General features: G+C 41.1%; 1 protein-coding gene across 3 annotated transcripts; it reads right to left on the bottom strand.

Annotated features, from left to right (window-relative positions):
• Positions 1-69,726: 69,726 nt before the first annotated feature.
• TECRL (trans-2,3-enoyl-CoA reductase like) lies at positions 69,727-142,109 on the bottom strand. Of its 3 annotated transcripts, none has more exons than XM_068402552.1 (12): positions 141,812-142,109; positions 123,178-123,229; positions 100,833-100,877; positions 99,479-99,567; positions 85,245-85,360; positions 82,486-82,591; positions 80,659-80,731; positions 78,523-78,566; positions 74,834-74,891; positions 73,421-73,506; positions 72,935-72,980; positions 69,727-71,504 (listed from the first exon to the last, which is right to left on the bottom strand). In XM_068402552.1, the coding sequence occupies exons 1-12, from the start codon at positions 142,043-142,045 to the stop codon at positions 71,377-71,379; spliced, it is 1,077 nt and encodes a 358-aa protein (XP_068258653.1). In that variant the 5' UTR covers positions 142,046-142,109; the 3' UTR covers positions 69,727-71,376. The 3 variants fall into 3 exon arrangements, with proteins under 3 accessions (XP_068258653.1, XP_068258652.1, XP_068258654.1); XM_068402551.1 differs by having other exon boundaries at positions 99,464-99,567; positions 141,812-142,108; XM_068402553.1 differs by having other exon boundaries at positions 71,417-71,504; positions 73,389-73,506; positions 99,464-99,567.
• Between the last annotated feature and the right edge of the window lie 2,070 nt (positions 142,110-144,179).

Genomic DNA, 144,179 nt, shown 5'->3' with positions numbered 1-144,179 from the left:
AGTCAAGAAAAGCTAACCCTTTAGCAGACACCAGGAAAGCAGGCAGAAGAGAGACTTGTGAACCTGATTTACTAATTCCTACGGCTTGTTCAAATTATTTGTTATACCTTAAATATACTTAATTTATAGACAGTGCTGTGTGTCTGCACACATTTGTCTGTTTATTATATACGTGCATACTGTTCACTGAAATCCTTCCAGAAATTAATTGTGCTCCTTGTTAAAAGCATAACCTCAGCTCCATCTGGTGGCTTTGTGGATTAATAAGACAAAACTGCTGAAATATGTCTTGTCTATGATTTTGCTTTTTGTCTAGTGAAAAAAATAAGTATAGCACCAGACATACAGTTTTGTGTCAGCTCCCTCGAGATAGATACGATGGATATAAGAGAAGACCCTTATCTTTTGATTCCAGTTTTTTGGTGTTTCATATTTTCTGGACTCCATGCCTTTAGAGATCAGGGTTGGTTTTGGGTTTTTTTTCTCAATCGTGAAAGCTAAAAAACTATTAAAGATGAAATTTCCCTCCACCTTGCCCCTTTATCTCTTGAGAGTAGGACGTGAAGCTTTATGAGGAAGGTCAAATATTGTATCTGAGTTGCACTGCCTTCTTGATTTATAACTCCCGAAGTGTGACCCCTGGAAAAAAAGCTTCAAGCCAGCTCTAAAACCAGAAATACTCATTGACTGTCCCGTGCAGCTGATTCTTAACTAATAATGTATTTTACTAAAAGTCACGTACCAAGAACAGGTATATTCTTGCTTCATTGCTTTTTCTCTGCTTATATTAGGAAGGAATTGGGCGTAGATTTTCTGTTATGCAAGATGTTTTGTAGGCAGATTATTTTTATTCCAAGCGAGATAACAAGAAGAATTCTGAAATGAATTTTTCATCAAAAATTAGTGTTAGATCTGGCTCAGTTTTTGTTTTTGTTTTGATCACATGTTATTAAAAAGAAGAAAATTAGGGCAATACTCAAAATAAAAAATTAAACTGTTCTGTCCAGACAGTGCAGGTCTGGCTTCATGGTTTCAGCAATATAAATGATGCAAACGGACGAAGAAGCTTTTTGGTGAAAAATAAAATGGCTCTGAGCAATGAGTTTTGCTGCCTCTGTTGGCTTTGCATGACTATGAAGTAGGGCAGTGAGAATTAGTATGGCCACGTGTAAGGTCAGCTGAAAATTAGATTCTTTGCTGGTTTCCCTTTGTGAAATGATACAATAGCACTACCGAAACTTTGGGCTAGTTCATATCATTTAAATGCATTCTAGAAGTTTTTGTTTTAAAAATGTTAAAACTAACTTGATTTCCCTCTGCCTGCCCCTGCCTTCTGAACCTGATTTAAACCCTATGACAGTTTGTGTAGCCTCAAAAGCATGTCTTTGATGAATTTTAATAGTATGGCTGACATATATAATTCTTCACACCCATTTGGTAACTAGCAGAATTGGTAATTAGCTCTTTGTTCAGCTTGCAGAGCTTGTTTTGTGTATTGTATCTGCCATGAACTTGGAAAAGTATTACATGTAAGGTGCTGATCAGAGTAGGAAATTGTGAGCTAGTCTGATGAGGGGAAGTCAAATCCAGATTCTTCAGCAGATGCGTGCTGAGAAAAGAAGTAAAGCCCAGGGCTGTGGTATGGAAGTGGTAATCCAAGACTGGAATTCACTTATTCCTTATACCTTCTTAGTCCTTTGGGCCATGCTGTCTCTGCTTTATAGCAACATCCCCAATGCTGTTAGTGCTACAAGCAGTGAGCATGCCTGAACCTATACAGAGGAAGAACAGGAAAGACTAGGTCAGATCATTGTGAAGTGCAGCAACTACATCCAGGTAGAACAAACTTCTGAGTCAAGAGTCCATGCAAAACAAGGAAATCTTGCAGGCAGTTTTTTTTCTTTATACATTCAACTTTGGTATAGAGGTATCTTCACACAAGTTCATGTCTCCATGCGCTCCTGCCTTATTTTGCACTTACCCATTATTAGGCATTTGGGAGTGGAGCAGTTGCATATCATCTCCTTTTTATACTTTGCAAGCTCTTATTTCTAGTAAGATGAAGAGTTTTATATAGCCACAAAGAGTTTTATATGTCTTAGTGATATTTAGCCTACCTACTCTCCTCTTCTTCTCCGTTTCTTGATGAGCAAGCTGCAGACTGCATATTTGCATACATTAATGCTGTGTCACTTCAGACTTGAGCCAGAAGACTATTCCAGGCAGAAATACCATCTTATTCCTGTCAGAAGGCTTAATATGGGAGAATATAAAAAAAAACCCATAGTATTTGGAATCTTTTAACCAATTCTTTGCACAGAGTGTTTTCCTGCCTCAGCTGTTTATAATAATGCTTAAGAACTCAAATGAGAGCAGTTTCTTGTTTTGTGAGTCACTGAGTTCATTAATAATTAAAGACAGCCTTTCTCCTTAAGCTGTGTACACTCATGATTGATAGACAGAGGCCAGGAAATTACCATCCCTCTCTCCAGGAACTGGTGCAAAAATCACCAGATATGCCCAAGGTTCCATAGTGTGGTTCTTTCAGAAGGAAGATTTAATCTGCTGCCAAAAATAAGACGACACACAAACTGCAATAAATTACATAAGACTGAGGCTAACTAAAACAAACATGTATTCTACTGCTAAGCAATTTATTTTGAAAAAGAAGAAAGTGGCACCATAAAGTTTACAAGGCCTTTTCTCTTGCCTGGCAGTTGTAAATAGTGTGCTCCAGAAAAGGGAGATGTGCAAAAGGGTCAAGCATGTGACAAAACTGCTCCCCCATTTCTGCCACTTGCACCCTTGAGTTGCTTTCTGTATGCGTGTTTGAATGATGGCATCTGCAAAACAATGTTTTCCCAAGAACAAATAAAATCATACTGGGGAGAAGAGCTGTTCAGTGTTTTCTATTCCACTCATGGAATGCAGGTGAACTTTCTATGGCATTTATTAAAAAAAAAAAAGAAAAAAAACAAACCACAAGACAGCAAACATACTTATGTATATGTGTTCACCTTCAGGCACAATGGGGGGGTTACTGTATAACAAGGCCAGGTATAGATCTGGGGAGCAGACACCCCTTGGGAAAGGCTGAAAGGATCCACAAAACAGCATCACAGCCCCGGCGATCTCCTGGCTCTCCCCCACCTCTTTTGACATAAGCAACCCCAATTCTGCTTCATTGCATAGAGGGTACAATCCCTACATGTGCCTGTGTGCACCTCTTAAATGTGCCATTAAGGAGCCAGACTTTCTGTGTACAGAGGCAGCATTTGCCGAGGGAGCATCCTGTGCTACCTCAAAAAGGTCACTGACTTACAAGCTCACCATCATATGTCCCCACAGAGGCCCTGAAATGTCAAATCATTATGGATAAAGTAAATCTAAAATATTTGTTTTAGAAGGAAAAATGGTCTTGCCCTGCTGATCTATAAGGAGCATGGAAAGGAGGAGGACTTGACAGGTAGATAAACACATAGCATACACCTCTCACATCCCTTATAGCTAGTCAGATGCTTTTCAGTGGTAGAGAAGCCTCTTTATTCTTGGGGGGAGGTTTGTTGTTTTGCTTGTGCAAGCAGAGAAATGGGCATAAAAAGCCAGATCTTCGTCTTCATAGCACCACTGCATGTCTGTAGCATCACCAAGATTTTTGTGGAGATTGCAGTATTTTGTAGCACTCCTTTACAGCAACTCACAGCGAATTATTGGCTACAGATCATAGGAGTTATGTGGCAGCAGAAGTGTTCAGTTTTTGTGTAGTAGTTAGCTAAAACCTGACATTTTAAACTTATTTTAACCAAAAAGGGCAAAAATAATCATAAAATGAATATGTAGTCCCAAATTGAAGTGTGTTTCTTAATTGGAAACTTTTACTGTGGTAACAGCTTTCAACATGCTTGATGCGATTTTGACATGTTGCAATTTGGTCTGTGGAGTTTTAATAATTGTACATGAAGCATCATTGATTTTAGACTTACTTTGTTCCTTTGCTGTTTTTCTTAGTCACCACCTGCTATGGCATTTGAATCTACAGATATAAGATCTGTATATATCTGTGTGTATATATATATATATAGCTGTATATATGGTTGTTCAAACATGCCACTGTTGTGGCACTCTCATTCCATCTGAGCTTCTCTCCTTTGATGATAAGGGAGCCTGCAGAGACCAGGCTCAAGCATCTGAACATAACTGTTAGACAGAGATTGTGTGAATACCCATTTGCTGCCCCTTGTCATCTCTTGTAAGACTTACTTAAACTCAAGTACTTACTTGAGTTATGGCATTTTTTAAGAGGAATTTTTAGCACGGACTCAGTGGATTTCAGATTGGGAGTGTGTCTGACTACCTTAACAGAAATATATTGTACTTTTATGTGGTTATAGAGGAAGAGTAGAACAGTTGTAGTGGTAGTTTGGATATGTCTGTGTCATTGGTTTTCTGCTCTGCAAAGCTGCTTGAACTGCACCAGATCTGAGCAAGAAGGATGACAGTGGGTGTAATGAAAACATTGGGAGCTTTCGTTAGAGCTGTCTAACCTTTCCATCCGAGCTGTGCATCTTCAGCAGGTTCTATTAGAAGCAAATGTCCAAAGACCTGATTAAAATAAGTGGTCACGTTACAGGAACAGTATCTCTCTGCTTTGTAGGGAGCCTCACACAGGCACTTCACAATCCATAGAAAAGTAATTTTTCAGGACCACAGAAATTTGAGGACTAGCAGAAGGTCAAACATTTTTCACAACAATGAAAATTCATGGTGCTTTGCATAGCATTTATTTAATTGAAAATCAGAAACACCAAGTTTATGATTTGACTTTGGCTTCTGAAAATTTTGAGGTGACCATAAAGAAAGCTTTGGCCAGAGAAAATAGACCAGACAGCCAAATTCACCTAAACTGAGCTTTTGAATAATTGTATTTGTACTGTGATTGTTGAAAAGCTGAATTTTTACCATCCTCCCTTACAACAGGTTGTTATTCTTGGCATCAGTATTCATGTTATTGTCAATGATGATCACTTCATCTGCATGTGGTAAACCCATTCCTCTTCTCCCAGTCTACCATATACACTGCTCTAGTGAGAGAAGCATGGAAGGTGGGGACTTGGTGCCCAGTTGCAAGAGAAGAGAATCCTCCTTGAGGAGCTCCTGATTAAGATCACGAGGCAAAGTGCTGCTTAATTTAAGGAAAGATATCCTGCCCAGAGGTGATATATTCAGTCACAGCTTAATTGAAATCAAATAGCATGCGAAAAGGAGACAGAGAGAGAGAGAGAGTGTGAGAGTGACAGCAGACAAAAGGCTAAGCAGAGCACGTTATATCAAATGTTCAGCTGAGGATTAACTATTGATTGTGGAACATAAGTTAAAAATCAAGTTTTATTGTATGCCCTACAGTGTTTTCTGTGTTCAAAATGAAATCTGAAAAGCAGGCACTTTATCTCTGTACGTTACTGCAGTATGTGTGACAAGAAAATAAAGTTATGAAATATCATTAGTGTCTTCTTTTTATTGATTACTGAGTTTCTTTAGCTGCAGGAAATGCTGGAGAAAATTTATGCTCCAAACTTTAGTTTAAAATTAATGTAATTTTTAAGCTTTGGGATTATGAACTGCTGCTTGTCAAACAGTAACAAGCAGACAACCCTTACAAAAACCACCTAATAAGTCTTCCTGCATCAGGGAACATTCACACAATAAGAAGTGTTGATCAGTAAGAGTAATAATGTTCTTTAAACAGGGAACATAGATGACAGTAAATAAGAACTGGTGAAACTGGCAGTGCAACTCACATAATGAAGCATTTTCAAGGAAATTTGCAGTAAATACAGCTTTTTTTAACAACAGAATTATAGGATGTTTGCAGTTTCCTCTCCCTTTTTACCCCTGACTCCAGCACAGTAATTCCACTGGTTTTGGTGGCACAGTAATATAGTCAAGCCTGATGAGAGCTAGATTTCTGTTCTGTAACTAAATCGTACCAACTTCATCCTCCTACTCCACTCTTGCTCAAAAATGTTTCCTGTTGAATTCTGTCCTCTCCTTTCAGAAGAGTTAAACAGTGGGGGCAGTGGCTTTACAAATAAGAGGTTGGTTTAAATCAGCTTTTGGTGTTGCCACGTCTCTGTTCATAACTTTTTTAAGCTGCCTTTACAGTGCCATTGTGTCTTCAGTGGAGTGGTGCCTCACTTTGCCCCATCCAGTGTATCTTGCCGTTGCACAAATTCTGTCTACAGGGACTCAGGAGAAAGCCTTTTTAAAAAATCAAACACTTTAAAAAGAATATTTCTGTTTTTAAGGTATTTTTCATCTGATGATTAGCATCAAAGCATTTTGTAAGCCTTGATTATTTAGCCTTCTAAAGAATTGGGCACTGAGCAGAGATTGCAGAAAACCTTCTTGAGCTCAAAAATGGGAGTGTGGTTGGAGAACATCAGTGTTGGGTCTGGGGCCATGGCTAGTTTATGAGAAAGCAAGTGGCTTGGGATGCTAGGTCTCCTGGCCATCAGATGAATTGGATGAGCAGCACCACAGCTAGGATCTGTGGTCCTTGAAGAACTTGTAGCTGAGAACTGGAGAACGAGGGCTGCTGAGGATCTGGTAAGGTAAGCCAGGCAGGGAAAAAAGCAAGTGATCATCCTTCATGAAAAGAGACATGGTCCTATGAGGCCTTTCAATTCCAGCCATTAGCTGTTTCTAATGGAAACAGTTCTGCGGGAAAAAAGCTAGCCTATGTTACCTATAAGCCCTCAGAGATGTTTGCACATGCATTTATTTCACACTTAGGAATAATCAAAAGAATATATTTGGAGTCATTCATGGTAGGAAAATTGAAGGAGCGCCTAGTCTTTGCAAAATTGAATGACCAGATATGACCATAGGATTAACAAATACCCATCCAGTTAATCACGTTGTATGCCTGGAATTCAGACATCTATAGCACGCACACCAGGGATGATTGTTTAAAGAGCTCTGCACTCAAAGGGACCAGATTTCTGAATGGTTCAGCACTCTTTGGGAACTATCTATTCCCCTAGCATCATGGAGAGATATGTGTAGGGTGAGCTGGGAAACCATGCTCTGGCCCACTACAACATAGGTATGTGTCTCAGCCTTCAGTAGCTAGCTGTAGGTCCTTAAAGATGGTGCTGAAATTGAAAAGGATATGCAGCCTGGGAAAATGATGGGCAAATTTGTTTAGCATACTTTACAACAATCATTATGTCACATAATTTTATGTGAATCTTGTTCATTAGAGGCTGAGTCTCTGCATTCAGCACTGTAGAACTCTGAAGGAATCACGAAGAATTTGTTTAATTAGCATCATGCATGAAGGCAGCTGAAGCATTGGGAAAGGCACCTTAAGTCATCTTCCGCACCAGTAATGATCTTATTGCCATAGTTACAGTTGTCTTATTCTCCTTCTCCCTGCAAGTTGACATTAAGAATATTTTCAAAAAACCTGGAAGCCTCACCTAGGATAAAGTAGCTGAACAGCTGCTTTAAAAGCCTGCTCTGCCTATAGTCATGCCTAATCCTATTTCATCTGTGGGTGAAGCCTTTATTGTTTGTAAAAACAAAACACCTAGCCACTCCTGAATCCCAGGTACCACCACCCAGGGACTCCTTGAGCAAATACTCTGTGAAGGCTTGGCGCATGCTGAGACCTACAGAGGTCTATGGGGTAAAGCAGCAATTTCTTTATGTGCTTTCCTTCCTAGGGAAGGCGGTAAGTAGATACTTGGGAACCTGTTCATATCAGGAGACTGGGTTACTTATGTACAGCTGGGCAGAGACACTTTGGGATCAGGGTGATTTGCTGTTGACATGTCTTCGCAAGGCTGAAATGCCTCTTCTTTCCATTACATGAGAGCTGTGATTCCAGCTGCCTATGAAATACAGGCAAATGGAGCCATCTTTCATTCCCTGTCAGGAAGCTCTGCTCTACCTGAACCGTGCAGGTGTATAATAGCACAGGCTGTGAGTAACAGCCAGAACAAGGGCATTTATCACTTTTTACTGAAAAGCCTCAACTCTTGTTCCCTAAATGAAAGAAAAAATGCTCAAAGGAGTATGGTTGCTAACCTACTATGGCACTTTTAATGCCAAGTCCTATTTCAGCCCTCCTTATTCGTATCCTTTTTTTTTTCCCCTCTGCATCTTTCTGTTTGTGAGCAATGGTAGCTGCTTCTTCCACTTCTTCCATTTCCAGCCCCTTTTGTTTCAAACCTGGTGGTTAACATGGGGGCCTGACATAGCCTGGTGCCTGACAAGCGTTATTTTCCCTTCCAAAGAACCTTGGCTCAATTTCCTGGCCTGTAAGGATGTGTGTGGTGGTTTGAAGGTGATTTCAGGATACTCTGCAATCCACTGGCTGTCTTTCTTCATGGAAAGTGTGAAGATGTCATTGTGTGCTGTGCTCAGAAGCTAGACTGCTGGGCATTCTTGCATGTATTTTCTTCTTATTTTGTAGTCTGAATTGATAAATTAATAGTCTTTTCCATACAAACAAGTAGGCTAGCAGAATCCAGAGGAGGTGCTTCCCGTCCGTTGCCTCACAGTACAATTAATGGGATGGGCAAAGGGTATTTCTGTCAAGCACATTGTGTTCATCTGCCATCTCCTTTTGCAGTCTCATTTAACATGAGTCTCAAACGTGTTCAAAGTTTCAGGAGAGGTATCCATTTGAATCTTTTAATTCAGCTCAGGAAAGCAGAAGCAGCAGCAAACTTGAAAATCTGGAAAGGGGGGAAAAAAACGTCAGTTTGGGTCTGCAAGGCATGTCTTCTTTTTTTTTTTTGGACAGTTTGCCGTAACTCTTGTGGAGGGTGGCAGTGAGCTTCTCCCTCCCTCTCAGAGACAGCTTCCCCTCTGGACCATGCCTCAAAGCAGCTTGGGGAGGGGAAAGCTTTCAGTGTCTTTTGGGAAATGTAGTCCACTCAGGAGCCCCCAACTTGGAAGGAGAGAGGCTCTGGCACAGAAATAACTATGAGGAACCACAGTGGTATTTCCAACTTTTCAGTGAAAAATGTTTTTCTAAAGTTTTGTTTTTCAAGCCTTTGCCTATATCTTTTGCACAATTAAACCTTTTATCCAACAGTGCGAAAGGGATGAACTCTATATCTGCCAAAAGTGCTCCACACTAACTGCATTAGCCTCTCCTCCATGACCTTAGGGATTAAAGTTTTGAACTGTCACCTGTAGCAGATTTCATAATGGCTGTTAATAATATCTAAAAGTACATGTGTATTGAGAAGGGAGGGAAGCAAGCACTCCCTTTTAGTTGTTTGAACAGCTACATTATATCTGTATTATCTGGGCAAAGTGACTATTTTGCCTTTAAACCATGGCTTTTTTTTTGTTTGTTGAGTGAATTGACTAAGATCAGATCAGGCGTGACTTAGAAGGCATTAGACCAATGAAATGCAGTGACTCATACTGTATTATGTCATTTACAAGTTGTTTGAACAATGGGTCAATAGTTTTTAATAGTTTGCAATGAGAGATCAGGCTGTGGTCTTTGATATGGTTTTTAAGTTGAACCCTACTGATATAACTGTTCACGCAGAGTATATGTCTGCAACGCATCTTCAATTTTAAGTTATAATTAAGCTGTAGGAAATAAAAACTCCATCCCGAGTAAATTATTGACTACTTTATTTTAATAGATCTTGCCCAGCAAGTTAAAATAAACATGTGTCCTTAGATGTATCAGTAATTCATGTAGCATATTAATTACTCAGTGTGCAGCCATTACATTTCCAGTAGCACTCATTACTCCGACAGCTCTCAAGTGTTTCTGCAGCAACACTTGGCTTGTAGCTATAATGATACCATTTTGCAAATTTCTGAAGGCGTTTTTTGCTCTGACTTGCATCGATTGCATTTCATTTACCTTTTCGCCACTGCCATTGTTTATTACCAAGAGCTTATCAATTAGCTCAATCAAGATCCCAATGAAAACCACTGTTTCACTCACTAAAACTCAATAAGAAAACTCAATAACTCCTTCCAAAACCCAATAAAGAAGCAGCAAATTAAAGTGTTCACAGCAATGTGCACAGTGCTTTGGCTGAATAGTTTGTCTGATGAAAAAAAATGATGGTTTTTTTGTTAACTGTAACTTTCCACTGAATGCAGCCTGAATCTGCAACTAATTTGTTCCTGCCTGACCCTTTTGCTTAAAAATGCTGAAATAAAGGTGGCATTTTCAAAGAGAAAATATTTTGCTTGTTTAGAAATCATACCTTGAGATAAAGTGTATATAAATGTGAATAAGTACCATTTTTTGAAGGTTAAAACTATGCTAAAACTAAACTGCCATGTTGTGTGGAGTGGTGAGAAGGAAGAATTTTAATGTGAAAAGGCAATGTTATGCTGCTCAGCTGTCCTGATTTCGGCTGGGATAGAGTTAACTTCCTTCCAAGCAGCTACTACAGTACTGTGTTGTGGATGTAGTATTACAATAATGTTGATAACACACTGATGTTTTAGTTGTTGCTAAGCTCCAAGTCAAGGACTTTTCAGCTTCTCATGCCTTGCCCACGACAAGGCTGGAGTGGCACAAGAAGCTGGGAAGGGGCACAGGCAGGGCAGCTGACCCCAGCTGCCCAAAGGGATATTCCGTACCATATGACATCATGCTCAGTATATAAACTAGAGGAAGTTGCTCGGGGGGAGGCGATCACTGCTTGGGGATGGGCTGGGCATCAGTCAGAGTCAGACAGGTGGTGAGCAATTGCATTGTGCATCACTTGTTTTGTATTATTATTTTCTCTTCCTATTCTGTCCTATTAAACTGTCTTTATCTCAACCCATGTGTTTTACTACTTTATTCCCGATTCTCTTCCCCATCCCACTGCGGGGGGCCAAGAGTGAGTGAGCAGCTGTGTGGTGCTTAGTTGCCAGCTGGGGTTAAACAATGACATCAGTTCAGACCAAAGGAACCACTCTCTGCTTCCGCTTCCCATGTGACTATGTAGTTGTCATTCTGACCTCAGTTGTTATTCATGTCTCATGTTTAAAATGGGAGTCCATCTGGAGTATGTATTTTGGGTCATGGACTGAAGCTCATTTGTTCTGATTATGCTGAGGCTAATGTAGCAGCCTTCATAGCAGAAAGCAATAAGAAATTTCTATGTATTGTAGTTTAGGATGAAAAATTCAAGAGGAATATAGCTGATGATGAGCTAAATAATTCTCATGCAGAAGCAGTAGGGGTTTTCAGCAGAGTTACAGCAGAACCAGCTTTCAAATGCCATTTAGATGTGGCCAATAATTTTTACTCTTTATACTACTGTAGCAGCTAGAGACTACCCACCAAGCTGGGATCTGGTATACTGTGTGATGCTGTATTGTTTATGCACACAGTGCAAGACATTCCCATCCCAGAAGATGTGCTAAGATAAGGAGGTAAGATAAAAATACAGAGTGAAAAAGAAAATATTTTTTATTTTGCTTGGTCAACATATGGAGATAGGGGAGAAGTCAAGAGATACTTTCTGATTACCCATGGAGTTGCAAGCACAGTCCTGAGGCAGATGCTAGTAACTTGGTTTCCAGTAGGATACTTTTATCTTGTGATTATCCTTCATGTGCACAGGATTCAGAACACAGTAATTGGGAACATTGTGTTTCTCACATTTTGAAATGGTCCTGAGCAAGCGGCCACTTTTGCATAGCAAAACTGCTTAAGGCTTGTCAACAATTAACAGTATGTGTAGAAGGGAAGACATATATTTTTAAAATTTGCTCCAATCTGATCAGATTAGGAAATACTGTCAAGGCAATTAGAGGAAAAGAAAGAAGGATGAAACTGGTCTCAGAGTAATGGAAAAATAGTTATCAGTGTGCTAGCCAATTATATGTCATCCCTGCTGGATGCCAGAGGAGAAACATCTATTTTCAAAATGCTTTTTGGGCCTCATCCTACATCATGCTCAGCCTGCTCAGTTCCCATGCAATATTGATGGAAACTAGAGGCCCCCAGCACCTCAGCATCTGCCCTGAGCATCTTCCAGGATCAGCCCACCTGTCATGGACAAGAGCAGCTCGTGCACTGACAATGAGAACAACAAAAAGGAGTTGAAAACACAACAAATGAAAATAAAATGTGTTGAAAAACATGGAAACTAAAGATGATGGCGTTTAATCATGATTTATTAACACAGTTGCTGCCATGTTTCCAGTGATTGTTTGCTGCATTTGGAAAAGTGTCTCCTTGGATGTGCTTACGCATTCATGTCCGTTTATCATGAGAGATCTCCACAAAATGGCTCAGCAGCTGGGAGATTGCTGGTACACTGGGAAGGGTGTGAATCTCCTGAGGGAAAGTCCTCTTGACTTTAGTGAGGAGTGGATGAGGTTTACTGAAGTTATCATGGAGACACTTTAAAACATTGTTCTCCAGCTCAAAATAAGCTACTTCTAGAAAGAGGCGCAGAAAATAAAACGTGAGTATTGAGGGTGGCTGTCTTCAAAGACCTCTACAAAAAGACTAAATATATTTAGTCTCTGCTGATAGGAAAATAGCATAGCTCAGGTGTTCGTTGTGCTAGCTGCTGTATAAACTTTTTTAAGAGATGGTCCCTTCCCATGCTGTCACTGTTAGCGTAGGTACTGATGCTGCACAGGCAAGGTAAAAACTGAGCAGTGAAATGACTTTCCCAGGGCACTGGTCTCAGAGGCAAGAATGCATTTAGAGGTGAAATCTGGGCCTTACTGAAGTTAGTGGACGTTAGAGTTTAATCTGCATCTCAACACACTTTTGGGACATATCCAATAATCTCACACTGCCTTACACCAACACGGATACTCAGTTAACGGCCTGACTTTAATTCTAGTGACAGCTTTAGAAAGGTCGACATTTGCTTTCGTGGCCTTTGGTTTACAAACTCTTGCAGCACCAAAGGGAAAGACCAGAAGAAGTAACAGGAAAGGGAGCTAGCACAGCTGCTGCTTGTCATGGCAGGCAAAAACTGTAGTGAAACACACGAGGCTTTTTTTTTTTTTTCTGTCTTGCTGCTATTTAGCAACGTTAAATGCATTTTGAAGGTCAGGGGCACAGCAGTCATATGCTCTGGCTCATGACATAGAATCATAGAATCACTTAGGTTGGCAAAGACCCTTAAGATCATCGAGTCCAACCATTAACGTAGCACTGCCAAGTCCGCCTCTAAACCATATCCCTAAGAACCACATCTACATGTCTTTTAAATACCTCCAGGGATGGTGACTCCACCACTTCCCTGGGCAGCCTGTTACAATGTTTGATAACTCTTTCAGTGAAGAAATTTTTCTTAATATACAATCTAAACCTCCCCTGGTGCATCTTGAGGCCGCTTCCTCTCGTCCTATCGCTTGTTACTTGGGAGAAGACACCCTCCTCACTACAACGTCCTTTTTCAGGTAGTTGTATACAGCAATAAGGTCTCCCCTGAATCTCCTTTTCTCCAGGCTAAACAACCCAGTTCCCTCAGCTGCTCCTCATAAGACTTGTGCTCTAGACCCTTCACCAGCTTCGTTGCCCTTCTTTGGTCTCACTCCAGCACCTCAATGTCTTTCTTGTAGTGAGGGGCTCAAAACTCAACACAGTATTCAAGGTGCGGCCTCAACAATGCCAAGTAGAGAGGGACAATCACTTCCCTAGTCCTGCTGGCCACACGATTTCTGATACAAGCCAGGATGCTGTCGGCCTTCTTGACCACCCAGGCACACTGCTGGCTCATATTCAACCAATTGTCGACCAACACCACCCAGGTCCTTTTCCCCCAGGCATCTTTCCAGCCACTCTTCCCCAAGCCTATAGTGGTGCATGGGATTGGTGTGACCCAAGAGCAAGAACCGACACTTGGCCCCGTTGAACCTCATACAGGTGGCCTTGGCCCATTGATCCAGCCTGTCCAGATCCCTCTGCAGAGCCTTCCTACCCTCAAGCAGATCAGCACTCCCACTCAACCTGATGTCATCTGCGAACTTCCTGAGGGTGCACTCAATCCCCTTGTCCAGATCGTTGATAAAGATATTAAAGAGAACTGGCCCCAATACTGAGCCCTGGGGAACACCACTTGTGACCAGCCACCAACTGGATTTAACTCCTTTCACCACAACTCTTTGGGCCTGGCCATCCAACCATTTTTTTTTTTACCCAGCGAAGAGTACACCCATCCAAGCCATGAACAGCCAGTTTCTGCAGGAGAATGCTGTGGCAAATGGTGTCAAATTCTTTACTAAAATCCAGGTAAACAATATCTAATCATAGAATAGTTTGGTTTGGAAGGGACATTTAAAGGTCATCTAGACCAATCCCCCTATGATGAGCAGGGACATCTTCAACTAGATCAGGTTGCTCAGAGCCCCATCTAACCTGACCTTGAATTTTTCAAGGGATGGGGCATCTACCACCTCTCTCAGCAACCTGTTCCCTTGTTTCACCACCCCCTTCGTAAAAAATGTCTTCCTTATATTTAATCTAATTTTATCATCTTTCAGTTTAAAGCCATCACCCCTTCTCTTATCGCTACAGGTCCTACTTAAAAGTCTATCCCCTTCTTTCTTATAAGCCCCCTTTAGGTAGTGAAAAGCTGCAATAAGGTCTCCCTGGAGCCTTCTCTTCTCCAGTCTGAACAACCCCAACTCTTTTTGCATTTCCTCATAGGAGAGGTGTTCCAGCCCTCTGATCTTTTTTTGTGGCCCTCCTCTGGATCCGCTCCAACAGCTCCATGTCGTACTTGTACTGAGGACTCCAGAGCTGGATGTAGTACTTTAGGTGGCATCTTACCAGAGTGGAGTAGAGGGGCGGTATTACCTCCCTTGAACTGCCAGCCATGCTGCTTTAGATGCAGCCCAGGATATGATTGGCTTTCTGGGCTGTGAGCACACATTGCCAGCTCATGTCCGGCTTTTCATCCACCAATACCTCCAAGTCCTTCTCCTCAGGGTTGCTCTTAATCCCTTCATCCCCCAGCCTATGTTGATACTGGGGGTTGCCCCAACCTGGGTGCAGGACCTTGCACTTGGCCTTGTTGAACCTCATGAGGTTCACATGGACCCACTTGTCGAGCTTGTCCAGGTCCCTCTGGATGGCATCCTATCCCTCATCCACAACCTTTCCCTTGTCCACTAAGTGGGTCATCCTGTCATGGAAGGAGATCAGGTTAGTCAAGCAGAACTTGTCTTTCACAAAGCCATGCTGTCTGGGTCTGATCACCTGAACATATACTGAACTGTTCTGAATTCTTCTCCCTTCCTGGCCCAAAAAGACGATGGCAGCAGGAGTGCTTATGCCTTACCCTCCTGCTGTAAATGTTCTTAGGCCCTTATAAGTAACAGCCAAGGGGAAGACTTTTTTAATCAGCCTCATCCGTGATCTGACTGGGAAGGTCTTCAGCAGGGTTTATTATTTTCTTATTATTATCCCTTTGTCAGGTTAATTAAAGCAGCTCAGCTGCATAGCTTGACCTTCAGGTAACCAGACTATTCCTTTCACTTAGTGCTACCTACAATTGCATGAGATTTGTGCAGCCTTTTGTATGTAATATTTTCCTCTGCATTTTTCTGAACATTTGTATTCTTCTAGTAGGATTTTTTGGACTGCAACATACATAGAATCATTCCCATTAGGGTTGGAAGAATTTCTGGGGCCCACAATAAAATTCACATTGAATATTGTGGGCAATTCCTTTAGGTTTATCAGCTTCTCTACAGATCTAAAACCCTTTTATTAAAACTAATACCTAAAAATGTCCTGCCTCTTAGTAATTCACACTCACTGTCTTTACCAAAGTTAAAGATAAATCTTTTGCAATCCTACTCACAGAGTTTTAATTGAAAACTGCACTTTTGCTTATAGAGGATCCTGAGAGAACAAGTTTAAAAGCCTATGAGAGTGGTGGAGGCTAGTGAGTTTTTGTGACTGAGTCCAGACTGATACTGGAAAGGGTATTCCTGCAGTTTTGCATGTCATCCTCTCGCTTGTGTTGAAACATAAAACAAACTAAGTATGACTTACAGATTTTCTTTTCTTTACCATTCCTTGATTTGAAAAGTCTCTCAGTTTCTTTCCCCTTCTAAATTATCCCTTTCAACTTGTCTAACTAGACAACTCCAGCAGATGCTTCTGTTTCTGTCTTGGGAAGGACTTTTGATCTAAGATCCTAAACCATAGCAAAACAGAACTGGCAGCATGATGGAGGAGAGTAAGCCTGAAGCTTGGCTGCCTTCCCTCTGGTGTGCTCTTGAGAAACACCTGCTTTTTATTCCCTAGCATCTTTTCTTATAGTAGCATTGCATGTTAGTTCACTGCATTTCAAAGGAAAATGTTCTAATTTAAAATACAATAGTGCCTGGTGTTGATACTGTAATTATATATTCATATTCATAGATTACTTCAGAATAGTTTGCTATTTGACAAAGCAGAGAAATTATGAGCAAAGATTCCATAAGTCATGAGATTGCCTTAAAATCCTGAGACTCCAGGATATATGCATGTGTATTTCTCTTGGGTATTTCCTTAGGGATTAGATTTTCAAGCTTTCCTCTGCCAGCTGAAAAGCAGCTTATGAAAAAAGAAAATCTGAGAATTTCCTTCATGTTACAGAGAGCTTCAGGAGTCACAACTTGACTATGAAATGTCACTGGCTTTGTAATGACGTCATAGGAGCTGGCAGAACTGCCAATTTACTGTCCTTTGCCTACTCCTTAAAAACCAAACCCTTGAAACTGGACTAATATTCCTGGAAAATTAAATAATACTGTGCTTTAATGTATTCCTCTTGTTTTGTGGACTCATGTTGAACTATTTTACATTAAATGTATGATTAGCAGTAGAGCAGAGGTGTTTAATAATGATAAATATCTGAGTATTTATATCATAGTCCTGCTGACATGACTCTACTTTTTTTTTTTTTGCTGTTGCTGTTTTTTAACTGCTGTTACACACCTGCAATAAAACTGTAATAAATACTTTGAGGAAACTTTTACATTATTCCTTCCAAAAAGATTTTTCTCCACATTCTAAACTTTCACAATTTAAAACAAAACATATGCATTGCTCATACATTTCAAGAGGCAGTTGGATTAAAATCCTTTGTATGAGATTTTAATGAATGACTGTGTTCTCTCACTGAATCAGTGCAGGGAGTAAATTTTTAACGACTCATTAACAAAGTTAATAGTTTTTAAAATCATTACAGTGTGATTCTGTTATTTTGTTTCTTTTTTTCAGCGGCACTAATGCTTTATGTATCATAGTAATGTTTTTCTTTTGGCCCTTCCAGCAGAAGTTGTTTTGACTCAGAGCTTCCTCTAGGAAATGTGCTATGAAAATGGCAATTTAGAAATACTCTTGAGACTTTTTAGGAGTCCTTAATGGATTTAGGAGCACTATAGACCTACTCAAGGGCCATACACCATAGCCCATATGCTTTCCTTGAGAAGCAGATATATACTTAATATGATTTTTCAAAAGTATTTTGGTAGCCTAACATCTTGATTTCAGCATGAATTAGAGGCCAAATATCCGTAGGCACTCTTTATAACCCTGTAAGCTGACTAGTTTAGTTTTCTTTCCTCCACTGTTTGAAATGTTTCAGATGGTCCTAGGTCTGCATTCATATGACTACTCACCAACAACCATTTGCCTGGCATAAGAGCTTTATACAATACTACATATTCCCTTCTGTCTACAGGCAGCACTTTCTATTAACTATTTTTTATGTGCAGACATATCTTTTACAGGAGCCTTTTTGCTACAGCTGTCGCCATGAAAAACATTCTGTTGCATTCAATTCAGATTGATTACTCCTAGTGGATAAAAAAATACCTAAAATTATTTGCTGCAGTTTATCTCTTAGTCAAATGTCTGTATAGTCCATTGCCCACTAAGTGAAGAGTATTTATAATAAATGTTAGCTAACAAGCTTCTTCCTTGCTAACTAGAGCATTAAATTCATTGACAAATGTTGTCATGAGTTGGTTTGTGATCAAAAAAATTGAGTTCAGAGCTAAGGAGAAGAAATATGAGATCACAGAAAGGGGCCTAGAGAAATTTGAAAGCTTAGCACTTGTAAGCCTTATAGAAGACTTTCATCCTGACAAAAACATACAAGATAAAGTTTGATAAAGTGATTAACAGAGGAGGAAGTATGGTTCCCCCAACTCGTGCTGAAAGGTATATAGGTGTTGAGAAACACCAAAAGAGGAGAGTTTAAAACCAAGACAATAATTCCCATTGATTTGAGATCAATTTATGGTACTAAATTAGATAAATACAGCTGGTCTTATTTTTTATGAAGATTACCTCCCGTATGGAGTCTACTTAAAAAGTCTGTTGGTATCAGGATCAGGTATTTACTATTTTGCAGACAATGCCAGTATTTAAGCCTGCACTCAGGACACCTTGTAACTTGGGCTTAAATGTAAAACAACAATAAGCAACTGGCTTCCCTTCTTGCCTGTCTACCCCCTGCCAAGCATTGTGTAATTTTGTCTCTTTAGATTACAAGAACTTTGGGGCCAAGGAACCTCCTATCCTGAAGCACATACCTCTGCTGAGACCTTGAGGTGATGCTATGGTGGCATTATATTTCTGAAAGATGCTAAATTGTAATTTCTTGCTAAAGCACATTTTCTCTATTTTACACATTTCCTGCTGTTCCTAATAGCCTTACTGCAGTGTTTCTCCTTGACCTGCATCATCATCTTCATATGCATCTGTGTCATGATGGGGACTGTCATCCAGAAGACCTTAATGGATGAGATTTCCTTTGTCTGCAGGAGAAAGACCCTGCAATATTCTCATTCTTGCTGTTTTGCGGGGACTAAACCCTGCTGTCAATAACAGTGAATTGGGTTACTAGCAGAAATGAATTTGAAGTGCTTTCATGGACAGGACTACAGGGAATCAAGGTTTTATGAAATGTGTAAATAGGAATTTGTAAGAAACACTACATCCACTTGGTTTTACCTACTGATAATAAAAATCCATTTGTTTGACAGCAGGCGTATTATTTTTCTTGTCAGTTATTTGCAATACTCCATTAACCACTGTGTTTAGGGTTGGCATTCATTCAGTACTTTTGTTCTTCTTTCAATAGATATATGGAGGCAGAGTATCTTCTCAGTGTGTACATGTGTAAAGCCTGTTTGCACTAATGTAAGATATATGTGGCTGTATTCATGCAAAAAGTAGCCAGCACCTGATGCTCTTTTATCTCTCTGCTCCCTGCAGGAACAGGAGACCCCATTTATTTAACAAGGTGACTCCACTTAGAATATATGCTTATGAACTGGGAGGAAGGAGTCTTGCAGTTTATTGCTTAGCAGTGCTCGGTGATCCTGATCTCAAGCCTGAGCTGGGCTGCAGACTTGGCTGGTCTTTGGGTAAAACTTGCGCTTGTCCTGTCGCTGTGCTGCCTCTCAGCCCCATGAGCCTCAGTGCAGTGGGTAGTTGCATAGGCAGCTTTGCACCACAGCCTTGCCTTTGGCAGCATCTTCCGCTGTTCTTCATGCTTTTGGTTAGGCTTCAGGGCGGAAAAAGGATGTGCAAAAACATGGTGTAATTGTTTAGAAGGCAGCTTTCAGTGCATCAGGATTGCAGCAGAGAAGTTACTTGTGGACTGCGTAAAGGGTATGCAGTTTTCTCCAGACCTTCCTGAGCAGGGTCTGAGCAGAGCCCACCATGGTTCCTACCTACCCAAGAGGCACTTGCAGATCCCACAAATTCAGTCATAACCAGGAAGGTACCGATGTATCACTTACCTAGTCTTACTCCTGCTGCTGACTCTCCCCAGGTTTGGTTCCTTTTGACAGGGGCACAGATTTCCTCATCAGTTTGTTGGTGGCAATACCTAAAACTCAGAGCTGGCCCTGCCTGCGCCAGAACCTGAATGATGTTTGGCACAACTGAATGGGTCTTCAGGTAGTTTGGTTTCAAATGAACAAATTTACTTTTAACACTGGAAGTGTGCCCTGATCTTAAGGACTATAAAGAGATCCACGGAAAAAAGATTAACTATCTTGAAGGGTTAGACATTGCCGGAGAATGTGAACAAAGAAAGGGAACCCATATTTTTGGGCACCAGCCTGCAAATATCAGGCCTGGATGCCTCTGCAGGTGTGCTGTAGTTTCTTAACAGGTTATTGCTGTATTATTGTAGTTGCTGATACAGGTTATGCTCAACCTGTGCAAACAATCATAAAATTTGGACTTGTGCATGCATGTTTAGGTCAATACAGAGTGAGAGTGAGCAGCATTTGGAATGGCAGCTACTTAGTATGTGCTGCCTGTTAGTGGACATTTAATTCAAGGGGAAATTCAGTGTGCTTTGTCTTCATAAGAAATCAGTGAACTATGCTGTATACTAAAAATTCTGTGTATAGCTCTTAGAAATGGCAGTGCTTGAAAAATAAAAAAAAATTAACTGATAGTATTGGCACATTCAGCACTGCAGTATTTTTAAGAGCACTTATTGCTAATATACAGATTCTAATTGGTAATTCCCACTTTTAATTATCTCACATTTAGCTACAGCAAACAGTCCTCTTGTTCTTTAAATGTAAATAAATGTGGGTGAGCATGTGTTTAATGGCCACTTTCATATTTCCCTTTTCACCAACGCTGGCGCTTATTCTACTTGGGCTAAGCACTTCCATATTTTTGTGGCAGTTTACTTATCGACCCTTCTTCTGAAAGTATCACAGTCAAGACGAATGGATTGGCACCATTTTGGTACTTGGGTGATTAATGTGAAAGCTATTTCTAGCCCATTAGGTTGTACGTGGCATTTTATCTTTGTTTAGGAAAAAAATGCATGAAGTGCAGATGCTAATTATAGATTAAACAAACTTGATTTATTTTTAAATGTAATAAACCTTGGAGAGGGGGTTGCCTCCAAAGGTAACACACTCACTCATAAGTGCTCAATGTGTCAAATATCTTTATTTTAAACCCACTTTTACTTAATAGTTTTTGAAGTGGTTTTCTGTCCAAATAACAACGCACTCCAGAAACACTGATTTGTGTTTTGTTTAAAGAAAACCCGACCACCACTACTCAAAACGCATCTTTCTGAAATGTGTGTTGTTACTTCTGCACATTCCCAGCAGCTATGGGGATTTGATATTCAAATGCCAGTATAAGATTTTGTATACGTCACTTCTGAGTGAAGATGTTTCATCCTTAGTAGTTTTTGTTAACAACTTTCATCTAACAAAAGCTGAAGGCTGTCCTTTAATGCTTTTTTCACTAATTCGTTACATACGTGATTTTATGTCTGTATACAGCCTGGGTAAAGACTTTGGTTTGGGTCCCACGGGGCCTTCAGTTTTACCAGCTGCAATTTCCACTGAAAGCAGCAAAATTTCCATCCAGTTCATGAGGAACAAACTTCAATCCTGAGTGTGTAGCTGATCAGTGGATATCACAATGGCCAGCTAAGAGCATCACATATTGGAAAAGTTTTGGGAGGGAGTGATTCTGACTTATACAAACGACAATGCAAATTGTACACAGTCACTATTTGCAGTATGTCATCTGAATTTGCAGAGTAATAAAGCAGGGAGAAGGTACTATGAATTACCATAGGCAGGGAAAGATGGTCCATAATGTGATATTAATGAGATTCGTGGTATAGTTTTCCATTTGAAGCCACAGTGCTACTGATAGAGAAGAAGTAATAACTGTGAAACCCTTATTTTGTACCCCAAATCAATCCTTGGTAGCTACAAAGTTATCCAACAGCCCAAAGAGAAAGAGATGACTCTAGTCCTTGATTAGATGGGAAACTGAACTTCCAGACCTAATTGCTTTGAGTGATATTTATGGCAAAACAATGACATCGTTTGGAATAGCACAATGTATTCTGGCTTCTACCCTTAAATATTACTGTTTTCTTTCCATATTGTGTCTACAAAATGTTTTAAAACTTCACACTTTGGGATTAATGTGGCCTGATTCTTGAAAGTGTTCATGTTCTAGCAGCAGCCAGGGAGATCGGAGAACTGTGCCACATAACTGGAGACATGTATCATTGGCACTGTCTAGCACAGTTCCCCAAGGACAGCTATCTTTAAAAGCTGTGCTTTCCAGGAATTCCAATGGAGATCAACTTGTGTGTCCCAAATATCTTTGCAAATCAGGCTGCATATGTTGGTAGTGAGGTATCCTGAAGAATATTTGAAATGTTATAGTCGTGTATCAGATTTCTGCAGAGTTTCACATACTGACCTCCTGTGGGCTTTGGCCATTCAAAGAATACACTGACTGCTGAAATATTTCAGTGTGTCCTATGGTCTTGTCTGTCATCTGGCATCTCATGTCTTAGTAACCAATGAGGTAATTCTTCAATTGAATAGAAAATAATTTTGCAAAATAAGAGCTAGTGAGAAAGAAAACAACACAGGAAGATAGAAAACAGCATGACAGAGAATTAACAGATTAATCTGTTCATCAGCTACTCTTTGATGCATACGTAAAGTTCTTTTCTTTTGATTTGTATCAGACAGATCAGCATTACCACAGGACCAGCTTTCCCCAGGCAAGATTGCACTGGGGAAGGGATCTGCACAAAAAGGGCCAACTAAAAGCTCTTTTGGGGGCTTTTTTAAAGCCGGGAAAAGCCCTTTGCCTTTACTGGGGGCTGTCTGGTGGTGGGCAGGCTGCTGAGATAGCCCGGGCGGAACCAGCACTACCCACCGTTGATCAGATGATAAGAAGCCGCCTAGTCGCTGCCCACAGGGCACAGGGCGAGGAAACAGTGATTGTGTGTGCTCTGGGGAGGAGGGCCACAGCCATTTGCAGCTCGTTGGGCAGTTACAGCTGAGCTGCTGTTCGCAGCTCGTTGGGTAGGGCGCTGAGTCTCTGCTAGTGCACAAGATGAGTTGGATCACTCGAAGAGATCGGCCAGCGCGGGTGAGGGGAGAGGAGGAACAGCAGCCTGCAGGGATGCGTGGGCAGGCATGTGGGAAGCTGCAAACAGTGGTTGGTTCCCTCCCGGCCAGAGAGAAGAACGTAGTCACAACACAGCCAAGAGCCACAGTGAGGAAGAATGTGGGAACTCAGACCGAACTCCTGCACAAACACACAGTTGTGCAGGTCTCTGGCTGCAGCGAGTGTCTGAGCCTGGAACTCGAACTACAGGGAGTCAGAGACACCGCTTGTGTGCGGTGAGATCAAGTAAATGACCTGCTCAGGCAGGTGGTTGAACTGAGAGAGGAGGTAGAAAGATTGAGAAGGATCAGAGAGTGTGAAAGAGAGATAGATTAGTGGAGCCACGCTCTGAGGCAAAGGCAGCAGGAAGAGACTCTAGAAGAAGGGGAGAACCCCCTCCCCTCCTGTCACCAGGCCAAAGGCGGGGACATAAGGGACAAGGGGGAATGGAGAGAGGTCCCTCCTCGGAGAGGCAAGAGAAAACCTTCTCGGCCCCCCTCACCTTCCCAGTTGCCATTGTACAATAGGTATGGGGCTTTGGGACTTGACAGACAGGTGAATGAAGATGGAGATAAGGATCCATCCAGTGAGTCGCCCACGGCTTGTCACTCATTCCCACATCTTATGACTTCTTCAACTAAGAAGAAAAGGAGGGTAATTGTAGTAGGCGACTCTCTTCTGAGGGGAACAGAGGGGCCCATTTGTCGACCAGACCCATCCCACAGGGAAGTCTGCTGCCTCCCTGGGGCTCGGGTTAGAGATGTTAAAAGGAAGCTCACTGCTCTGGTGCAGCCCTCTGATTAGTACCCTTTGTTAGTTATCCAGGTTGGTAATGATGAGGTTGTAGAGAGAAGTCTAAAGGCAATCAAAAAGGACTTCAAGGCACTGGGGTAACTAGTTGAAGGTTCGGGTGGTGAAGGTGGTGTTTTCATCAATACCTCAAGTGGTTGGGAAAAACACTGAAAGAGGGTGGAAAACACAGCTGATTAACACATGGCTCAGAGACTGGTGTCACCATCGTAATTTTGGGTTCTTTGATCATGGGGAAGTTTATATGGCACCTGGTCTGCTGGTGACAAATGGAGTACATCTGTCTCAAAGGGGAAAAAGGATCTTCACACAGGAGTTTGTGGGCCTCGTTGAAAGGGCTTTAAACTAGCCTCGAAGGGGGAAGGAGATAAAACCAGGCTCACTGGAGATGAGCCTAAGGACAACCTTCAGACTACTGTCCTACTGGAGGTGGATAATGGTGGTACATGGGGCAATAATAACACAGGGCTCACTAATAAGTTAGTAACCAAGGAAATGGCCAGGAATGGTCAGATAGCAAGAGTGAAAACTGGTGGCTTAATTCCCTCTCTGAAATGCTTATATACCAATGCATGGAGTATGGGAAAAAAACAGGAGGAGTTGGAGACCTGCCTTAGATTGCATGACTATTATATATTTGCGATCACTGAAACATGGTGGGACAGCTCCCATGACTGGAATGTTGTCATGGATGGCTATGTGCTATTTAGGAAAGACAGACCAACAAGGCGAGGTGGTGGTGTTGCTCTTTATGTGCGAGAGTAACTGAAATGTATTGAGTTCTATCCGGGGGCGGGAGAAGGTAGAACAGGTTGAAAGCTTGTGGGTAAGGGACATGCAAAGGGGAGTGAAACTGTTATGGGGGTCTACTATAGACCACCAAACCAAGAAGATGATGTTGATGAGGCCTTTTACAGACAACTGGAGGTAGCCTCTAGAACACACTCGGTACTCATGGGTGACTTCAATCACCCTCATATTTGTTGGGAAACCCACACAGCTAGACATGTTCAGTCAAAAAAGGCTCTTGCAGTGCATTGATGATAAGTTCTTAATGCAGGTAGTGGAGGAACCAACGAGAAGAGGTGCACTGCTGGACCTTGTATTAACGAATAAAGAAGGACTAGTTGGGGACATTAAGGTTGGGAACAGCCTTGGCAACAGAGATCATGACATGATGGAGTTTAGTATTTTACAAGGTAGAAGTAGAGCAATACGTAGTATTACAACCCTGGACTTCTGCAGGGCCAACTTTGTACTCTTCAAAGATCTACTTGCAGGAATCCCATGGGCTAAGACTCTGGAGGGTGTCTCTGGCAAAGGAGTCCAAGAGGCTCTGGCAAAGGAGTCCAAGAAAGTTGGTCAATTTTTAAATACCACTTCCTCCAAGCCCAAGATAGGTGTGTTCTCTTCAGTAAAAAAATTAGATAAATGTGCTAAGAGACCTGCATGGTTGAGCAAGGAGCTTCTGAAGGAAATCTCGCAGAAGAAAGACATTTACAGTTCGTGGAAGAAGGGTCTTGTCACTTGGGAGTACTATAGGGAAGTTGTCAGGAAGTGTAGGAAGGCAACAAGAAAGGCCAAAGCCTTCTTAGAACTAAAACTGGCAAAGGAAGTAAAAGAGAACAAAAAGGGCTTCTTCAAATATATCAATAGCAAAAGGAAGAACAGGGAAAGTGTGGGCCCTCTGCTGAATGAGGCGGCAGCCCTGATAACCGAGGATGCAGAGAAGGCAGAGTTGCTGAATACCTTCTTTGCTTTGGTCTTTAATCCTAAAACCAGCCCTTGTGATCTTCAGACCCTGGATGTAGGAGAGGAAGCTTGGAGGAGGGAAGACTCTCCACTAGTCAGTGAAGACTGAGTTAGTGATCAGTTATGGAAACTGAATATACACAAGTCCATGGGCCCTGATGAGATGCACCCAAGAGTGTTGAGAGAACTGGCTGATGTTGTTGCTCTACCACTCTCCATCATTTTTGCAAGATCGTGGCAAACAGAAGAGGTGCTTGAGGACTGGAAGAAAGCCAATGTCACTCCAGTCTTCAAAAAGGGCAAGAAGGAAGATCCAGCAAACTACAGACCAGTCAGCCTCACCTCCATCCCTGGAAAAAGGATGGAGCAGCTCATTCTGGAGGTCATCTCTAAGCACAAGGAAGAGAAGAAGGTTTTCAGGAATAGTCAGCATGGATTTACCAAGGGGAAATCATGCTTGACTAACCTGATAGTATTCTATGATGTCGTGACTGAATGGGTAGATGCAGGGAGACCAGTGGATGTAGTCTACCTTGACCTTAGCAAGGCGTTTGACACAGTTTCCCATAACATCCTCATGAGCAAGCTCAGGAAGTGTGAGGTAGAAGAACAGACAGTGAGATGGATTAAGAACTGGCTACACAATAGAGCCCAAAGAGTGGTAATCAATGGTGCCAAGTCCAGCTGGAGACCTGTAACTAGTGGAGTCCCCCAAGGATCAGTGCTGGGTCCAGTCCTGTTCAACGTCTTCATCAATGACCTTGATGAAGGGACAGAGTGTCTTCTCAGCAAGTTTGCTGATGATACGAAGCTGGGAGGTTTGGCTGATACACCTGAAGGCTGTGCGGCCATTCAGCGTGATTTGGACAGACTGGAGAGCTGGGCAAAGAGGAACCTAATGAGGTTCAACAAGAATAAGCGCAGAGTCCTGCACCTGGGAAGGAGTAATAAAATGCACCAGTACATGTTAGGAGGTGATCTGCTAGAGAGCAGCTCTGTGGAGAAGGACCTTGGAGTCTTGGTGGCCAACAAGTTATCCATGGGACAGCAATGTGCCCTTGTGGCTAAGAAGGCCAATGGTATCCTGGGGTGCATTAAGAAGATTGTGTCCAGCAGGTCGAGGGAGGTCCTCCTCCCCCTCTATTCTACCCTGCTGAGACTTCACCTCGAGTATTGCATTCATTTCTGGGCTCCCCAGTTCAAGAGGGACAGAGATCTACTGGAGAGAGTCCAACAGAGAGCTACGAGTGTGATTAAGGGACTGGAACACCTGCCTTTTGAGGAAAGGTTGAGAGACCTGGGGCTTTTTAGTCTGGAGAGGAGAAGACTGAGAGAGGATCTGATTAATGTGTATAAATATATGAGGGCTGGGTGTCAAGAGGAAAGGTGCAACCTCTTTTTACTTGTGCCCTGCAATACGACAAGGGACAATGGATGCAAGCTAGAGCACAGGAAGCTCAACCTCAACATGAGGAAGAACTTCTGTACCGTAAGGGTTACAGAGCACTGGAACAAGCTCCCCAGAGAGGTTGTGGACTCTCCTTCTCTGGAGACTTTCAAGACCCGTCTGGATGTGTTCCTGTGTAACCTGCTCTAGATTGGTTCTGCTCTGGCAGGGGGGTTGGACTCAATGATCTACAGAGGTCCCTTCCAACCCCTAACATTCTGTGATTCTATGATTACATCTAGGAATAAAGTAATCATCTTTTTGTTCTTTTTGCTTTCTTTCCTTTCTTGTCTAGGACACATAATCAATATCTATAAATTTCTTCATTTTTATTGTTCCAATGTATAATCTTTTTTAAAAATACTTTAGCTAAGGCTTAATAGGCAAAACTTTTTTTTTAAATGATCACTTGAAGTCATGTTGTTGTTCATTCCTGCTCAGCACTTGCAGTGAAAACTTCATCTGATAAGAAAGATGGATCAGTGACTAAGGCATACCTTTTTCTTATACCGCTAGACAGGATCCTCTTTATTCCTGGGTAGGAAACGCTGCAGGATTGTTAACCACACAGATACAGTATCCTGAAAATTCCATCGTAGTTCAGATTTTGACTCTGCCAAGGACTCTTGTGCAAGTGTAGTGGGAGCCTTTTCCTCTTCTTGTGTCTGGGTAGAAATAGTCCTATTCTCCCAGATTTTAACTTTCTTTTCCTGATGAAGTATAAATCTTACATAGCTGGGACCACCTTTCTGCCTCTTCTGATGTGTTGTTAGCTAACACTTGGAGATTTGCAAGTGGTTTCCAATGGACGGAGAAACTGTTGATAGGCTTGACTCTGTATTGCAGGAGCAACAAGACTGACTCTCCTTTACCTCTGATCCTTCCAGTGCGCCAGTGAAGGTGGAATGGTCACTGGGTTAAAATGTATGAGTAAAATAATGGAGGTGAACAGAGAATGTGCATGATGACGTGGGCCTATTATTTATTCCTAGATTTCAAAACCAAATAAGATGTTCTTTTCTGACCTTCAGTATTACTCATAAATCAGAGGTCATAAATCCTGCACGGAGCCTGTAGTTTTGGCAGAGATGCTGCCTCTACTCAAAGGAGATGCTGGATCCTCCTTTAAATGCTTCAAATGGCAAAGAATCCCATGTTATCCATTAAATAGGTTGTAATTGTTAATTATATTCTTTGCTAAATAATAGCATGCAGTTCTCTCCAGCATGCATTCAGCTCACCTTTCAGCCAAGTAATCCCACTGCAGTGTTGCTGGCTACATGGAGAAAACACTGCCAATCCACTATTTTATCTGTTGGTGTGTCATTAGGGACAGCAAGCTAACTTGTTTCACCAAGCCTAGGTGTATTTTGCTGTTTCCATCATTCAGTAGTGGCTGCTGTCTACCTCAGCATATCAATAGGATCTGGGGCAGGGGGATAGTATTTCATGTGGGCATACCCCTTAGTTTGTATTGCTTCAGGGAGGGAACTTTAGCAGCTATTGGCAGAGGTGAGATCTTTCTGTTCTGTGAAGCCTGGGCTGTGACTGAAGCATGGGAGATCCTTTGTGATGAGAAGGGGAGACACTTGTAAAAGTGACAACCAGTGGGCTGGAAATAATTTGTTGGCATGAAACCCTGTGATAAAATAGATCTTGTAATGCTACAGCAGATTGTACGTCCTAAGAAAGCATTTTAATAAGTGTCTGTTTAAATTAGTCTTTTCAATATGACCTTACTAGAAAAATGTCATATGGATGCAGTTAGAGTTGAAAAGATGTCTGGTTCAGAAGGTTGATGCTGTTTGATCCAGGCACGTAGTGGCACCAATGTTACTGGATTTTGAAGGTTCTAGATTAGCTGTTTAGGTGGAAAACTGTTCTGTGAAAAACTTTCCAGAGAAAAAAAAAAGAGTAGGAGGAGCTGCAACAAGGATTGGTGGTTGTGAGGAGCCTTGGCTGTTGGCAGAGCGATCCATTTGACTGTATGCAGTAAATAACACAAGTGTCTTCCTTTCTGGATCATTTTTTTTCTCCATCTTTAGTACAGACTGCAGGGGTAATATATACCTAGGCACAGGCTTGTGATCATCTTCTGGTACCTACTGGCATGAAAGTGAAGATGGCATCAGCTGTTTCCTGCAGTATCAGATCCTTATTAACAGATTACAGTGTTATTGAACAGAAAACACATTTGTGAAGGATGTTTTCTTATTTATTGATTTTTTTTTTTTTTTTTAGGGCTGATTGTGAAGCCACATTCTCCTGTGCAGGAAGAAGAAAGGAGCTGTCAGACTCACAACCAGTTCTGTCTCATGATGAAAAAAATGCACATGCTTCACATGCCAGTGACACCGTGGAGGAGTATAAGCACTGGTGATTCCATGACTACAGAGCAGGCAGAACTGCAATAGCAGGTCATTCACCACATTTAAAGCACACCTGTGCATAGTCAAATGCCTTCTTATAAACACTGTCAAGTAGATAGGGAAATATTTTTTGAATGAACATCTGAATTGGCAGAGGACATGTTACTTACACTTTACAGGTTAGTTGTAAGTATTGAAGTCTCTGCGTGAAAGAGTTGGAAACGTTTGCAGATCTTGAAAGTACAGCACATTTTAGCATGAATTGAACTACCTGCATCTTCAGTGCCCACTTGCTCCACTTGCTCCTTTACCATATAAGAGGTGGTTAAGAAATCCAATTCTCAAAATAATTTCCATTTTCACAGATTTGTTTTTCTATTAAATTTTAGGGTTCTCGTTGACAAACTGACAACCAAAACTTATTTGCCACCCTGTATGCATTATAGAATGGTTTGGGTTGGAAGGAACCTTCAAAGTCAACCCCCCCTGCTGTGTGCAGGGACATCTTTCATTAGAACAGGTTGCTCAAAGTCCTGTGCCTCCTGACCTTGAACACTTCCAGTGACGGGGCATCCACAATTTCTCTGGGCTATCTGTTCCAGTGTCTCTCCACCCTCATATTAAAAAAAAAGTCTTCTTTATATCCAATCTAAATCTACCTTCTTTCAGAGCTCGAAGTTTTGAATCTTTGTATTTGCATTGCAAACTTGAACACATTTAATTAAAATAAGAACAAAGCCATATTAATATTTCCAGTTACTTGAGTGTCATTTCTTTCAAACTGTTTTGGATTAATTTTCCTTGAGTGTCTGTGATTTCCATGAGATGCTATTGAATAGAGGTTGTCTGGACTGTTGTGCTTAACTAGTTAGCTGTTGCAGGAATGTGGTGAATGTGAGCTGGAGCACAGATGACTGGCTCGGTGAACAAAACCCAAGTCATATGCTTGCCATGTCTTGTCTGGCCAGTTCACTGCCCTGTTGTTATTACTCCCTTTAATTAGCACAAGGGTAGATACCTATGCAATTATGTCTCCTATCCAATGTCTAAACAGCTCAACATAAACTCATTTCAGACATTTACATGATTAAAGTATTGAGAAGTAGTACGCTTATCTTGCTATGTCCGCAGGGGCTGACCCCACGGCTAGCAACCTACCACTTCACACATGTCCACTCCAGGGAAAAATATGTAAGACCAACTCCTGAAGAAGACACTGGTAAACACACTGTAGCTGAACCACATTTGGGCAGTGGATTTACATACATATCTAAGCACTTTCCTAAGTGAGTTAGAGCCTTAATGGATAAATTTGATCACTAACTGAGAGAAGCTATGCAGGTGGTTACTTGTAGCAAAATGGACAGGATGGCACCATTAATGTAGGATCCTGCTGGGCACAGGAAATCAAGTTGAAGAGCATGCATTTATTGCATGGTGGAATAAAAAAGGGAAAATAAGAAATGAGAGAGCATGAACAGGTGCATGCCTGCATGCATACATGTGCATGCTGACTCTAACTCTAGAACTATTGCCCCCTTTGTGGTCAGGATTTGGATATTCAGGGGACATAGGAAACATCATCCATATCCCAACTGTGAGTCAGCCTGTGTTCATTGCACCTCAGCAGAACACTTGACCTGGCAACTGTTCAACAACTGAGTTCCTTTTTCCCTCAACCCTCTAATGACAGCTGTCATTAATGACCTCTATGCACTTTGAATGCATCGCATATTCCTTGGAACAGAGAGAGCCTGTTGCTCTCTGGCATATCAGGTCATTCCTAGATCATGCCATAAGAAGAGTTGGGGAGAGTTTGCCTGAGAAGGGACTGCAAGCACATGTGAATTCTCTAGCCACTTGATTGTGTGACTGTTTTGTTTGTTGTCTTATGTTGCATCAATATTTGAATTTTTCCTTGGGCTCAGTTTCTGCTCAGGATTTTCCTCACTGTAAAAGAAGCAGGAGTTACTGCAAAGTTGTATGACTTCTGGTTGACATCATCTTCTTGGAAGTGCAGTAACTTAAATATGGATTACCTGGAAAAAGCAAGATTGTGACAGTATGCTCAAGAGTTGACTATCAGATTGGAGTGAATGAGTGCACATATGCTTTTGCTGTGTGAAACACTGTGGACCTAGGTTATATGCGTGTAACTTTGTGCAAGGCTTGCCAGATAAGGAATTTCTGAGATTTTTTTGTACAGGGAGCTCTTATGTGCACTGATGGCTGGCTCTGGAATTGTACCGTGATCTCCTGGCTCGTGCTCTGCAAGAAATTCTGCATACTGCCTTATCCTGCATTGGAGCTGTGATACTACTGAGGCTATAAATGAAAACATAAGTGAAAAGAAGAGGTGGAGCAGCTCTCCGCTGTCACTTGCTGGTCTGTTTGCTGCAATAGCTGATGTCAGGTCAGCGTAAGGGTAATTCTTTCCTCTTTCCACTATGTATGTCCGAAGGCAGTCCTCATCAATGGCCACATGATTGCCCTTCTCTTGTGGAAAATGAGTTCATTGTTGTCAGGTCCACTACATGGGCTCTGAAGGTGGCATTTCCTGGCAGTATCTTCTGGGATCTGTGGAGAGGTCAGATGTTGCGAAGGAATGCATTCAAATAGAAAAAAATAAAGACCAAATTATCAAAGGCAGCCAATGGCCTTTTTCATTATTTTTATTTCATAATTTAACACTTAACTGCAAATACAGTACAGACTGTGCTGGCTAGATTCGGGTCTGGAGTATGGGCAGACTCATTTATATGTCTGTGTGTATCTGCCGCTTAAGGAATCAGGTCAGCTGCATCTCAGGTAGGCTTGGTTTGGTTCCAGCTCATGTTCCAACAATCTTCAAAACAGATGTACATGCAGTTCTAGGCCAAGAAAAATGGGGGGACTTGAACACATTTCATTTCAAATTTGATCTTTTTTGTGCGTGTGGATATGTGACATAATTTGTATTATTTTGTGTGTGGGCTGGTCAGAGAAGTGATACATCGCTTACTGTCCTTCATGGAGCACCATTTCACGGTGGAACACAAGATGTGATGGCTGCTGGGAGAGAAGATGGGTCTCTGCAGCAAATGGGAATTAAGGTGTCATTTTGATTTCCCCACCCCATGGCATCAGCCCAAAGAGAGAAGGGAGCTGCTGCAGGCGAAGGCTGCAGAGCCATGTGGCTGCTGAATTAAGAAGGGCTGGAGGAGGGATCAGCTTGGACAGAGTGACTCTGCATTACACATCCACACACTTTTTGAGGGGATTGAGTAATTCTTTGTGTGTGACTGAGGCCACTATATAATCTTGTTCACAGTTTTCAACTGTGATGTAGTGTATTTGCGCTGGATCCTGAGGAAGCTATTTTAGGGCCATATTATAAGAAGTATGGTTTGGCAATCCATACAAATTGGCTGCAGTTCTAGTATTGAACCAGAACATAGGTGCTCACAAGACACTTCTGCAAAGCAAAACAATAAAAATATGGAACCTTTTTAGATATTAATGTTTTTGATCAAGAGGATGAAATACACATTTAACAGTGTTTTCTTTCTCAATTTGCAAAGGTTGATGAGATCATTTCAGTGTGAATGGCTTTCAAGCAGGCAAAAAAATGAAAAAAAAAGTAAGGTTTCCAAGAGATTAATGATTTCAGAAGTAATCATAAGGAGTGGTACTAAGACAGAGCATCTAAAACAGCGCAACTGATTCGTCTCAACAGATATGTATAACAAACCCTGTCAAGAGTAATTAAGGTAACCAAACATCTTATATTGAAAAATCTCCCACAGAGTAAAAAATATGAATGTTCTTTAGTTATTAATCCAATTTTAAACGTAAAAGATATTATAAAAATAAGCCAAACAGAAGAGGAGGTCAGAAGGAATAGCAATGAGTCAGCCATAGGGCAAAAAAAGTTGCAACATGGACTTTGAAGTCTTTGGTTTGGTGTCACTTTCATGACTGTCAGAATGAACCTTTTCTACTCTTAACATAGCAGCAAACTCTTTACAACAAGTGAGAATTCAGATATTATTAGTGTTTTCAAAAAGTCACCACTTTTGTGGGTGAAATTTCAGTGTAAAAAGAAAAATCTGTATTAGTAATCGTGTTTGTCTGTTATCTTGGCTGCCCTTTGCTCTTCTGGAGCCGGTCTATGAACTGTAGCATCCCCTCTCTCCTATGTCTTCATAAAACATGCCTGGAGATGTGGAAGCTCCTTTCTGCCATTCAGGTCATGGCTGCATGTTGAATAAAAGCTTGCATCTCAGAAAGGGCAGCTGCCAGGATTGCTGAGTCAAGTTCCCATCATCATGAGGTTCAGAGTCATTTTGGGCAAGCATAGGGCAGCAAGTCCCCTCTGCACCTTGTTTTTTTTTTCCTGTAAATTGAAAGTCATGCTATTTGCCATCTCCATGTAGGCTGTATACTGAAGTAGTGCACCATATAGGCATCAAATATCTTCACTTAGTTGCTTGGATATAAATATTAATAGGCCAGAATACTTGACTCAGTGACCTGATATGTGCATTAACTCAACAGGTTCATTACTGATAGCATTAAAATGTGCACTCCTTTAAAAGCTTGACCTGTTATTCACACATCATTTTTCAGGTTAAATAATAACCTTTTGACGGGTAGAAGAGACTTGGGATGATTGAGGTTTTAAAATTCCAAGTGGTGTCTTCAGTGGCAGCTTTTCTTTTCATTCAGCTTAGCAGATCCTCGCCTGCCCTAGCTGACAAAGAAATCCTTTTGCCAAGTGAGAGGATGCTCTCACTTTGTGTGTCAAAGCAACCAGAAGCTCTGCAGGAAAAAGCACTTTGGGAACATCAGTGAGATACTGTGATTTATCAGTGGAGTGTCACTGAATAGCTGTAAAAAGCCTCACCTGAGTTGACAAGTTGGCAAAGGAAGTAGAAGGTTGTAAAAGAGCATTGTTGTATTGTGCTCAAGGATGTTATATTTTGAATTTGGGAAGGTCACAATCTGATAGGGATTTTTAGTGATATTTACTAGGACTGCTGCTACTAAATCCCCATCAACACATCTGAGTTGTATCTGGTCCCATCAAACATGCTGTAGCTCTCAAAATTCAACTAAACCGAGAAATTTCCCAGGCATGATCTGAAAATTTCTTTGCAAATATTTATACTTTGAGCTAACAGGGAAACCATTTTCAAAAGATCTTTCCATCTACTAGCTTCCACTGCTCAGATAAGAGCTGAAAAAAAAAAGAGGGCTCTTACTATCATAGCCAGTTTGCTTACCATGAACAGAGTAGTGGAGTTTGTTTTGTGGTTTTTTTTTTTTTTTGTTTGGTTTTTTTTTTTTTTTTCAGCAGACTCCATATTCTATATGTAGAAATAAAGGCAAAGAAAAATGTGGAAAAAAATGAGGTTTTTTTCCACTGGAATCGTGCAGTTTCAGCAAAGCAGAAATTTCATGGGCGCTTTTGCATTTTGATGCCATTTTCAATGGGAAGGTGGAAGCAAATAACTTGCTCATGTCATTTATGTAATGCTGAATTGCTTGTCTTGATGAGTTACACCAGTTAATTTTAATGCTATTTCATTTAATTCCATTGAGACTTTTGTAGTATAACATTAATTTTGTGTCAAAAATGCTCTTTAATTTGTTTTATACTGCTTCAATGTTGACATAATCCTCTTCTCTTTTTAAACAAAAAAGACTCAACGTTATCAAAATACAGCCTTTTGATATTTCCCAATTTTTAAGTTTCAAAAGAAATCTCAACTTTTGTGCTATTTTACAATACAAATGCATTTCAAAATGTCAGAAGATCCCACTGAACGGAAGTATTTTCTTCCCAGTTCTAGTCGATAAATTGCTTTTGGACTGTTACAAGTACTGACAGGATGTATTATTACTTCTACTTGGTGGTATTTCTTCATTATGTTTTCAGTCTGAGTTCTGTCTAGAATGTGTTTAAGTAGTCATCATATTGGTCTTGTATCACAGGCTCTTTCTTTACTTTTAAAGAAAAGAAGTATGCATTATGCAGAGTTTTGGTGATCGTGACCTCACAGCATATATAAAGGAGGTGGTCAATGACTTTCCAAAAAAGGCATTTTATGCAATTTCTATTCAGGTTATTCTAGAATAGCACTCATTGCTCTTTGGTTTTTGTTGTTTGTTGGTTTTACTTCTTTTTTTTTTCTCTGGGTGGCATGTTATTATTTCTCATCACAAACCAAACTGCTATTCCCATTAATCAGCCAGCTGGGCTTTCTGTTTGTTTCTTGTTGCTGTTTAGTCCCTTTCGTTGGAAAGGTCTTGTTTTTGTCATTCATCTAAATGACTTCTTAGGATACCTGAGGTAGATATGGTGAATGGGCTAGTTCAAAGTTTAGGCAGCATAGCCCACAGCTATGGAGTTCAGTCTGGGCTAACGTCCAGCACATCTGGATGTGTGTAGTTTTTGGATGTGTGCTCTCTTTGAGTGTGTTCTGCAGCCTACAGTCAGCTTAAAGCCTTCACAGACACGGTATTATCAGCAACAAAAATAGCTTCTGTACAGTGAGCTTGATAAGACTTGCCCACAAAGCAACAGGTTATTTTAACATCAAGATGAACTATTGTGCTGGTGATTGTGATTTTATTGTTTCTGGTCTGTAATTTATCCTACACTGTATTGTTTGGAGTGGTATATGGCCTTCATTTGCAGGTGATGTTTGCGCTCTCCCTGAGGACATGACTCTCAATTCCAGACTGCTTTTACTGCAAACCTTCTGCCTTTGTGAATCACACCTTTGTATTGGACAACCCTAGTCAAATGTCTTTAGTTTCTCACTATGAGGCAGGTGATCTACATCCTGACCAGTACTAGTAACTCTTTTGCACTCTCTCAGATCAAAGATAATCAGAAAAACAGTGATACAGAGTGGAGATGCAGTACTTTACATGACGCAGCTGTGCAGAAGCAACTGTAGTAGGCAAGTGTGCACCAAGTCTGAGTTGGTAAGCTGTAAGGACTGGCATGACCAAGGCTAGAGCCATAAAAATAAAATTTATTGGGACTGATCACACATGACTTTTTGAGGGTGAGGACTATGTATTAATAGCTTCAGAACAGCTTGAGGTTAGTATTGCCTTTTGAAGTTCAGTCATCATGCAATATTTCTGACTGAAGATTTCTGGATTGATTTGGGTTTGTGGTAAACAAGAACACAGCCTTCCCCTTCCCCACCCTCCACCGCAGTGGTTGGTGAGAAGCAAACCTACAACCTGTGCTACAAGTGTACTTTCTACCCTTACTTTTGCAATCTTTGTAATCCATAAACACATTTTGCCTTTGGGTGAGGTACATTTTGACAGTAACACAATTATCAAGAAAGGATGGATCTGCCCTCCAATATGATTCCCAGAATGGGGAGAAATATTACAGGTTTGTTTTCTCTAAAACTTACAAGTTTTACTTGTAAGTAAAAGATACTTACTAAGCAGTACAAGCAACCAGGCTTTTAGTGAAATGTCTAGCTAAATGTCCAGGCTGCTTTAGATGGCCCTTCCTTAGTATTCCTGTTGTGAACTCATCACTGTGCCTGCATTGTTGAATGATAGGACATAGAAGAGAGAAGAGTGGCTGTGAATGTAACTTATCCCTGCGTAACAGAGAATTTGCAACCCCTCTCTCTGCTTTCAAAAACCAAGTACCAGGGATGTTATGCTCCATGGCTTGGGGAAATTGTTTTCCTATTTATTTAGTGCCCTAAGAGCACTTAGGACTGTGTCAGTCCACTATATTAAGAGCAAGACTAAAGAAAGACATAGTGTTTTCCTTGACTTGTCTCCCCTGCTAACAAAACAAGCAAACAAGAGGGCATAGCTTGTGTAAAGTCCAGGGAACACCATGCCTCTTACTCCTGAGGTTCTGTATAAGAGCAAACAAGTGTTAAAAAAAAACCAAAACAACATGGAATGATAAAATAAGCATTTCTAATGGCGGTTTTGAGAGATCATTTGCTGTCACAATGACGGTCTATCAGCAGGTTTGAAAAAAAAAGTAAAGGATTCCTTGGCCATGCTGGTCCAGAACTTTCATGGCACATTTTCCATTGCAGATGCTCTTGTCAGAGCTGGGGGCAGCCAAGACAAAGAGAAAAAAATGTGCTACCCTCAAATTATAATTTCCAAGGCGACAAAACTGAGAAATAAAATCAAAGGCATGACTGTCATTTCGTGACACTGAAAATGTTTTGCTAAGTGTTCCAATAAAGATGATACAGTAATGGTGTCACATGGTGCATTTATATGTCACAATGCTTTTTTACAATAGCTATAGACTTGCAGATGCCCTCCTTGATAATCCTGCAATTTTTATCATCAGGGGTTGATAAGCTCTCAGATATGAAAGCTGATGTCAGCGTCTTCTGCCACTTTGATCTGCGTGAGCTGATGCCTTGAAAATTAATGAGAATACTACATGTGAAATTGAAATCAATCTACTGCAGATTTTTTTCCTCTCTGCCTTTTTAGGAGAGCTGGCAGGGGGAGAGGGTGGGTGGGAGACATGCATTATCAAATCTGAAGCATGGCAGAGTATAAAGGCTGTAATCTCATCTCAGGATTCTTATGGCTTTAATAAACTCTTCATGCTTCATTCTTGCAGTTTACTGCATCATAGGGACCCCTCTGCAAAATTGCAGCCATAAATTTTTCCTTCTGCCAGACAGATTTTACTCCCTTGCTTTGGTATATGTCATCCTGCTTTCAACAGAGTTGAGACATGACAAAACTGATTAAATATTTGTATTACCTTTTCAAAATATATAGAGAACTACGATTTCTTAGATGGAGGGAAAGGAAGCAAAAGAGTTGCTGAGTACAGTTCATGGGTACTTCTTGGTGCTTATAAACACAGAAAGAAAAGTAAAATTCAATTCCTGTCATCCCTTGGGATGAGAATTACTTGTTGCTTGATCTAAGATGGGCCAAATATCTTTATTACCACTGGCATCCAAAAAAAAAAGCATTATTGTCCTGCCATCTGCTCCCGCATCTGCTTAAGTCTTGATGGCCCCCAAGAAAATATCTGCCATTAGCAGTGATCCCTAAAAATAAAGTCCTTTTTACTATGGGTAAGTGAGCTAAGTAGACCAGATTCTCCCTTAAGATGGTCGTCTGGCTGCAATTGCATATTAATTATGTTTGGGGCTGGCATCTGTAAATTGCAGTAATTGTTTGCCAGCTTCTGCTGGAGGAATTTGTGGGGTGGAGCCTATTACACTCTCATCATATTTTCATCTACTTTTTGTCTCCAAGGCTCAGGCACGGCCTCAGCTCACTCTGCTGTTAGCATAGCTTTCTCCTGTGCTGTGTGTACTGCTCGCTGGAGCCAGCATATGTGACACAAGGCTGGTGGTAGCAATTGCTGTTCAAATGAGCACAGCGATGGAGCTACCTGCCAAGTGTGACACCTTTGTGTCCCTGCTGCTGTCACACAGGCTAAGCCAGTGATCTCACCACTGCCTGGTGAGATCTATAGGGTCTGTTCCCAGGAGGAGGCAAGCACCGAGCGCTGCTGTTTCCTCAGCCAGGAGTGCCAGAGTAGGGATGGTTTCTGTGTTCTGCAAGGATGAGATATCTGTGCTGAGGAGACAACTGTTTTCCAGCGGGGAAGGCATCTCCACAGCTTCCAAGGGAGGGAAGCTGCAGGATGCAACTAGAGTCAATACAGCTGGCAAATATATCTACACCCATGACAGCAGTTTGGTAAGCACAAGTGAGCTAGCATCAAATTAAGAGTTAACTGCAAGCAGGCATCTCTGGGCACTTTGTGCACACATTTAGGTCATGGTCTACACTACATGGAAACTGTACTTACAGTTAGACATAGTGTTTTATGTGTTTGGTCTTCACTGCAAACTGTTTTGAGCAAAGTGTCATACCAGCATTGAAATGGAGTTACAGTGTGACATTAGTAAAACCTTTGCTTTATAATGTTTTGACCACTAGGAAACAAACTAATTGGAAACTAGCCTTTTGGGATTTGAGATGATCAGAAAAGTTTTTACATGGACAAGGACATTACGAGCTTCATCTCCATCTTCCTAAAATTCTCAAGTAAGCTGTAGAAAAGGTAGGACGTTTCTATTAGAAAAAGCCGCTTAGTACTAAAACTTAAAGAGTTAGAAGCATTCTCCTTGCTTTTCTTTTGCTTCAGGAACTTGTGTTCAAATTAATCATGACATAATATATTGAAGGCTCGGTTACTGATAATGAAAAAATAAATTCAAATAACCCTGGTGCCTTAGTATAAATGCCACAGAGTTTGAAAATGCAAATCTAGAGTATCAAAACTCAAAGGTCTTCAAATTAAGAACCAATTTTGAATTTGCAGGTATCATGCTGGTTTCAGCAGGGAGCAAGTCTAAAAGGATGCAGTACATGAACTGAAAAAGCAGTTAAGATTTATCTGTCTACATTACCATTGCTGAAAGAAACTTTTTTTTTTAAATGGCTTATATTGACTCTGTAGATTCCTAAGGAAGAGAAGAAAAGATACTAAGCCTTAAATATGAAGACAAGGATGAGACATAAATTTTTCATAGTTAAGGAGGATTGTAAGATGTATAGGAAGGAAGATAGATAGACAATTACTGGAAGTTTCTTCTGGCCTTATTTCCTATTGCCCTACAACTCCGAAAACTCAATCTGATCATCCATATCCATAGTGGGACCAAGTGGTATGTGTCAGTGGAGTGCTCCTGTAGATTCCTGACCAGGTCCAGCTGTATTTGTTCATGGAAGTGACTTGAGGATTGCTGTCTCTCTACTGTGAATGAAGACCAGTCATTAAGCCCTTCTGTTTTAGCTAGTTTTAACCCACAATGGAATAGGCAGCGCAGCAGTTAGCTTTATATATTCATATATATTCACAGTGTTGCTAGAACCTCTGTCGTTCCGTAAAGAAAATTGACTATTTCAACTGAGTTTGTATTTTTTTAATTACTTCCCCAGTTCTTTCGTTTCTTGATGTTAGCCTATGGAAAAGTTTGGAGACTACAATTTTCTACTATTACCTTGCTCAGCTGTTTACATGTATACCCAGAAGGAGCACTTCTGCAGTGTGCTGCACCTCTGGTCTGTAGGACTCACTGCTTCTTGTAATCCAGAGTGCTGAACACGGAACATAAAGCTCTCCCACAGCAAGTATGCTAGCTATATTAAAGGCCCTGAGATATATATATATGCTGAAAAGACTTTGAGGACCTTTGTAGTGTCTCATTGACGTTTTGCCTAACAGGTTGTAGCAAAAAAGGTGATTGAAATACGGAACACCAGATTTTTTTTCTTCTCAGTGGGTAGGAAAAAAAAAAAAAAAACCAAAAACCCACAACCCAAAATGAGGCTTTCCGAAACAATTACGTGATTTAGGAAGACTGGTTTCTTAGGGATTCATAGAGCTGGCCAGGAACTTGATATCCAAAAGCTTTTTCAGCAGAAAATATGATTCCTGCTATATTGCTAAAAGCATTTTTTTTTTTTTCCAGTAGAAAAGCTGAAAAGTCCATTTCAGATCACTTTCAATATTTGAAGTTGTAGGAAATCTATAGAGTTTCATTCCAAGCTAATTCAATAAGAGGTTAAGGTGTGCATTCTTCTGGTAACCTGTATTTCCAGCCCTTTCCATCTCATCCAGACAGGGTCTTCTGAACTACTGGTATTTCCAAAGAGACACTATGCTAAAATATATGTAATCAAACTGTACAGCACAGCCTGCCGCCAACATAGCTGTAGTGCTTTAGGGAAGATGTAGTTCATAGAAGGAGCTTGGGCCACAAGCAGGGCAAAGATCTACAACTTCCATGAGCCACCTTGGGGATCAAGCAGCCACTGTAGCATTTTTCTGCCAATTTTAGCCAGACAAGGACTACACTCATTAACCTTCACATCACATTGCAAGGTGTATTTGCTCAAGACTTTCCTTGAAGGAGAGAGGTTATGGGCTGAGCTGATTTGACAATAAAAGCATCAATGTCTGTTCTGCATTCCTTTATGAATTCATAATGGTTTAAGTTGAAATACATTTGTTCAGAGACTGCCATAGGTATATATCATCAGAGAGGAAATAAAGTATCAGGCTATTTCTGATTCACCAGCAGCTGTATAGAGCATCAGAGGCTGCTGTTCTATGTCAAATGTGCTACTTAATCAGATGGAATAGGGGAAACAAAAGTTTTCACAATCACATCCTCTTTCCTTTGTCCTGCTGTGTTGGTTTCTGCATTTCCAAGGCACAGGGCTCCTAGCCAGAACTTTCCTGAGCATTGGAAATTTTCAAAGACATCGTCACCCAGCTCCCACACCAAATTCTACCCATTTCAGGATCCAGATATGGGTCTATCCAGTCAGATAAGATGTTGTTTCTTGTAGGTTTTTTTTCAGACCCTGTAGTTGTACACACTGGAATGTGGAGCAGAAGCAGAGCAGGGTGCCAGAACGAGTCAGTGCTGGGGCCAAGGGAGAAATGGATGGACATTTGCTAAGCAAGAGGATGTCCAGAGAACATATTGGCCCAGTTACTCCCTCGTACTCTGGTTAGACCTGGTTTAGTGAGATTTGTGATCCGTGTTGTGTCCTAGAGCCTCATAGGATTCAGTCAGTGTAAAGCAATTTCTTGTTCACAGCAAATATTGCACTGGAGTTGCAACCTGTCTGTGCTCTTGAGCTGGATACCTCAAGAGCCAAAGGCAGGTTACAGGTTTGGTGGCAGAGTTTGGACTGTCCTCTTTCATTGTCATGCATTATCCCTGTCACTTGGCATTTGCTAGTTTTCTGCCTATTACGCCTGCTCAACTACTTAATCTGTTTGCATAACAAAGCTACAAGAAACAGGTTAAGCTACATATTAATGTTTCACTGCAACACGATAACAATAAACAGAAGCTTTTATGAGGCTGTAAATGTCTCTTCCATTTATAAATATTGTACTATAACTGCAGGCTCTGGGGTTATCAGGCAGTCAAAACTTTCTTCAAAGCCTAATAGTTCCTTTTAAAAATCTTTTGCAGGCATTAATGTTTCATTAGTTCTCTCAAACGAGTCTCCTTGGGAATCTGTATAGCAAGTAAAATCTAGCTCTAACCCATGGAAAAATTAACTGCATTTTTAATTCATTTCTTCAGAATTTTGTCCACATGGCTTGTGGTGGTACATAGCTGGTATTCCAAATGTACTCAGTTTTAAACAGTGGCAGTAAAATTAATAGCATACGTACAAATGCACATTGTACAAATGCGCACTTGCCCTGCAGTCAGCTTTCTTTCTTGTGTGCCCAGCCAGGTCTCCATCTATCCCTTGCTTTTCCATGGAGACTGTCTGTGTCTATCCCGAGTATGTGCATACTCCACAGAGCATATTGCAAAGCCTGCTGAAGCTCTGAGTACGCTTATACTACCGTGCAGAGCCACGCAGGGATAGTCTCTTTCATTTCAAAAGTGTGTCGTTCAGCTAGTGTGACATGGCCCTGAACTTTGAAAAAAAATCTCTCTATGCAGGATATAGCTCTGCTGCTGCTAGTTAGTTACAGATCGGTCTCATTTTTCCTGAACTGAGGTACCCACGTTGCATGGGGTCAGCACATGCACAGGTGGGCAAGTCTGTATGTACATCTCTCCAAACCTGCTGCTTCCTGTCTCTGCTTAGGCAAGCCAAATTTCCAGAAACTACACTAAAGTTTAGTGTAGTTTGACAGTGCAACAACCAAAGAAGCACTGTCCAGTTTGATTGATTCATAGGTTTTCAGGTCAGCAGGGACCACTGTGACTGCCATAAATACACCTATTACCTATCTAATGTACTACTTGAAACAAACTGCCAGCAACACACACAGCCCATGTATTCACCATTCCTTTTTTTTTTTTTTAACCTCTAGCCTTGTAAAATATATATCCTCAGTTCCTGCTCAGTGTTTAAATGTGAGTAATTGGCAACCTGTTGTTACTGCACATTAGTATGGGGCTTTATAATTGTTGTGAAAGAAACTGATTTGGGCACGTGTCGTGGCTTTGTTTTTTCCAGTTCATATTTGGTTTTCCAAGCAGTGCTTAATTTTGTGTAGCTTATCTAGGAGACATTTAGTATAAAGTACAGCCACAGTGCAAGCAGGTAAGATTGAACCTGCACCTTTCATTTCACAAGTGACTGAGTTTATCCTCTCTGGGAAGGCTTTTTTGGAACAGTCAAGGCCTGAACTGATCAGTAGATGTGCTTTGTGGGCATTTGTGGTCTTATAAGGCCTCTTAGAAGTAGAACAAAAGGAAATACCTTCATGCTACCTTTGTTGAGGTGTTGGAAGTTGAGATGGCAGGCGCTGGAGGGAGGAGAGAGTTAGGGGAAAGCAGGAGCACATCAAGAAAGTGCATCTCTGGGTGCCTGGGAGGATGCAGGTGTGGAAGTGGGCATAAGCATGTGAAGTCCCATTGTTCACACTGTTGGTTTGAACAGGGTTGTAGTACAAAGTACAGTGAGCTGAGCTGTTCCTTGCTTTGTCACATCCAGCTCAGTGTGACCTTGTCTCTCCTACTTCAGAGAGTTTGGATTTTGGGCTGAAATTAACTGTTTGCATTGGGAAGAAGTGTGAGTCCGTCCTTGACAGTGAACTTGAATACGGTTATGTCAGCATGTCTGAAGATTTCTGCAAAATACTGACGTTCAACTCATTCATCTCACACATCTCTGTTATTGAACCAATTGCAAATGTGTTTACTGATAGTTACCAGCATTAGATAGCATTAGCATTAGCAAACACAGAATCAGCAACAAAATGGTTACACACCTGATGGGTCCTCCAGGAACTTGTTAGGACAGATTAGTCTACATTATCTGTTTCTATGTTGTGGAAGAAAATGCCCAGCCTTTGCTGGAAAAAGAAAATTGAAAAATAATAGAATTGGTAGAGTGAAAAATAGCATTGGGGACAACCAAATTATTGTATGGGGCAAGTGAGATTGTGTGGTGCCATTTGCTTGATTTGAACTACCTCTTTAATACAGTCAACACAAGATTACGCATCCAGGAATGCACAGTATAGTTTCCACTGACTAGGTGATGTTGAATATCTCAGAAAATGGTGTCTCAGGAAAGGAGTTGAGCATGGCAAGAGAAGTCATCAACAGAATGTGAGTTGATGACTTCTGCAAAAACCTACCTGTGCCAAATCATTATAACAGGCCCACAGAGATGCTTTACTGATTCATGTGCTGAAAGTATTTGTCCTGCAGAACCACATGATCATTTGCAGTGAGTACAGAGGTCCGATTTGTGAATTCATTCTCCAAGTTTTCACTCTTTCTTTCTCTCACACTTTATAAAATTGCTGTCTGTGGCAGTGACAATATGTAAAAACCTTGCAGAAGAGTTACTCATTAATACAGAGAGTTTGAAGGTATAAGCAAACAGCATTTGGCAGGAAAATTTTTTTAATGAGAATGGCATTAAGGAATTAAATTTAAAAACTGTGAAGGAATTCTTTGCACATGCCTTCGGCTTCTCAGCCTTCCAGTTCTTTTCTTGTCCAGTAAAGATTTTTTTTTAAAAAAAGGTAATTTGGGGTTCATTTTCCCAAATTCTGGGCTTTATTGATTTCATATTATGTATTTGCCACTCAGCTTCTCACAAACAGGAACTGCAGAAAGACTTTAGAGTTAGAGGGAAATGCAGCAGAGATTTTTAATACTAGAAATCTCTAGGGAAAAAAGCATCATGAAAGTAATTGGCTGGAAAAATCAAGCTGGCCAAAATGAGTCTGTAAATAAAGTGGAAATGTTTAACAGAGAAGGAACAACTAACCTCAAGTTGGGGTGAATGATCCATCTCTTCCTGTAACATCTCTCTAAAGCAACTGCTAGTGCTCAGTCAGGGATTACAGGGTCGATGCAGAGATTATTTGGTATTGATCTTTGGCCTGGCTTTAAGCAGAGCATAAGTCAGCAAAATTACAGTGGTCCTCGCAAATTTCTTAAAATGGCTTAAAATTTATTAGTCACTTTGGAAATGCAGGTCATGGACTCTGAACTAGAATAATAAAGCTTTAAGCCACTACCAATTATCTGAGGACTGTGTACAACGGAGTGGTTCAATTACCCTGTGTGCAGGTTTCGCAGCCAAACTGCAGCAAGGCCATGCTCACAATCTGTCCTTTCCTAAGTAAATGGGGATGCCAGCACTCCGCAAATTAACACCATAGCCCACTATCAACAATTAATTCTCATTAGTGAGGTATGTCTGTAAATTATTACAAGGATATTCAAATAAAATATTAATATCAGACTCTAAATATGCCAGACATGAGAAATGGGAGACATTAGAAAAAGCTACGGGCATGCATCATTGTTCAGGGGAGTGGCAGGGGTATGCTTTTTTATCTACACAGAAATAATGGCTGTGCTGTCATATCCCATTGCTCCTGATAAAGGAAGAGGTCATTGTTGTACATATTTTCTGACAGAATGAGGTCATTGAAGTTATCCCTGATTAGTTGAATAATGGCCATGACAGATTCTTCCTTACCTTACCTTAGAAATGGCAGTCTAGTTTCCTCTCCTGGCTGACCCTTTTTCCTTAAAGGGAGCTATACTTGCAAAACAGCAGCAGAAGATAAGATCTGTGGGGGGGCTGGGTTTTTTCCTCTCTCCTTGTGAAAGGGCAGTGGGAAGAAAAGGAGAAGAAAGTGGGTACTGCAGAAATAAGCACACCTGTTTATCTTGCAGCGCGTGTGAAGGATGTGGTCTCTGAGGCAGCAGACCTGGTGGAAGAAACTCTTCCATCTCGGCTGTGTCAGATTTTTGACCCTTAGAGGAAGCAGGAGAGCTCCTTGCAGGGTTATTCTATAAAAAGGATCATAAAAATGGTCTGAGTTAAGAGCAAAGCCTTCTGGATGGAGGAGTGGGTGTTGGCAGCAAGGGGAGGGCACTTGTACCATCAGCTCTGCCATCAGAAGTGGATCTGCCCCCTCCATTCTGCAGGGTCTCACAGGCTCATGGTGGCTAAAGATGCTGCTTCTCCCACTTCTGCCAGAGATACTGTCCTTGCAGCAAGGATCACCACTTGTCATCATCCCACGGGAAGCAGGAGGGTGGTGACACAGCCTCAGGGGGGACAGCAGGCTGTGACAACTCACAGGACTGTGGTGAGGAGCATCCCAGCTCATCTGCGAAAATGCTCAGCTGGTTAAACTGGGTCTCATACAGCTGGGGCAGATCCCTGCTGAAGAGACTCTGAACAGTGTAGGGCTACTCTTTAAAGGAAAGATTTAAGTGGTTTGCCTGTGTGAATTTCTTAAGTTTGCCTCACTAAGGTATGGTTAAAACACTGCAGAGCTGAAATTGGGGCCTTCTTATTTCAGATAAGTTTAGCAATATTTACACACAACTTGACTCAAACTGGAGAAGGCACTTTTATACTAAAATAAGAGTTTAAGTTCAGGCTTTATTCATTTTCATAAATTTTAAGGCCAGGAGCACACATTAGTTCATCAGCTTTGCCCTCCATAGCATCTCAGCCCTGTGCCCTGGTACTGAACACAATAATGTCGCTAAAGCTCCTCTTAACATTTAACGGCCCCATTAATTTTCCATTGATGCACCACTCAGAGTAAGGGATTTGGACCTTTGACCTCAGTCATCTAACACATAAACTATCAGACTATGTTTTTGCAACTCTCTTGTACGCGTTCAGTTTTTCAGTGCTGGGAGCAAAGACGGTTATAACCAGCTCAGTCAGCCAACATAAAAACCACTTAAACTTTTCTGGCATAGACAAGGCTAGAGACACAGGAGAAATTCAATGTCCTTGTCTTGTTTAATAAGTCTGCAAGCTTGGAATTGTTACTAAACATTCAGAAAACAGAACGTGACACATTTAGAGAAAGTTTGTGGGAATTACCTTTTCTTTTTTTTTAAAATTCCTGTTGAAGTCTCCTTGAAAAATGAGAACTGAGAACAGAATTCTCATTTCTAGTCCCTTACAGGAATTTGGATTATATTTGAACTGGTTGCTTTTCTTCTCCATTCATTTAGCCAGCAAATAGTAAATACATTTTGCTTGAAAAACCTTTAGGGAGTGCATGGGAATGAAGTTATTCTAAGTAACCATTGCATTAGAGAAGTAATATAAATGAGGTTCAGGGTTTTTTTGTGGAACTTCTCTTGAATATGACCTGAAATGCAATGAACTAGATCAGAGACACACACTTATAGGAATAGTTAATTGATAGGGAATAGGAAGAAATGTGAAAGTTAGGGCTAGAGATGACCTGTGTCTGTTCTCTGGATCATCCTCCTCTCTGTCCACCAGACTTGGATAAATTTGGAGTTTGTAGTGGATGTTGTTAATTATTCACTTAAGCAACTCATGGGAACTAATAAAGCACTAAGACTTCAAGAGAGCAAACTTCAGTAAGTTAAGTGGCTGCTTTACTGGAAAACTCCTTCAGACACTTCTTATTCTGCAGCAGGAAAGAAGGGCAAGATATAGATACAGGGTGGCTGTAAAGTGTGAATAAGCTCTTGGGTGAAGCATGGTGCTGTATTTCTGAGACTGGTGGGGCATGTGCAGCGCATCTTGGGGTTTGGCAGAAAAGGAAGGAGGTGCTGCAGTATCTCTACTGGGTGATGTCTATCCTAGCCACCTATGGGGCCCTTAGGGTTTTCTAGGCACTGTGAACCTTCAAGTGCCATCTCAGTGCAGGTGTCTTGGCAGTGTACTGTATTTTCAGGTCACTTACAAGGCTAGTGGAAACCTGCTAATTTGAAAGAGAACCAAAGACAGTGAAATGCCTTCTCTAGGAGCAGGTTTGTTATTCATCTTTGAGGTACAGTCAGGACCCATCTTTGGTGTGACACACAGAGCACTGAGATTGTGGGACTTGGGTGCAGGCACATGAGATGCAGATGGCATCAATCACCCGGCAGGGGGACAGAAGCAGTCCACAGATTGTAACAACACATCTTCTGGGGTGGCACTGGCCAGTGTTTTCTCTCCTGCAGCAGGGCTCAGTTTGCTAGCCCAGCCACTGGCCAGGCCACACTGATCTCCTCGTAGTACCCAAGGGGTGGAGACTTGGAGAGGGAGAGATGCTCCTGCTGTGCCATGGGAGCAGGGTGGACTCTGAGACAGCAGCTCTCACACACTGCAGGTTTTTTGAGGAATGTTCTAAGCAGCATAATCTCTGCTTCTTTAGATTAAGTGACTTCTTATTTTGAAACCTGTTAGGAAGCTGATTCAAAAAGCAATAGTGTTTGATTCATGATCCAGTATCATCCATTATTTACAATGAGAATAATGACCAAGCCCTTTGTAGAAAAAGTGAGGGGGCAGTCTGGGAAGGAGCGAAAAATAAACTGACAATCTAAAGTTATAACCACACACAGAAAGACATAATAATATTTTCCAAGGTTGTTATCAGGGAAAGTTAATAGAACTCTAATGAATATTAATTTATATCCATATAGATTGTTAACTTCTGTGCTTTTCCTGACATGGCAAGCAACCAGTACTTAAACGTCTCGTATTTCTTTTGATTTGCCACAATTAATGTTTCATGGCATGCATATGAGTTTATAAATTAAAAAAAATGTAATTCGAAGTTGTCATTCTTGTTTTTTTGTAAAGACTGAATGGCAAACAGAGCCGCAAAACCATGTCATAGTCAGAATCAGGATGCTGATGTAAATACGGGTAGATGATGCTAACGACTCTGAGTTATTTCTTTTTAATCTCCTCATATTTTGAATGGAAACACGGCTTTAAATGAAATTGTTCATTATACAAATTAGATGGATGTTATTACTAAGCACATTAACAATTTTTTTCTCCAAATGTGCACTTTACAAATGTAATTATTTTTAATCATACTGGTTCCACTAAATTAGAGTTTTGCTTTCCTTTTTATACTCAAATTCAAGGCCTTTGTATTTAAAAGCACATTATTTTTTTGTGATTTTTCCTGCCATTTTACTTCAAAAACACCTAATAACATTTCAGTAAATGTGATTAAATAGCACAGAAAAGTTGCCATGGCATTTTTCTTCCTTTCAACATCATAAAATAGCTGGTTTCTCTATTGCAGGTTTGCAGCTTCACAAGGGTGTGGGTGTGTAATTAATCTGATTCCTTAATGTGTGTATCGAAAATATATTTTCTTGCAGTTCAGTGACTGATAGTAAGCTATTGAGTATTTAATCCTGGCAGAAGATCAGGACAGGGCCTCTATGGCATTCAAATACCACCCATTAAATTATAGAATGGTTTTGGTTGGAAGGGACCTTAAAGATCAGCTAGTTCCAACCCCGCTGCCACAGGCAGGGACACCTTTCCACTAAACCAGGTTGCTCAAAGCCCCATCCAACCTGGCCTTGAACACTGCCAGGGAGGGGACATCTATAACTTCTCTGGGCAACCTGGGACAGTGTCTCACCACCCTCACAGTAAAGAATTTCTTCCTAGTATCTAATCTAAATCTACTCTCTTTCAGTTTAAAACTGTTACCCCTCATCCTATCACTACATGCCCTTGTAAAAAGTCCCTCTCACGCTTTCCTGTAGGCCCCCTTCAGGTACTGGAAGGCTGCTAGAAGGTCTCCCTGGAGCCTTCTCTTCTCCAGGCTGAACAGCCCCAACTCTCTCAGCCTCTCTTCATAGGAGAGGTGCTCCAGCCCTCTGATCATCTTTGTGGCCCTCCTCTGGACTCATTCCAACAGCTCCATGTCCTTCTTATGTTGGTGGCCCCAGAGCTGGACGCAGCACTCCAGGTGAGGTCTCATGAGAGTGGAATAGAGGGGCAGAATCACCTCCCTCGACCTACTGGCCATGCTGCTTTTGATGCAGCCCAGGATAAGATTGGCCTTCTGGGCTGCAAGTGCACATTGCCGGCTCATGTTGAGCTTCTCATTTGTACTTGGGATTGCCCCAACCTACGCGCAGGACCTTGCACTTGGCCTTGTTGAACTTCATGCGGTTTGCACAGGCCCAGTTCTCAAGCCTGTCAAGGTCTCTCTGGATGGCATCTCTTCCCTCCAGTGTGTTGACCGCACCACACAGCTTGGTGTCATCGGCAAACTTGCTGAGGGCGCGCTCAATCCCACTGTCCATGTCACTGACAAAGATGTTAAACAGGACCGGTCCCAATACTGACCCCTGAGGAACGCCACTCGTCACTGGTCTCCACATGGACATCAAGCCATTTATTGCAACTCATTGAGTGTGATCATCCAGCTAATTCCTTATCCACTGAGTGGTCCATCCATCAAGTCCATGACTCTCCAATTTGGAGACAACGATGTCATGAGAGACAGTGTCAAATGCTTTGCACAAGTCCAGGTAGATGACATCAGTTGCTCTTCCCCTATCCACCAGTGCTGTAACCCCGTCGTAGAAGGCCACCAAATTTGTCAGACATGATTTGCCCTTGGTGAAGCCATGTTGACTGTCACAGTCACCTGCTTGATTTCCATGTGCCTCAGTATAGTTTCCAGGAGGATCTGCTCCATGATCTTGCCAGGCACAGAGGTGAGACTGATTGGCCTGTAGTTCCCCAGGGTCTTCCTTTTTTTCCCTTCTTGAAAATGGGGGTTAGCTTATTTTGAAATCTCATAAGGTACTTAGTAGACTTTTTTGTCACCTCAAAAGCAAGTATGAATTCTATACCATGCTTTAAAAAATTCCAAATCCTCAAAGCCACGGGAGATTTTACAGACTGCTTTTCCCCTGGCAGTTTGTAGCAGAAAAAGCAGCACAACATGTTGTGTTATCAACTGCCATCTGGCAAAATTTCTTTGTCTGAGCTTTTCACCTGCTTTATGAGGAACAACAATTAAACTCCACACTGAAGACTGTTCAGCCTCACAACCAGATCCAGTCATTTTCAGCACTGCCCCTCTGTTAGTGTGTATAATTAACAAGGACTTTGAGACATTAACCAACAAATTCTGTAATTGGAAGATATTTTATGTGCAGATTAGGAAGCAACCATCTGCCACCTTCTTTGTGCATTACTGTGGTTTATTTTAGAAAGAGAAGAAAAATCCTATTTGCAAAGACCAAACATGCTCCCAAAAGGACCTGGCTTTGCCTTTGCTGGAAAGGTAGTTCAGCTACAAGTGTACATTCACGTTCTCTGTGCACATTTTCCAGAGCAATTTTGCTAATTGTTAAGGAATAGTACTTCTGTGAGGCTCTGCTTAACACAAGGTTTAGCAGAAGTACAAAAAAAAAAAGGAAAAGAAAAAATCTGCCTTCTATGTTAATCCAAACAGCAATGCATGAATAGCATATTATTTGTCTGTGATATGATTTACTTATGTTGGCATCGCATGCTCTAATTGCAATGTTGCCTTCAGTGCTGCCATACTCCTTGTCTGATCTTGCATGTTACAGTGGTTTGGTGGGTTAACTCACAAACTGCACTTTAGTGATGCCTCACCATCCAGCTTGTACAATCTCATCTTTTTGTAGAAAATAAAAATCCACCTATCTGCTGTTGTTCCTGACTTTGAAATTGGTTATATGACCAAGTCTGTCTCTCCACGGTTTGTCTACAAAAGGGATCATGCAAAAATGCAGATGAAGGAAAGAGATAAACTGATGGGATTTTGTAATTTGGGATGAAGCAGAGATGTGCTGTAAATATTTGTGATCGTTAAAGGGAGCATAGGCATTTATAAACATGTAAAAGAGAACATCCATTCAAAAACTATTCTGTGGGAAAATACCACTCATCTCGTTGCGTTAGCAATTTAATACACTTTGAAAAATAGTGTGAAAGGTTGTTCTTTTTTCACTCATTGTACAGCAGATTACTGTTGTAAAGCATGCTGTTATAGCATTGATGATTTGTTGTTTCAAAGGCACTTTTGAAAATTGGCAAAACATCTATACCAGTTTTGTAAAAGTGAGTAAACATGTGTCAAAAAGAGGGATCGGTGAAAAAAGAGCTCAAAGACATTGACAGGAGAGAGGCCCATTGGTAGCTATTACATACAGTGGCCTACTTGTAACTTGTTGCATGCAAGTCTCTCCACTGCAAGAAGGTGTGAGGGAGTCCCAGACCAGTGGTTACTCCGCCTATGTCCTCTTCTATGTTCTTCTGCAACGGTCTCTTCCTGTCAAGCTCAGAGGTAGAAACTCACGCCGTGGTCATTTAAATTGATCCACAAGCGCTGTGTATGTAATTCCTGTGTTGCATTTTATAGTTTTTACTGAGATGATTGTCTTGGATTTCCACGTGAAGTTCAAGGAGGCAGGGAGCTGTGTTTCACTGAGTTATACTTCTCTCAGTCCCATAGGGTTTTTTAAGAGCCCAGCTGAAATATTTCTCTTCTGCACTTCTCTTTACAGTGTAAAGCTTGTTTTTTTTCTTTCTGCTCCACAGAGGGTATGGTGGTCTCATCCATTCCTTGCAGCTCTAAATATAAACCTCCTCAGGTGAGTGACCACAGAAATCCAGTACCATAGACAGTCAGGGCAGTGATTATCTTGCCAGTGTTACTGCACCTCACTGGCTTGTGAAAGAGCTGGCAGCTCCATCAGTGTTGGGAAGAATTTAGCTTGGTTTCCTATGACTTTGTGCCAGTGTTGTCTTCTCGGAGGCTGATGTGGGCGACTTGTCCACATCTGTTCCTTCAGTGGGAGGCTGCTAATATATCTCTCTTTATTAGTTTTCCCAGTTCTGTAAAAGTTTGTAGGAATATAATGTCTTTAAGATCTCTGCCTTTTTATCAAATTTGATGGAAATCTTTGCATTTACTGGGAAAGATGAAGGCATAGATGTATGCATGCATACAGCAAGATTACCTAGCCTTTGTTTCCTTAGGGAAGCTAGGTACAAGGTGTCCACTGCATCCGCAGTCCTCATCAGTGCTCACTGTGAAGCTGTCCTTCTTAAAAGGCATTTAATTATGGCATAAATTTAAAAGAGAATGAGTGATGTGAGCTCTATCTAGTTTGTAGTAAATAGGCTGGTGGTTTTTTTTTTTTTCTTCACCCCCTCAGAATCCTTGACATATAACCTTTTGCTTATATAAAACACTTCAGCTGTTCATTCATAGGTTTAACTATGCTGAAGACTATCCAGTGGAAAGAAGTCTTATTATCTCCAGCTTAATGTTTCATTATCTAGCACAATATGAGGATATTAGACTTTGATTGGTGGTTCTCTTCACAGGTTACAACATTTAAGTTCTTATTCCCATCTTCATTTTAAATTTTCTTTTTTTTTTTTTTTTTTAAATTGGTCACGTTTACCTTACGTTTAAATCTTGTCTTTCAAGTTTTCAGGGTAAAAAGTTTAGGTGACAAATATTCTAATGAGGTTTGCCTTAAATTGTCCAAATTATTCTGATGTTCATAGAATCATAGAATGGTGTTGGTTGGAAGGGACCTTAAAGATCAGCTAGTTCCAACCCCCCTGCCACAGGCAGGGACACCTTTTCACTAGACCAGGTTGCTCAAAGCCCCATCCAACCTGGCCTTGAACACTGCCAGGGAGGGGACATCTATAACTTCTCTGGGCAACCTGGGACAGTGTCTCACCACCCTCACAGGAAAGAATTTCTTCCTAAGATCTACCCTCTTTCAGTTTAAAACCGTTACCCCCATGCTATCACTACATGCCCTTGTAAAAAAATCCCTCTCACGCTTTCTTGTAGGCCCCCTTCAGGTACTGGAAGGCTGCTAGAAGGTCTCCCCGGAGCCTTCTCTTCTCCAGGCTGAACAGCCCAACTCTCTCAGCCTCTCTTCATAGGAGAGGTGCTCCAGCCCTCTGATCATCTTTGTGGCCCTCCTCTGGACTCATTCCAACAGCTCCATGTCCTTCTTATGTTGGTGGCCCCAGAGCTGGCCACAGCACTCCAGGTGAGGTCTCACGAAAGTGGAGCAGGGGGCAGAATCACCTCCCTCGACCTACTGGCCATGCTGCTTTTGATGCAGCCCAGGATATGATTGATCTTCTGGGCTGCAAGTGCACATTGCTGGCTCATTTTGAGCTTCTCGCCTATCATCACCAGCAAGTCCTCAAGGCTGCTCTCAATCCATTCTCTGCCCAGCCTGTATTTGTGCTTGGGATTGCTTCGACCCACATGCAGGACATTGCACGTGGCCTCATCCACTCTTTTTATATCCTAACAATATGCAGACAAAATAATGAACAGCAAGCAATTGCAATGGCCATTCGCTGCACAACAACATCATACATATAACCAAAAAAAATCCCTCCAAGAACAATATGATGACCTGGTGCACCTATGCATTTGCACCTATGCATTTTACAAAATCATTAATCTGTGACAATGTCACCCAAAGTTACAGTATATAAAGTTATAGAAGTAGTTTTATGGGTCAGAGTAACGTATCTGTTTGGAATCTGTCGTACTAAGAAAGGTGTATACATTTGCTGTAAATGGATCTTCAATCTCTGTGAATCATTTTTTTTAATTTTTTTACACACTATAAAATTGCCATTTTTATGGCCAGGCTTGATGTATGATATGGCTGAAGAATTGTATGAGTTAATTAAAGAATAAAGGGCTGTCCCTTCTGCTATATATTTCTGTTCATGACATTAGCATCTTAGGACCACCAGTTTGTACCATGCGGAGACTTCACTTTAAGTGAATCATAGAGGTTGTGGTAGGCATACTCTCATACTGTGCAGGAGCATGTGATTTAGTCTAAAATCCAGAGGCTTTGTATCACCAAGGCAAGCATCTGCACTCCTAGGATGTCTTTACATTTCTTTGAAAGCATCAATAATATCCCAGACTGCAGGGCGGAGTAGTTTCTCTAAATGGTAATCCCACCAAGAAAATGAATGTGGAAAAGTAGGGCAGGAAAGGATCATTTAAATTCTGTCTCTGCTGTCACAGATGGCCATGCTGTCTCACCCCAGTCAGGCATGCATCAGCCTCTACCTTAAATCTCCTTGGTATTTGTTGTTTTTCCTTTTTTTGTTTATTTTTGCTTTTTATTCCCCCACTGGAAGGCTGTTCCAGGAAATCGCTCCTCAAATAGCTAGAAATTACCCTCAGCTTTCCAGCCAAAATTTATTCATGCCAATTAATGCTCATTTGTTCTCGTGCCAACATTGCTCTTTAGCTTAAATTGCTCTTCTGGCTCCCTGATTCTTACCCCAATGTATTTATAGAGCTCAATCAGATCTCTCTCGGCCTCGGCTTTACTAAGCTAAGTAAGACAAACAGTTCACTCATGAGAGACAAACTTGCCGTTTCTTTGATCATCCTGCACCTATGCCGTGTTGGGTTTATATTTTTGCACAGACCTGGCAAGAACTGTCCCATGAACTTCAGTCAGGTTCTTCCCAGGTTGTCTTATGTGGGAAATAATAGTCTTCTCTCCTGGGAGGAGGGGATCGGGGTCACCGTAAGTGACCTATTTCGTATCAGCCTTCAAAAGTGAATGTGTGTACCCTAACACCAGACTCTGAACTGTACACTAGCCATGTATTTCCTGGTCAGTAACTCTTGTCTCATAGCAGAGATGAGCAAAAATCCTACAGCCAGGGAGCACCTTCAATTTTTATCTTTTTCCCTTTGAATCCTGGCTGCTGTGCATTCAATAAGATAGTTTCTTCCTCTTTAACTATGCGCTGGGAGTTCCCATGAACACTTTCTTTGTCATCAAGAGAATATTATTTAGACAGTCAAAAGGAAGGCAAATGCAGCACAGGATGATCACTGGAAAAAGAAAAGAATACCTCCTTATATTTACATTTTAGAAAGCATGAAATTCTGTTTAGCTTCCTCATCATTATCAGTATGAGCTAAGACGATTGCAGAATTTGTGCTCTCTAAAACCATTTTAAAAGATAAAATAATTGCTCTGAAGTAGAGAACAATTTTTGTTCTCCATATTAGTCTCAGAGAAAAAAATAGCACGAAAGTGTCAGGAACTGTAACTCATTGCTGGTTTTCCATATAACTTAATCATGTGCCTTAATTTCGAAGCTTACATCCAATAATGCAAGTTCACTTTTAACGGCATCTTTAATAAATCATCCTTCTTCTGCACAGCCTTTATTACTGCTGGGCCCTTTCTGTCATATTTTTTTTCTTCATGTAAATGTTATATATGCAGATTTTTAATTTCACATGGATACCTATGTTTTTCTCCTTGAAATAATTTTTCAGAAGTATAGTCTTCAGTTTCAGTTACAGATACAGTGTCTCATTCCCATGGGGTACTGATTTGTTGCAAAGAGGCTAGAAAAGCTACAAACCCAGTTAGACAAACGAACAGTAGAGAAGGCAAAACACCACAAGAAAGATTTCTAGTGCCATGTGAGTTATAGGACTTTAAAAGGTACGTGGCTCTGTCATATTCCTTCCTAGAACGAAACTTTTTCTTCACAAATATGCCATATGACTATCATTCCTCTCACATACTAGGCTTATCACCTCCTTACCGTTTACAGCCTTCTTCATGTCTTCTCTTAGGTCAGATAAAAGTTAATCCATAAGAAAAGACTCAAAAGACCAAGCTGACCAAGCTCAGTTAGTTCTTTGATTAACTTTATATTCAGCAATAAGGCACAGAGCCCTTCCTCAGCCAAAAAGGGATGGCACTTGCAGTGGCAGGGCAAAGCCTGCTCAACATGCGTTTCAGCACAATTGTATTTATATTGCAGTCTTTTATAACTTGGAGCACTTGTTCTCATTACCTGAGTCTTCATGCACTTTTCTTTTGTCTCACCCTATCTGTAATCCAACTAGAAGGGCACTCTCATAGCCTGTCTCTATCTCATCACGTGTGGACTTCAATAAATGGGGTTGCCAGCACTGTCTACTTGGCACAAGACAATTAGGACCTATAAATATAACTTAGCATGAGTGCAAACCATTTGGGAAAAAAAACATGTAGTTCCTCTTCACACATTCCGGCATAGTAGTAGGAGAGCTTTGTATTGTAATGAATGTATACAACGGTTAGGAGTATATATCTTGGTTAACAGCAGGTAGATAGGTGTAAGACCACAAATAGGACCACAGTCTGTTTCTCTTGCTGTACTCTGAATTGGACAGATATATATCAACTGTAGCCTGCAAGATGCAGATTCTTTTAAGCAGAGTGTATTTGCCTGCACCTATGTGCTGTTGCTATTATGTGTTTTCTACTCCAGAAATATTTTGATTTCAACTCTTTGGATTGCATACTGAGCCTGTCTGCTTCTGCCCACGTAGATTCACCTGCTGAGTCACAGTCCTGAGGCGTATGCAATGGTTTTATCACTGTGTTCCTCCTCTGTCATCCTTTCTAGATGTCTTTGAAGACAAGATGCTGGGTCAGATGGGCCTTTCGTGTGATGCAGCATGGCCATAGCCTTGTGCTCTGCTCTGGACCAGGTTACCCAGAGCTGTAACCGAAATCTTTCATGTTCTCACGAGCCTTTCTCTGACATCATCACATTTCCATTTGTAAGGTTCAGCAGGGAGGTAGTCTGGGTGTAACATGAGCTTTTATTAGGAACACCAAAATGTGAGAAGCCAGAACTAGGCATTAATTTTTGAACGTGCTTTTCTGTGATAAGAAAGTCCCCCTGCAGTGTACTGCAGCAATGCCATCTTTTTGAGGCAGCTCTGTCCAGAAGCATTGTATTAAAGAGGGTGGGAAATGCAAGGATTTGTGCTGGGAGGCAGAGGGAGAGGCGGTAGAGGATAAAACAGGAAGGTCCAGGAAGGGTACCTCTGATGCACCAGTATTTGGGAGCAAAATCCAGATGTCTGTCCATGCAAGGGGAAATCTCTCTGCCCTTCTTGGCATAGTGTGCAGTAGGTGGGGTTTCCCAAGCGTGTTTGTGTACTGAGATATCCATATGTACAAGACACTATAGATGTTTGGAGGAGAAGAGACAGAGGAGTACATTTTTTTTTAAGAACTCTGCAAACAACTCAGATTGGTTTTTCAGAAGTTTCCTCCTGCAACTGAATATTCAAAAAAATGCTCTCAAGATCAATGTATACCCATCCGTGATATTCACTAGCAGCTTGTTTTATCTTTATGATGCTGGAGACAGACCTGTAATCTCAGCAGGTGCATTCTCATTGAAGAAATAGCCCTATAAAACATAATGGGTAATTAATATAATCAAAAATTCTTCAGTAATGGCTGGGGATATCAGAATTTGGCTCATATTTCCTTTTGGGACCATGGAAATTAAGTTTTATACTTTCTGGCAAAAAGGCTGATCTTTCTATTCTGAGTACTTTTATCTCAAGGTGTGTATGCAACAGAAAATAATATACTTCCACAGTTTTGCACCATTCTTACTGGAATTTGATTTCTTCCTTTGTTAGTTAAGGAACGAAGATCTGAACCATCCTCAAAGTCTAACGAGATGCTGATATGCCAGTAAAAGCCTTTGAATGAGCTTGCTTTAGTCAAAATATTGCAAGTGTGTTTATTCTGAGACCGTCAATGACACTAAAAACTCATTGACAAATGCCTCATTTTCTCTTAATAACACTTGTTTTAATGCTTCTGTAAATCAACTTTGCTGTAATGATACAGCATTAGCAGTTAAAATCTACCTTCAATGATTATTTGTATTTTAAATTTTGCATTTTCATTTGATCCCATACGCTTTTGACAACCCTGGATTAATTTAAACGCAGGTGATTACAGAACACTGAATTAAAGTAGAATCACGGATACATTACAAAGGCGAGGGAGCAGCTAGATTCTAGGCAACACCTGAGCTAATGTCTCTTTACTAATTGAGTGATAGGCAGGTAGTTTGCATTGCCAACAAGTATGGTTAAATCAAATTGACTTTTAGTGTTAGACCAACAGTGCTGATAGGCTGGGTTCACTGTCTTTGAATCGATATGGAAAGACAAATACATTAAAAGCAAAGGTCATTCTTATCTTTTGCTTTTGGCAGCACAGACTTTGCTGTACAAAGTTCATTTCCCCTCCAGGAAATTATCATTCTCCCACTTTATCTCAAATGAGTTTGGTAATGAAAATAAAAGGATAAAAGGATATAAATAATAATGAAAATAAAAGGATTTTTTCTTCCCACATCACCCTTCACAACTCAAGACATATCGCCTTCATACCTTGTAGTATTTGTTGCCTCCCCTCATGCTCGGATATGAGCAGGGATTGTTTTCCTTTTTATTTTTGCTTACAGCATCTAGCACAATGATGTCTTGATCTTTGCTTCAGGTGCTAATGTAGCAACTAATAAGCAACAATGGGTCCAAGTATGGAAAAAGGAGGAGGCTGTGAGCTGTTCAGGGGAACAGAGCACATGATAGGAAATATAGATCATTACTTCCTTCAGCATCCAACAGAAAGAGAAATAGGCACCTTCGTGACCTTGCAATACTATTACCCTACTGAGTTCATGAACTTTTTGCCAATGCTAAAAGAATGGCCTTTGCACATAGCTGAATACTGTGAACAGGGGAAGAGTTTTAATACCACTTTCAGTGTTAAATGTCAGGTACTGAGGGCTGCAGAAGTCTTGACCCATTGATTTGTGTGGGGCTTGCAGTCTATTTGGGATTAAGTATGTGTCTCTGTCTTGGCTCAGGATAGCAATCAGAGAGCTCTGAACGCTCATGTAATGCAGATTAATAACAATGCTGGTAGTAGTTAGGGTACAGAATAACTACCTTCAGCACAGTGGTAGCAATGACAGCACAGCAAAAGTACTGCATGTCTGTACTGTAAGCTGAAGGTTTGTGTCTGATGATGAGGAAGGATGAAAGGAGCTGCACTTCAGGAAGGCCTTCAGCAAAAGACCGCAACATCTTATGTTAAGAAATAAGAAAAATATTTTGCCAGTAAATAGCAGGATCCTCTACCTATTGATCGTGTCTGAGAGTCCTGCCAGCATTTCATCAATGTCTGATCTGTGAGGTTATGTATCTGGGGCTTCCTGCCCCATATAGGCCCCTGAGAGCTGTCTGGGCAGTGCCATCCCCTGCACCAAGTCACATGTGCAGAAGGGGAAGTTCTCCCGAGAGCCTGATCTGGTCAGGGAGTCCATATGGGATGTGCTTCAAATCCTGCCAGCACCCACAGGGTGGGACAGGAGAGAGAGAGATGTCTTACTTCTGGGTTGGAGCCATCTGATATGCTGACCATGATTCACAATGCATCACCAGCTCCCTAAACTCTGACTTACCAAGGTGCTTCTTTCCAGTCTCGAACTTCATGGTTTGCATTACTGGAGGGTGCACATGGAGGGAGCAACTTCTGCATGCTTGGGATTGATGAGCTGAGAACTGACAGTGCTCTGTGCATTGCTGCTGCTGCAGCCAGGTAAGGCTATGTCATGCTGCCTGTCGCTGTGTCTTTGGAAAGTATAGAAATATAGGACTGGGGAGAACAGGTCCAATGCCTGAGAGCAGGTAGGGCCAGAGACTCACACCCTTTGTACCTTCAGTTATCGGCACTTTCCTTGGAGACATCCAAAAGCCATTTTCTGGAATGATTTTTGTTGGAAAATGCTTTTGTTGACATCTGAAAACTTTATGGGAAGATATCCAACAGCAGAATTCAGACAGAGCACTTTTTTTTAATAGTTTCATTTTACCCATCAATAGTACTGCCTATTTTTATTAATTTGGATGATAAGTCATTTTGAAAAGCAACTGTCACACTCTGCACTGTGAATTGCACTGATTCTACCATGTTGCAAGTAAATATTTTGACTATGAAAACTAAACTTTTTACTCAAACACTTTTGACATCCACAAAGGTCAAATTTTTGTATGGTCATTTCATGGTTTCACTATAGACCAGATTCGAAACTCTGTTCCACAGTACATTTTGAGTGTGCAACAATTTTTTCTCACTTGATTTAGGGAGGGCAGAATTACAAGCGAACTAAATATCAAAAATCTGGAGCGTCTTGCAATTTGAAAATTCCATGTTTTGTTTCCCTCTAATACCAAGAGAGAAAAGGTTAATCTGAAAGTACACAGAAATTCACATTTACAAAATCTGGTCTCTACAAGACCGTGAAATCCTTAATTTGTTTATTTTCCCCAAAAGAATATAAATCACTGTTGCACCCCCCCCCCAAATGTTTGTGAGTTTATCAAAAGGAGAATTTATTCAGCATTCATTCCACTCTGTCATTAAATCCTCTGGATTATATGGCTGTTGTTGTCTTTTAAATTCCTGGTAAATATGTTGCTGACAACCAGCTGTTCTTTTCAATGCATCATAACCAAGCATCCTAGAGTAGATCATTAGTCTGCTTGAATCCAGCTATTTTACTTATGTCACTCAGGGAGATTACAATGGCCATCTGCAACTGTGGGCAGCTTTTGTTTTGGAGGAATGCGCTGTGGCACCATTGAGGGCAGGGGGACGTGAGGGACAGGTCAGAACTTCAAGGATATTAGCTCACTCAGAGCAATAAGGCTTGCTAAGAGGTCAGTAAAGGGACAATTTGGTGTCTCTGGTGACTTTGACCCTTCTTGCCCTGAGGCTGCTTTGGAGCCATGCAAACTGGTGACACTATGAGAAGCCTCTTGGGGCTGGAGACCCAAGCAAGGCGTGGGGAAATGCGTGACCCATCACACCACCCGGTTACCCCTGAGAGCCAGCGGGTCTCAGAGACCCTCTGTTCCGTCAGACCGTCTGCTTCCTCCTGGGCCCTGGACAGTGAGCCCATGCTAGTGGCAAACTCCATCACACCAGTTGGGGGTAAGGAGAGAGGCAGCCTGCATCTCACTCATTTCTCTCCCCCATCCATCCCATAGATGGAACAACCTGGACACTGGCCCCATGTCTACATTCCCATTTTAAGTGTAAGGGTAGCCCATTTTCAGAGCAAAAATTTGGGTGTACAATAAGTCGCAGTTATGATACAGTCTTTTTTCCCCCTCATACTCTTACCCCATGTTACATTCGTTAAAGAAAAGGTCAGAGCTTTCCAGCTACATTTTTTCCCCCTTGGCAGCATGCTGAATCCTCCTGCTGCTGCTTTTGACTTTTCAGTGGTCTGAAGCATCAGGTTTGGTTCACTCCCATGTACAGAGCAGTCAGAGGATGTTTCTGCTGGGGAAATCAAACATCATATTTTCCAGTTTGCAGTGTTCAGCCCAGCTGGTTCTTTCTCTGAAAACAAGGGAACGCTGTCCCTTGCACTTGTAATTTACAGTAATTAGCAATGAAGTGATGCTTGGTTTGAGGGAAAGAAGTACTGTGAGCAACTTGTTCCTAAAAGGAGATTTGGAGAGGTGGGGTGGGTCCCCAGTGGGAAGTAGTACATTTCGATTCCTGATGTGCTGGGGTGGGTCCCCAGTGGGAAGTAGTACTTTTCGATTCCTGATGTAAACATAAATATTCAACATTTTCTGTGAATCAAAAATTAGAAGGAAAAAAAACAGTGATTTTGGATTGATTGAACCTTCTCTCCTAGCTTATGCTGAAATGCTTAATGTTTCAGCTGTGTGTGAAATGCAAGCAAGCTGATAGATTAGTTGTATTAATTAGAAAAAAGCAAAAAAAAAAAAAAAAAAAACCTCAACAAAAAATCCTAGCTGAGACACTTTACTTTCAAAGAACAGATGGCTTTCATTTCTTGTAGCTGTAGAATATTTTGCTGCAACATAAAGGCATATAGTATATCCTCTGGGGATGAAAGAAATTGAGATGGAGAGAAAACGTCATGGGGAAATTCATTAGAAGCTCTAGAAGTAATAGAAATACCAGGCATGATTTTTTTCACGCCATTAACCTTCGTTGGCTTCAACTGGAAAGTCCTACAGGGCTTGCCTGAGATCAAGGCATCAGGATCCCTACTTGCCCTGAGTTTTCCATCCTTCTCCCCATCAGGACAGCAGCAGGAGAAGCCCCATCTGCAGACATTTGTTGTGGCAGAAGATGTTATTTATGTTTTCTCTACCTGCCTGGCTTAACCTTTTGACCATCTTTCAGCCTGCCTCTTAATGTGACTGTTTTATCAACAATTGCAGTTAAAATGTCAGTCTGTTTAGCCAGTGCTGTCTATTGCTGCCTGAAATTTTTATGTGTCGTGACCTTGTTTGTGCCCTTAATTTCTGCTGGAGGTGCTCATCTCCTTGCACTGTAAGCAATGAATCAGTTTTATTTTCTCTGCTGAATGTGGAAACTTTGTTTCCCCCCCCACCCTTATCTCCAGTAAGGAAACTCCTGCAGTTTTTCTCTCTTTGTAACTGCCTACTGATTGAGTATGTCAACCGTATATTTGTGGGCACTGAAGGATTTGATTTTATTTCTGTTTGCTCACTGATATCTGAAAAGTGAGCGGTCGAAGGGGTGCTGAGAAGTGGGGATCTTGTCAACATGTTTTATAATGCATTATTCACATATAATTACAACACGACAGTGTGATTATGTGAGGTATTTCCTTTTCTTGCTGAGATATTCCTTTTGGATGATATATGCATCTGCAGTCCTGAGGCCCCAGAAACGCAGTATACAAGATTGCCCCATATTGCCTGTTGCACATGCCCAGATTTAGTGCTCTTATATAACCTCTTTGCCAGTAAATTAAAGTAGTCATTTTTCTAAGTGTTTGAAGGCAGTGGCTGCTGTGCTCATTTCTGTTGGTCTGAGCAGTCCTCTGCCACTGAGAGCGAGTCAGATGTGTGCCTTAACAAAGCACGGGCTGGGAAGGACCACAAGAGTTGCCTAAAGGATGAGAAGCAAACATCAGTGACTTGCTCAAGGACGAAAAACTGTTTGGCAGATTGCTTATTTAGATGGCTAAGCCCATCTTGCGTCTGGCTTCACCATCCTGGCCTTGCACCTGCAGCACATCTCCTAGCACATCTGTGGCCGGCTTGTGACACTTCAGCTTTTGAGCTGTTCAAAGAGGACTTGTGTGCTGAAACTGCTGGCCTGGGCCATCGCCCATGGGCAAAGGGACTCTGAGAGGGAGAAGCAGTGGCTGAAATGAGCTTTGGTCCATTGTGGGCTCAGGCCCATCAGCACTGGAGCAGGGCAGTCCATGGAGACTGTTATCCCCTATCTGTGAATGATTCCTGAATTCACTCTGTGAAGCTCACACACTTGGACACACTCAGTCAAAGTCTTATGTCTGCCCTAAGGATTTGGTATTGCAGTTTGTAAGGGCAGGAAAATTTGCCACCACTTCTCTGTTAGGAAAAGCACTTACTTTCCCTGAGGAAAAAATGAAGACAAGTAACTATAAATCATAACGGGGCATGAAGTAATTCCCTGTGGAACTTGCACTACTCTGTGCAAGTCCATCATGTGCTTATAGTGCACGAGTGAGAATTATTCTAAAATTTATATTTCCAAACCAAGTGCAAAAATATTTGAGGTACAACTTCCAGCAAATATTTGCATGTGATCAGAATAGATTACCTGTTTATTTAATTTCAGAACTATAATCAAGATCAGCATTGCCTTTATTGGATTGCAGTAAATATTTATTGCACTGCCCTCTCCTGGGATAGGTGCCCAAGGCACTGAGCCCCCGACAAGACACCAGCTCACAGATTAGTACAGCCCTGTTCACTTTATCCCTGTATCCATATAAGCCCAATATCTGTCTTCCTTTTGCCTGCTAAGGCCTTCTGAATAAGAAAACATCTCAAACATGTACATGAGAGTGTTGCAGGTTCTATTGTTACAGATTTATGGTTTAATAGTAAGATACTGTTGCAAACCTCGAAGAATTACACCTGTATTTTTGCAGCGAGAAGTCCCTGAATAGCTTCAACTCTGCAGAGGTTAGGAGCAAAGGAAGCAAGGAGAGTCGTTTTGAATTTAGGGATCAGGTAGTGCAGATTATTGCAATTCACTGCTCCTAGATTTAGCACTGTGCTCTGCAACTGGATTAAAGTGGGATGTTTGACATGTTTCTGAATGTGGCATCATGCTTCACATGGCAATTGGAAGCACATCTAAAAATGGCAGTAAAATAATCACGAATGTATGGGGCAACAGGGTTGAAATTAGTTAACAGTGTACATATAGATTCTTCATCCTTAGTGTTTTGAAATCAACAGCTGGTTTTCCTGTGACATCACTGCGTATAACAAAGCTCTAATAGGTAAATAATTAAGAGTTAGAATGAAAGTCATACAGGTCCCAATGCAAAGCACCTTCTGCAAAAAGATGATGTAAACCAGAGGGTGGAAGAATACAGTGTTTGTATATGTGACAAATATTCCCTGTTGGCTTAAGAACAGGTACTTTGGTTTTCATTAGATACAATATTGGAGAAGTGTCATCTTTAATCCATTTCTGTCAAGCTCAGTTGTCAGAAAGAGTGAAATTTCTTTCCAAAAAGACATAGCTGTTAATCCCTGAAAGCACACTGTGACCACATTCCGGTCCTTCCTGCTCTCTAATCAATGTTTCCTTCTGCAAGGATGCCCTTGAACCTGGGAAATGGCCTCATATTATCAATAGAAAAGACAAAAAGTACCTTTTTTTTCTATTCTTATATTGGGGAGAGGACTATCTTTTTAAAAATTTGTTTGTTTTGTAACTTTGTGTCACAATGTTTCACCAGTCAACTGAAAACTCATCAAATTTTCAGTATGAATAAGAGAAAATGTTTGACGTGGTCTGTTTTCTTTGGAGTCTGTCCTGTAGTGCTTTAAAAGAAACCCCAAATGGTGAAATCTGTAATTTTAAAACAAAAGCCTTCCTTATTGAGTATGGCCAGGTATTCAGAACAATAAAAGGGATCACTGGCAGAGCTATATTACTTTTTCACAGGAATAATACTGTGCATTAGGAGGAAGCTGGCTAACAATCAGATTTCTTTGACAAAAGATATGAAGTTTGCTTTTTTAAATAAGGAATTAATTAGTATTATTGAATACCTTTATCATATTTCTTTTAACTATAAATGATTTCCTCTTACTTGATTCCTCAGTCTTCAAAGACTTTAGAAGTTAGATAAAAGCAGGTGTACCTTAGAAGACTGGGTATTGTGGAGGTGTTAATATGTGGTAGATTTTTTTTTTTTAAATCTAAGCACACCTATTTCAGGACGCATTAACTTGTCTTTTTCTTTGGTAAAGAGGTTTTAGACTGACTATTACATGGCAAGGAGATTTAGTTCAGATTATATCAGTTACGCAGTGACTGACACTCCTCACCTGGACAACTGCTTGTCCAATCGGACAAGATGGACAAGGAAATGTTTTCTTAGATATCCTCACAGGGCAGAGCTGGGTGAGAGCCAGTCTCTGGTGTGCTAGACAAATAAATAACCAAAACCAGGACCATGATAAAGGCCCGGGACAGCTTGGCTCTTGGTTCTGATACCTGCAGAAAGAGTTGTATGTTTAAGTCACATATGGTTGAAGATGTGCAGAGACCATTAAAATAAACATTCTTCCATGATGCTTAACATGTGTGTTGTGAAAATTGCCTTCAATTGTAGCTATACAGCAGCCTTTATACACTCACCTATTATAAACCAGGCTTTTCATAATAAAATATTATTCATGTAGATACTAATCTGTATGCAATGACAGCACAACGGTTCATTTACATTTATCTCTGGAACACTAAAACAGGCATACAGTGCATTTTTCTAAAAGCTTTCATGAATGTTAATGACAGGGAATATCACTTGAAGACAAAACTTGTGCCTAGGAAAATATAGAAAAGGGAAGCCAATAAAGCATCATGTGGAAAATATTAGCTTGCTGGAAAATTCTTTATGGTTTGAATTAATTTTTAGTTCACCAGCACTCGTTAAAGCTATAAATAGATAAATAGGCTCTGGCTTTCCTATAGATTTCTTCCTCTGAAAGTATGCTTTAGAAGTCTTCACATTCAGTGATTTTTATTTTATTATATTTAGCTATCACTGCAGGCTCTCTTTCAGAGTACTACTTTGATATCAGGCTGCTTTATCTCAGATCCTAGTGTGATAAAAGACAATTTAGAGTCACTTTCTTTATACAAAACAATGGAAAGTACAAGATATTTTGATGATAATAGCATCTTTAAAAAAGGATGACAATCTGCCTTTAATCACTTCTGCTTTCAGTGTTCTTTCGAGCTCTACTTTCCTTATGGAAAGATGAAATCACTGAGATAATTTTCAGTTCTGTCAGCTGCAAAGAAGTGGTAACCATCTTATAAGACAAGCATATGGCTGGGTCTTAAAGGCTTTTTCAAACTGGGGATGTAAATATAGGCTGCCAAGTTGTGTACAGGAGCATCTGACATTTTAGTTCCCCATCACAATGTCTTCCTGCACCACCAGGAAGCCTGAGCTGGTGCCTGCTCTTTTCCAGGTTGGCATTTCATGGCAAGAGCAGGCCATAAAAATGCAGAGCTGTGTATCTGAAGGCTTAACTTTAGGCTCCTGAATTTGAAAGTCTTGGGAATACTACAGGAAAGATGAGACTTGTCCATCTGGAAGATCAAAGCAGAACCCCAGTTGCAAGCTGCAGGGTAAAGATGGAGGGACCTGGATGTTGAGCAGTCTCTCCAGGTGGACCAGGGAGAGATTATTTTGAGAAACGCTTTGAGCCCACAGGTCGAGCAATGTCGTTTGCACAGTCCTTATTGGGCAGGCTAGGAAGGACCCGTCAGTACTTTTACACAGTGCCTGCCATAACTGCTGCCTAGTAGGCCCGATGTCTCTGTATCTTGCCTTATTTGTGATCTGTTGGCCTAGATGGCTTAGCTTCTGAAGAGTGTTGAGCAGGAATTGCCCCTGTATATGGGGGCCTAACTGTGCCAGTGATGGCACCAGCTCCTCAGGTCTAACCAGAATGTGTCTCCATCTTCAAACACTCCATTTTTCTGTTGTATGGTGCTGCTGCCTTCTGGCTTCTGTGACAAATTCCATAATTTGCCTCTACCAGCTGTTAGGAAAGCTTTGGGGCTGACAGATGCCACAAGGCAGCTCAGGCTGACCCTGGGAGCAAAGGCAAGAGCAGGGCACCACAGGGAGTGGATTCACTGCCCTGCAGTCTGTTACATTTCCAGATGACAAAACTGAGGAAAATGGCATCAGAAATTGATTTAGCTCAAAGGGACAAATTGGGTTTTGTAGCAAGTAGTGGATTTCATGACCCTTATGGAGAAGCAGGATTGCAAAATGTAATTCACATTGTCCTGATTATTTTCCCTTTTCCGTGGACACAAGTACATCCAATGCATTGAAATAGTGACATCCTTAACAATGCCTGTGAAGCAGCTCCATATTAAGAGTGGTCAAAGTGGGGAGCAACTACCTGAGCTGCGTGTTGGAGGTTGACTCATTCCCTTTGACCTTGAAACATGATGACATTGGGGTAGTAGTGTGGCCTTGCTTCTACTGATGTCTCTGAAAAAGTTAGGTCTGTGCTTAAGAGAAAATATTGCCATTTAATTTGCAGTTAACCATTTACTTCCTCATCAGCTCCTAATACAAGAAATACCAGTATATTTAGAGCTCGAAAAGGCACTTTTTTCCCCAAGTAATCAGAACAGTCATGACAAACTTTCCCATGAAAATGTTTGTGTGGAAACAATTGTTTTGGTTCAAAAGGTGAATGGTGCTTGTGGCTAAAATCACTGTTGATCACAATTTTTTCTCTAGTGATATTTAATTTTTGCCTGTTTTTTTTTTTGTTTGCTTGGGGTTTTTTTGTGGGTTTTTTTTTTTTCAAAAGCAAGGCCACCAAAGTGTTTATCAAGACTGACCATTTTTATATACTTTTTGTTTTAAAGCAAAACATGCCCCCTATGCCAGGAAGTTAACTTACCTGTTCTAATCATATGGAACTTGCCCTGAAAAATCAGAGAGGGCAGAGTAATACAGAAAGATCTGTGAAGGTGCAGGAAGTTGGATTTATTGTTATTTGTGAAGCCATTTAACACTGTTCAAAGCAATTTTAGTTGGTCACCACCCCATTGGTGAATCTCAAAATAGCTGCCATGTTTATATGAGACAGCCTTCTGTAGCATATCTTCATTTGTTCTTACCTAGTGTTTGCTCCTACCCTATTTTTAAACTTTAGTCATTTACTACAGGAGCCAAAACCCTTTTCCCCCCCATTCCATGTACTGAATGACCAACCTCCAGCAGGAGGGTAAACAATTTCTGAAGTACTTCCTTTGCCTAAGCTAACTGTTGAATAGGAACCATGCTCCTAGCAATTGGAATCACTCTGGAAACATGCTTTGAACAGTCTTAAAGCTGCAGCCATTGTAATCAAAAGACTAATGGATAAGTAAGTAATTTTGGCAAGTAACCCTCCCACATGAACTATTCTGCACTTGAAGATTACTAAAATGAGACATTTTATAAACATGAAATGAAAACAAGCCCAGTAGCTGGATTAAAAAAATAGACAACAGTCTTGACTCACACATCTGACACTGGCTGGAAAAAAAAATGGATTTCAAAAATACTGTTGTTAGGTATAGGTGACTAAAGAGTACAGAAAATACTTTTCCAAAAATAGATCTTTATTAGCAGTCTGAGTTAGAGAACTGAACATTCACTGTGACTCCATTTTTCCATGGAGAGGAATAAAAAATTCTAGGTGTTCACAGCTTACAAGTTAAAAATATGGAAAGTGATTTATTTACATTACCAACATGAAATTGAGTTACAGTGGCTAATAGGATGTGTTGCAAGTTAGACATTAGAAGAGGGGTATGAACCCAATTTACCGGGCAAATTAACTTTGTTAGAATAGTTGAGCTGGCGCAAAGATAACAGCGCCTTTAGGAGACAGACTGCCTGCCTTGCTTGTGTACTTCAGTGTTTCTCTAATGATTAAAGTTCTTTAGGCAAGCTTTTTCACCAGCCTAAGGGAGCCAAAACACATTGATAAATGTGCAACAGAAAAAGAATGAAAACTGGACTTCATGCCCTTACTCCCCATATCTCAATACTTGCTGAAGCAGTTCTGGTTCTTTTGCTCTCTGTAACTAAAATTGCTAAAAATTGTGCTTCTGCATGACATGGGTGCCACTGATTTGCATATGGGGCTAAATAGAGTGTTCAGGACTTGAATAACAAGCCCAGAGAATCCCTTAAAAAGTAATGTCCTGGAAAGCAAAGTAGCAGATAGAGCCTGACGAAACTGAAGGGGAGCTGAAGCCTTTCAGTAGTGTCTATCTGAGGTAGTTCAGATATGGACTGAAATACATTTGGCAGGATCGCTTTCCTTTTCAATAACAAGCTGTACTCTGGTTCACCTTGTGCCCAAGGATTTCACAGTGCTTGATACAAGTAAAGTGAATGGTGTTCAGTGCCTGACTACATCCAGATAAGGGGATCTTAACATGCTTGTAAGTCCAGAAAGTCTGCTACTATTTCCAGAATTGTTCAGTGTGAGAAATGAGGATGAACTTAAATGATGTACCCAAGGCCATGCAGCAAATTAGTAGCAACATGGGAAGCACCCCACAAACAGTCCCCTCCTGGGATCGTGGGGCTGATCTGCCTACCAGAAAATAAAAGAAAGTCAGACCTCTCTGCAGTGATCAACTTAAGCCAATTTGTATTGAACAATTTGCTATGAGATTCAATTAAAGAAAAAGAAAGAAAGAAAAACCTTGTAAAACTAGACTAAACTGTGTTAATAGCATAGCGGTCATTCTTTGATGTGATGCTTTAGAGGAGCTGAGCCAGAACGTGCTGTTTCTGTGCAGTTTAATAAAAATAAGGCTATGACACATCTTCTGATGCAAAAATCCAAGACTCTTGTCAGCATCTAACACTGAACCTTAAAATCAGCAGACCTGAATGCATGCAGATGAGCTGTATTCATTAATTCTAACAGTATCTGTGTCCATTTATACCAGATAAATATCTAGCCTAACATTCAATATAAGCAATTTTCTTGTCCCTTCCCAATTAGCTCCATTACAGAAAACCTAATTAAATTATATCTTTTAGAGGAACCAAGAATTCAAGAGCTACATTTTTTCACTTAATTAAAAGCTCTTCTTCTTGAACTGTTAATTTTCTGAAAAACATATCCAGTAGTTCTTCCTCTGATCCACTTTGGTTACTGAATGAAATGTCTCATTTACTCTGAGTTAGCTCTTGAGCAGTACGCTTAGGCTCCAACTCTTGTGAAGAGCTTAGAAGATGATAGGAATCATAGCTGCCTTTCTCCGCACCTCTGGGTGAAATCTCTTCAGGTACAGCTTGTGTTTCTTTTGGGCCCAGAGAGACATCTGGATGACCATCAGGAAAGCAAAAATGCCAACTGCCAAGGAAAAAGAGGTAAGAAAAAGAGATAAATAAAGAGATCATGTGTCTTCTTTCAGCATCTGTTTCTGTGAATATAAGAGGGTTTATGGAAAAGTCTGCTGTTTCTTGTGTGGGCAGAGACAAGGTAACTCTGCCCTTGCTCTCAGCCTTGCAGTTGCTTATATACCATAGCCTGAGGCTCAACCTCCACATCAGAATTCACACAGATGATGTTCACATCTGTTAGACACATCCTGTATCACCTGTGACTTCACCATAAATCACAAGGCTTCCTTGGGCATGGTGCTGTCTCAACACAGAATTACTTACGGCCTCTCTCGACTATTTTTCTGGTTTGCTTTTTGACTATAACACTTCTTTGTTTTTACCTCTGGCTCGCAACCATAACTGGGAGCTGTGCTGTAATTTCCTGTCTCAAGGAGAGAGAGCTTAGCCCTGGAGCAAATAGGCAGTAGGTGCACGAACAGATTTAGCTGCCTGGCAGCGAGATCTCACAAAGCCTAACAACTACAGATGCCCAGGCCTCTTCTGTGGTTGTCAGGAGCCAGAAAGTGGTCTCTCGGGTACCTCTCCCTTTGGGCTGAGTAGCATCTAAAGGGGAACACTTTTAGAGGTGCTTTTTGGAAATTCGTTATCCTTTCTTTCTTAAAATGAGATGGGGGATCAGAAACATTCATTTGGCATCTGGTCAAGTTATGTTTGGAACAACTACCGCAAAGATGAGTGTGCTGCATATGTTGCTGCTCCCTGCCCTTGTAAATGCAGCCCTACAGTGTCCCCAAACTTTCAGATCATTTCCATATCAGAACCTAAATCACAAAAAACGTTGTAACTTTTCAAACAAAATTAAGAGTTTAATTTTTGTGTGATGCAGTTTAACCCACTTCTGAAATTCCTTTCTTTTTCATTTGTAAGCTATGTGGGGCTACTTTTTGCAAGTAGCTTTTACAGGTTTCTGTTTTGGAATGGAAAAATAACTAAAAAGTGAATGTTCTGGAGAGCTCTGTCCCAGGGACCATATTTGTATGGGCATTTAGGTCTCTAAGGACGCAGGAAAGTACTGAGTAAGAGTTGGAAATGCTAGTAAGCAGGCTGCTGTTACGAGCTGGATGCCTGATATAACCAAACGGGGACATGCTACCAGGAATGTATGTGTCTTTCCTCTTTTGAAGTGCTAAGTACATCTGTTTTCCTCTTCCTATTAGAGGAAAGATTATTATTATTATTATTCCAGGTTAACAATGCAAATAACCTTTCCTATATCAAAAATGATTGACTGTAAATGAATACTGACTTATACAGTCATGTCACAAAGGGGATTTGGTGGCAATATTTCATATGCCATAAAATTTTGGCAAATTTTAAATTTCCAGAATTCAGTTCTGCAAAAAACAATTTAGAGGCTATCTTCATTCTGTTTCTTACCTGGCAGGGTTTGTGTCATCACTGTGAAACTAATCCAAGACCCAATCTGTTGCAAAGAAAAAGGCACTGTTAATTGCATACTTCATGTAAAAGAAAAGGGCAAGTCTTCAAAACTGACCATTTCTCCAATAGCTCCCCCTGGAAGAAGAGCATGATACTTGTGCTGGAAACAGGAGAGGAAAAATAGCTAGAAAGAGACCCCCCCCCCCAGTGTCTTCAATGGGGGTGAAGAAATGGGTGGTAAATCTTGGATCACTGGGGAGTCTATAGTGGAGGGGAATAAACACAAAAGTCATGATATTGATGTGAGGAAAGAGAAGGGTCTGGTGGAGAAACATTTGTGGCAGCAAGGAGACTCTGGCATACAAAGCATAACGATTGATGTGCAGAGGGAACTGCATGGAGGCATTGCAGATTTTCTGCAGGCAAAGACTGAAACACAGTAACCACCTACCCTTTGCGTATAAGCAGAAGAAAGTCATGTACCTCATAGGTATAGTTGGGACAGGATACCAGCAAGAAGAGCCATGTGAAGGGGTTGTAGGTTGGACTTGGAAAACAGCCTTTACTTCCTTTATGAAAGGAAATAAAAAAGAAAAAAAAAAAAAAAGAAGGAAAAAAAGCTGAAACAGACAAAACCAGTTTCAATACAAGGAGAGGAACTGAGCTTTATCACAACTTGCCTATGTAACAGCCATTCCCTTGGCCAATGCTCCCGGAGTACAACTTGCTAAAAAAGTTTCAAGGAAATCTTTTGAGACAGCAAAAGCTGTATTTATCCTAGTGAGGATACTGCTTAGTGAGCCATGTAGGAAAGGAAAGGTCTGGCATGTTCAAAGGATGCAACCTTTGTTCAGAGGAAGAGAGAGACAAGTAGTTTAATGTCGACTAGCTGGCAGGTGAGGGCTAAGGGCACTCTTCTGGGATATAAAGTATGCAGCTCTATCTTATTCAGCCTGACTCAGGAATGTGAACCTGTCCCTTCTCACATCCTCATCCTTCATCCCAGGGTAGCACAGGAAAACAACTCCAGAGCTAACAGCATGACTCTCTAGAGCTGCTGTTAATGCTCACACAAAATGCCACACATGCAACACCTCATTTTAAGTTCTGGCAACAATGCTATCTTTAATACTTGTAGGCATTCAGAACTCTGATGAATTATTTCACTCTTGCTGCTTTTAAACTGAATTAGGCCCCTTTCAACACATAACATAAGCACCTGCCTTACCACAGCACATCAAAAAGCTTTCTGGAATAGAAACTGACTTCAGTGTGTGAAGCTGATCATACCATGGTGAAGTATTTTCTGGAATAGTGTGTTATAGTGCAAAATTATACTATTATTATGTGAAAATATATTTTAATTTCTACTATATATACTATAACTTTTATTCTCATGGTACAAAAGACCTTGAAAACCCATGCTTGGACCAGACTTTTAAGAGCATACATATACACTGATGCCTGCGCAGGTATTCATGAGTCTATCTGTGTATTTGTATATATGTGTGTGTGTATCTTTGGATGAGATGCACGTATCTAAAAACTCTGCAATCTAGTTTAAAAGTTTTTGAAACTTATTTAAAATTGAATCCTCTGTTGTCAGTCATCAGGATGCTTTAGAGAACTTCCATTCTTAAATCCATATTTAAATTGCAGTTGTGTATAATTAAGATAGATATATCTATCTTATATGCTATAAGCTTTGGAACAACAACAGTCTTGCTAATGTTTCCTTGCCACCACATTTATTTTGAAGATATTATACCGATGGCGTGGTACCTACTTCATCTTTCTTTATTTCATGGATGTAAATACATAAATTACTGTACACTAGCAGAAGATGGATAGGTTAAGCACACTTCAGTCTTAAATAAACAGGAAACAAAGACAGACCTGCATGATTTTCATGAGCTAAAGCTACGTTGATGAAGTGATTTCCAGCTTCACACATCTGCAAGATATTAAAAACATATTTTCAGTTGTATGCTTAAAATGCTGTGGTAACTCCGTTGCAATGCATAACCAGAATCCCTCCATTACAGCTTAGTCTCTGTATCCAGAAAATATGTACTCCAAAATGACTTTCCAGTGATACATTCTGTGATCTTTGTCAGACGCACAAGTGTCTAGTGAGCACTGTGGTGAAAGCCCACGTTTCATGCTTTGGTCTAGGGAGATCAGAGAGGCTCCCTGGGGCCTAAGAAATTTAGCAAGATACATTTCTGAACTGAACATCATTGTCAGGATTTGGATTTAATCCAGCCTGCAAAGAAGCAGGTGAAAAGTTGACCACTGCTTTCGTAAAGATGTCATGAGTTAATGTGCCTAACCTCTTCCTACACACTCTTTCAAAGGTGTTCAGCTAACACCTTTGTTATGCCTGTTACAGAGCACAGTAACCAGTTCTATAGATAACTCATACAGGAAGAAAAAATAGGGTGAATAAACAGGCAGCGGTTCTCTGAAGGGCAGACTGGTCAAATGGATAGTAGTGGGGAACTGATAAATGAAGGGAGCCAGTATTATTCCTCATTCTGCTACTCTCCGGTTATGCCATTTCCAGCCCTAACCAACCTCTCAAACTTGGTCTTTTAGATGTTTTAAATGTTTGGAAGAGGCACCATGTCTCCCCACTTGGTTATACAGCATGTAGTACAAGGTGATTTCACATTTGCTCGTGGCTTTCAGTAGTTCATCGACTACTGTAGAATCAAAATCAATTATACCTGTATTTAAAGTGGGAACTGGTAGGAAAACCAGTTTCAATTCCTGAAAAAGAAAGCCTATCAGTACAATGATCTCATTTTATGTTTTTCATTTTTCCCTGCTTTATGAAGAAAACCAAAATGCCGTATACATCTCAATCTCAGACTGAATTTAACTTTTTTATACACTTCTCTATTTGAAGACTTATTTCTCCTCTCAAATTGAAAAAATGCAGTGTTAAGAAGTATTTTCTTATATAATTTTTCATTCTAAATTTTGCAAGGCTGGAAAAAAATTAATAAATTAAAATAGAAAGGAAGAGTGCTAAAACCTAGTGACAGGTTTTAAAAGTGTAAAGTCACAAAATTAATACAGAAAAAAATAGATAGGATTGTAATTTTTTTAAAGTCAGTTCTGAGTCATCCATAACAAACTTCAATTAAAACTATTTGAAATGAATATGTAACTTCATTTTATATTGAAATGTGCCATTATCTGAAAGAACATTGTAGATAGCACTGCCGAAGAATCTTCCCCTTTTTGGCAGAGAGGTTTCTGTGGGTTTTGTTAGGAAAGTTTAAATCAGTTCTATTAGCAAAGCTGTTATTCTGCATAGATATGTAGTCATGGGTCAAATCCTGCAGTCTTTTTATGCTTTTTAATTACAACTAACTGGCTGTCATCTATCATAAACACCAGATGTAAAACACTAAATAGCCAGAAAAGGAAATTCTATTATAAAATATCATATCAGAAGCTATAATTCTAGCCATAGCTATAGAAGTAATTTTAATTTACGTACTTCCAGTTATGAGCTAGGAACGTGATTGTTTCTGATTAGTATTATTTTAAAGAAAGAGGTTTCAAAGTTAAAAGTGTTTTTGTGAAACACTATACATACTGAAATATGCAATCCCATACTATTGTGGAACAAGAGGGATTCACACACTATAGTTAACACTTACTAATTCGGTAATCAATTCTTAGTAAAACAAGCAAAGGGCATTTCTGCAGGGATTTCTATTGGCTTACCTTTGACTCTGCAGCTGCATTCTGCTGTAATTAGCTTTTATGTCCCTCTTTAGAAATGTGGCTGCTAATGCTCTATATCAAGAAGTACTGCTACATGTAAGCTAGGCCCTAGTCAGTGTCTCAGATATAAAATATTGGGCAGAAGGGAACAGCAGAAAAAAGGCTTACCATATTTATGATGATAAAATATTGAAGTCTACGTACTATTCCCCCTCTTTGTATTCCATGTGTACCCTATGAGAAAAACATCCCTGCAAAGCTTAGAGTAATTTCTCTAAAAATAAGGACCTTTCAGAAGGGCCTGCTGGCACTCTTCAAATTAGTAAGTACTGTTGTTTACAGCAGCTGCAGATGTATACACTTAAATCAGGATACGTAATAAAGACAAGGGGAAAAAAAAGAAATCTTCCAAATATTTTATTTACATGTTTTAGAAAGCTGTGAAAACAGCTTCAAATTATTTTATTTTGTATGTTGCTCTTTTAAAAATCATTGTCTGGGAACCTGCCAGAAAAAGGTCTGAAAGGGAAAGGTTTTGATTTGCCATGGGCAGGAAGTTCTCAAAAGAGCTGCAAGAATTCAGACCGCAGACCAGGTGCTGATGCAGAACTGAAGGGGATGGCCATATTTTATAGCAAATACTCCCAACAGGATTAATCTCTTTTCTTGATGGCAGCATTTTCCATAAAAGCTATAGCAGGGCATGTTACATTGATGAGAGGAAGTATGTTTCATTAGAAAAGGAGGCTTTTTCTATGCAGGGATTTTGATGAGGACTAGTTTTACTAGTAGCATTGAATATTCTGGCAAGCGGTTTGCTTGGTTTCAAGTAACCCCTGAGCTTGGGAAGGGCACAGACAGTAAGGCTCTGGCCGCATCACTGCCTGCTGCTGCCACAACCTCCTGTCTCCGCAATGCAGGATTATTGCTTTTGGCTGTAGATACTCATTGAGTGCGTGAACTTCACGAGTATTTTGCTTGTCTTTGCTATACCTTGTCAGGGCAGGAAAAGCTGAGAACTGCATGGCCAACCCCCAGAGACAAACACTGCCAAAACTGTGATTTTTAAGGGTCCTGATTTATGAAAGCATTTCAGTATCGCTAAGGAATGCTTTGAATGGTTTTCCGAATAGTGTTTGCCTGAAGGAGCCTAGATATGTTACTGTCCCTTCTTCCTGTTATATTTCTGGAAACTGATCTGTATCTGATCTCCAAAGAAGCTGACTGCTTTGGCTACTGACCTATGCTTGCTTGGGTAAGTCAAGGCTCAGCATTTCCAAGTGCAATGCCCACAGAGGACAGAAGAAAATATACATTTCCATGTGAGAATTTCTTACTGACCCTCTGTCTCACTATATGGTTGTGTCCATTCAAACATCAGGTTCAGTAGTCTCAGCCATCCTTCATCACCTGTGCTTTCCATTGGCTTAACCTGCTTTGGCAGGGATTGTTTTTATTGTTTTTAATAGCTGTTGAGGTTAAGCTAATCAGGGTACACAGTACTATTGCAAAGTCTACTTAGGATGTAATTCTTCAGTGTTTTAAAAATGACAAGTTCCAATCTGTCTAAATATTAGGGTTTTTACACAATTATGAGTAGTAATAATGCTGATGATGTTTTCGTGGCTCTCAGATACAGTACTTCACATTACTCTCTCTATAGGTAAATAGTACTAGACTTCCTGGCCTAGAAACCTTAATAGATTATCACTAAATCCAGGCACAGGACACAGGGCTGTGAGCATGGATGTATGCATGAATGTGCAGCAGCATTACTGCATTTTGCTAAATCATGAGTTACTCCTACTCCACAATCATTAATAAAACTTTATTTTTATACATACCAGAAAGGCAAGGGCAGCAAAAGAAACTTGTCTGTGGCCAAATGCTAGAAAATAGAATGAAATTATAAATTGCATTTTACTGTATGCACATGGTTTGCTACAGGAGAAATTAATCGAGTGCTGAGGAGCAGAAATACTTTTTTCCTGACAGGCTCTGCAGAAAAACTAGGTATTATCACACACAAAATGAAGACAATGCAGATATAATAGTACTCTAGAAATGCCAGTCTCTTCACCACTGATCTCAACAAGTTTTCACCTAACTTTTTCTAGTATTTGTCAGCTTCATATATCCAAGTGCCTTGTCAAAGCAGCTGGTGGTGTTAAACTCCTTGGAAAGGCAAGGGGAGGGATGAAGGGAAGGTCAGTAGCAGAACCAGGCCAGGAGTCACAGCCTTATCTATAGGCACTTCTACCTCCATGAGCAGAGAGCCCAAGACATAACCTATCCATTTATCCATTACTTTTTAAATTGTGTTTTTAGTAGTGAGGATTTACTATATAGCCACTATCTACTTCACAGTCTTACCAAGCAAGAAATATATTTAGCCTTTGCAATTTTTACCTGCCCTTTGCCTGCCTTCTCCTTTTTGTTGTTGTCCCCAGACCACTGTAGTGCTGTATCATGTTCATCTCCAAAGGTTTACAGTTCCCAAGTAAACCTTAGTCATGGCTGAGGGACACAAAACCACGTGTATGTACCTTACTTCCCTAACCAAGTCTCATCAAGCCTTTACTTTTGAGAACCCTTTTTCAATGACTGGCACATGACTTCTCTGTGGTGCCAAGGGCACGCACTAAAACTCTTCCTCAGAGCAACCAGCACATGTCAACATGTGAGTATGTAGCTACTAAGCAGATGTTCTTCATGGGCCTTTTGTCATCCTGGTTTAATTTACCACTCCCGCATAGCGTTCTGCAGCTACCTGCTTGCCTTTCTGTCCCCAAACCAGCCTCTCTGGATACGTCTGTGGAGGTTTTTTGTATGCTCCTGCATACAAAATAAACCATCAGTGTTTTACTGATCCAGCTAACTATGCCAGAGGGCTGGTTATTTCCAGCATTAGACCCATGTGCCTATAATTGTCATTTTAAGGCAGTGACAAGCAATTAGAAGTAGTTCTTCGTAATGCTTTCTCTGTTGGAAAGCTGTGTCTTGAACAAATGGTTTCCTCTATAAAGAAGCTGCACCTACTGATCTGATGGCCCAGATTGCTAAAAACTGTGCCTAGGGAGGTTTCAAAATTGCTTGTAGCGTTACTGTTAAAGCCACACCAAATTCAACTGTCTTTGAATTTGGTCAACTGTGCCAATGAATCATAACATTTTGAAACAGAACTTTGTGTTATTTTGAAAAGAAAGCAAGTGCCATGTAGGAGAAAATGTTGATTGAAAAAAATTAGTAATTTAACTGAGTGCAAATAAAAATGAAAAAGCAAACCCTTTGTTCCCAAAGCTCATAGATAAGTATAAGATGCAGAGGAAAAGAAAGACTAAGGTGTAGCAAGGAAAGTAAAGTAGCAGGAAACAAAACTTACGACAATTATGCTCAAAAGAAGCAAAAGTTCAAAGAGCAAACAAGAAGAAAAAAAATCATGAAGAAACAGCAGTGCAAAAGTAAAATATAACAAGAGGGAATAAAGTGATGCATGAAATCTGGAAGCAAAAGACATGGGATTTTTTTCGTTTTTACCAGCAGTATCTGATTGAATTTTACTGGTTTCTCACAAAAAAAAAAGAAATCTTTATTTCCATGAAAAGGATGTATCTTTATCAACCAAATATCTCCTCCAAGAAAATGCAGCCAGCTCTAGTTCTCTCCTGCATTCTTAACACAAATATTGTGAAGATGAGCAAAATATATCGATCTTTGTGTTTTCTCCAGTTCTCCAATATTTCCAGTTCATAAAACTGGACAGCGATTGACCATCACTGCACAGGAACGTACATTCAGTGGCACAGCAGGAATGCCTCCTGCACAACAATCTTCCTTCTGACAGGGAGTAAAGACTAATCTCTGGATAGATTAGTCACATGATCTCACGTGGGGGCCATCTATTAATTTTGGAGTACTTAAGGTTGCATACCAAAAACTTTTTAAAACCAAGGTCAGTTTTGTGTTCTAGTTATACATACATGGTGGCGTGTATTGTGGATGGTTGATGTAGTATGCAATCCAGGAAGTGAATCCCCAGTAAAAGGCACAGCCCTGCAATGGACAAAAGATACTTTTTTTTTTTTCTTGCTAGAAAGGATGATAAGTAAGTACAAACCATAACTTTATAAAAAATAATTCTGGTAAGTGCAAAACCCAGATGACCATCGAAAGACTGCAGTGGCTTCTTGAGTCACAGAATACAGATCTCTTTAAGATGCTATGAAGCCACTAAAAAAAAACAAACGGGACACAGTGTATATTTTTTTGATTGTGTTGAATGTGTTTTATGCCTGTTGTAGGAATTGACATTTGTTTTCTCCTTATTTGATTCTACTGCTGAAGGGCACATTTCTCTGAGTTGTACTATTAAAAGTGTAAGGCTGGTTAAAAGAGCTGAGCTGTTACTATACCTTAAACTTAGCATTTCCAAGCGAGATAGAGCTAGCCAAACAGAATGCTAAACCAGTTGAGACAATAAAGAGTAAAACTGAATAGGCCTGGTTTAACCCCGGAAAAAAAAAGGCACACAGTTCCTATAAAGATACTTGAGCTACACACTGCATCTACTCCCATGTATTCAGCCCCACTTCATCCTCTTGTTAAAAAGCAGCACCCCAGCTGCCTTTGCTTGGTGGCTGAAGCCATGGGCTTGGGAAAGTCCAAGCAGAGATAATGTGATCACGTTCTTGCCCTGTGTAGGGGTCACTGCTCCCATCGTTTGTACAAGGAAAAAACAAAACCCAGCAGCCAAGCAACTGAAACCACCCTGGAGACTGGATAAAGCCTTCCTACATGTCTATGTTAAGGGTCAGTACATTCTCAGGAAGAGCAGTGTGCTGGGACTGGCTAGAGCTCCATCCCATAAGTAGGGCTGCAAGTGAGGCTTTCTCTTTTTAATCTTTTTATGCAATGCTACTGTGGTACATGTACCACAGACAGAAGGGGACAACAGTAACTGTGGGTCTTTAACTTACACATGCACTAATTGTTTTGGAAATAGCACTCTTGTTCCAAAGCTATTTAGCTTGTATTCCTCTTTTTTTTTTTTAAAACACTGTGTATTGTAAAACAGCATCTCTAGCTGTGCATCTCATTACCTCCTTTCTGACTAGAATCAAGTCGAGCCCCCTATCATGGCCATACATTTATCTATCATCTCCTTCACTAAAACCTTAAATGTATTGCAAAACTTTTAAAGGGAGGGTCTTTACACCCCACTGAATGGGATGGGGAGCGGGGTGATACAAAATGACTGAGATTGAGTATGTGACATAAAAGAAAGGAGAACATATAAGTAATGACACACAGCTGAAATTTGGAAGGCTTTGGGAGACAGAAGAATTTAGGCCAGCTCAGTATCTTCCTTCTTGAGGCCTCCACCTATAGAAGATGAATATGTTTTTTTTTTACTTGTAATTTGATTTTAGCTTCTTAATGCAAGGCCTGTCTCTTGTTTTATATTTATATTGCACTGAGGAAATGAAGTGTGATTTCTGTTAGCATTGCTAGATGTTGCAGCAGTATATCTCATAATACATGAGTCTGAAAAATATCCTAGACATGATAATCAGCCCCTCGAGTGTGTAAGTCAAAGTGGACATTGACATGCAGCAGCTAAAATGGACATTGATTTCAGTTCATGTTCTTGGGGGCATGGCCCTGAAATTCTTCCTATATTTTTATTTCGATTAATCATAATTCCTGGAGCTAGAAAATAAATTATTTTTTATTTTCCTATCTTCTTCCAAGGACTGTTTTGATATGAGGATATTCTCTCTTACACAAAATGATAAACATATTGTCACCTTTATCATATTTTTCAGAGGAGTGTGCCCTCCCGACAACTTGTGAACAAATAACGTCTCCAGAAGATGTCTGATGTAGTGTAAACAATGGCAGAAGCAGGCCAAGCTGGAAGGAAAAAAAAAAAAGGAAATTAAAGTGAAAGATTGCTTTTTATTACTGCACAGTTTAATGTCACAAAAGGAATAAGGACTAATATTCCAAAACTGCAGAGTCACACTGAAATTGTGGGATTTAAGATATTGTCTTAATTGAAACATCTGGAGCCAAAGATTAATGGAATCATTTTCAGTGTTATACAAAGCTGCTTTTATTTTGCAGGGAAGCAACTTATTTTTACTAGCCTTGAATTAAAAAGAGCTCCTCAAGCTCTGAATGTGATACATAGCCCTGACAAGACATTAAAACAGGACAGCTGTGTATACAAGCGGGCATTTGCTGTGCTTTTCCAAAAGATGTCTCCCATGTTTTAAGGCCACCTTAATGCTCCTGTAGGATGTGTTTGATACTTAGAAACATTCTGAATATCTTCTGAATGGTTTCCTTGTCCTTTGCCAACTCATGTAGCTGCATGGAGGTAGTTTGTATTTCATTTCCTTGTGGATGCAAAATGAGATTTTGTTGCAAAGTTAATCCATTCTAATGGCTTTTTTGTTGCCTGTTACAAAGAAATGAGGTAATTGTTGTAGAAATTATTATACTGATTCTCTTTTGAGGAAGATTATGAAACAATAACAAGCGTTGCTGATTTGCTTCTGAGAATGAGTTGCTACTCATAGAGATTGAGTTTCAGAAACAAATATCAAAGGCGATTCCTGGTGGCATTTTATCTTGGTTACATTTACCATACTACCAGAGTCTGTCTCACTACAAACCAATTATAAGACCTAAATGAAAAGTGGTTTTCAGCATGTGAAATCTCAAATACTTTTGTTATGCATCTTGTATGGTTGCCAGAGTCAAAGATTAAACAATTTCAAAGTATTTAAACCAGAGAGAGTTGAGTTAAGAAAATTTCAAACAATTAACGACTTATCCAAAGTCTGGAGTAAACTTCCAGCTTTGCTGGGAATTTTAAAATTAATTTGTCTTAGGATGGGGACCTCAGATGAATCTGTTAATGAATAGTCACTGGAAGGATTCTGCACACCCTTTGACCACTTAAAAGAAGGTAAAAGTGTTGCTGGCTCTTCTGTGCTACCAGAAACTCTCTCCTTTTAAGTATATGAGCAAGAGAAGGAAAGCAAGTGTCTTGCAGCTCTGGATTTGAAGTCAGCTATTCTGTGTTCTCATTCCCAGCTCCAGTAACTCCCTTAATGTCTCTCCGAGTCTCTGTTCCTCCATCTGTAAATGGTATTATTACTTACTGTGTTTCTGTGCTGTATACCAGCTCCCTTGATTCTGCAATCATAGTGTGGAAAAAGTGCTGTGGGAAAGCTGTACATTTCCTTGAGGCTCCTAGTTCCCTGTGTGAGATCCCACTTCCAGTGCTCCAATTTATACAGCCAACAGGCTTTCCTTGATCACATTCCACCACTCTGCCAGGCACTAATCCCCCAGAATGGGGACAATCACACTGAAGAGAAGTAAGTTCTTCAAGTGTGAAAGTTCCCAACCTGGCTAGTGCATTAACCACCATCCTGTGGAAGGGTACAGTTGGTGGTGGCAGTGTCTTGAACCTCCCTGGCAGTTATTGTGTGTAGCTGGTTGCCACTTTCTTGTTTGTAACAGTTCTTAATCCCTCTCATTGATCAGGTCTGCTTTGTTTCTTCCAGAGTCCTTCAGAAGGCTTGGGAATGTCAGGGGCTGCCAAATGTCGCAAAAAGCTATCTTGGTTGTCTGTCCTCCCTTCATTGCATTTGGCATGCTCTTGAGTCTTAGCAGAATAAGCAGGTTGTGTTTCCTTGTGGTCAGCTCCTACTGTATTATATCGGAGCTATTTATTTTTCCTTGTTAGCGTTACTGTTGCGGTCATGGAGAGAAGCAAAGCTATCTGATTTATGCTTCTTTATGAGCTCCTCTGATTTGTTTCTGTACAGCTAGACACAACCTGTGTTCTTCACAGTTCTATAACAGTGGCTGAGCTCTTGTTTTTGTTTCACTTAAGTGTTTTATTTTTTAAAAGTCTTTCAGAACTCAAATATGTTGTGTATGGCCTTGGGGAACAATTACCATTTGAACAGGTTGGTTCCAAAAATCACATTACCAGTTCTTGAATTCCTATGACGCTTCTTTTGAGTTTCTTAGTTGTTCTTGGCCTGACTCATGACATGCAGACCTCTCAAAATTCATCCTTGTTGTGCCTAGGTGAGAGCTGGCATGGGGGTAGTTATCTTCTGTGCTGGATACTGATGCTACTCACCTTATGAGTTGGAATGCACTGTAAAGAGACTGGGAGTCGGACACCTGAAGTCTTGTCCTCCTCTGCTCAGAGTGACTTTGGGTTACTGCTCGTTGTGTTTATTATTTCACCTTCTGTTCAGGGTGTGTCCCGAGTGCAAGCTATTCGGGGAAAATACTACGTCTTCCATTGTGACCAGGTGCAGTGACCATTGCAACTGGAATCCCATTTTCGGTCAGGCTTATGAGTGTTGCCAGAATGCCAAACCACTATTGATAAGAACAATCAGAAACTCTCACTGACTATGAGACCAGGCATGTAGCCTCACACCCCCTGTAACCTCCTCAGCCTTAGAAATGCAGTCTCCATCCCTCTGGCTCCCTGTCCTCCAGGAAAATAGTTCACACAAGTGTCACTTACTGAACCACTGGGTGGCGGAAGTTCTTCGTACTTTCCACTTGATCATAAATAGTTGAGAGGCGAATGTAAAAGAGCAGATATATTAGAAGAGGCCCGGTGTATTCTGTTAGAAAAAACTAGAAAGGAAAAAGAAAACAGCTGTATCAGAGTAGGAAATTGTAACAATAAAGGCATGAGAAAAAGAATACCCCTATCCACAACACCTATTCATCCTTCAAATGTCATTTTGGCTTCATTTTGAGGACTTAAATGACACGTAGTTTTTTTCTGCTGTCTCTTTAGCAAAGGAGTCAAATCCATCTAGGAAATGAGAGAGAGCTTTCTGTGCAGAACATTAACCCAGTCAGGAAGGCTTCATAGAAAGTGGTCAAAAAACACAGTTATCTCCTCTTTATACTCTTGCGTGTGCCATCAGATGCCTGTTTGGAATCTAAATAACACTGAAAATCAAGGCCCAAAAGCTGAAGGCAGCTTGCTTTCTGCCAGTGTTTTTTGCCATTAAGTGATACATCAGTTAAAAGCCAAGCAAGCATGACAGAAACAAACACAGCTTTGAACCCTGGTTGCTAGCAGAGACCTTTGGAAGGCAGGGATCATTGCTTGACATTTGGTGGTAGGTGGAAGAGCAGGAACCTGTCTGCCTGGTGTTTGGTGCTTTGAGCCTTTGTTCAGTGACCGAGTGGGACTCCGCCCTGCACAGGCATCAGCAGAAGTAGCCTGTGATGGGCAAACTGGACAAGTTACCCTGTAAAACAGAAAGAAATAATTTCATCTCCCCACTGTCCCCCTGCTAGCCACAGAGAGCTGAGAGGAGATACAGCAGCAGAGGGAGAAGGAGGAGTTGTAGCGCTGCCATGAGCTTTGGTTTGGTACAGCCTGTACTGCTTTTTTGTTCAGGTCACACTCTTAAGATACAAACAGCTGGAGGAAGTAAAACATGGTTAGAGTGATGTGAGTTCTGGGTTTTATCATCTGTCCCCACTGGAATGAACCTCAGAATAAAATAGAAATGGTGTAGTCCTACATGTTTACAAGGACCAGCAACTGGCAAATCATAACTCAAGTGCATAGTGTTTCTTAAGGGATAAAGATTCATAACGAATGGGCCGTCTAGTTTTAAGGTGGCTATTTGCACTGCTATAGAATTGTAATGGATAAATACCTATGGCTTAAGGAAGCAACACTGAATTTAGACTACCTTTCTCAAAAGCAGTATTTGGCAGGCAGTCCCACCCCCAATGTGCTGTTCCTTTAATCGCTCTTCAGAAGAGCTTTGGAACAGAAAGATTTTCCTTCAGAAATATTCTGCAGTTAAGTTTTCTTCATTTAAGACCCTCAGTACCATTTATTTTCCTCTATTACAGAGGGAAACTTCTTGAAATTTCAGCCTTTCATAGCAGGACTGTCTCCAAAAGTAACAGACTTAAGTGTTCTCTACAAGGGAAATCTCAAATTCTCTTTTGTTCCACATGACACCATGATTTCTGGGCTCCATTTAGACTCTGCATGATCCCAAGAGCGGGGGTGCATGGGGGGGTGTGTGTGTGTGTGTAAGAAAACATTTCATCAAGGAGTGTCTAAGAGCCCACATCATTGTGGAGCACACCACAGCCAAGGGCTTATTAGAGTTTTGTCCTAATAGCAGTTGTATGGGTCTATTCCTAACTGTTTGTGAGCCCACTGATAGGCACCCTGCAAACACTGTAAGAGACAGCCTCTGCTATTAAAATCTAATACACTAAATAGAGACAATGGTGGTATAGGAGACAGAGGTGCAGATAATATGGCCTGGGCAGGTCAGTGTAAGAGCTTGGAATGAGCTGCAGTGAAGCTTTTTCTCTCAGACATGCGCTGCACCACAAAACACACCCCTAACTGCCAGCTTTTATCATCGGTTTGGCATGAACGTATTACATAGCTGCCATGAAAAGTTTGGCAGGACTTGGCACCATGTTGTGGTTGCTTGTCACTGCACCAAGTGTTCTCCCCTTCCCCCCTGGCTGACTTCAGATGCTGAAGGAGAAGGAAAGCTTCAGTATTTAGGAAAAAAATCCACTCTCTATTTAACAGCCAAAGCTACTAGCCATGTGATACCTGAATCCTTGTGACTGGATGAGGAGGCGTTTTTGATGTAGGAGGGGGGATGCAAGGCTTCCCATCAGAGCAATTCAGAGAAGCAGCTGAGAGCACCAACAGCAGCTCTTGAGTTGGGATTTGTGGAGGCGAGTAGCATCAGCGTGCTCAGGGTGCTTTATAGGCCAGGGACAACATCCCATCTTATCCGTGTGTCAGTCACATCTGACACAAAGCGTTAATCGCCCAAGCGAAGGCAGGCGATCCAGGGTCAGCTGTGAGATTTACAATCAAAGTAGGTATTGTCTGGCAGGCAGGACTGTATTTTCCTTTGTCATAACTGCATCACACTGCTGGAACATAGTTGAGTAGCGTTCTGTTTTAGAGGACAAGGTTCAATTTGCTGGTTGTCTGGGGTTTTTTTACATTTTTGGGTGAGTTTCAGTCATTTCCCTCTGTTGCGTCTCCCGTGCTGCAGCCTCTGCTCTCCTTTTGTGGTCCACTGATTTTAAATTAATCAGAATTGAAAAGTGAGTTCCAGAAAGGCAGGCAGAGAAACTCTGCTAAAAATCCCATAAGTTCAAGAGGGTGAAAGGGAAAGTAGTCTTAAATTAACACAAAATTACAATAGGTTTTAACCATTGGCAATCAAAGGCAAGCAGCATTCTTCTACTATTGATTCTCACTGATTATATGCAATTAAGCCTACCTAGTATCTTCATACTCATCCTATACCTGACTAATTGCTGAGCTTGGGGAGTTATTAGTTGTGTTAAGGATCAGTTCAATCTATCGTTTTTACAGATGCTCAAAAAGCCTACAAAATTACTACGATATTAGATCCTGCTGATGTATTCCGCAAAAATAACAATCAAATTTTAAACAAAACCCTGGAAATAATAACAACATCATAGCTTGTAGTTTATGGACAAAAGATATACCATTTTGTAAAAAACAAAAAATGATCATTTAAAACACAGAGCATTTTTCTTCTGCAGAAATGTAAAAAACATCCAATATTTAGAAGAAAATTACTTTCTCTTTACCATCTTTACCATCTTTATCATCTGCGCGCCGGAAGGCTGCGCAGCCATTCAGAGGGACCTGGACAGGCTGGAGAGTTGGGCGGGGAAAAATTTAATGAAATATAACAAGGGCAAGTGTAGAGTCCTGCATCTGGGCAAGAACAATCCCATGTACCAATACAAGTTGGGGGCAGACCTGTTGGAGAGCAGCGTAGGGGAAAGGGACCTGGGGGTCCTAGTGGACAGCAGGATGACCATGAGCCAGCAGTGTGCCCTTGTGGCCAAGAAGGCCAATGGCATCCTGGGGTGTATTAGAAGGGGGGTGGTTAGCAGGTCGAGAGAGGTTTTCCTCCCCCTCTACTCTGCCCTGGTGAGGCCACATCTGGAATATTGTGTCCAGTTCTGGGCCCCTCAGTTCAAGAAGGACAGGGATCTGCTAGAGAGAGTCCAGCGCAGAGCCACGAAGATGATTAAGGGAGTGGAACATCTCCCTTATGAGGAGAGGCTGAGGGAGCTGGGTCTCTTTAGCTTGGAGAAGAGGAGACTGAGGGGTGACCTCATTAATGTTTATAAATATGTAAAGGGCAAGTGTCATGAGGATGGAGCCAGGCTCTTCTCAGTGACATCCCTTGACAGGACAAGGGGCAATGGGTGCAAGCTGGAACACAGGAGGTTCCACATAAATATGAGGAAAAACTTCTTTACGGTGAGGGTGACCGAACACTGGAACAGGCTGCCCAGAGAGGTTGTGGAGTCTCCTTCTCTGGAGACATTCAAAACCCGCCTGGACGCGTTCCTGTGTGATATGGTCTAGGCAATCCTGCTCCGGCAGGGGGATTGGACTAGATGATCTTTCGAGGTCCCTTCCAATCCCTAACATTCTGTGATTCTGTGATTCTGTGATCTTATGGGCCTGCTTAGATTATTTTGATGTATTTGGTGTAGCCACATATGGTGGTCCATAGTAAACACAAAGATCTTTTCCTGGAGGAGTATTACATCTCTATTAGAATGTGCATAGCTTAACAGAATTTAACTGTTGAGCTCATCATTAACTCCCTGAAGAAAGAAAACAGGAGATTGCCCCTTTTTTCAGCAACTGTACACTCTATTTCATATTTCATATATTGTACAATGTCCAGTTCTTTTACCTTCCTTCTCTCCTCTCCGTTGTCTGGCATTATATACTCTCTATATACCTCTTATTCTCAGTGGCATAGAGAAAGTGCTGTTCTTGAAACAAACCTCTCCCAGGCATCAGCTCCATACAGGGTGCTGAACTCAAGCTTCTTTAGCTGTCTCAATTATCAGGTCCTTGGAGACCTGATTCAGTAATACCTAAACTGGGAACATCTACTACATAAACAACAAAACAGAGATCAGAAATATGTCAAAAGAAAGCTAATGTCTCCATCATTCAAGAGATGATGAGACAAATCGGAAAACAATATAGGATAGCTAATTTGCAAATCAGCAAGGCATCTCATCTTGCATGAGCCAGATTGTACCTGCTTCTTTTATCTCTGTTCAGATGATCATGCCAGTAACACCTTGCTGAACTGAGTAATAACTGGGTCAGGAATTATAATCCCAGACCTGATGAGGCAGAGGGTACATTTAGGGAAATATGAATGCAGCAGAGGCGAAAGGAGCTCTTTAAAGTTATTTCAGGGAATGTGAGGTGAATTTTCTGGCTGGTAGGGGCAGCTGGCATACTGCCTGACACCAACCCAACAAGACGACTACAGGGAATGGAAAGATTTTTGTGAGTTAATAGAACCATGTGTATCGGAGGGAAAAGGCAGAAAAGGACAAAAGGAAGCTATAAACTTCAGGAGGGAGTCTGAAAGAAGTCCAGCAGGACCTTTATAAATGAGCGGCCCATGGATTAGCAATCCACAGGAGGGCATCAGCTAACTCCTCTCTGTAATGTTTACAACATGCCCTTTCTGTAATACCACACAACACACCCTATCTTGTATCATGTTGCCTTTTGGCATAGTCTCACATTATCTCATTTATGACAAGCTGCAGAGCAGAGCTGAGGAAAGGCCATACAGCCTTTTCCATACCGATCCCTTCCCGCAGCTCTTTCCATGCCATGTAGGGGCAGTTTCCCAGTTCATCTGTGCTGGTCATGATGTTTTCTCTTCCACTGCCAATGGGATGCCTGGGTTCAAGCAGGGGAAGTGGAGGGCATAGTATGAGGACAATACCTGCAGCCAGACAATGACTTTGGGTCATTGCCTGAAGCTCTCAGCACAGACAGAGATACAAAATAGCTCAAGCATGTCCTGGGTAACTTTGATGGAAAAGTAGGTGCAGTATATAAATTATCTAATGGGCAGAGCTTAGTTTCCTCTGATAAATGTGAGGCAAAGGCACTAGTTGCAGGCCTGAGTCAGGGTCAGACTGAAACAGTATGTATCGCATAAAAAGGAGGATCTACTGCTATCAGACAGGCAGACCACTACTGTGCGCGAGAGTACAGAGAGTAGCTAAGATTTCTGAGAAACCCAAGACAAACAGGCAGTTTGTCTGATATGGGGACCCCAAGTCCCCATATCACATTAAACTTAGCATCTAACTACCTCAAACTCCTTTTATAATCCCAGTCCTAAGTACTCTTGAGCTGATGATAATAAAGAAACATTATTAATTTCTGGACTAATTTCTACTTCATAGGCTCTGCTCCTTCATTGAAGACCATATAGTTACCTGGGGATGATAATGGCATAATTTCAGCAGCATCGCTGAATCTTCACCTTTTCAAAAATCTTTGTCTTTTCATGTTTGCAAAAATCCTCAGCAGCAGTAGTTTTGCATCAACTGGTACAATTCTTAAGGGCTGCTAGTATATTCAATGATTTTTGTTCCAGTTCTCATGGAACTGGCTGACATATTCTACAAAACTTAAATAGCGCACACAGGGGCACCTGAAACTTCCCTTGTCTGGGCAGATTTTGCAGTGACTCAGTGTCTAGGAGTATTTCAGGCAGCAGCCCAATATTTACTGCAAATACTAGCGATATGGATGGATTTGCTGTAAGATTTTATAGGCAAATTGCAGGTGACTCAGGACAGCTTCAGGAGCTGGGGAGTGAAAGTGATGGATGCTGTTTCTCCCTGACTCAGGCCTGTGCTCGTTCTGTGCAAAAAGGGAGGTGAAATCCCAGCTTCCTCCTGTCTCTTCTCCTAAGACTGAGCTGTCCAAAACCACTGGTTTAGCATCAGACCACTTCACACTCTGGTCAAGATTCTCCCCTGAGAGGACAAGGTTTTGCGTGTTTCTTACCAAAATGGAAAATTACTGCAAATTAACAAATGCTTATCTTATACACACACATATATGCATGTTATATATGTTTGTGCCTATATATATTCAGCAAGGCACTCAAGTTATGTTGAGTTCAGATTTGCTGCCAAATCTTTATGGGGTTTTGACAGCATTTTGAAATCTACCCTATAATGTGTATCACTTTAAAATGTATATCCTTCATCTGCTATGTAGGTACCTCAATGAAATAGCACTTTTAAACACTTGTCTATTACTAATAACCTCAGCTAGCTCTTTGACAGTGCTTTTCATCTAGAAGCCTCAAAGCACTTTGCAAAGAGAAAAATACTGTTATTTTCTTGCCGCAGATCTGAAAACTGAGATACAGAGAAATTCAGTGACTTGTCAAGGTCACCAGACAAAGTGGGCAAACAGTAGCAAAGGGGCACCTGGTCTTTCCAAACACTGGTTCACTCTCTGGTTCACTCTCCTGAACACTGGTTCACTCTCCTCTTTGTCCTCTCCCTACCCTCAGTATGGAGTTGGGAAAAATTCCCCATACAAAATAATTTTGCCAGGCTTATACATTCTAGAGGGACTAAAACTGCTCAAATTTGCATAGATTGACAAATTGTCAACCTCCCTTGTTACTCTGAATACAAATAGGAAAGGGTCTACACTTATCAGCACCATACATCACCATCTTTGTTCCTTAAGTAGCAGAAAGGGTTTCAGCATAAAGTTGTGTATAACTGAAAGAAACAGCTTGTTCCGTTTATGCTTACTGAATTCCCTCTACCTTCTTTTTGTGCTTGAATCAGTAAAAACTCAAGGATGTTACTATAAACATTTATGCATAGGTTCTGCAGCCTGTACTGTGCTCAACAGCAACTAAAACGTTCACCTCTTAGAATTAATTTTCCTAGTAGTTCCATAACTCCCTTTGGCATTGGAAAAATTGACACACTGGCATGATTCGTGGTAAGCTTGTGGCATTTGTTCCTGAGACCAAGAGAAATTATTGCAACACTGTTTGCCTGATTAGAAGCAGCATCTGAGGAATCCCAGTCAGCCATTTGGGCAGTTTCAGAGGTCTCCACTTATCAGTTGACTTCATGCTGCCACTGGGCAGTTACTATAGAGCCAGAACTATATGTGGCTCAAGGAAAGGCACAAACAATATAAAACCATGGCAAGAAATCAGGCAAATGCAAGCTGTTCTCTCCTGATAACCCTGGAGGCTGAAAAGTATTAGACTTAATGGAAAATAAGACCAATCTTGTGTGTGTATTTGCCTTTTTGAAAGGTTACAATGTTTTGAAAGTTCATACCATTTAACTGGGATCGGCTCAAGACTTGGCCAGCTGTACCAAGGTAGAGTAACACTTACTGTGTGTAATATTACATGTTCAAGCAGAAACCTTTGCCAAGTACAAACTGTTAGCTGTAAAATGTAAGTGCTTTGTGTTACAAATAATTGGAGTTGGAAAAGGGGCTGTAGAGGAAATAGTGACTGCTTTTTTTTCCCAGGAGATCATCTGCTATGATCAAATTATCTATTGATCCAAGAGATTTTAGCAATGAAAAACCATTTGGGGATTTCTCTTTCTTTGGCACTTTGTTGTAGTTGTTCTTAAGCCACTCACAGATTTACACAGAATCACATGTTCTGTTTATTTGGCCGTGCTGCTAAGTTTTCCAGGTGCCCACAATTCCCTGAAACTCTTATTGAATTTGTAGGGTCCTGTCCCACAACTAGCTGTGCTTGAATTAGCCACAAAATATGCAAGCTCTGATATATATACTGAGAAATATATTCAATGACATTATCCACTGATACATCCTACAGATCCTCAGCTTTCTCTTTTATCTTGATCTCAAATTCCTTCCTAAGCAATGATCATGTGAGTTTTCTTACATTTATCTTCTTCACACTGGCCCACTAGTTTGCTGGGACTCCCAGCCCTCCAACACCTTCGAGTTCACAGAATCACAGAATCAATCAGGCTGGAAGAGACCTCTGGGATCATCGAGTCCAACCATTGCCCTGACACCACCATGTCAACTAGACCATGGCACTAAGTGCCATGTCCAGTCTTTTCTTAAACACATCCAGAGATGGTGACTCCACCACCTCCGTGGGCAGCTTGTTCCAATGTCTAATAACCCTTTCTGAGAAGAAATACTTCCTAATGTCCAACCTGAACCTCCCCTGGTGAAACTTGAGGCTGTGTCCTTTTGTCCTATTGCTAGTTGCCAGGGAGAAGAGGCTGACTCCCACTCCGCTACAACCTCCCTTCAGGTAGTTGTAAATTGCAATAAGGTTACCTCTGAGCCTCCTCTTCTCCAGGCTAAACAACCCCAGCTCCCTCAGCCATTCCTCATAGGTCATAACCTCCAGACCCTTCACTAGCTTGGTCACCCTCCTCTGGACTCGCTCCAACACCTCAACGTCTCTCTTGAAGTGCGGGGCCTAGAACTGGACACAGTATTCAAGGTGTGGCCTCACCAGTGCCGAGTACAGAGGGACGATCACTTCCCTAGACCGGTTGGCTACACTATTCTTAATAGAGGCCAGGATGCCATTGGCCTTCTTGGCCACCTGGGCACACTGCTGGCTCATGTTTAGCCAGCTGTCGATCAGCACCCCCCAGGTCTCTTTCCACCGGGCCGCTTTCTAACCACTCTTCCCCCAGCCTGTAGTGCTGCATGGGATTGTTGTGGCCGAAGCGTAAGACCCAGCACTTGTTCTTGTTGAACCTCATGCCATTGGTCTCGGTCCATCTATCTAACCTGTCCAGATCCCTCTGTAGGGCCTTCCTACCCTCCAGCAGACTGACACTCCCACCTAGCTTGGTGTCATCTGCAAATTTGCTGAGGGTGCACTCAATCCCTACGTCTAGATCATCTATAAAGATATTGAACAGCACCGGCCCCAGAACTGAGCCCTGGGGAACACTGATAGTGACCGGCCACCAGTTGGTCTTTGCCCCATTCACCACCACTCTCTGGGCTCAACCATCCAGCCAGTTTTTAACCCATTGAAGAGTCCACCCATACAAGCCCTGGACAGCCAGTTCCTCAGATCCTCTCTTTTTTTCTTCTGTTGTAATTGTCTGTGCATCCACATCCCATTGAGAGGTTATAAATCTTTGCTGAAGTCTCTTCTTCCATTCCCAAATTAGGGAAAACATCTTAAGTTATTCTCCAAGGGAAGCCCAAAGCTGACCTTGGTATAGAGAAGGTAGAGAAAATGAGTCTGCAGCAGTTTGGCTGTCTCTTTTTCAAACCCATCAATACTCATAAATTGCTTCGTATCACACTCATCCCACAGACTTCATGGGATTGTTCCACGTTTACAGGACCACTGAGTGAGCTCTTCCAGCCACACTCAGAGCAAACTGCTCTTCCCCTATTCACCACCCCCCCACACCCACAGAACAGAAAAACTTCAGTACCTGTGTACTGTGCAAGTAAGAGAAGAGAACCACGCTGACCAAAACACTGCCTTCTCCCTGAGAGAACAGGCGCACCTTGTTATTCAGTACAGCATGCACTTCCCCACTGTGTACACCTGCTATGCATAACCACAAAGCTTCAAACACAGATCTCTTGGCTTCTTGTTCATTTTCCACAATGCCTAACTAGGTGGTAATTTTGCTTGCCATCCAGAAGGGAACAGACCAATTAGTGAAAGCGTGGATTTTCAGATTTCAAAAATGTTATCGGGTTTAAATAAGTATTAATCTCTACATTTCTAAATTGAGCAGAATCTTTTTTTTCACTGGAAATTTTGAAATTATTCCAGAAAAATAATGTATAATATAATCTTAAACCTATTAAATACAGTTCCATTTTTCAGCCAGCTCTGTTTTACACCAGCACAAGTCTATTGAAGTGGTAACTCGGATCAGAGAGAATCAATAGTTTTCTCTGTGATTATTTGCTTGTATCGCAGAGCTGTGTGGAATCTGAGTCATATAGGGAGGGCATGCAAGGAGGGGGATTGTACAAATACAAAGCAAAAAAATGCACTACCTAAGGAACTATATTCCAAGCAAATGGAGCAGTTCTGCTGCTAGCCTCAGTAATTTAAGGCTCTCAGGAGTCAAAGTATTTAAGCAATCCCTAATTTTAAATCACAGTTACAAAAAATATTTACTGAAGTACTGTGTTTCAGGGTTAATCTTATGAAATTCACATACTTGGAGGTAAAATATATATTTCACAGTTCTATGCTGTTTTCTCAGTTCTATTTTGATCTTTCTGGTAGCCTGCCTGAGTAGCAACTAGACAACAGCAGGTGATAAATCAGGACTTACAATCACTGCTCAAATGAGGAAAGCTTTAACAGAAGTCTGAAGTTGAGCAGGAAGAATGGTTTTCTTTTTCCTTTTGACTACAGTAGCACCATGCATTCTTAATGGTAAAATGCCAGCCATATTTCCAAAAAGCCACACACCACATTGCAATATATAAAAAGAGGTCTCTGTCAAACATGCTTAGGCCCAAAATTGGACAGATTAAAAATAAAACCCATCACGCCAGTGGTGGGAATTTCAAGCACCCCTGGGGGTACAATCTTTGCAGGAGGCATATAGAAAAGCTCTGTAAACTCAGCTCCCATGAGCCTCTCTGCAGCATCAGTCAGCAAACCTGAACTACCCCTTCCAGGAAGGGTAAAGGAATTGGTAAATCTTGTGCAGAAGTAAATTATGTGTTTCAGATAATATTTGTTTTATAAAAAAGAAGGCAGAGTAGAGAGAGAGTTCTAACAAAATCCATGATACTAAGAAACAGGTTTCGTTTTCCCCCTGAATTGCTTTCTGGAGCAACCTTGAGGGCCTCCATTCATCTAAAAGAGCCAGCTAAAGTTGGATTTCTACCCACATTATCCCAGGAAAGGGCTTAATTCTCAAAAGAGATTGACAAGTAATTGCTCCAGTGAAGAACTGCAAATCCCTCACCCCAATTTGTTCTCCCTCCTCCCTCAGAGAAACCCAGCCTCTAAAACTTGTTGAAACCTGGTCAACAAATCTCAAAGCTGTGGTGTAACCTGAGCCCAGGGGATGTCTGGCCTTTCACAGCAAAAAAACACCAAAAATATTTCAGTCACTGTGCAACCATATTTTAAGGCTAAGGATGAGAAGGAAACATCCTTCCTACAAAGTGGCAGACAGAGGGACTGAGTAGAAAACAGGAGATGACAAATTCTTGAGCCACCCAAGTGGAGTGTGACAACGACTGTAAATCAGACACCATGCATACTCCAAAAAGGAAGCTGAGGTTTCTTGATTCAGAAATACGCTCCTAGACTGAGGGACTTAAACTGTTTGTTTGGGAACAGACAACAACATCATCTTTTATTTTACAACATGCCTAGAGAGGGTACTGCTCCCAGGAGGCAGAGGTGGGTACCACTTTCCCCTTTTAAAAAACACAAGTCATTGTCTTGGTGTAAATCCTCAGCATTGGGGGTCTTGATCTTCAAGTGGGCCTCTCAAGTGTGATCTCCAATGAGGTGACGAAGACCCACCTCTGTGCTTAGTTTTCCGCTAGACAGATCCACACTGAAGGCATCGACCTCTGGAGCACCAACATATCTCCATGTGCTTCTGTGTCTATTTTTGGAGTCCAGACCTGAATGTGGCCCTTTGTGCCTCAGCTATCATTTTGCTGATGAGATAAGAATATTTTTATACTGTGCCTTGTATATTTAAATCAGAAGCATCCCCCACTGTGTACATAAATCTGATAGACCTTCAAGGGCAATGGGAGAATGGGAGCTCTAAACACAGTAAAAATGGCAGTAAAACTATACATCCTGTGTACAAATATATTCTTAATTGCTATTGTTAGAATACAATCTTCTATTAACTTTTGCTCTATCGCCAGAGACTAGTTATAATACAAAAATCTCTTGACTATTTAAATGATGTGACTGGGAAGAAGATTTCTCCCACTGAGAATGGAGACAATTTAGAATATGGAACAGAATGGGATAAGATGAATATTCAGAAACTCATGGAATCAACTTTCTGCACACACAGATTAAATCACTGAAAAATACCACTGCCTGCAGTATCAACGCCTAGTCATAACTGCACTATTTATAATGGGATATTAAGCTTTATGTTAATGTCTTAGGCTACATAAACCACCAGGAAAGGAGAGAATAAATAAGGTTCTTGCAGATTACTTAGTTGTAGCAAACAGGAGGCTGTGCTACTCATAATTTTGCTTTGCAAAGAAATTCCATGGTTGAGATGTGGTTGGATGGGTTGGGTGGGAAACAGGACCCCAACTAGCATTAATCAGCATGGGAATCAGTGGGGTAAAGCCTCAGCCTTGGTAAACTTGCAGACCTCTACTGAAAGAGGTAGGTCACACAGTGTGAACTGCTCTAACTCCACTGAAATAAACTGCTTGTCACCACCTTGGGATTTGGGTCCTGTTGTTAGAACTGGGAAGGACAGATATAGGTCATGTTCATAGGGGCTAAAACCCCCCAGAGTTTGTGCTGCTAGGGGCTATCTGCTTCTCTGGAGAGAGAAATGCATGTGAGCTTGAGCACGTGAGAGGGATATATGACCTTACAGTGCTGATCCAGAAGCCAACTCTTCCCAAAGTGAAGGGCAGTTCTGGCAGTAACATCCACCTTGAATGTACTGTTTAACAGATAAGGAGCTGTAAAATAGCATGTCCATTCTAAGTGTCTTGTAGTAACGCTTCCTAGCCCATAGTGACCTACTAGAGAGAGGAACTGGTACTATCATCTACAAGATGCTTAAAGACCTGGCACTCACAAGCTCCATATATAGTCTCATTATGGCTTTCAGAAACTGTAGTTCTATCTTACTCATGTTTCTCACTGCACAAATCGGGAATCTCATTACCCAATATACAGATATGGGCTGTGTGTTACTCCAGCTAACACAGCACAAGCAAACTACAGCAAAAGCTAGGTCGGTCTAGTAGTGAGACTACTTTCAGTGCTGTCACCTATGCCGCTGCAGGATGTTGGAAAAGTCTCTTCATCTCCCATTCCTTCACTGTCCTTTCAAACCCCTCTGCTGTCTTCCGTCTTTGGGCTGTGAAAGAATTGAATCTTTCACTTCCTCCTTGCACATAAGAGCCTGTTAGGTTGGAGTTCCCCACAACCCTGTTTGGGTGGAATGTGTTGCCACCCTGACCCCACCACCCTGACCTTCCAACAACTGCTTACAGGAAAATAATTGAAGTCAAACTGAGACCAGAAGTGAAAACAGACCATGGGTCTACCCACAGCATAATACAGGTATTGTTGCTCATGGCAAATGCTTTTGTTTTAGAAAGAGTTTTGTGACTCCTGAGCCTGGCTGGGCATCTTCTGCCTGGAATCCTTGGCCTCACCACTCTCTCAGAACCTTTCTTCCGGTGAACAAAGAATAAGACATTCCTATCCAATAGGTTTCCTGCATTAGTAACAGGATTACCAGAAATCCATTTTTTCTTTTCAATATCCTTCCACTTTCAAAGCTGAGGAGCCTTGCAGCAAATAAATGTATTTGGCTACAGGTCCTGCACAGGAATATAAACCCTAGGTAAGCTAAAACTGTTTTTAAAATTGATTATTTTTTCTTCAGGCAATATTGTTATGTCCACCTTCTAATCTTTAATTGGATGTCAGAGTTAGCACATTGATAACTTGGCTCAATATCCATTTAATTCTGTTTTGACTGCTGATAAAGTAATTACACCATTTGACATAGGGAAGGACAGACTGAGGAAGTTGGAGTAACTTGATGATAAAACACATTGTACCTTAAGACATATCGTGTTGATTGTTACAAGGACATACTTACTGTGGTCCAACCAACCTGCTGACCCAGGTCTGTAAAATACAGTGTAATGATGGAGGAAACAGCAAGGCTTTGAATGTTAATGGAATCCTTCAAATAGGGTCCATCTGTATTGACAAAAAGAGAAGAGGAGATGGCATGGACAACAGGCATACTCTCAGAGGCTCAGCATATTGCATAGGCTGCCCTGCTAAAGGTCAAGGTGTAGGCTCAACTTGTGTTCTGATTTATTTTGGTGACTTGGTACTTATTCTCTAGGTTAGCAACTTAGAGCATTTCTGTGAGAGTTATTCTCCTCTCATTCTAACAAAAGCATTAGGCTGACGTGACACTGGGCGGCAATGCATAGCAACTATTAACGATATTATCTCTGTTAATCTAGACCATTAGAGACATGCCATGCAATCACACAGACAATTTCACAGAGCACATTTTGTTCTGTTCTGCAAAACTAACGGGAAAGTTGATGTTATGCGGTGTCTCCCTCACCGATATCTTTTGCTGAAGCATTTGAATTCTCATACTATTTTACAATAGGTGGCACCATCATGATGAACGCAACTTCTTGGGCAAAGGCCCACAGTCCAAGATTACTTTGTAAGATGTCTGATCAAGGCAGACCAGGTGTATCTCAGCATTACATTACTTTTCACAGTATTCTGAGGCATCTGCTTCCAGTCCTGATGGACCTAGAGTGTACAAGCAGAGACATAAAATGGCAATATCTGGTTCTCTTTTTTTTTTAAAGAAGCAGTGAGCTGGATATTAGGAAATCCCAACAGCCACTGGCATGGGGTGTTGCCAAGGCTGCAACACTTTTCTCTTTGCCACTTTATTTACTGTGTCTTCCTTTCAATACGTGTTTGTTGACTGTTTAAGTCACTGAGGATGCTAAATTCCACCAGGTGCTGAGCCCTCATTTTCTAGGGCTCTGCAATACTATGTGTCCACAGACCAAATGCTGCACAGCCCATGGCAACTTCATCTCCCACTGCCATGTCCACCAAGAACTGGAGTACTGGCACAAAAAGAGAGGCTGCCTCCTGCAGCCAGTTGCATCTTCTGATGAGGCTGTGAGCAAGTGTTAAAACAGATAATGCAGTGAGGGAAGTGAGTGAACGGTTTTAAAACTGCCTTGTCTTCATTATTTGTTCATATACTGTATTCTGAAACATTTTTACTCAGTGGTTACGAAAACCATTAGATTCCTTTACTAATAAGAAAGCTAATAAGTTAATCATTGATATCAGTTAATGAAAAAGTGCTAACAGTTCACCCAATAACACATATAGAGAGAGCAACACTGTTAGGAGAACTTGCCAGAGGATTAGTAAAATATTAGCTGGCTGTATTCAACCATATGAATACTTACTGCATTCTAGTTGCAGGCCAACACGGGAAGGGTACCACTGGGGACCTGTTAAAATCATACAGAATGTTAATTTCATGGTAGAGGATATAAATTTCTCTTTCTGTTGGTATTCTTTTTAGCTGATAGCTACAAATGTGAGATTAAAAGCAAATCCTCTCCTTCAATCTCAGCTTTACAAGGAGAATACAAGAGAGCTAGGAAGAGCACACGATACACACATTAGAGCAGAAATCCCTTCACCCCGTTTGAGTGTTGGAAGAGCCAATCTCAATGCTGAATGCTCCATCAGCACACAAAAAAAAATGGGTGTGCATGTGCAACACTGGGAAGTATAAAGAGGACCCTTTTTATTACTATATTTGCCAAAACTTCGTACTAAATATGTCAGTCTTGCCCCTCCCTCCGAAATGATGCTTGTTCTGCAGTCTGGTCCAAAGAGGCTGGGTTTTCCCATTTAGGAATATAAAACCTGACCAGAGATGTGCAGCTAGCACCTGTTCTTAATCACGGATTAGCCAGGCAAATAGAGACACAAAAAGCAGAGGCACCCAGGTAGCTAATACTGAATTGTGTATGACTTTCATGATACCCATCAACGTAAGGATGTTCCCTATAAGCAGATTTTTAAATGCTCTAGTTTAAAGGTTGCTCCTAAATGCACAACAGCAGTTGGCAGTTGTTACTAGGTGCCCTTTGATGATTTTGGACAAAGACTTGTCAGTTTATTCAAACAGATACAGGTCTCCGGCTGCATTTGTTTCTCTCAGTGTCAGGGCAAGTGGGTAAGTGCCACAGAAAGACTGCAGAAGAAATTGTGGCTGTTCATATTGTTAACTTGTCCAGCTCTTTGTAGTGCCTGTATGCAGACGGCTGTGCCCCTACAGCTGTGCTGGCTGAATGGACAATATAAGCACTCCTCCTTTGCACCACAAAGACACATAACTTGGCTTAACCCCTACACACACTTTGGTCTGCTGTTCAAGGTTTTTAGGGCTGACCTGGAGCAGCCTGGGGACACCTTACAGAGCCCATGGTGTTGACTGAGATTTGGGGGCAGCAAAGTCTGACAGAGGAAAGCGAGGAAACAGCTGCACTATCACCACCCCCAGACGTTCCTACAGCATTTGTCTTTATTTCCTTTGACACACCTTATGACTGTTAATATCCTGAAAGAGATTTGCTTTGTCTTTTCAATTCAAAGTTTGGGTGAAATTGGTCAAATATAGCCATGGTTTTCTTTAGACCTGTCTTACAATTTTTAATAGTCTTGTATTTAAGATACCAGTATTCCCATATCTTAAACAAATGGAAAAAAAATTCTCCACAATAACTGTGGTCAAACATGGGAACATTTGCCCCAAGAAGCTGTGGGATCTACTTCCCTGGAGATAGTCAGGCCTCAGCTGGAAAAGACCCTGAGCAATCTTACAGGACTTGAAACCTGGCCTTGCTCTGAGCAGGAGCCTGGACCAGATGAGCTCTGGAGGTTGCTTCTACCTTAACTGTATTTCAGGATGATGAAGAGAGCATGTTCACCCTACCAGCTGCCAGCTGGAGGGGAAGGAGAGCTGTACACCGTGTGCACTGCACCCACTGTGCAGTGGCACCCAGCACCCTCTCATTTCAAAAGCACTTGGTGTGAGTCTTGTAGGCAAGAACAGGCATTAGATGAACCCATGAACCAGGGCTAATAGCAGGAGGTGAGATATCCATCAAATAAGTCGCAAACATTTTTTTCAAGGTACCACAACAACCCATGGCTATTAAAGACAACAAAAGGAAGACAGAGAAAGAGCAGCTGTCTGACTTGTCAAGGAAGATATGATTTGCTCCAGGACAGCAGATATCCGTAGTTATTTGGGAGTCTGTAATGCAATGTACTTGTGTTAAATTGGAATCTTCCCCCCAGCCCCCGTCATGTTACAGTATCTTTCAGTAAAAGCCAATTAACCTGATCTTTTGGCAGTGCGGTTTTAAGTATGGCTTATAATCTCCACAAGGGCAAACAGACGTGTGTTTAAGCATATTATCCCACATTTCCAGTCCTTTAGCCTCAGTACACCATTATTTTCAAGCATACTCAAAGATTTAGACAGATGGAACTGTGCCTTTGCTGCTGCTTCTCTGCAGTGACCTTATTATCACACCACTGTGTTTCTCTGGTTTCCAGACCATCCTTGAGGTGCTATGTGTATTTTGCTGGAGGGACCTGGAATTAGCTGTTGGGGTGTTCCTTCCCAGCTCTTACTATTGGTGGGGGGCCACTAGCTAATGTCAAGTGGAACTGCTATGCCAATGGAGTGGGGGACAAAGTCCAAACACATCTATCTTTGTAAGTATGTTTGTTTTAGTCTGAACATGAAAGTTTCCACTTTCAGTCTTTACTGGTTGCAGACTTCAGCAAGGCTCTTCCCAAGTCTTAGCTGCCTGGAGTCCTGCAAAAAAACAGTGTTGCTTTCTGGAGAGAAGTGTGACCTCACTTTATTCCTCGAGAGGTCTCAGAGGTCTGGCTGGTCTGCTCTCCCAACCTGATGAGACTCATTTCAGAGAGAGGAAACCCCACACTTTCCTAGGCATCAGAGATTTGCCTGTGCATCACTTGGTAGCAATCAGCCAAGGGGACCCTGGCCCCCACTTGTCACCATTTACCTGCCTTCTTCCTGTGACTGAGTGTTTTCCATGAGGACCCTCCAAAGCTCTCACTAGGACAGCTCTGGATTTCTATTTGGCAATGCGGGAAGCCATTCCAATCCAGCCTGGCTCTGACAAACATACATTCATGTCATTCCTATAGGAGGAGAGCTCCTCTTTCTTTTAACGGTGAAAAGAAGCCAAATGTAGTGACTAATTATCACCCATATTAATTCTTGCTACTGCCTGTCAGAATAGGGGGTTGATGGCTCTCCTGGATACCTAGAGCCAGTACTATCTGGCAGATAAGCTTCACCTGCCATCAGCAGTTCAGAAGTGCACCTGGAGTGCATGCTCCCAGACAGAGTAAACAAGCTCTCACTAAGGACAGAGACACAGCTGCAGCTGTGTGCAGCACTCGGAGGCCTCTCTGCACTCCCACACCTAGCAAAGCTCCCCTTGCTTCCAATCTAGAACTGGATGGTTTCTCTTTTCCAGGGTTGTTTTTTTTTTAGTAGAGTTTACTTCTCAGTTTATTCTTATTAACACTTCCCATTGGTGCTTCCTGCAGAGAATAATGGCAATCCAAGAGCATGGGTGACTGAAGTTTATCTTGTAACTCCTGTTGCATCTGAAATCAGGCATCTAGTATTATTTATTTTCTGACATTGTGATGGTGCATCAGAGCTCAGCCACATGGTACTCGGTAGGTCACAGTCCCTGTATATTCCTTGTGATCAGCAGAGCTGTTCAGCTCCCTTATGCAGGGTTATGATTTTGGCTAAGCATTTCACACTTGGAACAAAGTTGTAAAAATACCATTTCAGCTCACTTATATCCCAGACAAATTTTGACTTGAAAAAGCAGATACAGACTGACCAGAAAATAAGAATGGCCATCATGGTTCAAACCACATGTCTATTTAGCCAATATTATATCCTCTGATATTTAGCCACTATTGTGATTCCTCCATCACATTTCTTAGATTTCTAGCATTTGTGTAGAACAGCTTTCGTTCCTTTATTTGCAGCGTGTTTGCACAGCTATTGAAATGTCTTCCTGGTTGTCCATCTCCTACTTGATTATTTCTACCCTCCTGACTTACCCTTCTCTTGAAGGTTGTTTGTCTCAGTCTTTAATACGGTCACCCCCCAACTGCATGCACATAGGTACTTGAAAGCTTTGCGCATTCCTCAGCTGAAAGGTTATTCACAAACTCTTTGATTTTAAGTGTCATCAACGTCATTTTTCTTCACTGAGCAACCTGATCTACTGGAAGATGTCCCTGCCCATGGCAGGGGGGCTGGACTAGATGATCGTTGAATGTCCCTTCCAACCCAAACTGTTCTACAATTGTATGATTCATTCTGTTACGAGTCAGACAACGTTCCTCCTATGTGTACAGGCTTCCTTTAGTCTGGAAGTGTAAACAATCCATGATGTGTCTTAAGCCTTTTACTTTATTCCATCTTTGTCAGCAATCTGTTCCAACTTTGTGAAAAAAATCCCTGCATTTATTTAAAACAGTTAAAATACTTTAATGCTATTACCTTTAAAGCATCATAGTTTTTCAACACTGGATGGTATTTTCTTGGAAACTGGCTCAATGTTTACATTTAATAATGTGTTTTAAAAGATGGACATGAGGAAAAACATTTAATTTTGGATAGGTTATTTGTTGTACCTGCCAGTATTTAAAATAAAAATTAAAACATAAGCAAACTGACAGGATATATAAAAACTGACAGCCACCTTTAATTTGACCATACCCAACTACGAAACCACCTATTAATACTGGATATAAAAAGGAGATGTAGTGCTATTAAACAACCATCCAAATGCTTGCTAAAATGACAGCCTCAGTGCCATACCCAGCTGCCAATACCACTATGCAAAGATGCACAGAAAACCATGTTCCACTGGTCCTGCTGCTCGCAGTTTGTTTTTTACACTGCATTTATACTAGAATCAGCTGACAATCACAGGAACTGAGGATAGTTTTAAAAGATCATATGCAGCTTTATAAGCGTCCAAAGGAACTCTCTATCCACATTATTCAAATTTACCTTAATGTGTGCTCCACCACCTAAATGTCACAACAGGTTTTGATAGTTTAACAACTAAGAAATCTAAGCACTAGGTATTTTCCAATAGATATGAAATTGAAGGGGCCAGTCTAATTTTTATTAAGTTTCATAAAGAACCTTCCATACAAATTCTTTAGTTCGTTGCCTGTTTTATAGTAAATTACACAATCAAATGCCTATTTGTCACAAAGTATTTATGAAGTTACACAAACCCGTATGAGAGCAAAGGCGTAACACGATGAAGACCTCTCTTGCTGGGAAATTCAGTGTGTTCCTTAGAACGCATCCCTGCAAAAGCTATTCTGCTAAGTCTAAGAAATGCAAAACACAGCTGGTGGACACAGTTTGGAGATAATTAGCAGATTGACTTTCCATGATCAGCCAATTTTATTATCAGTTAAATTGTTTGCTTCTCATTGTATGTCACTACCTGTTCATCTCTAATAACAAATAGCCTTATTAACTACAAGCAATACCTGCTGAGCTATGAACAGGATGATATGAACAACAAATTTACTATAACCAATCAGCAGCAGCATGTTGTTTAAATTTGCAGAAATACAGGAAATTCTGGGGACCGCTGTGGCACCAATATCCCTTATGGTCACAAAATGTTACACGTTAGCTGAGAAATGTAACAGCACTTGCTCACATGAACTGAGCATGGCTGAAATGCATTTCACTGCCTTAACCAGATGGTAGTTTTGATATCTATGTAGACATAAGAAGAGATTGCAAGAAAAGATTCACATATTCGTATGTGTGGGGATAGTGGTTTTGTGCATAATATAGAGACAGACAGACATACTGACACACATTATCTGAAAACTTGCCGAGGTCTTTCCTTGACAAGTAAGTGCTGAACAAATACAGATGTTCCACGTCTGCGACCCTAAACAGCAATGGTCATAAGTGTTGTTTCTCTTGGTTGCAGCAAGTGTGTTTGAGCATTCTCAGGAATGCTTCTGAGAAAACAGGGATAGAGATATCACCATGCTGACAGTTGCAGCTTTGCTGGACTGAAGTTTGCATACCCTTGCTTCACCGATCTGACAACAGGAAAGTGGGACACTGAAATGACTTGAAGTGTTGCTTTCTGCTTTTATTTGGAAGAAAAGGCTGTGGGATTTATTGTGCTAACATTGCACTTGAGTGATTCCTGAGCATGAGGGCAGTACGCAAAGCGCACCTAAGAAGCCACAATAAATCTAAGCTGGTCCGCAAGACCAAGAAAGTATCTGAAGATATTACTTACTACCCTTGCCTTCACTGTAATAAATGACAGCTGCTGAGTACTGCAATCTGAATGACCAGCCCACTTGAGGAATTGCTGCTCTCAGCAGCAAGCTTGAGGCAAGCAAGGCCCCAGCATCTCTTTACATGGTCCCACTCAAAAGGCTCTCTTTGACCACAGACCAAAAGATGTTTTGCTGCTTTGACCCACTAAATGCCAGCATGATCACCTGGATCATTTTTTTTCAGGGCTAGTGCAGAAAGACCAGCTCTAGCCAGGCCCCCTCCAGGTACCACCCAGCTGTAATGGTCTGGCACCATATTGAGCTCCTGAGCCCAGCTGGGCTCACAGGGGCCAGGCTACCAACTGTACACTGCTTCCACCTCTTCCTAAGTCTTCAGGGCGCAGGGCTGACCTTGAGAAGGCACTTGGTGGATCTGGGATTGTTCAGCTAGGATGTGCTTTTGTCAGTGGAAAGAGCAGATCCAGTGTGTCCTGTTCAGTAAAATCTCAGTAGGGTACTGAAATGGATGTTGTTTTTAATGGCTCCATACCCAGAGATAAATCTCTTTTTTCTCTAAGTATTTTCTCTGATTTGCTTAATTTGTAAGCTTTCCAGGGAAGATCTATGGCCATGTGTTTTACAAAGGCACCTTGACCTCTGATTGCTATGGGGACACAAATAACCACTTTCTTAATGACACATGGAATTTGAAAAAGGAGCTATTTGATCATAAGCATCCATTTCTTCTGGTTTTTGTAATACATGAATACATCTAGCTACAGCCATACTGCTTGCACAGGGAGAGCAAGAAGAAGTGGGCTGGCTGAGTTGATGTCTCCAGACATTGGCTAAGACCAACAGTGCTAAGGACAGGCTCTAGCCAAGGAGCAGAACAACACGCACTTTCCACAGACTACTAAGCCCCAGCCTGATGAAGTGTCTGGCTACGTGCTTCCTTTTAAGCTGTCCATTTGATTGTTCCCAATGGTCTTAAATGATTAAAATCTGTGAGCAACCATTTTTCCTACATAAAGTCATGTAACTGTCACTGTGGCACCTCCAATGACGCCCCACAGAGCCTGATCCAGAAAGTTTTTCAGAGCATACCTGACATCTCTATAGCAAAGAGTATTATATTGCATACAATGCCTGCCACCATTCCCCTTAAAAAGTGTCAGAATTTTGCTTTTCTTGCCCAGGATCTGGCAAACAGGATAGCCCTGACCATACGTTCATTCCTGGGAGCAGTTAATCTGCTATGACTGTGCCCAGATGTGGAATTCCAGACTGTGGAACTCTGCACTGCACCTTGGGTCACAAATTCACCTGATTGCATTTTAATTGAAAAAACTTGTATAAATGCCTGAACGCATTGAGGAACTGAACATTCGTCTCCCTCCCACCTTTTTTTTCCTGAAAAAAACCCAAAAACTCTCAGACTTTAGCTATATTTTGATGGGGCAATAATGGACAAATTTCTTGAGTCAGCACAGTTTTTCTTAATGAAGATCGATTGTTATTAGTGGTAAACAGAATATTATTTGTCATTTAGAAGTCAATTTATGTCACTAGCAGATTAAGCTTTCAATTTTCCTTCTGAAACAGCTTGACACTGAAAGCAACTGTGGAAATTTAAACAAGCAAAAAGCATCAGAAACTAAAAGCAAGCCATCATGCAACATTTAGATATGTATTTTAATATTTTTGCTACATTGTTTCTCCTTTCCACTTCCAAAAAAAAAGAGAAAAGAAAAAAAAAGCCAACCCTGTGCATTTCAATTTTCTACATAGCCTGCTGAAGAAAATATAATTAATTTTGATCTTTCAGTGTGGATTTGCATTTAAATTAATGTGTGTGGGCAAGGGAAGGGAAAGGGAATGAGGCTCACCTTTTATTTCATTAATACCAACCATAGAGCAGAACACAGAGGAAACAAGAAAAGGAAACAAGAAAATAGATATCCTGGCAGGCCTGGAGCTTGAAGCAACGTTCCCATAAGGACTGCCTGTAAACAGTGCAAGGAGGTGCTGGTCTCATCGTGCTGCAGCAGGGCACAGCAGTCGGGCTGCGAGTGCCCAGCTACAGCTGTGTGACACACAGGCTCTGCCTGGCCGGGAGCAGCATGCCTGCAGGGCTGGCTCCCCTCGTGTGGGCTTCATGCTGCCTTCACTGCCTGCATGGCACACAGTCACTGTACAGAGGTGTGGTGGTGGTGGGTGGGTTGGTGAGTGAAGCTGGACTCTGCTTAATCATAGAATCATAGAATGGTTTGGGTTGGAAAGGACCTTAAAGATCAGCTAGTTCCAACCCCCTGCCACGGGCAGGGACGCCTTTCCACTAGACCAAATTACTCAAAGCCCAATCCAACCTGGCCTTGAACACTGCCAGGGAGGGGGCATCCACAACTTCTCTGGGCAACCTGGGACGGTGTCTCACCACCCTCACAGGAAAGAATTTCTTCCTAGTATTTAATCTAAATCTACCCTCTTTCAGTTTAAAACTGTTACCCCTCATCCTATCACTACATGCCCTTGTAAAAAGTCCCTCTCCAGCTTCCTTGTAGGTCCCCTTCACATACTGGAAGGCTGCTATGACGTCTCCCCAGAGCCTTCTCTTCTCCAGGCTGAACAGCCCCAACTCTCTCAGCCTCTCTTCATAGGAGAGGTGCTCCAGCCCTCTGATCATCTTCGTGGCCCTCCTCTGGACTCGTTCCAACAGCTCCATGTCCTTCTTATTTTGTAGGTTTGGGGAGTCTTTTGACCAGGGACCCCCAGCGAGGACTGCGTCCTGTGATCCACATGCTAAAATAGCACTGAGTTTGTTTGTATTTGCAGTTGTGTTCTGGCTCTGAAATGCCAAACCCAGTTAAAAGAGAGATGAGTCATTTGTGCCGACTGAGCATCTGTATTCTGGCAGTTACCTTTCTCTTTGATTCTCCTGTCTCTACAAGTTTGGAAAGGGTAACAAAGATAATTGTTGAGGTATCAGAGGGATGTGAGAACTTGAGAAGGATCCTCTTCTTAAATATAAACTCTGTCAGTGAAGTCTTCATACAAAGGGCGATCCAAACATGAGAAACTGCACATTAAGGAACATACATTTCCCAAACTAAATACATGTTTCAGGGACTAAAAATATCCTTAATTTTCATCTCCCTGTCCATATTCTAACATGGGATTTTGAAAAACGCAGCTTAATGTTTGGTGGTTTATGAAATGAGTTGCTGTCTATCTGAATCCTTAACTGCTCAAATACCTTTACTAATGTGGCAGTAGCCAACTCAGCCAATGGTTTCATAGGCAGCAAAGCACAGCATTTAAACACAGGTATCTGACCATCCTCGTGGTCTCAGAAAACACAAGCAGTGAGATATAAAGGCCTGCTTTAAAATGTTTCTTTTAAAACCTTTGTTCATGTTCAGCCTGTGCCAGGTTCTGAGAGAACAAACAGTGCTGTGCCTTGCAGTGTTACAGATACACTGTGTTTCAGGACACAGATAACACAAGTCATTGCCTCCTCACTTCAGAAAGCTCTAGTTTGGATACTGCCCCAATCAGCATGACTGCTCAGTACATTGAGGTAGCAGCTCTCCACAGAGCTGCACGAGGGGCAGATAGCAGAGAACTGGCAAGGTCACTCTTTCACCTGGCACTGCTTGCATGCTGTCTGAATGTGATACAACACCGGTGCATGTTACAGCAGGTTTGGGGCCCTGCTGGTTTACTTTCCAGCATCAGAAAGTACCCAGTGGTCCAACACTCACAACTGATACAGCAAAGATGGCTCAAAAGCTCTTTTGTACCTCCACCTCAGATGTACCGGGCAGAGGAGAGTACTACCCCAGGCTCTAGCTATGTTTCTTTAAAAGCACTCCTTAGTCAACTAGCTAATAAAATATGCTAATGAAGTGTAATTTTCTTTCAATATTTGACTCTCCAGGGGATAGCAGTCTCTCCAGCCTCTAATATAATCAGGATGCATTCCCTCGCTAACCCCTAATAGCAAGGCATTTTTTTGTATCTAATGGCCACACAAATGCCATCAACAATCAACTGAACACATTTGAACTGACATGATTTCTTCCTTAGTGCAGATTAGATTCTCATAAATTCACTGGTAAATTCACCACACTGAAAATTAATCCCCACTAATAACAGGGCTAAATTGTAGTTTCTCCATGAGCGATGAGGAAAAGGCAGCACAGATCTGCCCTGCTTTGGCAGCAGATCAGACACTAGCATGCAAGCCAGAGGCTCAGTCATGTTCCCATGTCCTTCCTGGGAGTTATTTGGGCTGGTTTAATTCCCCCATCCCACCACCTTAATTAGGTTGAGCAGAGGCTTCAGTACCTCAAAAGCACTGCCACGAGGCTTGGGAAATTGCTCTTCCCATCTCAGCTCTACAATGGAGGACAAATAATTTTCCCTCTGCATACTGCAGTTCCCCTGCTGTGAAACGAGGCTATAGTACCTTTCCAGCAAATAGAGACATTGTGAGAATAAACAGCAAATATGGTTGATTCCAGGTTGCCTCTTGTGCACGCTGTGAGTGATGCTCTAGCCCACACGGAGAGCACAGGACCTGCCATCCCAAGCTCTCCCAGCAGGAAATGAGCCCAGGCAGGCTGTCTGCACATCAGCCATGAAGCAGCCATGTAGAAAGAAGTGCAACATGCTTAAAACTGATCAGAAAACTGCTTTTCCACAGTTATACAGGCATGGCCCATGAGGGACATGATTATGGTGATATTACTTGGTGAGTATGTTCATTCTCATATTTGAGGGATGACGTTTCATTCCAATCTATAGGGCAAACACTTAATGGCCTTGGAACACCTCTACCCATTTTCCTCTGCAAATGTTATAGCCACAACTCATCTAGACTGTTTGCGAACTCCGAACTTGAGCTCTAATGACATAATATAAAAAAAAATTATTGCCTTCCCATTAGTATGTATTTAAACCAGAGAAACATATGTTGCAAATAAACCACTGGCATAAACTTCTGTTTGTTCTATTTCTATGCCATTCAGTAACAACTTTTGGAGATGGATTTCTTATTTGCAGGCAGAATTATTTGAAAGTTTTCAAAAATATTTTTGATGCTGTAGAAACACGGCTTTTGTTTCGGAATTCAGAGTTGTTTATAGAGAAAGTGAGGTTGTATATTTCAAACCCAGAAAAAAAAACTAGTCTTGTGTTTGGTGACTGGCTTACTGGTTCTTTTTCAGCCTCTGATTTTCCATGTACCATTGTCTTACTTTTTCTACCTCCAGATTTTCTTTCTAACTACTTTTATGGAATAATTTAGACTATAAACTTTCTTTGTCTGAAATTTTGGTAACTTCTGGTTGGCAGGCTATGAAGTTAAGTTTGCCTGCCTTAAGAAGAAAATCCAGTCTCATTAATGGATGCTAGACATGATTTAGCTTTCTGAGCTGGACATCTTGATTGGAAAACATGGTACCTCCTATATCCGTTTTGATGGGAAGTCAAAAGTATGAGACATATTACCCAAAAAAAACCAAGTAAAAACACAAGTGTACATTGAAAACACGTTAGTGTCTAGAGTGCAGCCTTAAACCCACATCCCATATATGTCATCACAACAGCAACAACAAAAGAGGTGAAGGAAAAGTGAAGACTTTCCAAGGTGTATGCTAAATAATTAAAAGTTTGTCTGAAAACAAAATGGAGAAAAGTATAGACAGAAACACCCACCCTTTCCCTAGGCTCAAATGCCTGTACCTTTATGTGGTAAAACTTGTTTGGATCATATGAGAAATGTGGCTATGCTTTGCGATATTCAAAGCTTGCTTCATATCAAGGCAAATAGCCAGTACTGAATCCAGTGTGTTTGGACTCACACAGCTACTCATTTCAAAATGGAAAGTTTGTGACAGATCTTCAAAAATCACAAGAACAGCGTCATTTTTTTTAGGGATCAGAAATGTTCCTTCAACAAAGGTGCTGCCACGCAGCCATCTCAAGACAGTCCTTGGCAATGGTCAAAGTAAACAACATGTTGACAGCTTCCTACGTGGGAATACAGCAACTACTGCTCTTACCTAACGGACACTAGGGTTAACACCAGGAAAAACTGGCTTGCTGTCCTAAAGATGAGCATGTCCCAGAGAAGTCCCCATTAGCTAGACACTGTTAAGCCTTCCACACTTTGAGAGGCCCCATCTATTTGTGTATGAGTTTGGTTGTTTTCAGACATTCAAAAAAGAGATCAAAACAATGAGAAGGGGAAGGTAGTAGGTGAAACACTGGGTAGCCTCAGAGACTGGCTTTTCTTTCCAGAGTGTTTTGAGAGATCGAGCAGTGCCTGTGTCCCTGTTTCCCCAGATAAGAGATGAGTGGGTCCTTCATTGAGACTCATTGGTGGGGACAGGAATTAGTTTCAATCTAATGTCAGTTGGTAGAGCATGGTTGGGGGACTGGAAAAAAACTAAATGCTAGATTGGAATACAGAGGTAGATGCGCAAAGGCACCTAACATCCATAAGCACCAATGAGAGCCAGACGGTGGGCAAGGCTAGCCCACATTTTACATCAGCATGGCTTGTGAATAAGCGGCAGATCCAGTATAACTCACACATCAATTATTTCAATGTTGAATAATTTCCAACAGCAAATATATTCAATATCATTGCAATTTGGGGACAATTTAGAAAGAGGCAGAACTCCTCTCTACTACATTATTTTTATTGTGAATCATTTGTTCAGCTTCTTGTCTTTGATGCATTGTTTTTATTAACTTGAAAAAGTGGCAAATACCAAGTTTTGTTTGAAAGATTTCTTCTTTTGGTTTTCTTAGGGTTTCTTTCCCCCCATGCCCAAACAGGAAAATAAATAAATAAACAGGCTACAAATATGAGAGAGACAGCATGTGTAAACAAATGCAAAACAAGTCACCATCACAGGGTGACCCCCTTCACATTCAGGTCTGAACAGCCTACCCTGCTCTTGTCCTACTCACCTGACCCTACCCCCAGAATTGCATCTACTTGTAACATCACATCTCCTCTTGCCCCTGCGGAAGCCGGGGGCTGCGAAGCACAGCCAGGGAAACCATGAGGCAGAGAAGACCTGGGGGGAAAGTCTGAACTTAGGAGCTGAAGCTGCTGACTCTTCTCTAATCTGTCTAGCAGAGGTGACACCATGGGCCTTGTCATTTTTTTCGCATGCTTTCTCAGAGTTTTCCAAGAAGGAGGTAGGTTCCTCTCATTCTGGCATGGCAGATTCGCTTCCTGTTCAGTGCCTGTTGGCTTTCTTTCAGCAGAAGTCCCTGGGACATTTCATGCAGACCCATGCCATGCAGCTCCATCTGCCCAAATCTGATGTCCAAAAGCACAGGGACTCCTATGAAAAAGCTGATGTAGATGCAGAGAACGTTTAAAGGCCTGAAGTGATCTTGACCCTGCCATAATCAACAGGCATCTGTCTTATTAATGGACATGAGATTCTTTTCACAATCATGAAGACCCCCAGGGGCTTGTAGTATCTTGAGTTCCCTGAATGAACATTAAGCCTACATGAATCTGGTGGTGAACACCAGGTTGACACTGGAAGTCTATCTGTTCTTCAGACAAAAAACATAATATTCGAGTTTAAAATGATGTAGGAGCTGTTTAAAAACCAAAACTACTTTGGCATCTTCTATTAACAGTTCAGTAGGCTTTAATTCTTATTTTTACCTGAGACTAGCTATTCTCTAGAGCCTGGGTTACTTCTATAGGGCCTTGCACTGTCCTTTTCTCAGTTGAGCCATAGGCACTAAATATAAGACACATTGTAAATAATAATAGGCAATTCTGGTAAACAAATTTTGTTGTTTCTCATCTAGATCTGTCAATTAAATCTATTGAAAAGGCAAGAAAAGCAAAGAATCTAGCTATGAAATTTCCTTTTCTTAATGAGGCATTTAAATAGCATCTCACATTTGTTCTCCGATTGTTTACATAGAATGTCATTTGTGATGCATTGTTACAGCCCTGTAAATCTCAGCTGGGAACAATATCCCAGAGAGCAGAGAGGGACGGTTCTGCTTCAAGCTACATCTCATAGATTCACTGCCTTTTCTTTATTATGTTACTCATCTGAAATGATATCTGTAATCCTGCTAAAGAAATGCAATAACATCAGATGCAGCAGCTGCCAAAAAAAGATAAATAATGTGAATTTCCATTGAAGTTTTTGAGTTGATCTTCACTTTTTCCATTGCTGGTTTAAATATTGCTGTTTTTTCTGACGGTCATCTTATTTCTATGAGCTCTTAATGGATAGCCGGGCTTTTGTGTTTTAGACACCTTATTCTGTCTGGTTCAATAGGTACCATTCTTTGTCCCATATGTTTCTTACAGGATCCTAGCCAAAACAGACAAAAGATCCCAAGGTGGATGAAAGGCAGTCTAATTATTCTTATTTTATAGGTGAGAAAATGAAGCTCAAAAGGAAGAAAGTGTCTAGCACACAACTCACCCAGTCAATAGCGTGACTCCCATTGGTTTGGAATCAAATCTTAAATACCTAAGTCTTAAACATGACATTCATTTCAGTGTGAATCAGGAGACTTCAGCAATCCCTGATAGCCCTCTGGCTTTTATTGCTACCTTCACAAGACCAAAATGCTTTAAAAATCTGACCCTAAAAGTCTTGCTTAAGGTCCTGTGTTGCTAAGTGCACTGCTTCTAAACCAGCTGGGTAAGCCAAATTTCAACCATAGTTTCCTAATTCAGTATATAATGAAAATATTCTTTGTAACTCCATGTACATTTCAGAAAGCAAAACTGCAGGGCTATCTGACCAGATGCTTTTCAGACTGATTCATATCTCTTTCTCCACAACATATAATGAGATTCAAGTGCTCAGCAAAAGTGAACTGCAGGTGCCTAGTCTGGTGCTTGCTTTCATTATGAAGTCCAGTTAAGTTGGGAGCAAGAAGACAGGCATCAGCACCCCAGCTAGAAATGTCCAAATGCAAGTTCTGGGCTTTAGCAGTGTCAACAAGAGAGACAGGAGTCAGGGCTCAAATGGGAGGGTTATGACCACAGCTCAGGATGCAAAATAGTGCCTGTGAAGTGCACGGCACCTTCTGGAGGGCTACCCAATGGCTACACCACTGTGATTTCAGCTGGAGCAATCCATGCATTGTCTGTCCCTTTTGAAAACTGGCCAGAATTGGTCTTCTATTATTCCAACACAGGATGTGGGGGGAAAAAAAGAGAGATTTTTGGAGCCTAAGTACAAGGTAAATTTTTAGTAACTTTGAGGATGAAAATCATGAGGCTAACTCAGTTTAGTGTCTTCTTTCTTTTAACTGTGTTAGGTCAATGACACCTTTCTCATTTCCTGACTGGCTATTACAAAAGAAGTGAAAGTATTCCCAGCTTTTGCAGGTGTGCTTTAATTATTTTGACAACTAAGCCATAAATTCAAGTTACACAAATTTGTACCAGCAGACAGACTCTTGTATTTTGTATAGAGAGATATGCACAAATATGCCATAAATAAGCTGAGAGGAGGTCATCCTCCTTATACTTCTTCATGTGCAGATCAGAAATGAAGCCTACTGAACAGGCTGGCCTTGTGGCTAAAGCAGCATGCCAAGACAAGAATTTTGGTCTCTGTTCTGACATGCATGCGCTGCAGGGGCAGGAAGCAATTTGCTCACGGATTAGGCCTCTGATTGTGAGCTGGGGAGGAAGATGGTAGTCACTGGTTTGAGTTTTGTGGCAGGAGCCGTTGCTTACTTTGTGCTTAGCCTTGCATAACAAAAAGTGAAGATTTTATGTATATACAAGGTCTCTGTGGCAGTAACAAGAAATTCAAGGAGTTTCTAAGAAACTGAGTTGTGTTGACAGGCATAGAGAAGTAAAAAGAGCTTAGAATCCTGTCATTTGAGTGATACTGAAATTCATCATAAACTAGTCTTCTATTGCTATCTGCTGTGTGACTAAGACAAAAGAAAAATACAAATATAAGATGAAACAAATATCATCATGTTTCCTCTTAATCTAGTCATTTTCAGTTACAAAGTCAACACACATGAATGAGCAATTTACCCAGGAGAAATCACTGTAGTTCTTAGTGCCCGTTTGCAATAACTGCCCATCCCTAGTGATTCGCCTTCATTGTAAATTTCCAATTGAGTTGTTATGAATGCAGAGAGGGGAAAATTTACTGAAAACAATAGTTGATATGACTGCCAACCCAATGCGCTCTGCGAATCTGCGCTGAGGACGTAATGCTGGGCCTATGAGCTCTGCAGTCAGACAGCCTGCACAGCAGGATACTGCCTGTCCCTTTGAAAACTCATTCATATATGGATTCAAGCTGTTACTCTGGGCTAGCATGAACTACTTAGGATAAAAACAGGGAGGAAGGAGTTTGAGATTTGTTAAAAGCCATAGACTTTGTAGCTGTCTTTCTGTCTGGCGAGCGCATCCAGCTCAAGGCGACTCATGGCAGGATCAGATTGCAGTCCTCTTTCCAAAATTTTGGCTTTTTCAAAGCCTGATCTCCTAATATGGGGCAGAAGAAAGATCCCTCTGAAAGGCTCTATGCCCTAGATATAACTTATTTGGGTCTTTTCAGTTTGTGAGACACATGAAGGGCTCCTGGTTGATTGACAGGCCAAGACTATGAAGTCAGCTTGAGAGCGCCATAAATAGCATAATTCAGCTTCTCTGAGTCCCCAGCAGGTGTGTTCATCGAGCACAAGAGTCTCTCCAGGCATCAAAATTGACAGATTTCATTAACTTTCTTCAAACTGAGAATCCAGCTGTAATAGACGGTGTGGATAAATCAGAAGAACTGCAGGTTCTCAGCAAGACTGTGTTATCAAACAGTCCTGATTATACAGAGCCGTTAGGCAAGGCACTGGCTTAGCAGTCACTGTTCTCCCTGGTACTGCTCTTAATGACTAATCCCCACAGCATCCTTTCTCACCTCTCTGAGCCTTGCAGTTTAACATCGCAGCCAGCCTCTAGAAGGGAATTACGTGATGCAGTACAAGCAGTCATCCTTTCCAGCAACAGCTCTGCATCCAGCTCTTGTGTTTTAGTACAAGCCTGGCAAAATATGGAGTCATTCCTTAAGCTCTTGCTCTTGGAATCATGCTGCTAGCTCTGAGATATCACTAAAAACAGGAAAGTTGCAGATTCAGAGCATGAATACCCTTAGCAGACTTTTTGGAAAGGAGAAAAGAGGACCTCCTCCTCTAAAGGATTAGTTTTAGTACCTCATGTGCCTTAAGCTCCTCTCACAAGGCTTGCCTTGTGATTTCTAAGCAATGAGAGATTCTTCTCCTTGCTCTTCACCAGGCCAGCTTGGCTTCCGCTAGTCTGTGTTTTGAAGATATGCTTCAGGGTTTTCGGTGAACAAGAACCTGTTGGTTTTAAAATGCTGCTCTCCTTTCAGCTGCTCAGCACTGTCTGGGCTGAGCACTACTGACAGGCAACGGCGGGGGGAGAAGTGAGACGTAGACAGTAACAGGTTACTTTGAGAACAGAAGAAGGGAGAATGTGAACAGGCCTCATGTGCAGCTGGAAAAGAATTGTGTGATATGGTACTTCTGCTTATGCTTGTCCTCTGAGATGGTATCTCCTTGCATTAGGCGATAAAGATCCTACTTAAGGCACTTGGAAGTCAGCGGGAGTATTTGACAGATTCAGTGAAATGGCGTGTTGGACGGGCCTGCACAGGAGCCTCTGAAGTTGCTTTTGTGCAGGGAGTCAGGCAGGGTATACTCTGATCAGATGGTCTGGAGGGTGATGACATCTAAGGGCTGCCTGTTCTGCTATGGCTTCTGCAGAACATGCAGGATGAGAGCAGTAGTTAAAACCTGGCAGATGAATGCATCCTAACACACTGCCCTACAGCCTGTAAGGAGGAGGCTAAAAGAGAGACTGGTCCCCACCATGAAGAAGGAATTGCACTGTCTTTCTCCTTGTCTTCTCTCTACAGGAAAGCAACAGAAAATATCTCAGTGGTTTTCTAGGGAATATCACTCTTAGGATCACTATAGAAATACCTGTAAGAAGTAGTTGCAAGATGGTATAGCAGACTTCTAAATTTTCACAGTGTCCAGAAATGATGCCTGAGTGCCATCTACTGACAATTTCTTTCTTAATGATTTACTTTCATTGACATTGCTTATTTTAAATACCCTATGTAACATCTGTTAGCTTAGATGGAGGGGCCTGCAATTTTGGAGCTAAAGCATTAGGAGTTAGTATTTTATTGGGACAGCTGGCAGCTTGTAATGTTCCTTATTCCTTGAGCACCTCATTTTCCTCTGCAGACCAGGATACTCTGCAAATGATGTTTTCACTTCTCTCTTCAACTTCCCTTTTTCTTTCCACCCATTACCAGGCTTCCTCCTATCTGCCCTTCCTTCCCTGCCTGCTCCTTCCACCTAGAGGGCAATTTCTGGCCCCCCTAAGCTCACTATTCTGACTTCAAAGAGTAGCTCTAGTTGTGCTACCTCCTTGTGCAGGAAGTTGCATCCATGTGTTTGTTACAGTATTGCTGAGACTTTATTTCCCCCTCTCCTTTTTGTCCTTCCTCTTTTTTCAAGAGCTTTTTCAGAAACTTTTGTGCAGTAACCTTGAAGATATTTAATGATCACTGACTCCACTATATTACCTGTTCTAGAGGTATTTTATTTTAGTTATGTGATACTTGAATTAGCATTATTATTACAGTTTTTCATTTTCTACCTGTAAGATTTCCTCCCCCACCAGTCCAATACATTTTGCAAAGATAAAAATAAATTAAAGCTGAAGACTTATTGCCGAGGACAAGAGCTTGCAAAGTTTAGCCTACAAGGTATTTCTTTCTTCATTGAAAAAATAATCTTTATCGATAAAGAAAACGCCAAGTACCTAACTCATTATGAGCAACTGAGAAAATGGGACAAGAGACTTCCTTCTTAAAAACTTAGTTTTTTGCTTGGTTTCACCTCTGCAAGCTAGCCCAAGGAATGAGGAAAATAGTAGTCAAGTCACCTACTGCACAGCACCAATTTTATTGAGGCTTCTTTGACCATTCCTTAGATAATACAGTGTGATGGCCAGTAACACCCAGGCACTCAGCTGCCACTCAATTTCAGGCAGAAAATATCAAGCAGTAGAAGTGAAGACATTTGTCCACAACATACTTATATTGTGCAACTTCTTCCCAGAGGATTTTGCTGAGGTCAAAACTGTAAGTAGGTTTAAAAAGGATTAGACAGATTCATGGTGGGCAGGCGTGATGTTTGCTATTAAGCATGACAGTCTGGATCTAACATCTGTTACAGAAAGCCCCTGTAGAGCTCATGGCTGTAAGGCTGCAACAGGGAAACTGCTATTCTGTGCTGACCCTGGTTGGTGCTGCCAGTCCCTGCCAGGGGCAGTGGCTACCGTGACCAGGGGCTGATTCGAAACAGTGGTCTTCAGTCTTGAGAAAGCCTTTGAATTGCCATGGAAATGGCAGTTTGTCTTAAATGGTTATTCTCCACTAAGAGCTCATAGATCCCCAAAGCTCAGGCATAAAATGGGGATTGCCCCCCTGAACTCAGTGCCACAGAAAGCACAGGGGTTACGCTTTGCCAGAGTTCTTTCAGTAGAGACAGTTTTGCTGAAGTGAGGGATGAGGAGAATTTCAGTATTTGTTCTGGACTTCTAAGTCCATTTTCTGCATTTCGTATAAACACAGATCCAAACTAATGTTTGACTGACTTAGCAACTACTGAGCAGCAACATGTTATGTGTCACTTGCATCCCGTTTCTTTTATTTTAGTGATTAACAGTCTCCTGTGCTGCAATTCATAACTCAGTCTTTTTTCTCCTTTCTTGAATCAGGCAGCAAAAACTGATCAGTGACAGAGATGATGCTTGTGAAATCGCTGCACAGGGGTTCCTCTCACTGAAGGGCTGACAAGATACCAGCTGAGGAGAACGCTTAATTGCACGGGTGATCAAAGGAGAATGTATGAAGACAGGGAGGTGGTAAGAGGGTGTGCGTAGGAGTGTGTTTTAGCAAGAGATTATAGGGGAACATGTGAGTCTGGCACACAAAAAATGACAGAAATGAATGCATGAGCTAGTACAAAATAGCATGCTAACCAAAGGTATCCAGAGATCAGCTTCAGCCCCTTCTCAGCTCTTGCCTAAAAGAACTGTATTCTATTAGCTGTCATCCTCCAAACTATATGAAGAGGAAAAAGAGAAGGTTTGTTCTTTGCAAGTGGGAAAGGAGGAGGAGGGGGGAACCTCATGAGACAAGAACATCCAGGCTGAACTGGAAAAGAGAGATCAAAGCAATGAGTTGGAATGGGAAGAAAGGACACAGGACGCTGATATGGAGTACTCCTGGGAAGAAGGGAGGAATTGATGTAAAAAATTGAGAAATGAAAGAGCATTGAAGGAACGTGCCAGCCCTCCCATATGCTGTAAAATGCTGTACTGTCAGAGCTTCAGTTCACAATTTGTATCATGCTTTGTTGTATTGCTTACTGTCTTTCTTTACACTCAGCTCAACTTATATCACTGGGAGTATTTGAGGAGTAAGATGATACCTCTAAATATGAAAACAGGCACCATTAAAATGGCTTATACAGAGACTTGCACCATTTTAGCCCAGATCCATCAAAAACCTCATTACAGTTAAATTGGCATAAACCTCTGTGCCCGTGATCTTCAACTGATTTAAGCTGCATCAATATAAATCCAATTTCAATTGATTTAAAAGAGTCTAGGCAGAAATGCACTGCATTTCACAAACTGATGGGAGGACATAGTCTTATTGAAATATTAAAACTTATGCACTCAGTCTTTTCATATTCAGCTGTGGGGTTTTAGAACTTTTACCATTTTGCATTTTACAAGTCTGTACAGGGAGTGAAAACAAGTAGTTTTGAAGCAGTCAGGTCAACAGCCTTTTGCTTCATCAACTGAACCTTTGTGCAACCACAGAAGCCTTCAGCTTTAGTGTTTTATAAAATTCTAAGGACAGAAGGGAAGCATAATATTTCTTCTACTTAACCTACTCCACACTCAGAGTATTAGTGTCTGACTAAACCTTTTTTTTGCAAAAGGCATCTAGCCTTTAGATGAATACACCCTTTTTTTGTAAACATAATGAAAGCCCATCATCTAAGATGCTTACTCCAACTGCAAACTGTCCTGCCTCTTGGAACTAAATACCTCATTCCTAATTTGAATTTCTCTGGCCTTCACTTCTAACCCTCAATTCTTGTTGCATCTTTTTCTGCTCAACTAAATAACTCTGCAGTTCTAAGAAGTCCAGTTCAAGTTAATAGGCCTTGCATAGACCTGCACATCTCAAATGTGGGTGACACTCAAGGTTACCAGTCCTCATCACAAGTAGCACCTTGCTTCCCACAGGCAAGAGTGGGAGAAACATTTCTTAATCTAGGAGCAAGTGTGGCACAGTTGGAATCCCTACAAAACACAGATACAGCAGTATATTAGCATTTCAGAACTCAAGGCACACTATACACACATATATATCCTGTAATTTTCAGGTACATTTGGCCGCACTCCCCAAAATCCTGACCAGCAATTCAGTGCATAAAGGTAAACACTACCAAATTTGGCACTCGGCTACTTTCATTGCTCTTTCTCCTACCTTTCCAACCACCTCCCTCTAATAAGGGCTAGAGGCATGTGGCTAGGAGGAGGCAGAAAGGAAGCATCCAGCAAAACTGCTCTGTTCTCTGGCAGGAAAAAAAAGAGGGATTTTCAAGTATGATTGCTCTCATCTCTTCTCATGTTCAAGATCCATATCTGCAGTCTGTATGTGCAAAAATTACCCTCTCCCCTGCTATTTTCTCCCCTTTTCATGGATATGAAAAACAAAAAAAGTGGTATTGAGGAAGGGGAGGTTGCCCTGACCATTAAGGAACTGGACATGGCTGAGTCAGTTGAAAAGTCTGTCAGATTGCCTGCATGATCCCAGATAAGTCATTTAATCACTCTGCACTTGAGTTCCCCACTACAGTAGTTGTTTGGTCTACAAGGTCTGTTTATGGCCAGCTTGAAGCAGTCTAATGTTATCAAAGCTTATCTAATATAACACTGTGATGGCCAATGGAGTTGTGGTCTTGAATTGACACTGTGTAATGTTAAAAAGAGGATAGAAAAGTATTGCCCCTCATGGACTGGCAGTGATAAATTATGCAGTCCTTTCCTTCCAGCCTCTCACATCTGTGATAGCTACAGTAGAACCTTAGTCCAAACACTGCTCTTATTTAGCACTGGAGCTGTCAAGCCAGTCTCAGCTTTCGTGTAAGATTTCATGAAAAACAAACTTGATAATTTCTCCAAGCTGCAGAAATGCTTCACCTTACCTCCAGCCTGCTAGCCATAGTACTTACATGCTTTGTGAAATTTGTGTTTCACATCAAGAAGGGTAGATGATGGAGCTACCTGGAAAAGAAAACAAAATGCATGCAGATTAATTTTTCTGTCTTCTTCACTATGGGATCCCTTCTCCCCTCCTCTAATGAAGAGATGATTCAATTTGTCTGCAAGTTCCTTAGGCAATAATGAAGCAAATCAGCAAATTTGCTCTCACATGCTGATATGTTATTAAGGATTGTCCACATTTGATTTACACATTACCGTGACCACCTCTCCTTCACCGATGGAAGAGTAAAATCCCAAGGGTCAAGAGGGAAAGCTGCTGACCCTGCTTGAGGCAATAACTGCCCCCAAGATCAAACCAGTGGGACAACTTGAAGGGTTAGCTTTAAAGTTAGGTTCAAGCATGCTGGGGCACATCTCCTAGACACATGAAAGGTTTTTCCTGAGGGGCCAGTAGCAAAGGTGGCAAGTTCTGTCCTTTCTGCCTGAAATGAGTTTGCTTCTGCATGCTGTTGTTCATGTGCACTGAAACAATTCCAGTCTGGAGGCCGTTTAGGCTCTATTTTATTATGTTTATTGATTTCTTGATACACTTTGTACAAAGTATCTGAGAAAAACAGAATTTGCTAGAGTGAAAGACTCAGAAGTACCTTGCGTTTACAAGGAAAGGCAACGGAACATTTCAGGAAGTAGTATGTTCAGCCTGAGATCAAGGGTGCAAGAGGTAAGGGTCTGGTCTTAAAATCATAGAATCATAGAATGGTTTGGGTTGGAAGGGACCTTAAAGATCAGCTAGTTCCAACCCCCCCTGCCATGGGCAGGGACACCTTTCCACTAGACCAAATTGCTCAAAGCCCCTTCCAACCTGGCCTTGAACACTGCCAGGGAGGGGGCATCCACAACTTCTCTGGGCAACCTGGGACGGTGTCTCACCACCCTCACAGGAAAGAATTTCTTCCTAAGATCTAATCTAAATCTACCCTCTTTCAGTTTAAAACTGTTACCCCTCATCCTATCACTACATGCCCTTGTAAAAAGTCCCTCTCCAGCTTCCTTGTAGGTCCCCTTCACATACTGGAAGGCTGCTATGACGTCTCCCCAGAGCCTTCTCTTCTCCAGGCTGAACAGCCCCAACTCTCTCAGCCTCTCTTCACAGGAGAGGTGCTCCAGCCCTCTGATCATCTTTGTGGCCCTCCTCTGGACTTGCTCCAACAGCTTCCATGTCCTTCTTATGTTAGGAGCCCAAGAGCTGGACACAGTAGTCTAGGTGGGGTCTCACAAGAGCAGAGTAGAGGGGCAGAATCACCTCCCTCAACCTGCTGGTCACACTTCTTTTGATGCAGCCCAGGATACGGTTGGCTTTCTGGGCTGCACGCGCACTTTGCCAGCTCATGTTGAGGTTCTCATCAACCATCACCCCCAAGTTCTTCTCCTCAGGGCTGCTCTCAAACCATTCTCTGCCCAGCCTGTATTTGTGCTTGGGTGTCCTGGCTTGGACTAAAATAGAAACAATTTTCCTTTCAGTGATTTTTTCCTTTCAGCTAAGTTTCTTCTAAATAACCGACTTTCTGAAGCTAACTGCATGTTTTTCAGACAGTGTCAGCTTCTGGGGCTGATAACACTCGAAGTTAATAGTTATTACTAAGGTAACAGTAGGAATGGTATGCAGAAAGGCTCTTGCTTATACTTATTCCTAGAGACACCAAGGTCACTGCTAAATTCCTCACAATTACAAGTGAAGAGCTGCAGAAGGGTCACACATGAGGAGAGGAGCGGACAGGACAGGTGACACAAAACTGACCAACGAAGTATTCCATCCCATACATGTCTTTCTCAGTATAAAGCTAAGGGATCATGAGGGTCTCACTCTCTTCTTCTATGGCCAGCATCCAAAGAGGACTCTGTCTGGTTTTCTCCTGCTCTCGATCCCAGTCCGTGCATTCCTGAATCCAGTTCCCATCTGTCACTGAGTCCAGTCTGGGACTTCCCAGAGCCCGCCCTGCAGTGCCAGAGGTCTCTTCCAACCTGACTGATTCTGTGATTCTGTGGTGATGTGATTGTCATTGAGGGAGCTCGACCTTGTTTTTTTATATATTTTTATATATTTAATTATTTCTTTATTATTATTATACTCTTTTTCATTGCTATTGTTTTATTAAAACCGTTTTAACTTTCCATCCCTTAAGTCTCTCTCCCTTTTCTCTTTTCCTTCCCCTTCTGGGGGCGGGGAGAAAGGGTTAATAGAGAGCATCTGACGTCAGTTTAATAGCCAGCCCAGCTTTAAACCGTGACATTGGGATTGCCCCGACCCACATGCAGGACTTTGTACTTGGACTTGTTGAACTTCATGCAGTTCACACAGGCCCAGCTCTCAAGCTTGTCAAGGTCCACCTGGATGGCATCCCTTCCCTCCAGCATGTCAACCACACGCACAGCTTGGTGTCATCGGCAAACTTGCTGAGGGTGCACTCGATGCCACTGTCCATGTCGCCGACAAAGGTGTTAAACAGTGCTGGTCCCAATATTGACCCCTGAGGAATGCCACTCATCACTGGTCTCCACATGGACATCAAGTCATTTATTGCAACTCATTGAGTGTGATCATCCAGCCAATTCCTTATCCACTGAGTGGTTCAGTCATCAAGTCCATGTCTCTCCAATTTGGAGACAACGATGTCATGAGAGACAGTGTCAAATGCTTTGCACAAGTCCGGGTAGATGACATCAGTTGCTCTTCCCCTATCCACCAGTGCTGTAACCCCGTCGTAGAAGGCCACCAAATTTGTCAGGCACAATTTGCCCTTAGTGGAGCAATGTCGGCTGTCAACAATCACCTCCTTATTTTCCATGCGCCTTAGCATAGTTTCCAGGAGGATCTGCTCCATGACCTTGCCTGGCACAGAGGTGAGACTGACTGGCCTGTAGTTCCCCAGGTCTTCCTTTTTTCCCTTCATGAAAATGGGGGTTATGTTTCCCCTTTTCCAGTCAGTGAGAACTTCACAGGACTGCCACGACTTCTCAAAAATGATGGATAGCGGCTTACCAACTTCATCTGCCAGTTCCCTCAGGACCCACCGATACACCTCATAAAGACCATGCCTTTCCAGTTGACAATGATTTAATATTCTATATTGTTCATTTAAGCACAGAGACTGAGAAGTAAATTGAACTGTGTCTTAACTATGGGGCTTTAGCTCTAGTGAGAGACCTCATCACTGCAGTCAGACAGCAGAATGCAGAAAACCACCTTCCCTGGAGACTTTAGGCACCTGCGCAGCATAGGCTAATACCAGTATAAAATGTTGGTGACATATAGCAAAATCTTGACGAGTAGAAGAATTTCTTTGGTTTGAGGGAGACAAATAGCTATGGCACCATTTTCCCTGGCTGGGCACTCATCACCGGGTTCACCCCATCTCCAGCTTCCCTCAGTCTAACCAGAATGCGTCAGTTTCCTGATGTAGCCTCTTTGGCAGTGATGCAAGAACCCAAGAGTTGTGCTTTGCAGAAGCTTGTCTGTCTCTTCCCACTTAAAGATTTCTATGGCGTTTGCTGGGCAGTCCAATTCCTGTTTCATTGTATTAGTTAGAACTCATACACTTAAGCATTAATCAACCTACTGAGTCTTGCTTGGATCTTGGCACCATCTGTAGCCTGTAGCTCCACTTCTTCCAAATGTGATTAGTAATATTTATCTCTCTGTTTTACTTATTAGTGATATTAGTGAATTGTGACAATAACCATGCAAAAAAATAAAGAACATCATAAGAAATTCTGCTAGTAGAGATCAGTCAGCACGTTAACATAGGTTGTTTTGTTAAAAAGACTGAGTTTGGAGAAATACTGATGTAAGAAAATAAAACTGCTGACTCAAAAGCAACAAATCAGTACAGAAAGAAAATTTTTGCTCTTACATAATTTGACATCCCATGCAAATATACAATATACATGCCATTAGTGCTTAGGAGTAAGCCAACTTGTTTCCAGTAATAATATGAACAGGTAGACAGCTCAATACAGATTTCAATGATCTAAAGCTGTAAAACAATGCCTGTGCTAAATGGTATGTAAAGTTCAGATTTTTCCTAGCTTTTTGGATTTAGAGGAGAACGCTTTCTTTTCCACAGTTACAGAAGGTCTTACTGGGCATTGGAAAAGTCCTTATTTGCAGAAACTGCTGTAATTTAACCTCTACTTAAACCCTGCCTTGTCTCTCTGATGCACCTGCTAAGCAATGCCAACTCCACCCAAATCAAGGGCTGGGCTTCTTGAAACCAAGGATGTACCCTTTCCCCCTTCCCACCATCACCAAGGTCTGTGTTGCACCCGAACCATGTTGAACAGTACTGGGCCAGGAAAGGGACACTGCCCTTGGAGTTCCTGATGCTAGCTGGATCTCTTCCTAGCTACAGGGAACAATAGAAGAAGCCATCTTATCTTTCTCAGTCCAAAAAGGAAAGAAAACATTTTATTTGTATTTATTGCACTTAAGCCATTCCATGCAACATCCAGTAGAACAGCACATCTCCCATAGTTTACATGTGCCTTTTCTTATAATGTGTACAGCCGCTGTGGACTTGAATACGGGAGATAGAGGTTTTCATGTTTTCAAAACACCTAAAAATAACTGAAATTGCTTTCTCACTCCTTGTAATCTCACATCTGTGAGGTCTGGAGCCCAGGATCTCTCAGATATGGATGCAAGTGCTGTTATCTGGCAATGACCATACGGCACACAGGACTGCAGACAAAAACCTGTCATGTGTCCTAGCGCAGGGTAGATGTGCAGGTTTCAGAGCTGGCATTGCCACCACAAGGACAGGGATGGTCTTTTCTGATGTGATGGAGGATGATCTGGCTTTCTAAATACAGTACGAGCCACATTACTGCAGAACCTGCATCCCTACAGGAGATCAGCATCTCACCATGTCGGGTTCTGGGAAAGAGCAACCAGGGCCAACCCATGCTCTGGAGAGCTGATCATCTGATTAAGTCAAGGGAAGCTGAAAGATTGTTAAGCTTAGCACACTCACAGAGCAGTGCTAGCTCAAAACAGAGCCCATGGTCTCCATCTCCTGCACTCCTGAATATGTGTTGACTTCAGGGCAGTGCTGCTTTCAATCACTGCAAAATTTCTAGTCCAGCTCTTCTTAGCAACTCTACCTTTACATCCATCTCCCATTTTTCAACCCGAGGCTTTCAGTGGTTTCTCCACTACAAATCTTGCTATGAGATTCATACCACATAAAATTTAGCCATCAAAAAATTAGTCTAAGCTTGTGTTTTAGGTCTACCTATAGAACTATTCACATGCCTTAGGTGTTTAAAAGTTACAGCGTGCCTGCCAGGATGTGTGCTTACAATGGCCTGCTGCAGCAGAGGAACCAGTGAGCATATCTATGTGGTGTGATGTGAACCATTGCACACCACCTCCCCTACATCCAAAGCTGGTGCTTGAACTGCGTGGCTGCAGCTGGGGGGGACTGTGCTCTTTATGACACCTAAGAGAGAGGCAGAGCTCGTTAGCAAGAGCACTGCTGTGCCTGAGTACATCCAAGCTGCTTTAGGCTAGAGCTGGTTTAGATACTGCCAGCTCAGGATCTAAACAGTAGAGCACATACTTGGTTGGTTAGCCGCAGTCTGGCAGCTCTGCGTGCCACCACACTGTATGGGCTGCATGTGCCCAGGGAAGGCCTGGAGCACACGTCCAGCCAGGAGGGCAGGAAGACATTTGTTTTATGGGCCAGATGGCTTAGAGAAGGACCCTTCCACTTGAAACAAACTACACAGATCGCAAGTTGAAAAATAACACGAACACTTTCTTCTTCAGAATGGGCTATGACATAGAGGAACTGCAGTGTCCTTTCCCAGGCAGAATAATGACGCTATAGCCACAAAAGAATGAAATACATTTTTTTATGATCTTGATCGTTCTGTGTCCTTTTTTTTAAAGACCTCATAAAACAACCAGTGAAGTTATAGTTTCTAATATTGATCAATGTGAAGATGGATGTTGAGACATCAGCTTACTACTAAGAGTATCATTTTTGTAGACCATTAATTATCTTTTGTTCTTTACACTGTACATCAATACGAGCTAAAGAATTGTAAGGACTGGAACAGCATCTGCTCTTAGTAACCTTTGTGCTAACTGAATAAAACACCCTAGAACATTTTACTGTAATTATTAGTCTTACTCTCCTTTTATTCTTTTAAATTATTTCTGAAAGTGTTATAATCTTCCTTTTCCTCTATTTCATTACTTTTCAAATGCACAAAGGGAAAACAGTGTGAAAGACCACCCTCAGTTTATTTAAAACATGATGGACTTCATTGTAAAAACACCTCTTTCTTGGCACATACCTTCTAGGTCTGATGGTCAAGTTTTCCTTCCAACTTCTTAACTTGTAGTCTAACACCAGATTTTAAATATAGTTAACTTTCTAGTAAGTCGCTATCATGTGTAAGGTTCAAGACTACTTTTTTCACAAAAAAATGTTACGAAGAAATGCAGATTTTACAGGTGTGGGTTGTATTTATTACAGTTTTCATTCAGAAAATGTTGATTTAAAAACCTCAAATCCTGTTTTTCCTGTACCTTCATAGTAAAAATACTTTTACTTTTCCATTCGAGGCAACTTTTCATTTTTTAGGAATTCAAGAACGAAAAGACCTTCTGGGTCATCCATTCCAGTTCTATCTTTCCTTTATGCAGCAATGCACAAAAATCACACTTCTTTTTAAGATTTAAAATACCATATTAGTAACCTAGGCTATGACTCAAGGAAGAGCACTAAGTGGAAGACATTATGGAAACTTAATACTGCCTTTTGTGAGTGCAAACTAATCAGATAGTTATCCACTTTCATACCTCTTTCACATTTATAATTCAAGGAATTATAACAAATCTGGTGATCTGTATGTAATTGCATCACACAGTTCTTGCACTAAAGAATTATTTTAGGGGTTAGAGGTTAGCAGAATATCAATAAGAATTTGAATAATAGAATTTTAGCAAATAAGTGATCTTTCATTCAACATTTCCTTTGAATATTTTTTCTCTTTGTGACACGTCAGTACCGCTGCACTGTTGAGTCACCTACTTTCCAACAGGCAGTCATTTTCCATAATTGCAGAAATTCGGAAACTCTGCCACTCCAGCTGCTCATTAACCACAGACGGCCCCATCTTCAGCCAGGGTAAATTTGTTCAAAAGGGTGACATCAGCTTATTGAAGCTGAGGATCTGACCCCAAAACAGATAACCAGCTAATGGGAAAGTCAGGTAATTTCCAAATTCAGCACTCAACAAATACTTCATCATTACTGCTTTTGCACCCTGTCCTTGCTTTACAACCATGCTATATTATTAGAAATCAGCAGCATTTCACAGAAAGTTGATCAGGAGAACACCTGTTCTAATTGATCTCTGCGTTTCGTGAATTTGGCTTCTAGATCAGATTACTTTTTCTTATTGTTAATTTTCAAAGACAGTATTAAAAATTGGGTACTGTTTTTACTGTAACCTCCCTCAGTGCGTCCCACACTGCTCTCTTGTTAGCTTGGTGAACCAGTGTGCTGGTCATGTCCAAAGAGATATAAATAGATGAGCTCACTGTGGAAATGACACAGAAATAACTACATATAGACAGGTGTCGTCAGCAACTACACAAAGGCTTTATATAGAATTTAATATTTTACTTGGTAGGCTGCAGTGAACTGCCTACCAAACAGCTAGCTCTGACCTCAAGCCAGCCTTTCCAGAAACTGGGGATATTCAGAACAATGGTTTTAGCTCAAGTCAGTTCCAGTATACGTGAGTAGAGGGCTGTATCACTTAGCAATCTCCTAGATTATTATGTGGTCACATGAACTTTGGCATATGAGATAATCCAACTGGCTAGAATTTCCAGTGACTACGGGTCAAATTATCTAAGAATACACAGAACCACATGCTTGCCTGGTGCAGTCATGCCAATTCATTACACTAGCCAAGTTTGTCTCTAAAGATTTTGTATTGGTTTTGTACTGCTAGCTGGGTACTTACATAAAAAAAAAAAAATCCTCTCCCTTCGCAAGAAATTTTCTGAAAAAGTGTCAGACACCAGAAAGAGCTTTTTCTCCCTCTGCTAAAGATGAGAGTGGAAGTAAAGAGAATGCAATCCATTAGCAGAGAGAAAGCATGCAGGCCGTCCCTCAATTTACAGAATTCACCATGTTCACCTATTTCTGAGCAAATCTGACTAGAACTGGTAGGCCTCCATGCCTTCTGACCTTTTGTTAAAGGGAACTGAGTAAGGTTGCTGTATTCACTTAGAGAGCTTAACAGCAGAACCAGTCAGGAAGCCTCTGTCACAACACTTTTCTACCAGGGAAATTGAATTGTTCTGGCAAAACTCAGGATGTGTAAATTTGTATTGACTTCGAATTTTAAAAAAGAAACAGAAAATGTTTTTTTTTCCTAAATCTTGCTTCAGGAACATGCTGAAAATTCATTTCATTGGTTATTTTCATTTGTTTTTTTTTCTCATCAGTATGGAACTTTCATTACTTTTGCATTATTTTATGACACATAAATCATGATAGTGTAAAATAATATAACACATAGCTCTCATGCCATGGAAAAGAACACAATAGGAAATAATATTCAAATAAATGCACTATTAAATTGTAAAAGAAATTGCACTCAAAATGATATATTTATTGTGTCATAACAGATTGAAATATTCCAAAGTTAATTTGTAATACAGTCTTTCATAAATTCTACCTCATAAAAAAATCAAGACTCATTTTTTTTTCACTGTAATTTGTAAAGAAAAATACATTTGGGATATGCACTTTAAAAAAAAAAACATACCAACTAATTTTGGTTCAGAGTTTCATTTGGATTTTGGTTGCCAGTCCTAGCACAGATTAAGCACATAGTTTAGCTGTGAAATCTCTCTGAATTTGTCTTCCCTCTTCTATCAAATGGCGGTAGAGGTTTTTGTATGTTTTTTTTATACCTATGCAGACTGCTGACATTTAAAATCAAGCAGTGCACAAGAAACTCAACCAATGCTTATCACAGGATGGTCACAAACTATTTGGGGGACTGTATGAGAACAAAAAGCAAGAGAGAGGTCAACTAACTCAAAAGAAAATTCACAGGAGAACATGTATTGGCAAAACAAGTGGTTCTATGAGTAGCTAATAAAACCTTACTTTCTACTAATAAAGGACCTCAAAGCCTTTTCCAGCTGCCCCATATCCCTTCCCTGTCTCCTATGATGTTTCAGCTGGGCAAGAAACTGGGGCTGGTTTGCTGTCATGCACTTACTGATTGCCCAGTCAGAATGCGCATGTTGAGCTGACAGCTGGCTACTGGCATACAGCAGGGGTGAAGTATGCGCTCTGCCTGTGCTCCCTGCTCTGAAACACTATGCTACCCAGCCACCAGCTTCCATTAGACAAGTAGGAACTAAGTCATCTTTCGAGCCTTTTTTTTTTTTCTCTTTCAGATGTATTTAAATTTGGCCAGCAGGTCCAAAGTTATGTTGGGGAGAGCAGGCAGGGAAAGATGAAGAGACAGCAGGCCCCCTGTGGTCCATGAGGGGAAGTATGAAACAGAAGCAGAAAGGAATGAGAAACAAGGGTGATATATGAGAACAATTAGACATCATGAGGCCAGTTAAAAATCTAAGTACTTTTCACAATACCAAGTGCAATGAAGAGATGCTTACTGTACTTCTGGTACAGATTCTCTGCCACAACTTGTTCTCTTGTAGCACTGAACAGTATATATTAAAAAAAGGAAAGCTTGCATTTTAAGGACATTTTAAAATCCAAAAATTGTTTAAATGTAGGCAGATGTGTTGTAATGATAGCATTGATATATACTGCTAGATATTTATAGATCCATTACTATATGGCTCAGGTATTTTGTGACGAATCACAGGTCTGATTTCAGAAAGAACCTGAAGCATGTTCTGATGGACTGGTAAATCATGGGCAGGAGTATTTTAATGCTACAATAATGCCTATATGAAATGCCATTATACACCTCAATTTCCATCATGGGTTGTGCTGATTAACTATTAGACTAATAAAACACCTACAGCTCCCTATGGTCTTATATTGCTCCAGTACATTCATAATTTGCAATAATCTGTGAATTACCTTTGATGCAATAAGGCAAATGTGCAGCTGGGGTAAAATGTCATAACTTTGTTGGGAAAGAGGACATTTTCACACTGGCTGGAAATTTGTCTCTACAGATACACTTTTGGCAATATTCACTTCTCTGGTAGCATAGCTGGCTTTTACTGTTGGCCAGAATGGCTTATGTTCATGAAGAGCTGGAGCACCACCAGTGTCTCAAGAATTCATTCCCTTGTTTTTGCTGAACTTTGAATCAAGCTTTATTTTTTTTTGATAATTTATTATATTTCACTCTTTCTTTCTTCCCCCCAGGGTTAGACTTTTCTATCTAAAATAAGAGATGTATAAAACCTGTCATTTAAAGGCACTTCTAAGCTTTGAAAACTAGTATTAGCTGAAGCCTTAGTCTTCTGTAGTAGCTTCTGTAAGTCTTTAAATTATCCCTTTACAAATGCTAAATGCCCTGAAGTTACCAGCTTCTCCCCTCCACAGTCTCTCTCTTCTAGATAAATCAAAGGCCATTTCTCCAGGTATTCCATTTTAAAAGACATATTGAAACAAGAATGGTGACAGCAAAGAGCAAGCAGAAATTAATATGTCTAGTTGCCTCTTTCATCTGAAACTATCTGTAGCTATACTGACATTAAAATGATGTGAATTTCTAGTAGAGCAGGAAGAAATGAGTGTAATGCATTCCTTCAACAGAATTTTAATATTTATCTACTTTACCAAGTGTAACCAATAACTGAGGAAGAAAATACTACTATAATCACCCCCAGCACCGAGGGGGTAGGCATAAGATTCAATACTTACAGGCAAGAAAATGCATAGACATTATAACATGTTTGTAAATATAACATATTTTCTTGCAGTGCTTCCCAGCAGGGACTAGATCCCCGTTGTGCTGGATGCTGTGAAAACATACAGTAGATGACACAAAACACCACAAAATCCTCCTTCCAAAAGGAAGTAAAAAAGTAAAAAATGAGCCTATGTCCAACTAGTTTTGTTCCTGTGCTCCTTCACCCATATTTCTGTGAGAATCCCTAGTTTGTGGGACTCAGCATCAATGTGTGTTCTTACCATGGAAGCCCCCTCTTTTGACATGGCTGGTTATTCAATCCCTTTGGGCACCTTTGGTGTCAGAGGCAGGACATTTCTAACAACAGATTGCTTGAATGAGAAAGATTATGATCTTTAAAATCCTATGCATGAAATGAGGCTACTGTGGAAGTGCACAGGTGCCGCTCATTCTCCACAAGGAAGAATATAGAGTCCTGTGAAGTGAAATATTATAATTGCAAGATTTAAGGAAAAAAAAACTATACAAGGCAATGAAAATATTAATCTCTTTCCTGGGAAAGGGCAACTTTACTATACTTCCCTAGAATGAAGCAAATGAGGAGAGTCTGATGTAAAAGGTAATATCCTGGTACTGCAAAGAGTTCCTTTGCAGAATTTCATTGCCTACTTTAATGATTGCATTTACTCACCTAAAATGAATGTGGTATGACTAACCTCCAAGTCACGATGTGAGAAATTATTTTTGTTTGCTAGAGACGACTATGCAAAAGAGAGCTGGTGACTATTGTTCTTCTTGGCTGCTCGCTTTCTGTGATAGAGCTGCAACCCACAGGCGAGAGTAATAGATTTCTGATACTGGAGATACCACTTGTGCATGTATCTGATTTTGCTGTCATGCCAGTGTAAATCCATTGTATTGTTAAGCCATAGGGTGCAGATACAAGGATGCTATTGTTTTAGGTGCTTTACAAGCAAAAATGCTTGTGTACTCCTTCAGAGACAGACAAGCCTTTCAGATTAAGCCCTAATTAACCTTTGGCAAAAGATGTAGTAATATATATACCGTGCAATATTTAACAGCAAGAAGGATTGTATATATAAGTGACTGGATTGATGTATAGACTTGTGTTATACTGGGCACGACAAAAATGTGTAACAAAAGGACAGGCCCTACACAAGGGTCCTTTAATTTAAGAAAAATAAAAATGTTCATGTGACTTCCATTGTAGGCATTGCACGGCATGTCTACACTCACAAATATATAGCTAAATGTTCCTAAATTATTAACCACAAATATTTAGCTATCAGTAACTGGGTTTTCCAAAGAGATTTCAGTGTGAGAGGGCACTGGGTGCATGAATGGCTGGTTTAAGGAACAATAGGAAAGTAGCTTCCATCATCTTTGCAGCACACCAAGAAAAGAGGCCCTTTCCTGAGCTGGAAGACAGGGATGGGGAGCAGAATGAAGCCCCCATAATCCAAGGGGCAATGGTTAGTGACCTGCTTTGCCACTTAGACATACACAAGTCTATGGGGCCAGATGGGATCCACCCAAGGGTTTTGAGGGAACTGGCAGAACTGCTCACCAAGCCACTTTCCATCATTTATCAGCACTCCTGGCTAACCGGGGAGGTCCCTGTTGACCAGAGGTTAGCAAAGGTGACGCCCATCTACAAGAAGGGCCAGAAGGAGGGTCCGGGGAACTACAGGCCTGTCAGTCTGACCTTGGTGCTGGGGAAGGTTATGGAGCACTTCATCGTGAGTGCCATCACACAGCACATACAGGACAACCAGGCAATCAAATCCAGTCAGTATGGGTTTATGAAAGGCATGTCCTGCTTGACTAACCTGATCTCCTTCTATGATAAGGTGACACGCTTACTGGGTGAGAGAAAGGCTGTGGATGTTGTCTACCTAGACTTTAGTAAAACCTTTGACACCATTTCCTACAGCATTCTCCTGGAGAAACTGGTTCATGGCTTGGATGGGCATACTCTTCTCTGGGTAAAAACTATTTGTATGGCGGGGCCCAAAGAGTTGTGGTGAACGGAGTTAAATCCAGTTGGCAGCTGGTCACAAATTCTGTTCCCCAGGGCTCAGAATTGGGGCCAGTTCTCTTTAATATCTTTATCAACGATCTGGAGAAGGGGATTGAGTGCACCCTCAGTAAGTTCGCAGATGACACCAAGTTGGGCGGGAGTATTGATCTGCTTGAGGGTAGGAAGGCTCTGCAGAGGGATCTGGACAGGCTGGATCAATGGGCCAAGGCCAACTGTATAAGGTTCAACAAGGCTAAGTGTTGGGTCCTGCACTGGGGGCACACCAACCCCATGCAACACTACAGGCTTGGGGAAGAGTGGCTGGAAAGCGGCCTGGCAAAAAAGGACCAGGGGGTGTTGATTGACGGCCAGCCGAATATGAGCCAGCAGTGTGCCCAGGTGGCCAAGAAGGCCAACAGCATCCTGGCTTGTATCAGAAACAGTGTGACCAGCAGGACTAGGGAAGTGATTGTCCCCCGTACTCAGCACTGGTGAGGCCACACCTTGAATACTGTGTGCAGTTTTGGAGCCCTCACTAAATAAAGACATTGAGGTGCTGGAGCAAGTCCAAAGAAGGGCAGCGAAGCTGGTGAAGGGTCTCAAGCACAAGTCTTATGAGGAGCAGCTGAGGGAACTGGGGTTGTTTACCCTGGAGAAAAGAAGGCTCAGGGGAGACCTTACCACTCTCTACAACTACCTGAAAGGAGGTTGTAGCGAGGTGGGTGTCGGTCTCTTCTCCCAAGTCACAAGTGATAAGACAAGAGGAAATGGCCTCAAGTTGTGCCAGGGGAGGTTTAGACTGGATATCAGGAAAAATTTCTTCATGGAAAGGGTTATCAAGCAGTGGAACAGGCTGCCCAGTGAAATGGTGGAGTCACCACCCCTGGAAGTGTTTAAAAGATGAGTAGATGTGGTGCTTAGGGACAAGGTTTAGTAGTGGACTTGGGAGTGCTAGGTTAACAGTTGGACTTGATGATCTTAAAGGTCTTTTCCAACCAAAATGATTCTATGATTCCTGCACAACTTAGGAAGCAAGCTGTCTTCTGTAGGCCTTAAGAAGTTTTCTGAAAAGGAGGGCCACTGTGTAGCAGCCAAAACCTGAGTTTGCACCTTTGCTCATAGCTTAAGTTGCAAAATCATATAGCACAAAACTACTGAGCTCTGAGGCTTTTAATGGGAAAAAGCTTTCTCTACTGGTTTCCCCAAAGGTGACTGACTCTGTAAAAACTATATTTTGTAACACTTTCTGCCTTAAGAACAGCTCATGCAAAATTAATTTCATTGCAGTATGTTTGTGGGGAAATACATTTTACTACAAGTTAATTTGAAGAAAAAATATTATACAATGAGTGCTATAACAGAAACAGTTATGAGTTGCCTTAGCAGCATTTATAAATCAAATCAGTGCACATCGATAACTTTAAAACTAACCTACATCAGGCTTTTGGAATAATGTCCAAGCAAAACAATTTTTGAGTATCTATGTATTTTTCATAAATTGTGGCTGACGATGAAAAATGTGGATTATTTGTTAAAAAAATACAAAAAGGAATTATTTTCTTTCATTTTTATGACTTGATGAATTTTGCATGTTCTGTTTCTTTTCTATAGCTTTTTGGAACTTATATGGGAGCCAAAATCCTTAGACATTTTGGGACTCTTTTTCATTGAAAATATTTCTAACAAGAAATCACTAATTAAGTGCCCTCTCCTCTTTACAGACTGGAATTTCATTCATAGAAATCAACAAATTGTGAGGGAAAAAGGGAGTTGTGATCATCTAGGCTCACCTACTGTTTTACACTGGCCAAAGAAGAGATTTATTCCTTGCTTAATACTTCTTTCACTCCTTGAGCAAGAAATGTGTATGACTCATCTTTCAACTACAGAACGTCTTAAAAAAATGCAGTGTTGATTTGCATGTTGAAGAGGCTGAAGATTCACCCACAAGGTGCCCAACTGCTACTTATTACTCCTCCATTGACTGTCAAAATATGGGCCAAATTTCTTGTCTAAAATTGCCTAATTGTGGCTTTCAGCCACCAGCTCTTGTACAGCCTTTGCCCACTTGGGTAAACACCTTTCTGTTCTGAGAAATGCTCTCCTGGGCTGTAGAGGGTTCTCAGGCCAGGCAAGATGCTCTGCATACAGCCGAGCCATGCTGTGCCTGAGGACCCCAGCCTGCCACCCTGGGAAGCAGGGAAGGAAGGAAGACCCAGGACCTTGTCATTCAAACTGATCTGTACGCCTGGACTCTTGCCCTCTCGTGGGCAGTGAGCAGAGCAGGAGGCTACTCGTACAACTAGAAACTTCAGTGCCTTTTGTCCCCCTGCTACCATCACATCAGTGTGGATACCTCTGCTCACATGAGCACAGTCCCAGGGTACCTCCTCTGAGCATTTATATACTGCTTTTAAGGACAGGTAGACGGGGTTGTAGCCTAGGTTTAAATTAGCTTTCCCTACTAACTCCTTTTTGAAGCCTTTTTCTAACTGTCAAAGGTAGATCCCTTTTGTCTATAAATCGCTGGTGCCTGCTGTCCTGCCAGAAGTAGTTTGGGGACATTTTTTAGAATAACTGTAAAAAAAATTTGACACAGGTGTGTTTCCTCCCTTCTCTCCCCATCCCCAAAATCTGAAGCCTCTTCTCCATGACATCTCACCTCAGAATTAATTTCTGTACCAAGAAAAAATCTGGGGAAAAAGACCTCACACTAGTACTATTTCTCTTTTAAATTCTTTAAGTATCTCACTGAAAAACCTCGTGTACACCAAACTACTTGCATAATGTCATATCCATAACAGAGAAAGTCCCCAGAGCAAGTTGACAATATTAAATAAATTATATTCCTATAAATAATTTTATGTTCAATGTACACATGTGCAAAATGAACTGCCGACGTTGCTGACTCTTGTGAATTTACTTCAAGTTTTGCAAGATTAGGTATTTTTCTTCAAGACCCAGCTCCTGGAGGGGATGACTATGGGACAAAATGTCTGGGGTTTTCCTTTTCTACTATTTTCTTTCAGTACTTTTTTTCTGCCTTTCCTGACTGTGGAAAAGCCTGCAGTATGATGTGAATGTATCTTACAGGCTTAAAAATCAGGCAAATATGTATTTATTCTGTTCTTTTAAACCAATTTTAAAGACGATCAAGACCTTATAGTAACCACTCTGTTCACTTCATGTAAGTGACTGATCCTTCCCCGAAGTGTAAGATGGGTAAGAAAGCCAAAGGAAATAATGTTATTTTCATTTTACAGATGGAGAATTAATTCACAGTTACTTATGTTGGATCCAAAGCCTATTGATGTCAATTGATTGCTCAAGATAACACAGCCAAACACACCTCTTCTAAATCCCTGACACTGCATTGGACACAAGACATCTTTTCTTTCTAAATACCAAAACTAGTTAGATGTATCGTCATTTTGCAGACTTTACAGAGCTCCCACTAATCTGAATAGGGTTCATATACATACGCAAGAGTCTCATAGAAACTAACCATCTGGAAGCAGTGACTGGTATTTAACCACATAGCATTAATCATCTAATCACTCTGCCTGAGTTTCTATTAGGTGGAGAAAGAAAGGGGTCTCCTCTCTGCCATTATAATATAGTTTGTCCTTTTAGATTTGTTAATCTAATAGCCTGAACTACTAACAATATGCAATAAGAGTGCAAATACATACATTTTAAAATCTATAGTTCCTATTCTCTCCTATTATAAATCCTGACAAGTAATAATTACAAGCAACCCCGAGAAATTAAGCCAATAACAATTATCTCACAAATGGAAAACAGGCATTATAAGTGTCATGTTGGGTCTGTATCAATGTTGTATTTAATTAAGCAGAAGATTATGCATAATCCAGTAAAATGGTCTCGTTTGCTCTAATAACCAACTGAAATGAAGTTTACGAATACTAACAAGTGTTCACGGAAGTAAGGAACTCAACTTCTGTACTTTCAGGGTTGCCTTAGGAAGGGATTATCACAGTAAATTAAGGGACTGAGACAGCCAGGTGAATGTGCATTCAAAATCCAAATTCTTTCGGCAGTCTTGGAAATCTCAGCCTTGCACTGTACTTGCACCAATCCCTTGGTACTGTGCAAAAAAAAAAAATAAAAAAGGTCCATGCTGCTGGCAATGGCCATGTAAATTGAACATAGATTTCTGAGCAGATGCTTTCAGTTCACAGTTCTTATTGCTCCTCTGTGTGTATTTTACCTCTATATAGAGAGCACTTCACAATCACCACTCATAACTCTCTTTCCACTGCTACAGGGGCAGAGTCCATAGTTTGGAGAAGGTGTAGAAAATGTTCAGGCTCATCAAAATTCAAAATAAAGATTAAAATGCAGGTCTGCTATTGTCCCAGCAGACTACAGTTCTTCCATGCGTCATGGAAGGATTCCTAAAATGTGGCTCTTTGCCTAATTCTGTTTATGTTAATATATTTCTTTTAATGACAGTATAGGAAAGCTTAAGATAAGAAACAGACTCTGTCTTTTTTTGGATCAAAACCTTGTTCAGTAACAAGAGAACCCTTTTTAATAACTGCATAAATATCGCTCAGTAAATTAAATAAAGCAAACACTATCACAAGAACTGATATTAATAGCCATCATATTTTTTTGACCATTTTGTACATGTTTCCCCTTTGGCTAGATTAAAAAAAAAAAAAAACCTCAAAAAATATTTTGCCCCATTAAGAATGAACCAATGAGACATTTACCTTTAACTAGGCATACAAATTGCAAAAACACCCTTTAAGTAATCAGGAACGCTAGAAATCTGGTATTATTCCATCCTGCATATTTCAAAGGCATTAAATTAAACATTTGAAGCAAACTTATCCACCGGTTCCAGCTGTTGCCAGTGAGGATATGGGAATTTTTTTTTTCTTCTAGCAAAACAGTAAGTCTCAAAGCTCTACTATGTTACTGAAAAATCCTATAGTCTAAATAGATTAGGATTCCCATTTTCATGGTGCACAAGAGACTAGATCTTCTGCTGAGGGACAATGAATCACAAAAACTGTGATGAAAATATTTATGAAGCATTTTTTCAGCTGTTGTTTACTGTGTTGTAAACTTCCTTCCTAGCCAGTCCTGTCATCCTACTTTTACAATTTGACTGTAGTTTATATTTTTTGATTTGTATTATTAAAAAAAAGCCTCTTTTAGCTAAGACCCTTTGTTTAAAAATAAAAATCTTTAGAAATTGCCAGGTTCTTGCCCAATCTGATAAGTAGGGCGCAGTTGAGTACGTTTAGATACCAACAAGAACCCACAGCATTGCAGAGATGCTAAGCTTTACAAATGTATTAAAACTGAATATCCATTCTGAAGTAGATATTTAAGTGTCATGCTCTGAAATAAATGCTGTAATCTAAGTGTCAAGAGACAGCCTAAGGACATATCTGGAGTTCACAGAGCAGCTAGGAGGTCTAAAAGAAACTAGTGTTGGATTATTTGTAAAAATCCTGGAGAAAAACAGACAAGGCCTGTGACTAATGAGAAGTTCTGAGTATCTCCCAGAGAAAAGAATGAGAATATTTCTATTACAGAATAAGACTACAACAGAGTGAAAATAGAGTCCCTGAACTGGCACCGTGTGAACCAGGGACATCCCCAGCGTGCTGAAATAATACACTCACCTTGTCCACGATGCAGATCTGCTTCTTGCTTTGCACATCAAGAATTTCCACTTCAAAGTAAGTGATTTTTGAATGTTTGAGCACTGGTGGTGATTTGAGATGGCCAGCAGAGAGCACAAGCTGAGAGAAGTTGAAAAAAGTGCGTGTGTCATTGTGGGACATGGACAGAGCTCCTCCATGAGCTGCAAGATCCCTCTTGTGTTCTGGAGCGCTGGGTTTCTGCCTCCTGTGCATGGTGTGACCCAGCAGCAGCGATCGTCATATCAACAGGGGACAGTTCCAGGGGAAAATGTTTCCTCACTGCATCAGTTAAATACAATCACAGACTGATGAGACACGAAAGGTCAAGTGGCGTTCCATTTTAAGAGTGCTGTCTTATTTAGCAGGAGTGAAAACAATGGCTCTGTAATCCATGTCTATATTTAACCTGCTTTGTGATGTGCTGTATTGCTGCTGCTTTTTTTTTCCTTTTTATTTAAACCAGCATTTGAAACAACACATCTAGAGATTCCCTATTAGAAGTAGTCAGATCCTGAAATTCCAGAGCCTCAAAGGAATCATGAATGAATGCAGCAAATTCCACTGTTTACTACTGAGACAGATGTTTAAAAGTGTCCACATATATGCATATGTATAGGTATGAGTGTGTATATATGTTGTGTGTGTACGTATGCACTCTTAGTATGTATCTACAAAACTATGTCAGATGTCATCTATTCTAGAAATATTTACTAACAAAATGCCAGGAGTTCATGAGCAAAATTTAGGGGTTGCTTGCAAATATAGAGAGGATCTTTTACCTGCTTGTATTTAGTGCTGTGGACTCTCTATTCAATGGCGTAGAACTTTCCCTGCAGCTCTGCCAGGGACACTCAACTGAATTAAATTAAATTATAAATATAAAGGCACTAATTCAGGGCTTGAATCATTTTGCTATTTTCTTATTCTTTCCTGGCAATTAATTTTCACAAGGCAAGTCTGCAGCAAAACAAAAGTAGCCTTAATGGTAAAAATAGCCTAATTTATTTATGATTCTTTAGCCAGTTGTTCTGACTGAAGAGGCTAACCCCCAATCATAACTAAGACGCTTTATATCCATACAACATGACAAACTTCTGTGTAGCTAAGGTCTGAGAGAAAATTCCCTGTTACTTATTGATGCAGTCATGCAGCCTTTGAATGCCTTCACTGGCTGTGTTAGTGGAAAGACCTGACTGTAGGAATGAAGATGTATAACAATATTGGCCATCTAACACAAATAAGGATTAAATTTTGTCTATACTGAAATCAGTTAGTGTCTTGCCATTGATGCAAAGCAAGTCAGCATCTAAAGAAAAAAAATGTTAGACTTGGACAAGATTATATTGTGATCAAAGAAGTACACCTGTCTCTGAGTTTAGATGAAAGGTGTGCAAGGAACCACCACCATGGTGGAGTCAACATAGCAAGCAGAAATTTTGATATAAGCTAGTTGCAACATGGAGAGTGACAAATTATTGGCTAACTGTAAGGGACTTGCTAAAAATAGCTTGCTAAAAAAAACCACAGAACACACAGGTCATAAATTCCAAGTGTGAGATACACTTATTTGAAGAGACTACTATAAGGAAACTATATAAACTACTGTACAATAGATGAGAAAAACTGGTATAATATCCCCTTTTAGCTGTAAAATCTATGAATCATTGAGCTGTAATAGCATATATTAATAAATTTCTAAATTTATTTAAATTCAAAAGCAATAAAGAATAATATTGATCATCATGGCTAATTTCTGTGTATATAAGGAACTGGTTTTGCAGTCATTACTGTGGGTATATTTATAATGTTATTTAAAATGATAACATCTTAGCTGCTGCTTCTGGAAAAAAGCTTTTTATTTACTGCAGACATTTAAATGATCAGAATTTTATTACTGACCAATGAAAACTTAAATATCTGAACCAATTCCAGAAAAATGCTTAAAAATATATATATATATTTTTTCCATCTAAGCTAATCATACGCAATTTCAATATTTTGATAAACAACAATCTTTACAGAGCCAAATACTTTGCTGGCATAAACTAGTAGGACTTCCCTGAAGGTGACTGGCCCTTTCCTCACTGTGTTAAATTATGGGTCTAGGATTAGACTGCAGCACCATGTCTACAGCAAACATATTACTTGCATATAATGTGGGTGAGAGCTACTCTACCAAAAATAATCAGGGATAGAGTTACCACCAATAACCCAAGCTCTAAAAGGGAGATGCATAAAAGCAGTGGAGGTTTTGCCATTAATGTGACAATTGCTGCACTTGCTTGAAATGTCATCAATGGGTTTGGATGTTCTGGCTCGATGTGAATTCAGCCCATTCTATGTAGGC

The sequence above is a fragment of the Nyctibius grandis genome, chromosome 6 (assembly GCF_013368605.1).
Source record: "Nyctibius grandis isolate bNycGra1 chromosome 6, bNycGra1.pri, whole genome shotgun sequence".
NCBI lineage: Eukaryota > Metazoa > Chordata > Aves > Nyctibiiformes > Nyctibiidae > Nyctibius > Nyctibius grandis.
The sequence above is the reverse complement of the archived record's forward strand: the minus strand, read 5'-3'. Positions and strand labels throughout refer to the sequence as shown.

Excerpts from the sequence above, each read along its gene's own strand:
- TECRL (XM_068402551.1), bottom strand. The coding sequence starts at position 142,045 with ATGCACAGGAGGCAGAAACCCAGCGCTCCAGAACACAAGAGGGATCTT. Across the intron at positions 85,361-99,463 it reads AGCAGGTTGGTTGGACCACA|TTTTTTCTAACAGAATACAC; the intron begins GTAAGTATGTCC and ends TTTCCTTTCTAG. Across the intron at positions 78,567-80,658 it reads TCCACAATACACGCCACCAT|CATTTGGCCACAGACAAGTT; the intron begins GTATGTATAACT and ends TCTATTTTCTAG.